The 144,179-nt window shown below is 35.8% G+C and overlaps 3 protein-coding genes and 1 pseudogene across 4 annotated transcripts in view; 1 reads left to right on the forward strand and 3 right to left on the reverse strand.

Annotated features, from left to right (window-relative positions):
* Nucleotides 1–12,531: 12,531 nt before the first annotated feature.
* On the reverse strand, nt 12,532–30,767 carry AADAC (arylacetamide deacetylase). Its single transcript, XM_049629207.1, is given in 6 exon segments — nt 12,532–12,821; nt 12,824–13,127; nt 20,639–20,810; nt 21,886–21,955; nt 24,229–24,451; nt 30,630–30,767. Coding segments are annotated over 6 exon segments (1,197 nt in total).
* Nucleotides 30,768–51,331: 20,564 nt separating this feature from the next.
* On the reverse strand, nt 51,332–85,674 carry AADACL2 (arylacetamide deacetylase like 2). Its single transcript, XM_049629693.1, has 5 exons — nt 85,481–85,674; nt 81,076–81,298; nt 67,705–67,774; nt 65,715–65,886; nt 51,332–52,123 (listed from the first exon to the last, which is right to left on the reverse strand). The coding sequence occupies exons 1-5, from the start codon at nt 85,616–85,618 to the stop codon at nt 51,521–51,523; spliced, it is 1,206 nt and encodes a 401-aa protein (XP_049485650.1). The 5' UTR covers nt 85,619–85,674; the 3' UTR covers nt 51,332–51,520.
* On the forward strand, nt 52,648–63,664 carry LOC125920634 (dynamin-3-like; annotated as a pseudogene).
* A 16,924-nt stretch (nt 85,675–102,598) lies between the features above and the next one.
* The window catches only part of LOC125921920 (arylacetamide deacetylase-like 2), a 195,919-nt gene continuing 154,338 nt past the window's right edge, over nt 102,599–144,179 (reverse strand). For both annotated transcript variants that reach the window (XM_049629681.1, XM_049629682.1), the window contains 4 exons: nt 109,340–109,562; nt 106,795–106,864; nt 105,706–105,877; nt 102,599–103,326 (listed from right to left, as the gene is read on the reverse strand). In XM_049629681.1, the coding sequence (XP_049485638.1) occupies nt 102,724–103,326; nt 105,706–105,877; nt 106,795–106,864; nt 109,340–109,544 (1,050 nt within the window). In that variant the 5' untranslated portion in view covers nt 109,545–109,562 and the 3' untranslated portion in view covers nt 102,599–102,723. The remainder of the gene's footprint in view (nt 103,327–105,705; nt 105,878–106,794; nt 106,865–109,339; nt 109,563–144,179) is intronic.

The raw sequence follows: 144,179 nt of genomic DNA on the forward strand, positions 1-144,179 counted from the left end.
CTTATTTATTTATGTATTTATTTACTGCTTATATTTATTATTGTTTATTTATTTATATGATTTATTGCCAAGTTACCTAACATACAGTGTTTACGGTATGCTCTTGGCTTTGGGAGTGGATTCCCATGTTTCATCATTTACATACAACACCCAGTGCTCATCCCAACAAGCGCACTCCTCAATGCCTATCATCCATTTTCCCTGCCCCCCCACCCCCACTCCTTTCCGTCCTTAATTTGTTCTCTGTATTTAAAAATCTCTTATGGTTTGCCTCCCTATTTGTAACTATATATATCTATAGATATAGATATATAGATATAGATATATAGATATAGATACATACACACACACACATATATATATAGTTAGTGATTCTTCACTTACACATAACACCCAGTGCTCATCACACAAACTGCCCTCCTTCATGCCCATTGCCCATTAGCCCATCCCCCAACCACCTCCCCTCCAGCAACCCTGTTTGTTCTCTGTTGTTAAGAGTCTTTTATGCTTTGCCTCCTGCTCTGTTTTTATCTTTATTTTTCCTTCCCTTCCCCTATGTTCATCTGTTTTGTTTCTTAAATTCCACATACAAGTGAAATCATATGGTATTTGCCTTTCTCTGACTTATTTCACTTACCATAATACACTCTATCTCAATCCACATTATTGCAAATGGCAAGATTTCATCCTTTCTGATGACTGAATAATATTCCACTGTGTATATGTATGTATGTGTTTGTGTATATATATGTATACATATTTATTATCACATTTTCACATTTACTCCTGAAACCAATACTTCACTATATGTTAACTAACTTGAACTTGAATAAAAACTTGGAAGAAAAAGAAGTGGAACACACTATTATATGATAAATAAAAGTAAGTTGTAAAAGCACTGAAGATATAAATCATAAGTCAAGAATAATTAAATATATTGCAAGAAATATTAGGAGTAAGCAATCTGTCTGACTTGCTCTGTGGCAAGAACCACGCAGTGTTGTCCATTGCTATTCCTAAGCTTAGAAAATGTGCACATGGAGATCAAAGATTTCTGTGTGCACATGGAGGTCAGAGATCTGGCAGTTTCCAATCTCTACCACCAAACAATCTATGCTAATTAAAGTAAAAAGTTAAAAGAAAGGGAGAGAGAGAAGTTTAATTTTGTAGTGGGAGGTTTAGAGAAAATAAACTGGGTCACTTTCCCAATGAAGTAGTAGTCACAATAGAGATAACAGAGAAGCATTCTTCCACAGCCACTAACCAGGCCTCTCATTGTTTTTAAAGGCATTTTTCAGTCAAACAATCTATACTCTATTTTCATAAGAACCTACTTGCATGTGTACACTATACACTCCAATTCCAAATTCAATGCTTAAATACCATAGTTAACTACAGGGTAGCTCAAACATATGACTTCTGAGTTTTGTATAAAATTTTTAAAAATCTTTACTTATTTGAGAGAGAGAGAGGGAGAGAGAGTTATGCATAAGCAGGTGAGAGGCAGAGAGAGAGGGAGAGAGAATCCCAAGCAGGCTCTTTACTCAGCACAGAGCTTGACATGAGGCTCAGTCTCAACAACCATGAAATCACGATCTCAGCTGAAATCAAGAATCAGATGTTTGGCCAAGTCACCCAGGCACCTGTGCATGACATTTTAAAATCACACCTAAGTAAAAAAAAAAAATAATAAAATAAAACAAAAAATTATTACTCTTTTTTTTTAAAATATTACTGCTACTTTAGAATGTATCATTTTAGAAATATAACCTGAATGCTTCCTTGATCATCTTGTTCTCAAGACCTATTTTGAGGTCATTCAGAGATATAATAAAGAAGTCAGCAGAATTTGAAGTCAAAGACATATAGAACTTGAAAAACAAAATAAAACAAAACCTAGAATACTAGAAAACTTGCCTCTCTAGATTAATAAATATTTTCACATAACAAATATTATGCCATTTTTATAAGAGCATTAAGCAACATCATATTCCATGGTCCCTTGACATTATCTGGGAGGGGTTTATAATATGCTATGAGGACTTCCAAGATTAGAAAGTAAAAGGAGGGATGCCTGGGTGGCTCAGTCTGTTAAGCGTCTGACTCTTGATTTCACCTCAGGTCTTGATCTCAGGGTCTTGAGTTCAAGCCCTATATTGGGCTCCACCCTGGCATGGAACCTACTTAAAATTTAACAAACAAATAAACAAACAGAAAGTAAAAAGATGTTGTCATCATCTTGTAACTCAGGTTCTGTTTCTTCATCAAGACAGTATTATAATTTCAATGCCTGAAATTAAATAAACATTGGGCAAGCCCTACCCAGAACTATTATCTAATTTCTGAGCCACAGTTTCCTCAGTTTGCCCAAAAGCATCCCATGTGACAAAGTCTCAAAGAGTAGTGTTGCAAAAAAGTGCTCAAGATCCAATGCACCCCGTGTAAAAGAGAATATACATGTTGTGGCAAGTCCTGTCAAATCTGCCAGCATTGTTTTATCTTCAGGTAGTCACTGCACAAATAATTATGGAACATCCACTTGGAGAAAAGTGTGTTAATTCTCGCAGATTCTGGAAAATATAGAAGCCCATCCCTTCTAGAAGAGAAGAAAAGCAAAGAGATTCATAAAAAGTGAAATAAACAATAATAACAATAACTATGTTTTGATATATTTTACTAATACATCTTATCTTTCATGAAATCCAAATTATTATATGCAAATCGAATGTATTAAGTGCTATGTAGTGATTGGAATCATTTGGAGTGAATAATGGAAACTTTGTTGCAAAGGTAACTGAGTCAAGCCTTAGACAGGTTCATTGGTATGCGGAAGAAAGATAAAGGAGCTTTTAAAATAAAAGGCACTTAAGTAGACTTTCTAAGTCTGGTTTTTAAGGTAGTTTCTCAGCTTACTATATCACTTCTTGCTCCTTCAAATTCTATCTTGATTAATATATCATCTCACTTGATGTATTGTTAACTAACCTCGCTGAATCATATCAGAAATGAAGACATCCTAGGTATCTCATTAAGCTAGTTCTGCTGACTTTAATGTAAGATTATTATTCTTTTCTTGGTCACTGTTCTACTTTTCAGAAAAGCAAACAAAAGAATGTGTATAACCACCTTTCTTCTATTGTCAAGAGAATTCTGTAAGGAAGGTGGGTGGTAAAAATAAATAAATAAATAAAATTTTAAAAATGTGAACTTTCAGCAGTACTTGCCCAGGAGAGAAAAACTAAATGTTGTGTTCTACTACAAATTTTCTGACCTTAATGATCTTTTTTTTTAAAGTTATTTATTTATTTTGAGAGACAACGAGTACGAGTAGGGGAGGAGCAGAGAAAGAGGGAGAGAGAGAGGCCCAAGCAGATTCTGATCTCAGCACAGAGTCCCACATGGGGCTCGAACTCACAGACCGTAAGATCATGACCTGAACTGAAATCAAGAGTCAGACATTTAACCGACTGTGCCAACCAGGTGCCTCATGACCTTAAAACTCTTAAAGAACTGTGAACTTTGGAAAACCTTGACCTGAATCTAACTGAAGATCCTTTCCTGACTAATGATCAATGGGACTTGTTTTGAACTGATTGTGCACTGATATATGAGCTCATCTTTACTACATAGAGAACTGGTTCTCAGTTCTTAATCATCACAACCACTGTGTGTGTGTGTGTGTGTGTGTGTGTGTGTGTGTGTGTGTGTTTCTCTTCAAAATATTAGTTTTAAGCAGGTTGTCTTCATGATGAGTTTCACTGCCTGAGCTGGCAGCCCTAGTGAATTCTATATAACTAATCCTATGTTTTATTTACATTATAGCAAGAAGGAAGACAGGAATTCCAAAGCAGTATGAAGAAAGAAGGCTAAAGTCAGTAGACTTCAGCTGAACTCCAGCAGGGTGGACTCTTGGATTCATCACTTTGAGGCCAGTTCAATTCCAGTGTAATCAAGTTTGTCATGTGCCAACAATGAAGAAGCTGGAGTTCTGAGTAAGACGAAGGTACAGAAAGCTAAATAAACCCTCTTCTGTCCAATCGTAGTTTATGTAACCAAAGTATTTTTTAAAAATATAGTAAGTTTATATTATGCTTACAGTTTTTAGATGAAATAATTGAAACATATATTTACTAGCTGTATGATCAAAGGGAAAGTTCTTAGACCACTCCTGAGGCAATCATTTCATTTATAACAATGGCATATCGATGCATACCTAATAGGGTTGTTGATTGAATTCAACTAATGCATCTAAAGAACTAAGCATAACTTGGCATCTAGGAGGTCCTCAATCAACGGTAATGTTATAATTACTATTATCTTTGTACATATTACTGCTATTAACATTACAGGGAGAGAGGAACACAATCAAGATTCATGCTCTGATGGATCTGACTTAACCCATCCTCCACTTAAGAAAATTGATCCCTTGATGCTGTCTACATTGCTGGATTCAAATATGAAATGCAGCAATTTAATAAATGAGACCTAGGAACTGCTCAGGCAAATTGGGAGGCAACATAGAAAAGGCCAAGATTGTACAGTGCAGAAATAGCAGTAGAATAAAAGCATAATGACCAGTGAAAATTAAAACCTTATTATCCATGGGGTGCCTGGGTGGCTCAGTTGGTTGGGCGTACAACTTTGGCTCAGGTCATGATCTCATGGTTTGTGAGTTCGAGCCCTGCCTCAGGCTCTGCCCTGACAGCTAAGAGCCTGCTTCGGATTCTGTGTCTCCCTCTCTCTCTACTGCTCCCTCACTTGTGCTCTGTCTCTCCCTCTCTCTTAAAAATAAATAAACATTTAAAAAATTAACGAAAATAAAACCTTATTCTCCTCAAATGTTGATAGATTCTTAACCTGTTAAAAATGGAGAAAACGGATAATGCATTCTGATTGGAATTCTATAAATTAAGGAAGGATAGCTTCACAAAGATATGAAAAAGTTTTTGCTGATTATTCCCCCCACTTCCTACCTGGACTACACCCTCCCTTTTAGATAACGTACACTAGGTAAGATTCAGGTCAGTCAGGCTTCCAAGAGTGAGCTGGTGGGAAAAGTCTTCCTCCTTATCCATGAGCAAATACTGAAAACAGAGAAGCATGCTGTGTGGGGCAAACAGGTTAGAAAAGAATGGTGCTGACCAGGAAGAGGGTATTTTTCCCTTACATGGATCTAGAGAACTAAAACAGGAAATCCAAATGATGACACATCAGAGCACCATTCACAATAAGACAGTACAAATACTGACATAAGAGCTTGCTGGTGAACCAAATTCTTGACTTTTTCTAATACTCAATTTCACTCATATTCAAACAAATTTCACCCAGACAGGACAGAGGTCTGACTTCCAATCTTACAGCCAGGAATAAGTTTCCAAAATATTAATGGAAATGCTTTTTAAAACTTAATAACTACATTCTAAGATCTTATTTTCTGTGACCCAACTAAGTGTTAATATTTAACTATGGTCCTAAAAGCAAATTAAGGCTTTTCTCGCATGGTTAGTAAATGATTGCAATTTGAGGGTTTATGATTCTCACTGAATTCCTCTCAGCTTTTCAGTAAATACTTAACCTTTCCAAGGATTCAGAACTCTGCTCAGGCACGTGAAATGTCATTGTGGATATTGTAAAAGATCTTCGAGAAAACCATTGTGAAAGTGGTTGCATTTACTCCCCTCAATCTTCTCACCCCATCTAGGAAAAATAGCTCACTCCAAGCAATCTGTTTATCAAATGGGCTCTCATTAGCTGTTGATGGACCAAAGTGATTAAATTGAACCAATGCAATTTATTGCTGCAGAAAGATACAAGGCCAACACTGACATTAATCTTGATGCATGCACATAAACCATTCAAAATAAGGCAACCATTCATGTTGCAATGCAGTACCTCAGCTGGCAGGGCCACTGGTTGCATGATGGGAAACTGGAGAGGATTGGACTTGGAAGTGAACACACTGGTTAGTTCCTTAATGGACTGACCCACATGGCTGTAGGTCAGGGAGCACAAAACAATCTTAGCAAACTTCTATCCCACAGTCAGGATTTTCAGCTATGCCATGTTGCAACACCTATGTGCCAAGATTTTGAATGCTTGCACAAGGCTAAAGAAATAGCTGATTTTTTGTAATTTCCCTCAGTTTGGTGGCAAGTTTTGAGGCTTAGGAAACATTATAAGTGCCATAGGTTTATGATAGCAGTTAGAATCTATGCCTCACTGAAGAGAGCATCAAAACAGGCTAAACTGTGATCCATGCACCCACACATTTATAGGCATCTGTATCATCTCTAACAAGGTCTACATCCTGTCATCCCTTTATGTCATTCAGTCGTATTCCATTGCGTACATAAATCAAAATTTATCTGTTCACCAGATGATGAATACTTGCATTGTTTCATTTTTGCCCATAATGACTAAAACTGTTTTGAACATAAATATGAGTATTAAGAAGGATATATATTTTCATATTTTTTGAAAATGGAATTTCTGGGTCATATCATAGGTTCTGTTTAGCTTTATAAGAAGTGGACAAACTGTATTTATTAATAATTAACAGTGTTCAATTTTTTTTCATGTGTTCATTGGCCATTTGTGGGAGATGGAGGAGAGAAACATCAAAAGAAAAGACTTCAAAAGGGAAGGGCTGGAGAAGGTGCAAGGCCTTAGGACATGTTTACATAGTTGAACATGGCTGCAGCTCATAAGGAATGCCTAGAGCCATGAACATTGTCCAGGGCTGGATCCTCCTTCACACCTGACCCTTCCTAGTGTTATAGAAACCAATTAACTCCAAATTCAACCTTGAAAAGCTAAACCATTGGATTGATTAACACACTTGCTTAGCTGACTTTATGCACATAGTCTTTAGCAATTATCCTAATAAAAAGAAGCTTCACTCTGGAGTTGGGGCCTCATTCTGACTGGAGTATGAGGACCTTCATTTAATTGCACTTTGTGGACTAATCTTTTGTGACTCCAGCCGTACTCCCAGCAACAGCCATTTATATAATCTTTTTCAATGAAGTAGAGCTGCTCAAATATTCCATGTATTTTTTTTAACTTGTATATTTTGCTTCTTGTTACAGAGTTGTAAAAGTCCTTTAGGTACTGTGGGCTCAGGTTTGTTATTACATATATATTTCTCAGATATTTTCTCTTAGTCTGTGGCTCGTCTTTATATAAGGTCTTTCAAGGAGTAAAAGGTTTGAATTTTGATAAAGTCCAATGTATCTATTTATTTAATATCTGTTGCCTTTTTTCTGCCTCACGTCTTGCCTAAGAAATCTTTGGCTACAAAATGTTCACAAATATTTTTTGTATTTTCTTCTAGAAGTTTTAAACTTTGAGGTTTTTATATTTAGATTCATGATTTATTTAGAGTTAATTCTTCTATTTGGTGTGAATTAAAGGTCATGGTTAAGAATTTGTTATGTGGATGTTCAAGTGTTCAAGCATCATTTAAAATATATATATATTCTACTTTTGGAATTCAATTACTTTAGCAACATTGTCTCAAAATTTGACGCTGTATGCATGGGTTGATTTCTGGACTATTTTATCATCTGCTGCTTATTATTTGTTTATTGACTAAGTGTCCATCCCTATTGAAATTCCATACTATCCTGACTACAGTAGCTTTATATTGCCTAGAAATCAGGTAGTGTACACACTCCAAATGTGTTCTCTTAAAACAAAATAGGTTTTTTTTTTTAACGTTTATTTATTTTTGAGACAGAGAGAGACAGAGCATGAACGGGAGAGGGTCAGAGAGAGGGAGACACAGAATCTGAAACAGGCTCCAGGCTCTGAGCTGTCAGCACAGAGCCCGACGCGGGGCTCGAACTCACTGACCGCGAGATCATGACCTGAGCCGAAGTGGGCTGCTTAACCGACTGAGCCACCCAGGCGCCCCAAAACAAAATAGTTTTTGATATCATTTTATTTCCATACATTTTTTAGGATAAATATGACATTTTCTTTCTTTTTTTAAAAAAAAAAATTTTATATTTATTTATTTTTGAGAGACAGAGTGAAACAAAGTGAGACTGGGGGAGGGGCAGACAGAGATGGAGACACAGGATTGGAAACAGGCTCCAGGCTCTGAGCTGTCAGCACAGAGCCTGATGCGGGGCTCCAACCCACAGACTGTGAGATCATGACCTGAGCGGAAGTCGGAGGCTCAACCAACTGAGCCACCCAGGAGCCCCTATAACATTTTCTTTAAAAAAAAAAACAACTTAAAGCCTCCTGGGATCTAAATGGGGATTGTGGTAAATCTATAGGAGAACTGACACCTAAATAATCTTGAATGTTTAGAAAGATGCACATGTTATTTCTAGTTCTTTAAGGACATGTTTACTATCTCTTAGAAAAGCTTTCATTTTGCCTATAAGCCTGTCTTGCACATATTTTGGTAAATCTGCCTCTGAATATGTCACGGTTTTTGGTGCCACTTTTAAAATCACTACGTTATTAAAACATAATTCACACACCAAAAATTTACCATTTTAAAGCAATTTGACATGTCAGAGACTGTACTAGCACAGTGCAATAAAATTTGAAATAGATTTTAAGATAATAGCACATCAAATTTGATAGAATGAACACAAATTTTGTCAAAAGATAAATGACTATCTCCAAAGATAAATGACGATCTCAAAGAATTGACAACTCATTTAGCAACAAAGGATTAATTTCTTTGCTATACATAACATTCTTTCATATTAATAATAAAGGCAGCGATGACTTAAGAGAAAAGTAGAGAAAGATTATGAAATAATGGTTCATGGAAAAAGAAATTTAAATATGATCCTACCACTCATTATGGCAATAACTGCAAATTAGTCCCATTATTTTCCATGTATTTAATCTCTTTCAAATCTTCCATATCTGTCTCTCTCCAATGTAGCCTACTTCTTTATATCTATCTTTTACGCCTAAAATTCACTTCAGCTGACTTTAATATGTTGTTAAAGCACCTTTTGTGTTTTAATTTTTAACTGTTATCGTCCAAGTAGTCAAGGATAATGGTGACTATATAAATTCAAATCTTAAGAAACATCCTCCCCCAAGCTACACAGTCCAACAAGAACAAATAAAATTTAACAATCAATCTCAAACTTCAAATTGCCTATAAAGAGAAATTAATCAGCAAATTACAGCAGCATCATTTCTCAAGCTCGTGCCTCAAATCTTTACAGAGAATGGGAGAGAGATGTCTGGAAAAACTATGAAGAAGAGAGGAAAAAATGAAATGGGTAAGCCTGAGGAAAAATCACACCTCCTACCCCCAAAAGAGAAAGTATTGGTGAACATGGTGTACATGAGTCATAATAGATCATAGAACTTTACTCAAGTGAAGGGACTTAAAATGTGCACAGTGCTCATTGGAAGGGGATGGTAATGGGAAAAGAGCAAAGCCCTATAGAGAGACAAGGGAGGAAAGTGAAAAAGATCAGAGAAAATCTGTAAATATCTTCTAGCTTTTCTTCTAACTGGTTGTTTTTTTTTTTGTTTATATGAAATATAATAATTTTCGCTTATTGATTTTCCAAACTTCCACCTTTCTGAATTTCTATCTTAATGGCATCTTATAGGCTATCTTAAATTATCCAAGTAAATTGAAATAGTGATCATTTAAGTCCTTTCCAATTGTTTACATTTTAAATTTCATTTTCTTGCCTAATTGAAATGGATGGTATCTATCCGGAAAAATGAAATTCAGTAAAGGTAATAATAGATATTCATGATTTCTGAATAATTTGAATAGAGATTAGCATGGGGCAAAATTTTATATGGCAAATATTTAGCCATATAAATATCTTTCTATTATTATCACATATTGTTTAAAATTAAAAAGTGAAATTTAATTTTTAGATCTCTTTAAGATATTTAGAGACAAGAATATGATTTTTCTCATTGTTGCTAACAAAAACATTGAATAATCTTCTCACCCCTTATATCAACACTTCTTAGTCATGATATATTAGTCTTATGATCTGCTAATGTATTCTCCTTATGTTTTTAGAATTTTTCATTGCACTGCATAAGTGAAATCGATCTGTAGTTTTATCCTTTTCTGTCATTCTAGTTTTGATAAAATTACTTAATAAAATGAATACAGAAATGTTTTTTTTGCACCCTAGCATTCGATTTTTAAAGGGTTGATATATTTTCTCCTTTAGACTCTCTCAGGAACACTGTTGTTGTTGTTGTTGTTGTTGTGTTTGTTTTTTGTGATAGGAAAGGCAGTAGTAGCCTGATCAGTGTCAAAATTCTTCTGAAATTTTTAGTATGCTAATGTATCATTTAAGATAAAAAACATATTTTAGATTCATGTTTATTTTGCTAAAAAAAGGTTTGCCAGGTTTAAAAGTTTATTTTAATTGTTGAACAAACTATCTACAAACTTCTTTTGTAACTTTTTTCATTTATCCTTTCTTATTTGGTGTATTTTTATTCTCAACTAGGATGCCAGGTTGATTAGGATCATCAATATTACTGAATGTATGAAACCCAGAAATTTCATTTATTAACGATGCCAATTTATTTACTTATTTATATCTTTTTAAAATTTGGTAATTCTTTCTCCTTAACTTTCTTGGGTTTATGTAATTTCTTCCTAACATCTTGAGATCAAGTTTAAGCCTTTTTTTTCTACCATATTGTGATTGGTGTATGAGACTGAAATTTCCTTTCAATGCAACAGGATTAGCTGTGTCCTCTAGACTGTATGATATTTCATACATAGCTATATATCTATCTTCCCACATACACGTTTAAAAAGTGAGAGTTTTTGTTTTCTGATTCTTTTGCAAGTTTTGTTTTCATATCTTATTTTTTCAGAAGTTAAGAAAACTTTGAAATAGAACTCTGATGTATTTGGAAGTGTTTAAAAAATTTTTTGTAGTACCTGCATGAATCATTTTGGAGGCACACACTACTTGGACTACTGCAGAGGGAGTCTCTAATAGAACTCAAATATTGCTACCCAGTGGCATCCTTTGGGATTTGTATTAAGGTATCTTTTTATTTTCTAATACTTTGGTGTTTTGATATCTGAGGACTTGCTGACAAGGAAAGGACTGTCCCTCTCAGGGCCAGCTTATGCCTAGAGATAAGCATCCAAATGGCCTGTGAGTGTGCCATTCATATGTAAACCAACCAAGAACGCTTACCCACCCAGTCTCCTACAACTATCACTCCTTTAGTCAAATCACCTCAGGACCAGGTACCAGACAAACAGAAATAGCCCCACTACCTCAAAGTCCGCTGAAATTGTTCATGCTGCCCAATCCTAACCCTGCTTACTCTGCCTTGCCTATTCCTTCCTGTGGAAGCCACAAGAGTTTTTCACTCACATTTCTCCTTGCTCTCTCTGCCTTCAGACCAACTCTGGGGCTTCCCCATGTGGTCCCCTCATGAAGTATCATACTCATGCCTCTGGCCACCTGTGAGTAACAAACTTTCCAACAAGAGTCATCTCCTGATCTGTTTGCCTCACCATACTATAATAATAATAAAATCTACACTTTAAGACAGGATTATAGATTTAAGAACTGCCTGATGAAAGAAAATTATTTGCCTATCACTGGGCGATGATGCAAATATCTCCCACCACCTCAGGCCACCTGATAGATGTAGGTGTCACTTATAATGTCAGAGATAAATCTCAGGTAGGAATCTGGGTTTGCATGTTCTTAACGTTTTTGCCCCTGAACATTCCTCTACTTTTCACTCAACCCATTCATGATTTGTAAAGATTTGTTATTTATTTCATGCAGCAGGTTGAGGTGTATGTACTTTAAGGTTTTCTTCAGACATCTTGGCTACTACACTATTGAAGACAAAACTGAATATATAAACTTATGTAAGTTTATTTTATAATTTCATAGATTAGAAAAACCCTGTATTTTTAGGATTGAAAAGAGCTCTCCTTTTTGAAATGGTGTTATTTAACTGTCTTAGTGCCTACAAGGCAGCATTTCAAGGCCCTAAACCCATGTCAGTTGAAGCTCTGGCATTTCACAAGCCAGATGTGTTGAAGCTTTCTTCTCAATAGTAATACTGTCAGGCAATCAAAAAACTAGAGCTGTGGGGTACCTGGATGGCTCAGTCAGGTTAAGCATCCCACTTTGGCTCAGGTGAAGCTGTGCTGTCTCCCTCTCTCTCTCTGCTTCTCCCTTGCTCATGCTCTCTCTGCCTCTCAAAAATAAAATAAATATTAAAAACAAACAAACAAACAAACAAAAAAACTAGAGCTGTGAATTAGAGCTAAAGAAATGAGTAACAGCAGGAAGAAAAGAATATACAGGAAAGTAAATATTTTCTAAGGTACAGAAGTGAATAAACAACACTTAGGACAAGAAATAGAGAACTCTCTGAGTTAAAAAACAAACAACATGATGGCTATGAAGACTTTAGAAAGGTCACAGATGATAAACATCAATCCAAACATAACCTTTGATTCTAAGTTGTTTCCTATTCTGGGGCTTATATATATTTTATGGACCCCTCCTCAGATTTTTACTATGGATTTTCACTTAGCCAACTCATATACTGATTTTCTACTCTATGTGTAATTTTAAGTGCATAATTGGAAAGTGCTCCATGGAATCCATCCTCAATATGGTTATGGGTCACCTGAACTCCAGCATTCTGAAGTCAGGTGACATACATGATTCCATCATCTCTTAAGACATCATATTGACAGGTGATGACATAGGTCAAGGGTAAACTTCGCAATTTGTTGTCATCAGTCAACAAGGGGGATGCCCTCACATCGAGAAATCCTAGATATTTTTTAGCCAACTCAGACGACCATAAGTTGGACTGTTATAAAAGTGCCCTTTCTTAAACTTCTCAGGGAGCAAAGAACTCCAATTAATAAATTTGAACAGATGGCTTGATTCCACTGGTACATGTTGATTGAAGAGCATAGCTTTTGCAAGTGATTTGTCCGTGGTAAAGTATTCACTCCAGAACCTGACCATCAGTGATTTGGGCAGAGGTGGAAAGTGTGAATTTTCCCAATATGATGGTAAATCCATATCAAGAGTCTGAAGAGCAGGATAAATTAAAGACTGGGTCTTGAGTTTGATCTTGACATCCGGGTCATCTATGAGCTGAAAATAATTTAAATAAGTTGCTCAGAAAATAATTTTTATTTAAAAATATTTTTATTTACAAACAGTAGGTGGATATAGGATAAATCCAGAATCTCAAAAAGATAATCAGAAACAACAAAAAATAGATCTCAAAGAACTTTCCAATTTTCAATATTATATTGAAGACTACGTGTCTTAACTTAAATAGTGTGAATATAAACAAAATGATTTGTACAACTTTCCTCATGAGTGGGGAAAGAGATCATCTAATATGTGATTAAAAAGCAAAATATCTACCCTGACAACTAAGAATGGCAATCAGAGGAAACATTTTTTAAGTAAAGCAAGTATGTACATATATTATGATATCAATAGGCCTTAACATTTAAAGGAAAGATCATCTAACTAACATTCTAATTTGGCTCTGATACAAAACACATGAATCATAGGCAAAAGTCTAATTCATTTGAATATTTATGTTTTTAAAATATTCAAATTACATTAGTGCATTAACACAAATTTATCTATAAATTAATATGCATATATTTGTGGGGGTATACTAGAGGTTTCTTTTATTAATAGGACACATGATCAAAAATATTTGGAGACCAGTAACATTGAGCACTAAAGTTTAGCAGATGTTTTTGTGTACATTTACTTGGTCCTGCAAGTTGGAATGACCCATTGTGTCTTATAGATTAGCTTCTCAAAGTGTGGTCCCTGGACCATTAGCATCTGCATCAGCTGAGGATTTATTAGAAATTCAAATCCTTGGGTCCTCACCCAGACACACTGACTCAAGTAGGGAGGAACCAGCAATTTATGTTTTAACAAGTCTTTCAGGTGATTCTGATGTATACAAAACCTTGAGATCTGTTAGCATAGGTCACAAGTAGTAATTATTGAAGCCACATGTACTCTTATGCTCCTCAGAGTAAAGTATAATGTTTAAATTTAAGTTTATTTCTAAAAATTTAATATAGAGTTGAAAAAGGAAAGCATTCTGACATTTTTTCATTTGGTATAAATATAACATTTTACACACACACACAGACTTACATACTAGCAACAGCAAATGGCAGCACTGTTTATTTCATTGCATTTAAAGCAAGTTAGTAATTATAGTTTGTAAAATAAAATATATATATGCCATTACCATATTGTGTTATGTAAAAATAATTGTTTTATGTAGAAAAATATGTACTGAAGTTAAATAATCATTTCAGTGTTTTGTCTCAGATAAGTTTACATTCCATTTAGCTCACTATCTAGTATGAAGAACACTGTTTACATTAGCAGATGTGTGGTAATCATTAAATAGGTAGCTAAGAGGTAGCTGATTGAATTAAGAAAAGATACAAAACTATTTTATATTTGACCAATAAATTCAACTTTACAGGTAGGTAGCTAAAATCTTTGAACATGCATATTAAAAGCAAATTGCCTTTGTAGCTAAACATAATACATATAAAATCAAATATATAGCCTTGTAAGACAGAAATTTAAATGTAACTATGTTCAAGGAGTTTATCATATACCCTGAATTGACCACATACCCTCTTCCTCCCCAAAAGGACTGCACTGCCATTTCCTCCTCATCCCCCATTTTATGGTATTTAGTTCTGTGTATTTCTTTAAAATTATACCATTTGTACACATTTAATCAACATAGTTTACCTGTTTAAGGATGTTCCATCTCCTAGTGAACCAATAATTGTTACTGTGACTTTTACTAAATGCTTTTTCTGCATCTAGTATGATTCTGCTTCCTTTATTAATGTGGTAAAATTCACTTATTTTTGTAAAATGTACTTTTCCTTGCATTATTAGCAACTTGGTCATGGTAAATCTATATGTGGTATATGTATATTTTTCTAATACTTTATTCATGATGGTAATATCTTCATTTGCTGAATGTGATTGGCCCACTGTTTTCTTTCCTTATGTCAGATATAACATAAACAATGTGCTTCTCTGAAGATAATTAAAGAATGCACACTCTTTTCCTATTCTCTTGAATATTTTGTATTTATTTGGAGTGGTTTCTTTCTGATGTTTGTGTAAATTTCCAGTGAAGTTTCTTAGCAGTACAATTTTTTAATTATTGATTTAATTTAATGATTATAAAATATCTCAGATTGTCATTTCTTCTTCTGTTTTGAAAGTTATATTTTTCTTGGAATTTGGCTATTGTATTTAAATATTATGAAATATCATTTTTACTTTAAAGTTTTTCCAAATTTCTCTTTTAAAGATTACAATGTTCATTCTGAACTCATTGACGGCTAGTTCTTTTTCATATTTTAGGGACTGCAGAATTGTCCCTTTTTCAATCTTGACATTATTATGCCTGACTTTGTTCTTTTTCATGTGTCTTTCCAGAGATTTAAATTTTTTATTAGTCCTTTCAAAGAATTAACTTTTTGCTTTTTGTTCACATTTACTGTAAACTTGATTTTGAATATAATTTCTGTTATCGTTATCATCTTCCTTCTATTTTTTTCTTTGATTTCTTGAGTCAAATGATTATTCTAGCCTTTCTTCTTTTCAAACATATGCTTTTAAAATACAATTCCTATAAATATTGTTCTAAATGTGGGGAAAATATATACAAGATATATATTCTATTAAGTACTGGCCCATAGGTAATTACTTGTATTTTTTAAATTTCCATAAAAAGAAGGATGTTTTCTTGTTGGTCTTTTTCTTATTGATTTCCCACATTTTTGCACTGTGGTTAAGAGTCCGAAAGGTGTGATTTAAATTCGGTGATTTTTTGAGTCTTGCTTTACGGACAAGTACTTGGTCAATTTTTAAAAATGATCACATGTACTTGCTTTCTTCCCTGTTCTTTCCAGGTCCCTTGAGTTAAGTGTATTAATCATTATTCCAGTCCTCTATACACTTGTTATTTTTGACTGTTTTTCTTAATTACTGAAAGAGTTCTTTTTAAATCTCTCATTGTGGTTCCGAACATTTGTGTTTTTCACTGTAGTTCTGTTAATATTTTCTTCATATATTTAAGACCATGTTACTAAATCCATACAGATTCAGAGTTGGTATATTTTCTCGATGGTTTAACCTTTTCTGTAATGATGTGATCTTCTTAACCTGGCAGCAATGCTTTTAGATGTTATTTCCAGATATACATATTCCAACCATTTACTTTCAAATTTTCTGCTTACTTACGTTTTTAATCTGACAATATTGGTCCTACAACCAGATTATTTAGACCGCTAATATTTACTGTAATTATTAAAATAATTGATTTTAATCTACCACTTTATTTTGTGAATCCTCCTTCTTTTCTATTTTTGACTTCTTTCAGATTGGTCGACCTTTTCATTATTCTGTTTTTTTCCTGTAATAGTTTACAAGTTATACCCCATTTCTATTAATTGATTAACTGATTTTGAGACAGAGTGAACAGGGGAGAGGGGCAGATGGAGAGAGAGAACATTTTTTTTTTAATTTTTTAATGTTTATTTATTTTTGAGAGAGAGAGAGACAGAGACAGACAGAGCCCGAATTGGGGAGGGGTAGAGACAGAGGGAGACAGGGAATCTGAAGCAGGCTCCAGGCTCTGAGCTATCAACACAGAGCCCAGCACGGGGCTTGAACCTGTGAACTGTGAGATCATGACCTGAGCTGAAGTCATACACTCAGCTGACTGAGCCACCCAGGCACCCCTGAGAGAGAGAGAATGTTAAGCAGACTCCATGAGCTTGATGCGGGGCTGGATCCCACAACTCTGGGATCATGATGTGAGTTGAAATTAAGAGTCAGACACTAAGCTGACTGAGCCACCCAGGTTCCTCCCTATTTGTATTCACTAAATGATTATCCTAAGAATTATAAGGTATATTCTTAACCTCTCAAAAACAAATGAAATTATGAAAGACCTATCATTTATTTCTTCTTAGACAATCAAAAGAGCTTGGAAGACTTAAAATCTATCCTCTCCTCCACTCTTGAAATTATGATTTGTTTTTCTCATATTTTAATTTTATATATCTTATTATTTTAAACTTTCCGAGTTTAAGATTTACCTACATCTTAATAAAAAAAGATTTACCTACATCTTGCCACATTATTGCTCTTTGCTTCTTCCTGTATTATAAACTTTTATCTGCATTTTCATTCTGTCTGAAACACTTATTTAAACCACCTTTTAGTGTGTTTTATTAATAGCAGCTCTATTAGTTTTTGCTTATCTGAATATGCCTTTATTTCTCCTTTATTCTTAAGTAATATTTTTGTGCATCAAAGAATTTGGTTAACGGTAATTTTGTGTTGCACTTTGATGATATTCCACTGACTTAGAACTTACATTCTCGCTATTGAGAAGTAAGCTGTCAGTATGATTTGTACTTCTGTGAAGATACCCTTTTTTCTCTAAGATTTTCTTTCTTTCTTTTTTTTTAGGTTTAAAAAAATTTTTTTAAGTAATTTTACACCCAACATACTCACAACCCTGAGATCAAGAGTTGCATGCTTTACCGAATGAGCCAGCCAGGAGCCCCTCTATTTCTTTCTGTTGTATCTTGGGTTATTGATTGTCAACACTTTTGCCTTGTTGTCTGTATATCTAAGTATACATTTATCTCTAGCTATTTATTTAATTTTAACCTCTTAAAAAAGTATGTTTAAGGTTCATGGAGCTTCTGTTATCGGTATCTTGACATCTTTCATCAGCTCTGCAAAATGCTCTAATATTGTTGTATTCTTAAATCTTCCTTTCTCTCCCATTCTTTCCCCTCTGTTTCTGGCATAACATTTAAAAGGCTAGTGGATTTTCAGGCTGTATCTGCTATATTTCTTATCTTCTCTACTGTATTTTCTGTCTCTCTGGGCTTCTATGCTTCATTGTGCATAGTCATCCATGAGTCATATGGCCCATCTTTTAGCTTATAAATGATATCTACAGCTTGTGTAAAACCACTTAAACAATTTATAAAATTTTAATTTTGTTGATTTTATTTTTTTAGTTTTGGACTTTTGTTTGTTTTTCAAAATTCTACTTTTAGGCCAAAATTTGCAATCATGGTTGTGAATTAATTGAAGAAACTTGGATAGTTACTTTATATTCTGTGGCTGATAATTGCAGTATCTGAATTTTGTGAAGTGTCTTTCTTTTGTCTGTTGATTCTGCTTGCTTCCCTTCATGGCTTCTTGTTTACTTTGCTTGGATATGTTTTATTCTGTGCTGGCTACTGATTTTGAAAAATTTTTGCAGGAATAATTTGAAGTCTATTACGATACTATATTTCTTCAGGGAGGATTTTTATACACTGTTAAGTATACTTGAATATCAATTGCTCATCAATTTAATTTAAGTTCAAGGACAGATTTCCCACAACCATTCAGGTGATACAAAGCAAGACTCTAAATGCACATGGTTTGTTTTGTATCATACTCCCCCTAACAATGAGACCATACCTCTTTAGAGCCTCACTTAAAATCAGAAGTACTTCATAAGTGTCCCTGTTTTTTTGGAGGGCCCTGGAATTTGACTGCAACTCTGTAGCTCATCTTGGTTGAATAGTTTTCTTTTGATTCACATACGCCATTAGAGCAGAGAGACATTGAGTGCTAGGTTATCTTTGCATGTGTTTTTTTTTTTTTTTCCATACCCTTTAAAAAACTTTTTGGGGCGTGAGCCTCTCTAGCGGCGAGACTTTGGGGCGCCTGGGTGGCGCAGTCGGTTAAGCGTCGGACTTCAGCCAGGTCACGATCTTGCGGTCCGTGAGTTCGAGCCCCGCGTCAGGCTCTGGGCTGACGGCTCGGAGCCTGGAGCCTGCTTCAGATTCTGTGTCTCCCTCTCTCTCTGCCCCTCCCCCGTTCATGCTCTGTCTCTCTCTGTCCCAAAAATAAATAAAAAACGTTGAAAAAAAAAATAAAAAAAATAAAAAACTTTTTGGCCTAGGGGCACCTGGGTGGCTCAGTCAGTTAAGTGCCCAACTCTTGATTTTGGATCAGGTCATGATCTCACAATTTGTGAGTTCAAGCCCCACATAGGGCTCTGTGCTGACAGTGTGGAACCTGTCTGAGATTCTCTCTCTCTCTTCTGTCTCTGCCCCTCCCCTGCTCACTCTATTTCTCTCTGAAAATAAATAAACTTAAAATAATTAAAAACAATTTTTTTGGCCTGGAAATCTTTCATATGTTATTAGCAGTTTAATGCTCTCCAGAATATTATATTTTAATAATTACGGGTCAGAATTGATTGGTTCACCACTGTAGAAGTCTGAACTACATAAGAGAAAGGGCTCATTATGTGACATGATAAAAAGAAATTATCTCCAAAAATCCATGTCTTCTGATATACCCTTTGTACTGCATCAAGATGCCTCTCAGAGTGACAATGAGTAGGCAGTAGGGAAGTAAATTTCTGGGAAGTAGCAGAAAATCTGTTCTGCAGTATTTTTTATAAAAATCCCAAAATTTGTATCTTTCCTTTGTCTACAAATCTTAAGAAGGTTATTCTGGAGGTATCAATAGCCAAAACTTATATACTTTAAAATGTGTATAGAAATGAATAATCAACAAAATCAAGAGCAAGTTTTGTTTGATTGCATAATAAACTTATGAGCAATATTTATAATTAGAGTTAGTTATTGAATTGCAGATATTCATTTTTAAATCTACAAGTAATTTTTTTTTCATATAAGAACATTTCTTCCATGCCACTGGTGCCTGGTTTAATATTTAGGTCAGATAACCAGTATGAATAACAATTTTACTCATTATTAGACTAATTATGATTATGTGTCACTTCAAATTAATAGTTAATAGATGCCCAGTTTTGGGGTACCTGGGTGGCTCAGTGGATTAAGCTCCTTACTTTTGATTTTGGCTCAGGTCATGATCTCATAGTTCTTGAGTTCCAGCCCCTGTGAGTGCGGAGCCTGGTTGGGATTCTCTCTCTCCCTTTGTATCTGCCCCTCTCCCACTCACTCTCTCTGTCTCTCTCTCAAAATAAATAAATAAACTTAAAAATATTTAAAAACTAGATGTCCAGTTTGGCTAAATACCATAGAGATAGTGTAATAGTTGGCATCTGAAAATTATAATTCCTTCTGCAAGTAAGTAGTATCTATAAACCTGTTAACATTTTTTGTCTATAGGCAAGATGATTATTCTGATAACAATAGTTTTCATGTAAGTTTTAGTATATGCCATGAAGAATACTGGAATAATCTGATTTTGTAACTATAGTGACTGGTATCATTGGCTGATTGCACAAATACCAGCCCTAATATAACAAAATAGCATAGCACTTAGCCGACATATTAATGATGTTTAAACCAATGACCTGGAAAGAGTACTTTATCATTTTATTTTTTAAAAATCTGACAGAAGGTAGGAATAGAAGCACTCAGGATACAAATGTTCTCTAATGTTGATTTCTATGTATAATCTCTAATTTCTAACATATTAACATAACATAATTTGCATGGATATTTTAATGTTTGAAATAAATATTTAAGGATAAGATATTTTTAGAAAAAAAAATCTGAGCAACATACCTGTTGAGTCACTGCTGCAGCTAAATTCCCTCCAGCACTATCTCCAGAAATTCCAATTCTTTCAGGATCCACACCATATTTATCAAGAACATCTTGGTGTAAGAACCACTTTAATGCATTATATACGTCTTCAAATTGATTTGGAAAGTGATATTTAGGGGCTAGTCTGTAGCTGTGGGCAGAATAACAATGTTCGTTAAGCCAATTATTTTTCAAAAAATAAAATGTGTGTGTGGGGGGGCATTCTCTAACCCTTAAAATCATAAGTAAAAACATTTTCTTTAGCAAACCTGGTATTTGAGGTCATTATGAATCCAAAGACAAATGTCATTCTTATGATAATGCTTGCTATAAAAGCCTTTACAAATTTTTACATGTTTACATAAATAAAGGCTTGAATGCAAAACTTGGCTAAGACTTAGGGGAAAAAACTCAGGTGATAATTTCCCTTAAATAAATTTTTACCAGAATGGTATTTTCTTTGTAATCATTTTACTTTATTAGTGACCAATAAATAGCAAACAAACGTTAGGAATTATTCTATTCCAACTTAATCTAATAATCAAGTTGGCAAGTAGTCACTATTATCCTTTTTTTTTCAGTTTCTTCATTTTTCTATTTATTCCCATTTGTTTTGGTTTTTATTATTAATAATTGATGTAGAATGTTTTTTTGAGAGTAGATTGTGCCTGTATTCCAATACGTTATTTGGTTACTAATTACATTTAATGGAGGCTTGTACCATGAAATATTCTATACTAATTGTGTTAAATTTATTTGAGCACTTAATCTTTAAAACAACTCTGTGATACAGAAAATATTATATGACTCTCAGTTTACATCTGAGAAAACTGAGCTAAAATGGTATTTATCTGGTACAAAGTTATTCAATTAATTCTAGAACCAGCCTTTAAACCTGATTCTCTCACCCTGAAGCCCTCATTTTACTTTGCTAATTAAGAGTAGGCTAGAAATCCAGCAGAGGTCATTTGTCTCTAAGATGCAGTAGTTTAATTTTATTGTAACAGTTTTTTGACTTCCTGTTTTTGATCCCCGCTTGACCTAACTGTACAACTCTTTTCTCTCTGACTCTTTTCTGGTCATGTGAAGTTCATGTTCTCTATTCTCACCTTCTCCATTTTATTTGAAACACCCCTAGAATAACCAAGGAATGACTAAGACAGCTTAGAGCATCCTACTCTGTATGGTATCTGGCCCAAACTCTAACAAATCAAGAGTACTCTTACTTGACTGAAATGACAACAACATCAAATCTATCCCCTGTCTGTTTTGACAGAAAGTCATAACTAAGCAAAGCTGAAATGAAAGGAAATAAAATCAGAAACTAACCAGTGTATCGATGAGTGTTTCCATCAACACAGAGCTTATAACTATAATTTGTTCCTAACTGAAATGTTCTGGGAAAACTATTTCTAGGATTTCATCATAGGTATAAAACATGAATTCTTCTGCTCAGTGATCCTATGATATACGCATTGTCAACTCTCTTGTCCTTCCCCACATTTCACCCTGGATAACGTAAGCCAAATTCACCCTCGTTAAGATCAATCTCTTCCTCCTTCGTTCAGCAAGTAGTAGGTGGTGAAAGAATAACCACAGACAATTAACCCTCTGGCTTTCAGCAAGTCACATTCTACCACAGACAGGGGCAAGGAGGGCCAGGCATATAAATAAAAAGCAACAATGCAAAAAATATTAGTTGTTTTAATGGAGGGGTACAGAAAGTGTCATGTGGAAATGGCATTAGACTTTATTAAAACTGCCAGAGAAAACTAAAGAAAAGAGGATGTAGGGAAAGCTAAAACCTGATTTATATATTTGTATGTTCTAGGCAGACAAAAAATGTGTTTTCTGGAGCTTTTTTGGTCTTGTGAGCGGAGTGGGGATGAATCACACATATTTGCTATTGGGATTGGGTAAGTGCTTCCTTTTGCAGATAAGAAAATTTCAAGAAGATAAAATAGAATTTGCCAGTAATGAGAGGAGGGAGAAATCACCAAGTGTTACAAGGGGAAGTATCAGAATATGTAGTTGTCACAAACATTAAATCATGTGGGCCATGAAAAGAAGAGATTCCAAAGTCAGGTACTGAATATTCTTAAGATATCAAATACACACTAAGTTTTAAACTTTTACTTAACATTTATATAAAAAGGTCATTCTTGGGGCACCTGGGTGGCTCAGTTAATTAGGTGACTCTTGATTTTGGCTGAGGTCATGATCTCATAGTCATGAAACAGAGCCCTGAATCAGGCTCTGGATCCAGAATGGGCATGGATCCTGCTTGGGATTCTCTTCCTCTCTCCCTCTCTGCCCTGCCCCAACACTCTCCCTTCCTCTCCCCACCCCCTCTCTCATAGATAGATAGGTAGGTAGATATATAGATAGATAGATAGATAGATAGATAAATGGTCATTCTTATATTTTGGATTAGAACATAGATTTTTATGTCTTTTTAATATAAAAATAAAAAACATCAAAATTTTGCTTATTGCTAAGTAAGCTTATTCTTACTTAGTTCCTTTCTCTTGGTAAGCATATTCTCATTCTTCAGTAATACTGTGATGAAAAGATTTTTAAAGAAGGGCTTTGGGTAACAGGGACTCATGGAAACAAACTGAGGCATGGCATTATCAGATTTTGTCTTAGAAACCTCACTCCATTGCCAGCTAAGGCCTTTACTGCCTGTATTTGTAGAAAATCATAGAGAGGATCACATCCTTTCCTACTTTGATTTATGTTTCCCATCTACATCACTCCATCAACACCTCTTTTCTTCTTGTCGCAGAGTGTGTTTCTCTTCCTATGTGTTGCCAATCCTTCTCCTCTGTACTAAGTCCAATTTCATCTCATATCTTCTAGATCAGGCAAACCTCATTCCATCCTCCAGCCCCCTCCCCTTTTCTGCAACATATTTCTATTAACCCCCACCTTTACCTTGAGTTTACAAACATGTTCATAGATCTCCTACAGGTAGATATAAAATAAATATAAAACATGCTTTTATACATAAAATAAAATATAAACCTTTATATTATATAAAGTAACACGATATATATTACATATTTAACATTTATGTAAATATTAAAAATACATAAAATTGAAATACACATTTTTTATATAAAATAAAGATAAAATACTCATACTCAACTCTTCTTTTCCATCTAACACCTTTCTCATTTCTTTCCATATCTATGCTGATTGAAAGACTAGAGTCACATCTCCATTTCCTCATTCCTCATTCAGTATTCAATGTACTCCATTTTGGTTTCATTGCAACATCCCATCATTTCTGCCATTAACAAGTTCAATAATAAATTTCTAAGTTCATGAAACACTTTTCTTTCTTCTGAAATTTGCTACAGCCTTGGCTATTGATTATCCCTTTAAGAAAGAGATTTAACATAATTCCTTTAAACTAACAGAGCTCAAAGAAATGAATTTCAGACAACTGAAGTGTTAGCTTATCTGGGATGTTTAACAATATATCTTCTTGATATGTTGAAATCACCATCTTAATACAATGTGTGTTGTATGATAAACTACAATTTCTAACAAGGGGCACATACCAGCACTCCCCAAACACCAACCACCACCGTGAATATAAAATAAGCCTCTTCTTAGTCTCTCCGGCTTTCATTTTGGTACATATATGCAGACAGGAACATTGTTGAAAGTTGTCTCCATCACAGTGACATTTTCATCAGATGTGGGTGGGACTTCTTGAAAGCTCATAAAGAACATTACAATGTTCATGGCATGGTTGATTCCCAATAGTTCAATAAACAGAACCTAAACGGGTGGGGGGAACCACACCAGGTTACACATAGCAAATATCAATATTATTTATGCATGTAGGAGTATGCTATATGCTCCCAATGGTCCTGTGTCATACTGTCACAGGTAAATCTGAATGCCATGGTTAGAAATTTCCATGACTGGAAATTCAGACTTTTTACCATAATAGTTGCTTTAGATTTAAAAAAAGATATGTAAAGAATTATTCAGGTATTACAACTTGGTGGGTTCTAGGCTTCCTACTTTGAGCACAAAGATCAACAGGGTAAGTTCCCTACTTTAAATAAGCTCAGAGTCAAGTGGGAGAAATGGATATATATAAGCAGTTATAAAGCAACATAATTGCATAACTGCATGTCTCATAGACATGTACAATGAACTTTGGCAAGGGCCAATGGAAAGGTAAACTAGCTGCCTGGATGTGAGACCTAGGGAAGAGTTTTCAAATAGTAGGTGACCTCTGATACGGAACAAAGTTTGGCTGAACAAAGGAGGAAGTCTCACTCTAGGGCAAAATTAAAGACACAGGTACACTCCTACTTCAATCAGAGAAATGCAGGTAGCTTAGTAAAGCTAGGAAGTCAGGTCCCTACAAGGATGCATAAAAGAAAAAGGACCTCAAAAGGTAATTGGGAGCCAAACCATGATCTATAATGTTGGAATTCCAAGAATCAAAAAAATTGTTTTCCAACCTTACGTTGGAAACATGTGGAGTATGGTCCTAAGTGATCGATTAAAGAGTTGGGTCAACCTCTGTCCCACTTAATGGAGATAAATGCAAAGGGAATAAACAAAATTATCTAATTTCAACACCAAATCATCCCCATGTTCCTGAAAGGTAGGTCAGGGAGATACATTTCCCAGAACTCCTTGCCAGGTTAAATTGTGTTACACAGAGGCACTCTTGTAAGACTGATAGGGTAGAAATAAAGAAAAAGCCATTATTTCCTCTGAGCCCCTATGAATATTTATGTGAACATTGACAATTATGTGGCTTTCCGTACCTCTGGTTGTCCTTTTGAGAATTACCAGTTCAGTGATGCAAGCAGCTTCAAGTACTGGTGGCTTCCCTTCACCCCACACTCTAAAGGTTGTATACCTCAAATTCTATATTCTCAAACTGTTCCTATTGGGATATTTATAACAGTATCTATATTGTAAGAAAACAATGATTGATAGAGAATATAGCCCAGAAGTTCTCAAGAAAGGAGACCATTTAAGACACGTGCTGGAATTAGATAACTGACCTGGTTAGATTTACAGCTAGTAAATTGTCTCATTGCTAATGCAAAATAGAATCTGTTCACACATGAAATGTAGTAGCAAAAACGTTATTAAATTAACAACTGTAATAGTTCTTATTAAAGGATAGTTTTGAGAGATCAAGTAGCTATTGCAAAAAAATATTATGGTGAAAATAATGAGTTCAAGCACTAAGCACTAACTGAACTTGAAACATTACTGAAAGAAAAATTACATTCTCAGTTATTTAGGTTTTCAGTTCAAGTTACAGTCAGTAAAGCAGATACTCTGTAAACTTTCCCTAGAAGAAATCTCATCTTTAACAGCTCTAAAAGCAGAACCAAAGTTTGATCTTGTAAATTGTAGAATTGCCATGCAAGGTAAAGTCACCATCCACCAGACATTTTAAAAGCTTGGTCTAAGTTATTATGTGGGTGATATTCTGAGTAGATTACATACATTTATATGGGTTCCGAACATCCTCAACTCCCAAATCCTCCCAGACCTCCCCTAGTAGAAGCAACAGAAACCAGCTTCAGTAGTAGAAGTATTTAAGGAAAATGAGGCACCAAATTTCCCAGCTATTGGAGGGGAAGAAATCCAAAGGCTGAGGGAAATAGTAATCTCTAATATCTAATTTGGTATTGTAAATAAATATCTAATTTATTATTGTAATCCATAACCCACTGCAACACTGTGTATTCAGCAAACTCCAGAGGATATCTATACAAAGACATTGAGAAATATATTAGTGAGTGGAACCTTAGCATCTTAGCATACCAAAAGAAATGAGAAAAGATAGTATAAAATCAACTAACAGATTGATGACAGGTTGATAAATACTAACAGCTACACACACACACACATACACACACACACATATAAATATGCACTCACATGTATATAATGCACTATATATATATATTTATATTAAGTTATAGATCTCATTAATATCTAAGTCTAGCCCATGTACAAATCTGTATTTATATGCACATCAATATCCATGTCTGTTTCTATCTCTATAAAACTTTTAGGTATTTTTCCAGAAATTTTACTTGAACATGATTTTCAATATTTATTTTATCCAGGATTGCCAAGGTTCAGCTGGGAAATTTTTTCATATGGTTTTATCTGGCTATAAAATCACAAGCATACAGTGATAACACAGGCAGTTGTATGGAGATGGATATAAATAACAATAATATTTACTGTGTTTAGTTTTTGCCAGGTACTGTGCTTGTTCCCATTCAATTCTTACTAAGACCTGGTACTCAATGTACCTGAGTACACTGAGATGGGAGAGTTTAAAATTTCTGTTCATGTCCACCTAGGCAGTAGATGCTGGATGTGGAATTAAGTCCAGGTCTGACTCTGGAGCAGATGTCACTCTTGACTGGCCAGTATGCCATCTCTTAGTGACCATCACTGCAAAAGGCCCATTGAAGAAGACAGAGCATGACAGTGGATGCAGCAGTCAAGGATCCCTCAGTATCCATAGAACTTTGACGGGTATGAGAGAAAACACAGAAACCTAACTCTTTGGCCACCTTGCGGCTGGCCCAGGGTCCAGCAGAATGGTGTTATATTTTATGACCAGCTGCATTTTCCAATCTACGAATGCTACATCTGGGTGTGTGTTTAAGCATCAAACAAACACCCCCTCCTTACTGATGCCCAGCAGCTATTCCAAAGGGACTTCAGTTGTTAGACTCACAAAAAGTATACACTTTCAAGAAATGACTGCCCTCATGTTACAATTGCAGCCAGAAGTGTAGAACTTCATGCAGAGTGAACTGCAAATGCCTGACAGGCTTTGGGAGGCCAATTATTCTAGCTATGAGTGTGCTTTAGGTCTTCTCCATATTTTGGATATACTCCGCATACAGATATCACCACACATGCTGACCATGCCCCCAAAACTTGGGCGTCTCCTACAATTGCTCCTGTCTACAATTACACAAGGGGTGGAGACTTGTACCTCCAGTAGACCATTTTCTGTCATTTATTTCTATGTTATTTCTACAGTGTTAAATAATGTTCTCCATTTTTCAGCTGGGTGTGACTTTTGCACAAACACTCCAACCAATTAACAAAAAATGTCTGAAGAAATCACATAAATATCAGGCCTGCTGATTTTAAATGTTAACACAGAAAAGCAATAGATTGTTTAAGCATTAATTTATTTAGTTTTAACAAATTTAAAATTTCTACAACCTACGACATAAAGTAGGTATCAACACAACATTTTCCGCATGGAGGGAATATAGTTGGCCCTCTGGCTTTAAATAAAAGCTAAGTACAGAAAATATAAGGCCCTCTTTCAAAACATAAGTCACTGGACTCAAGTATTTTATCTGCAAAATATGAGACTGTTTAGTTCAAATAAATATCTTTTTAAATGATAGAAAATGGTCTATGTTATGCAAGTTAAAGAAAAGGACTTAGTTATAGAAACAGTAATTGTCACATGTTGTATAAGACAGTACTAGGTATAAAATTTTGTAAGATGACTTTATAATCTCACAAACTTTTGGATCCTACTAGAGTGTAATAAATGTATAACAAAAGACTAGGAAGCCATCAGTATGTTAAAAATAGTGTCTGTTGTCCCTGGAGTCTGAACTGAATAAGAAGGGCTTTACAGTTTCTTTAATTGTCTTCCCTTTCATGAAGTCTGATGAGTTAGAGCCTTAAGTTAATGGATATATCTTCTCAAATCATTTACTGTTTTTACACTAACTCTAAACCCTAAAAGGATTTTTAATGTAAATTTGAGATATCAAATTATAAACAAAAAAAACATTCCGACCAACTCTGGAATTTATACCCTTCAGTTTATGGACAAAATGATTTCTTGCATCTTTATCATCCAAAGATCTATCATCTAAAGGAAAAATAGTAAAACTGAATTTCTGATGATCCAAATTTAAGAAACAGTGCTATGACTTTGGCTGCACCCAAGTTACAGATCTGCATATCAATTGTAGGTATTCAGCAATTTGAAAACTAAAAAGATAATTGGGCCTCAAAGTGTTCATCCTTTATAGGCCAAAGAGTAGCAAAACGAAATAAGCAGGGCTAGAAGAATCAATGACAAATGTAGGAAAAGAACAGAGATGATAAAACCAGTATTTTTAAAAATGGTCTCAAACCTAGGGAACTTCAAATTGTCCCAATACAATTAAGGAAAACCTTGTAATCTGATATAATGATGGAAAACACTTTCACAAATGCTTATAACCTCAACCCCGAGATAGAGCTGACAGTGTTATGTTATTTGATTATAATGTTACTTCTTACCAAGACGAGATGCAACCTCCAAGTCCTTTCAAGGTGATGCTGAGCCATCTATCAAAGTTGGCATTTTGGTTAATTATATTTGATATTTCTATTCCAGGAGACAATGCTACATCACAGACAAGTTGACAGGTGATTATATTCAGTGACTTCCATTTTTCTTCATCATTGAATTATTAAAAGTTTGAATTACTATTCAAACAGCTTCCAACTCATGAAGAAAACAAATTAGAAAAAAAAAATTGCTACAAAGTGGATGATATACTACACAGTATTGCAGAATGGATTTTAAGAAGAATGGTATGAAGAAATATCACAAAGGAGAAATATACATATTCATAGAAGACATGGACATATTTGGTGGTGATCACTAGTCAAAACAAGGAGGTGACTAAAAACTGGTACTGGTAGAACTTAGAAGAGGAATATATAATGAAAGACAAAATAATTTCAGAAATAAACACTAAGTTGAAAGTAACACAAGGTATTATATACGATAGAAATGAGAAAATCAAAAGGAAGAAAAAATGTAGGAAAAGATTAAAAAGTACTAGGAGGGAAAATGACACCATTTTTGAAGACATACAGAGAGGATCGTGTATGTATTTACATGTGTATATATGTATATATACACACAAAATTAATCTAAATAATAAAAGAAAACAAAACTATAGACCAAAATAAATATTTTAAATACAATTCAAGAATAACTTATAAAAGATAAAGAGTTGAAGCTATACTCCAGTGAAACTGACCCAAATCCAACAACATACTTGCTAACAAAATTACTACAAATGATCAAATCACTAATAAAATGAAAATAAGACAAGTCTTGCACTTATTCAGAGCTACATTAATGCCAGAAGAGATATTTAAGAACACCTTTAAAAATTCAAGGAAAGAGATAATGAGCCAAGTGTTTAATACACAGGTTAACTGTTCTCAAATTATTATTATTCTAATTTTTTTTTGTTTTTTGCTCCAGAAGGCAGTTTGCTACAAGATGTTTAAAGGAGATGAAAAAAAAAAAGCTTCAATTTCACATAATGAGCCTTACTAGAAAAGAACCACAAGTCTTTGAGGAGCAACTGGAGACACTGGATAGGGCAGCCAGCTGCCCTGGCACCTTAGCAGGTCATGCTTTACAACTGGAAATCATGTACATCCAGTTTCCTTTGGCTTTTTACCAGCTGACTTGTTTACAAATATTTCAGTATGAATGCATTTGCATGCTTAAATACAAGGTTACTGCACAGAATTCTGTAACTAATCACAGCGCTAGTCAATCTTACTGTTTCTGAAGTTCACACTTCAAAGTGCTTCATTTGGGCAGGATTCATGCCATGAAACTCACGATACGACTTTTTGTCGGTCTTCCTGTCTTTTAATATTTAAAAGATCACATTTGTCTTTTAATATTTAAAGTTAAAGCTACTTGACTACTTCCTTCATATTTATTCTATTAGGGGTCTGCATTAAGGAATAGTTAAAATAAAAAAAAAGTTTTTAAAATCAGCAAGCCAGTTTTACGAACAAAATTTCCAAGACAGAAATTTTTTTTAAATAACAATAATACAAATACTTTCTCCTGATTAAACTGTTAAATAGTCAGTCAATAAAGCTCTATAATTACCAAATCTGTTGAAGTTTTCATATATGTGTTAACCAACATTAGTTTCCATGGCTCCTCAATGTTATCTGGGACAGGTATATAAACATAATATGCCCCAAGAACCCCCATAATCAGAAGTAAAATGGTCTTTCTTCCCATGATGGTTCTCATCTGCTCTTTTGACTTGGTGACACGGCAAATACACTTGAAATATTCAGTGGCTGAAAATTACACCCACGTTTTGGCACCCTCATAAAGTGTCATCTAACTTCCGGAACACAAATTCCACTGCTTAGTCTGTCATTTCATTGGCTGTCCTGTTACTAAGTTTACTCATTAAACTTAGTAACAAGTACAAAGAACTCTTCTGTTGCAAATTTTATCATACCCAACAGCCTTTATTATGTTGCTAGTCAAGTCAGTAAACAAACATGTATTGCACAGTTACTAGGTGTAGTAACTACTAAAGAATAGGCCATGATCAAATATAAGAAACTCAGTATATGCTTCAAATAACAAATCTCAGAGTTGGGGAGAACCAACAAATATTTTAAAAGTATTGAGAGCTTTTACAAAGTAATATAGATATGGTCATATGTGTTTTGTATTACTTTTATTGTCTTGCTACAATTAAAATTACCAGTGAATAATAATCATGTTAAAATTATATAATAATCATGGAGAGAGCTAACAGTTTTTGACTACTTACTCTGATCCAAGAAAGTGTACTAAAACAATTAAAACTTATTTAAAGTTCAAAAGTATTGTCACATGAGAGAGAGAGAGAGAAACTGAGACAAAGTTCAGAAACTTGTGCAAGCTCATTCAACAGTATGGAGTGAAATCAGTACAGTCCTCTAAGAGTGCACATTAAAACCTCACTTGTCCCAGTCTTCAATTAGTCTCAGATTACAGATAAATACCTGAAATAAAGAAGATTAAGTAACTTGTCAAGGTCATACAAAATCAAGTAGCAGTGTTAGAGACACTTATTGTTCACTAAATACCCCTGTAATATTTAGATCCCTTCTCTTGAGGTGAAGTGAGGTTATGGGGCTAGTGCTGGTAAAAAGGACCTGATAGAAAGTCATTTGTCATTTCCAGACAGAAGTAGTTAAGTAAGATCCAAAGACCTGGAAACCATTTGTTTTTGTTTTGCTTCCAAGATTTTATTAAAACTCAAATTAGTTAACATACAGTGTAGTACTGGTTTCAGGAGTAGAATTCAGTGATTCATCACTTACATATGACACCCAGTGCTCATCACAAGTGCCCTCCTTAATGCCCACCTCCCTCTAGCAACCCTCAGTTTGTTCTCCAGAGTTAAGATTCTCTTACAGTTTGACTCCCTCTCTCAAACCATCTTTTAAAATGGTAGGATCACAAAATGTAAGTAGTTTGGATTGCTAAGGGACCCAAGAGTTTAAGTGCTCAAACTCCAGAAGCATTTTCTTGTGGAGCAAGTAAATTTCATGCCAAGTTTAAAATATGTGACATAATCCCCATATCACTTTAAATATATTATATTACTTAGCTCTCATATCAACAGTGGAATGTAAGAACTAAGACTATGAAAAGTTTCTTTCCCAAGATCACTTCATTACATATTTCCAAAGCTTTCATTTTAGCCTAGATCCTCAGGCTCTGAGGTCTTGATTCTTAACTCTGCAAATTAACGAGAAGGGGAAATCCATAGGAGTTGGTCATGTCCATGTAGTGTCACTGTTAATTTTATTCAAAAAAATTCTTGAGCTTCCAGGACTTAGATCCTTTTTTACCTACTTGTATCTGTCTTATCTAACCACACCCAGGGAAGGCACTGATATCAGCTTCTCTTTCCATACTTAGTTCATCTGGGATACAGATTTATTTTGGACATAATAAATCCTTCAAGAAAGTTGAGAGGATTTTGATATACAGGACATGTGGACTAAAGTATAATCAATACTTCAATTACTTGATAACACTTCAAGTCTGTTTACTGTCCATCTTGACAGAAAATCGTATCTATAGAGTTTAAGTAAAACAAGACAAAATCAAAATATTAATGAGAATTAATAAATCATGTGATTTGATTTTTTCTTCATAGAAAGCCTCCCATGATAATTTCGTATTTCTACAATTTATATTGAAATCCTAGGAAGAAAATCTAACAGTGATCCCAAACATCAACTAATACTGCTCAGGGATTCTTTGACTTGCTCATGATTAGCTTTCTAAGCCCCATTCTGTCCAGTCCCATTCAAATCCTATACCAGCATCCAGCATCAATGTAGCTGTCTTCATTCAATGTGACTGACATGGTGTTAGTTGCTGGGAAGGCCAAAATGAAATACGTTTTCTGATTTCAAAGAGCTCATATTGTGGGGGCACATATGTACACATCAACAGCCCCTGCCTTGAAAAGAGGAAGGTGCTAAAGGAATTCTATCAATTTTGAAATCTTTTATGAAACAAGATAAATACAAGAGCTACAAATATGCAAATTATAAAGGTTTATGGCAAAGGTTACACTGAGCCACGTGTTTGGGTAAGGGTAATGGGTTGGTAAGTTAGAGAAAGTAATACTTTCCAGCTAAAATTCTTTTCAAATAAAGAGTCCTTTATTTAGTAAAGGAGTAAAGTAATCCTTTATTTAGGATTCTTTTCAAATAAAGAGTCCTTTATTTAGTAAAGTAATGAAGGAGATTTAGTAAATACAATTTTTAAGAGAAATTTCTCAATTTAACATATAACTATTCTTTTATACAAGTTTTATCTTAATTAATATGCAATTATGGCTGACTGCATTTTGTTCAATTTGTTGTTGATTAACTGAACTGATCCATAGCAGCTAGACTTTGGGTGTATGTGTTTGTTTACCATCTAGAAGTTGGATGAGCCCCTCCTTCTGCATTACCAATGGGATTCCCACATAGAAAGAGGGGGTATAAATGAAAACTTTGGATTTGTAGCATTACTCACTAAATACTGCATTTTACATCAACTGCTCTTGCATTAGTGCTCTGAAAGAACCATGATCTTAATAAACTTGCTAAGTCAGATGAATGTAAGTAGAGATTTTTTCCAGGCCAAAGAATAATGAGACTTGGTTAACCAATAGTGTACAGACCTATGGATTCATTTCCCCTAGACTTTGAGCTCATTTTCAATCTTCAATCATTAGTTACCATTACCTCCATCAGCCATTCTTTCTTCTTTTCCTTTCTAGCACTTAAAACTTTGACTTTTTCCCCTCAGAAAACTACACAGTGCAATTTCTTTCTGTCATGTGTAGTGTTGTCTGGCAATAAAGTTATCTTCTGAAAAATGTTCTATTTATGTGCATTCACTTGGGAAGAGTAGGAGACAGAATTAAATGACTATTTGAGACCCAGCAAAAGGAAGTAATATTTGAAGAGTGCCTATCAATGTGCCAGGTTCTGTGGCATGAGTTTTAAAAAATTTCTTCATTCAATTTTTACAAATATTTTATGAGTTGTGTATTATTTTACCAATTTTTACTAATGAGAAAGTTGAGGATCAGGGAGGAATAAGGACTTTGCCCGTGGTCACAGAGTAAAGGGTTTGTTAAACAAACACAGTGATTCCTAGTTCTTGACTCTCCTACCAAGAACCAGGATCTAAAACTAGATATGTCTGACAACAAAACTTCTGCTCTTTCTTTTACTTCAGTGGTTTCCTACACTCTTCTACCCTCAAAAGAGTTAAGGAATATCATTCCATTAGTAATGATGATTCACAGTGGGGGTTATATTCAACTGAGACAGTCAAGTATCCCTTGAACAAAGCATCAAACCCTTAACGGTGCAGTGATTTGGGAAGAGAGTAACACAGAGATTCTTTTAAAAACCTCTTAAATGATTCTGTCATGGCCCTTCCTCCCAGAGCTTATATTAAGAATCACTATTTTATGGGCAGCTGGGTGGCTCAGTCAGTTAAGCGTCTGACTGCGGCTCAGGTCATGATTTCATGGTTTGTGGGTTGGAGCCCACCATCAGGCTCTGAGCTAATAGCTACTTAGGATTCTGGGTCTCCATCTCTATCTGCCCCACCCCTGCTTGTGCTCTGTCTCTCAAAAATGAATAAATGTTAAAAAAAAATTAAGAAGCACTATTTTATATTGTTCTACCTCTATGAAAACACTCTTAGTTAAATAGTTCTAACTTAGATTTAATAGGAGTAGGACAGTGAAAACTTAATCCAGCTGATGAAAGTGAAAATCTGGATAAGTGATTGGGAAATATGAAATTGTATATCAGTCAAATGTTTTTAACTGAGACTATGTTATTATAGAAAAAAAAAGCTTCAAAAAATCTTCCTTAAACTTGCCAAAGTAGTTTGGACACCAAGAAAACAGAAGCTCTCTAGTTTGGACAACCTCTTTTCTACTAACCACCTAAAGTGTCATGAATATGTATTAGCCTGTTTCTAAGTGTTTTTCTCACAGGTCCCCTTGTGAAAAAAAATTGTAATATAGATTTTCAAGAAACAAATTAAGTATTACTCAAATATAAAAAATAACAGTAGAATAAAATGCAAAGCACCTTTTTCTCTGTCCTCTTTTTGACTTGTTTTAAGTATATTGTAAACAAAATTTAATTTAAAAGAAGCCAAGGAGGAGCCAAGTTAGATGAACAGCATGGAAGTTTTTTGTGTGTCTCTCATCCATGAAATACAGCCAGACCAACACTAAACCATACTACACACCTAGAAAACTGATTGGAGGATTAACACAACAATCTGCACAACCTCAACTACAGAATTCAGCAGGTACAAGGCACAGAAAAGTGAATTTGGGGAGCGAGAAGCCACAGAGGGTAGGGAACTGCTTTTGCGGGAGGAGAGAGGACACAGACTGGGAAGTGGGGGGGAGAATACGGGAAAAGCACCCCTCCCCAAAAGCAGCTGGAGAGAAAGTGGAAAATTGGAAACAGCCACAGGGACTAAACTAAAAAGGGAGAAAGGAGAGGGTTTAAATTCCATTAAAACTGTAAACAAGGGGAGCGCAAAGGCTGCAACTCCGCAGCTTGATGCCTGGCAGTGCTCTGGTGTGAAGGGCGAATCCCCAGGAACAGAGTGGGGTCTGGGAGGTTCTCGGGCCGCATGGGGAAAAGCGGTTCCACTGCTGGAAGGATATTTGGTAGAGACTGCTGAAGCCACCTGGTCCCAGCAGACCCCAGAAAATGGCAACATTCACTGATGCTGGAACAAGGTCATTAAGGGTGAGGCCTGGTGCCAGATGTGTGTTGTGATTTTCCATAATCCCTGAGACGCTGCTGCTACACTATCTCGTGAACTTTCTCTGGGGTGGGCAGGCCGCAGTCTCGGGGCACCGGCAGCAGCAGGGTCCAGCGGGCATTCCTGGGTGCAGCTGACATTCAGCCATTGCTCATTCAGCCATTGCTCAGTGAGACCCTCCCACAGAGGGGCAGAACGGGTCAAAGCCACAATCCTTCAGAAGTAAGGGGCCGGGGAAAACAGCTGCGTCTGAGACAAAATTCGGGAGAGAGGTACCACCTGGGGCCTTGTCACAGACAGTGAAAAAGTGGGGAGTGAGGGCACAAAACCTGAAGACAGAGGACAGGTGCACAATTGCTAAACCGGGAGAACAGACTGGGTAGCTGGGTGGTGCCATTTTCACTGCTCTCATGCATGCGCATATGCACCTAAAGCTCCAGAGACTCCACCTCAGTAGGGTAGCAGCGCCATCTAGTGGAGAGCGAAGCTGTTACACTGAGCCCCGCCCAACTAGGCCAACTTTGCCCTTCAAGAACAGAAGTCTCACCGCTGGCTTAGTTTATGGACTATAAAATGCTACAGAGACTGACTTCTAGGGAAAATGAAGTGATTTCAGTCCTACTTCAATCTGTTAGCAGGTTCATCTATTCAATTTTCTTTTTTTCCTCTTTTACACTTCTATTCTTTTTCTTGAATACAGAAAGAAAAAAATTTTATTTTCAATTTTTATTAAAAATATTTTTCTTTAATTTTTATACTGTATTTTTTACTTCTGTGTAAATTTTTCCAAATTCTATTTTACTTCCATTATTTTATGTTAGTCTACTTCAGTGTATTCACCTTTTCAAATTTTCAAACAAGTTCCTTTTTTTTTCTTTTTCATTTCTTTTATTTTTCTTGAATGCAGAAAGAGAAAAACTTAATTTTTACTTTCAATTTCTTTAAAAATATCTTAATTTAATTTTTACCATATTTTTTTGCTTTTATGTAAATTTTTCCAAATTCTATTTTACTTCCACCATTTTATTTTAATCTACTACAGTGTATTCACTTTTTTCAAAAATGCGAATGATTTTTTTCTTTTTTTCTTTTCTTTCTATCTTTTTTCTATTTTTCATTTCTTTTCTCTTGGATACAGAAAAAGAAAAAAATCCTATTCATTTTTAATTTTTTATTAAGAATATTTTCTTTATTTTTTTCTACAATATTCTTTACTTTTGTGTATATTTTTTTCAAATTCTATTTTACCCCATCATCTCATTTTACTCTACTTCAGTGTATTCATTTTTTCAAATTCTCAAATAGTTTCCTTTTTTTTCTTCCCCCCCTTTTCTCTCATCTGTCAAACTACTTTCAACACCCAACCAAAACACACCTAGGATCTACCATCATCTATTTGATTTGTGTGTGTGTGTGTTTAAATTTTAATTTTAATATATTTTTTTAATTTTTTTAATTTCAATTTTTCTACCTCATTAATTACTTTTCTCACTTCAAAATGACAAAATGAAGGAATTCACCCCAAAAGAAAGAGCACAAAGAAACGACAGCCAGGGACTTAACCAACATAGATACAAGCAAGATGTCTGAACCAGAATTTAGAATCACGATAATAAGAGTACTAGCTAGAGTCAAAAATAGATTAGAACCCCTTTCTGCAGAGATAAAACAAGTAAAAAATAGCCAGAATGAAATTAAAAATGCTATCACTGAGCTGCAATCAGGGATGAAGGCAGTGGTGGCAAGGATGGATGAGGCAGAACAGAGAATCAGCGATATAGAGGACAAACTTACAGAGACAAATGAAGCACAAAAAAGAGGGAGATGAAGGCAAAAGAGTGCAATTTAAGAATTAGAGAAATCAGTGACTCATTAAAAAGGAACAACATCAGAATCATAGGGACCCCAGAAGAGGAAGAGAGAGAAATAGGGGTAGAAGGGTAATGTGAGCAAATCATAGTGGAAAACTTTCCTAACCTGGGGAAGGACACAGACATCAAAATCCAGGAAGCACAGAGGACCCCCATTAGACTCAACAAAAACCGACCGCCAACAAAGCATATCATAGTCAAATTCACAAAATACTCAGGCAAGCAGAGAATCATGAAAGCAGCAAGGGAAAAAAGTCCTTAAGCTACAAGAGAAGATAGATCAGGTTTGCAGCAGTACTATCCACAGAAACTTGGCAGGCCAGAAAGGAGTGGCAGGATATATTCAGTGTGCTGAATCAGAAAAATATGAAGCCACGAATTCTTTACCCAGCAAGGCTGTCATTCAAAATAGAAGAAGAGATAAAAAGTTTCCCAGACAAACAAAAATTAAAGGAGTTTATGACCACTAAACCAGCCCTGCAATAAGGGGGACTCTCTGAGGGCAGAAAAAGTGAATATGTATGTGTGTGTGTGTGTGTGTGTGTGTGTATACACACACACATATATATATGCCTATATATGTATATATATGTGTGTGTGTGTGTGTGTGTGTGTATATATATATATATATATATATATATATATCAAAAGCAACAAAGATTAGAAAAACCAGAGACCACCAGAAACTCCAACTCTACAAGCATCATAATGGCAATAAATTCATATTTTCAGTACTCACTCTAAATGTCAATGCACTCAATGCTCCAATCAAAAGACATAGGGAAACAGAATGGATAAAGAAACAAGATCCATCTATTTGCTGTTTACAAGAGACCCACTTGAGACCTAAAGACACCTTCAATTTGAAAACAAGGGGATGGAGAACCATCTATCATGCTAATGGTCAACAAAAGAAAGCCAGAGTGGCCATACTTATATCAGACAATCTAGACTTGAAAATAAAGACTGTATCAAGAGATGCAGAAGGGCATTATATCATAATCAAGGGGTCTATTCACCAAGAAGACCTAACAATTGGAGACATTTATGCACCAAATGGGATAGCACCCAAATATATAAATCAACTAATCAGAAACATAAAGAAACTCATCGATAGTAATACCATAATAGTAGGAGACTTCAACAACCCACTCACAGAAATGGACAGATCATCTATTCAAAAAATCAACAAGGAAACAATGGCTTTGAATGACACACTGGACCAGATGGACTTAACAGGTATATTCAGAATATTTCATTCTAAAGCAGCAGAATGTACATTCTTCTCCAGTGCGCATGAAACGTTCTCCAGAATAGACCACATACTGGGACACAGATCAGCCCTAAGTAAGTACAAAAAGACCGAGATCATACCATGCATATTTTCAGACCACAATGCTGTGAAACTCAAAATCAACCACAAAAAAATTTGGAAAGGTCACAAACACTTGGAGACTGAAGAACATCCTACTAAAGAGTGAATGGGCGAACCAAACAGTTAAAGAGGAAATTAAAAAATATATGGAAGTCAATTAAAATGATAACACCACAACCCAAAACCTCTGGGATGCAGCAAAGGCGGTCATAAGAGCGAAGTATATAGCAATCCAGGCCTTACTAAAGAAGGAAGAAAGATCTCAGATACACAACCTACCCTTATGCCTTCAGGAGCTGGAAAAAGAACAGCAAATAAAACCCAAAACAGCAGAAGACACGAAATAATAAAGATTAGAGCAGAAATTAATGCTATCAAAACAAAAACAAAAACAAAAAAAACCCAGATCGATGAAACCAGAAGCTAGTTCTTTGAAAGAATTACCAAAATTGATAAATCACTAGCCAGTCTGAACAAAAAGAAAAAGGAAAGGACCCAAATAAATAAAATCAAGAATGAAAGACCAGAGATCACAATCAACACAGCAGAAATAAAAACAATAATAAGAGAATAATATGAGCAATTTTATGCCAATAAAGTGGGTAATCTCGAATAAATGGACAAAATTCATAGAAACATATACACTACCAAAACTGAAACAGGAAGAACTGGAAAATTTTAAGAGACCCATCACCAGTAAGGAAATTAAATTAGTAATCAAAAATCTGCCAAAAAACAAGAGTCCAAGGCCAGATGGCTTTCCAGGGGAATTCTACCAAACATTTAAGGAAAAGTTAACACCTATTCTCTTGAAGCTATTCCAAAAAATAGAAATGGAAGGGAAACTTCCAAACTCTTTCTATGAAGACAGCATTACCTTGAATCCAAAACCAGACAGAGACCACACTAAAAAGGAGAACTATAGACCAATTTCTCTGATGAACATGGATGCAAAAATCCTCAACAAGATATTAACCAACCGGATCCAACAAAACATTAAAAGAATTATTCACCACGACCAAGCGGATTATACCTGGGATGCAGGGCTGCTTCAATATCTGCAAAACAATTAACATGATTCATCACATCAATAAAAGAAAGGACAAGAACCATATGATCCACTCAATAGATGCAGAGAAAGCATTTGACAAAATACAGCATCCTTTCTTGATAAAAACCCTCAAGAAAGTAGGGATGGAAAGAGCATACCTCAATATCCTAAAAGCCATATATGAACGACCCAACGCTAATATCTTCCTCAGTGGGGAAAAACTGATAGCTTTCCCCCAAAGGTCAGGAATAAGACAGGGATGTCCACTCTTGCCACTGTTACTCAACATAGGATTGGAAGTCTTAGCCTCTGCAATCAGAAAACACAAAGAAATAAAAGGCATCCAAATTGACCAGAAGGAGGCCAAACTTTCACTCTTCTCAGAAGACATGATAGTCTATATGGAAAACCCAAAAGATTCCACCAAAAAACTGCTAGAACTGATTCATGAATTCAGCAAAGTTGCAGGGTATAAAATCAATGCACAGATATCGGTTGCATTACTATACACCAACAATGAAGTGACAGAAAGAGAAATCAAGGAATCGATCCCATTTACAGTTGCACAAAAAACCATAAAATACCTAGGAATAAATATAACCAAAGAGGTGAAAAATCTATACACTGAACACTATAGAAAGTTTATGAAAGAAATTGAAGAAGACACAAAAAAAATGGAAAAAGAGGGGCGCCTGGGTGGCTCAGTCAGTTGAGCGTCCGACTTCAGCTCAGGTCACGATCTCACGGTTCGTGAGTTCGAGCCCTGCGTCAGGCTCTGGGCTGATGGCTCAGAGCCTGGAGCCTGCTTCCGATTCTGTGTCTCCCTCTCTCTCAGCCCCTCCCCCATTCATGCTCTGTCTCTCTCTGTCTCAAAAATAAATAAACATTAAAAAAAAATTTTAAAAAAATGGAAAAAGATTCCATGCTCCTAGATTGGAAGAACAAATATTGTTAAAATGTCAATACTACCCAAAGCAATCTACATATTCAACACAATCCCTATCAAAGTAACAGCAGCATTCTTCACAGAGCTGGAACAAATAATCCTAAAATTTGTATGGAACCAGAAAAGACCCCGAATAGCCAAAGCAATCTTGAAAAAGAAAACCAAAGCAGGAGGCATCACAATCCCAGACTTCAAGCTATACTACAAAGTGGTAGTTATCAAGACGGTATGATACTGGCATAAGAAGAGACACTCAGATCAATGGAACAGAATAGAGAACCCAGAAATGGACCCACAAAGGTATGGCCAACTAATCTTTGACAAAGCAGGAAAGAATATCCAATGGAATAAAGACAGTCTCTTCAGCAAGTGGGACTGGGAAAACTGGACAGAGACATGCAGAAGAATGCACCTGGACCACTTTCTTACACCATATACAAAAATAAACTCAAAATGGATGAAATACCTAAATGTAAGATACGAAGCCATCAAAATCCTTGAGGAGAAAGCAGGCAAAAACCTCTTTGATCTTGGCCACAGCAACTTCTTTCTCAACACGTCTCCAGAAACAAGGGAAACAAAAGCAAAAATGAACTATTGGGATCTCATCAAAATAAAAAGCTTCTGCACAGTGAAGGAAACAATCAGCAAAACTAAAAGGCAACCAACAGAATGGGAGAAGATATTTGCTAATGACATATCAGATAAAGGGTTAGTATCCAAAATCTATAAAGAACTGATCAAACTCAACACCCAAAAAACAAATAATCCAGTGAAGAAATGGGCAAAAGACAGGAATAGACACTTCTCCAAAGAAGACATCCAGGTGGCCAACTGACACATGAATAAATGCTCTACATCACTCATCATCAGGGAAATACAAATCAAAACCACAATGAGATACCATCTTACACCTGTCAGAATGGCTAACATTAACAACTCAGGCAACAACAGATGTTGGCAAGGATGCAGAGAAAGAGGATCTCTTTTGCATTGTTGGTGGCAATGCAAGCTGGTGCAGTCACTCTGGAAAACAGTATGGAGGTTCCTCAAAAAACTATAAATAGAACTACCCTACAACCCAGCAATTGCACTACTAGGCATTTATCCATGGGATACTGGTGTGCTGTTTTGAAGGGACACATGCACCCCTGTGTTTATAGCAGCACTATCAACAATAGCCAAAGTATGGAAAGAGCCCAAATGTCCATTGATGGATGAATGGATAAAGAATGGTATGTATACACATACACACACACACACACACACACACACACACACACACACACACAATGGAGTATTACTCGGCAATCAAAAAGAACGAAATCTTGCCATTTGCAACTACGTGGATGGAACTGGAGGGATTATGCTAAGTGAAATTAGAGAAAAACAAAAAATCATATGACTTCACTCATATGAGGACTTTATATAGAGACAAAGCAGATGAACGTAAGGGAAGGGAAACAAAAATAATATAAAAACAGGGAGGGGGACAAAACAGAAGAGACTCATAAATATGGAGAACAAACTGAGGGTTACTGGAGGGGTTGTGGGAGGGGGGATGTGCTAAATGGGTAAGGGGCACTAAGGAATCTACTCCTGAAATCACTGTTGCACTATACGCTAACTAATTTGGATGTAAATTTAAAAAAATTAAAAATTAAATAAATAAATAAATAAATAAATAATATATATATATATATATAAAAATAAATAAATAAATAAAATATATAAAGATCAATAATAAAATATTGAATATGTTCCTATATACAATAACAAAAATGAGAAAATAAAATTAAAACATCAGGACCATTCGTAATAGCAACAAAAACCATTAAATTCCCATAATTAAATCTAACAAAATATTTTTAAGACTGTGACACTGAAAATACTGTCAAGAGAAATTAGAAAAGACTTAATTCAATTGAGAGATACAGCATGTTCGTGGTTGAAAATGTACTAATTTTAATTTACCAATTCTCCCAAAGATTCAACAATATCTGACTGAAAAATTTCAAAAAAAATTTTTTTGGGGAAAAACCTGACAAGCAGATTGTAATTTTTTTTAATGCAAAGAGCATAGAATAGTTGAGACAATTTTTAAACAGAACCAAGTGGGAGAATTTACCAAACCAGACTTCAAATTTAGTATAAAAATCAGTGAACATGAGTAGAAATAGAAAGTATTTAAAATTAAGTACACAGGGGAGGAAACATGGAAAAATGAAGGGTTCTGTAATCTCTGGGAAAATATCAAGCAACTAAATATGTGTAATTGTGTGGGAAATGCAGGAGAGAAGCATCAAAGGAAAAGACTTCAAAAGGGAAGGACTGGAGAAGGTGCAAGGCCTTAGGACATGTTTACATAGTTGAACATGGCTGCAGCTCATAAGGAATGCCTAGAGCCATTAACATTGTCCAGGGCTGGATCCTCCTTCACACCTGACCCTTCCTAGTGTTATAGAACCAATTAACTCGAAATTCAACCTTGAAAAGCTAAACCTTTAGATTGATTAACATATTTGCTTAGCTAATTTTATGCACATAGTCTTTAGCAATTATCCTAATAAAAAGAAGCTTCATTCTGGAGTCGGGCACCTATGAGGACCTTCATTTGAATGCACTTTGTGGACTCATCTTTTGCAACTCCGGCCATACTCCCTGCAACATAATTGGGAGTTCCAGAAAGAAGTAGCAGATATATTGTTGGGGCAGGAGGAGAAGGGATAAATTATATGAAGGTAAAAGGGGCAAAATTTTTCTAAATCTAAAGAAAACTATGAATTCAAAGATCCAAGAAATTCGATAAATCCCAAGAGAATAAAAATATAAATCACAACAAGTCACATTTTTTTTTATTTGAGAGAGACAGAGACATGTGAGTGTGGGAGGGGCAGAGAGAGGGGGGTAGAGAGAGAGAATCCCAAGCAATGTGAGGCTTGAACTCAGGAAACCACAAGATCCTGACCTGAGTGGAAACCAAGAGTCAGACACTTAACTGACAGGCACCAAGGCGCCCCACAGCAAGTCATATTTTATTCAAAATGCTGAAAAGCAGTAATTAGAAACAAGTTTTCAAACTATCCAGAGATAAAAGAAATATTACATACAAAAGGATAAGATTGACCACAGACTTCTCATTATAACATTTGTAAGAAGAGATCAACATCTTTAAAGTTCTGAAGAAAAATCATACTATAATCTTACTCAAAGTTAAAATATTTTCTTAAACTCAAGCAAAATAAAATATTATTCAAGAAACAGAAGCTTGAGAGAAATCACTGCAAGCAAACATACACTACAAAAAATGATAGAAGGACCTCTTCAGAAGGAAAAAAATAAGATGATAACCCTGATTTATACAAAAGAATTAAGAGCTACAGAAAGATAATAATGTGGATCAATACAGATGTTATTTCTCATCTTAAATACGCTTAAAAAGATAATAATTTAAAAAATTATTAACATAATGTTGGGTTCATAACATAAGTAGCACTGAAATATATGGCAACAATAACCAAAAAGATGTGAGAGAAAAATGGCGGTATACCGTTGGAAAGTTCTTACCACTTCCATGAAGTAGAACGTTATTTGAAGTTAGATGTGATAACATAAACATGCATACTGTAAATTCTAAAGCAACCACTAAAAAGGATAAAACCAAGAAGTATGTCTCATAACCCAACAGAGGAGAAAACAATTAAATCATAAAAATACTGAAATAATAAAAAATAAAGAAAATAGTAAAACAAAAAAAAGAGCAAATGTAACAAAGAGGAAACAAATAGCAAGATGATTTAATCCCATACATTGAAGTCTCCAAATATGTCCTATATGTATAATATCCATGTTATCAAAAAGAAATCTCTCTGACACTACATATTACACAAATGGTATCTCAGCTCTTATCTACTGACCTTCTGCAATGGTAGATGTTTGCACCAGGGCTCTATAAGAGACTAGCAATTGTCCCAAAAAGTGATACTTTGCTCCTACAGCAAGGAGATTTTGCATCCAGAATCCCAAAAGACACCACCAGATGGCAGTAATTGACTTTATCTGCAAGTGTCTAGTGAACACCTCCAAAATCATGTGTGCGTGCCAGTTGTTGTTCTAGACCCTGGCCAAATTCAATACTATTTCAGTGTATAAAGTTAGTAAGTTACTTATGTTGGTTAATACATTTAGCAATATCTAAATACATCTAACAATATTCAAATAGCCTGCAAGGACCAAGTTTATTTCTTAGTGTTCATCCAGCAGAGACTATTTTATTCCATATATCCATGGAATGTATCCCGAGATCCTGGATCAAGTTATTCTTAGAAAATTTATTGATTAGCTTAGATCCTGTATTTTATCTAGTTGGATTAACCATCTTCAGCTACTCATGTACACCAACATAGTGTTTGGTTTTTTCCCCAGAGTGAAATTATCCTGCTATACAACCAGAATGAACACAGAAAACAAACAAACAAAAACCTGGGGAAAAACTAGATACCCCAAAACAAGAAAATGGTTAAATAAATTGTGGTATATTCTGGTAATAAAACATTTTATACCTTGGTGAAAATGAATAAGCTTACATTCCCTGCACTATCTATGGCGAGTATATATATGATTGAGTGAAAGTCATATCTCAAAAGACTACATAACATATAATTCCATATTTGGCCCCTAAAGCAAGCAAAACTAAGCATATTGTTTAGGCCTGCTTACATATATCTAAAAAATATTTTTAATTAAAAAAAAAGAGAGTTGCATACCTCCAAATCAGAATTTTAGCTGCTTCTCAGGGGAAACAGAGACTGGATAGGAAAAACATATAGGTAGATAAAACATATTGGTGATATTCAGTTGAAGTGAACACAATAGCAAATTTATGGTGCTTGTTATATTAAGACTTTCGAAAGAGAGAGAAGATAAAGAAGGAAATGAATTCACTATTGAATGGCAGAGGGAATCTGTTAATAAGTGTAAGTCACAAAGAGAGTCCATTTAAGACCTTCCATCCTTTTATAAGCTCTCCCTCACCCCAAGACCCCTGTGCTGCTCAACCAAACTATTCCCCCAGGTTCCAAGGAAAAAGAAAAAGTATTTTTAAAAACGGAGCTTCTTAAATGAGATTCTCTACATAATTAAAGTGTTACAGCTGCTAATAGAGGTCTACAGAGCAAAAATGGAGACTAGACAAAAGTGGTGGCCAGGAAGGTCTTGTAAGTAGAGGAGTTTGTATGAGCACAAGTCCATAGGTATGACAGTCTGATGTGACTATGGGACTTTATGGTATTTTGAGGACTAGACTGTGAAAGGCAGAAGGGATTCTGCAAAATACAAGCTGAAGACTTCATCAGATGGATCATTTAGCTAAATGGCAATTGACCTTGCTTCTATTCTAATGTATGCATTAGAAATTATCATGTATGTTATAAATTCCCTTCTAAGACCAGCTTTACCTGCATCCCACAAGTCATGTGTTTTCATTATCATTCAATTCAAAACATGTTCTAATTTGTATATTGAGTTAGTTTTTAACTCTGAGTTATTTAGTAATACATTTATTACTTTCAAACAGATGGGGATTTTTAAATTATCATGTTGTTATTCTAGCCTAATTTCACTAGAGTCTGAGAATATGCTTTACCTGGTTTCTATCATTTTAAATTTGACAATAATTGCTTAATGGCCAAGAATATTTTTAATGTTCAAAGTATACTTGAAAAGAATGTATTATGACATTATTTGCTATTGAGTTCAATATTTGTAAATTAAATCATTTTTATTAATTATGTTGTTGAAATCTTGTATACTTATCAATTTGGGTCTGTTTCTTTTTTTTTTTTTTTTTCTAATAGTTACTCAAAAAAAAAAAGAATTCAAATATTCCACTATGGGTCCTTAATTTTTGAAAATCCCCAAATCTCCCCCAGGAGAATCCACACAGAAATTTGGGTAAGAAAACCAAAAATCTATGGACAGCATTATATGAAGTAAAACATGAGCCAGAATATAAAGTATCCTACAAACCTCTAAGTATGAATGGTAAGAACAATTCACCAACACCTACAAGGCCTGTGCAGCATCAGTGCCTGTACAAGAGATAGCACAGGGGAGCAACAAAGCATTTGATACACTAAGATTTTAACATGTATTCACCAGAAATCTTAGTAAAATTTAGAAAACAGTTGAAACTCTCAGGGATTTGTGCACCCTATTAGTTGGTGAATACAAGCCATTTGCAATTACATCTGAAGGGGCTGGGATAGTGTAGACCCTACCATCCCTCAACATAAACCAATTAAAGCCTCTTCCGGCACAGAGCTCCACACTGACTAAACTGCTGGGAATAGAATCCAAAGTAACCAGGACAGGGGAAAAGACAATACAGATTAAATGGCCAGAACAAAATGTAGTATTTCACAATAATAACAAAAGAGGGAACTCAAGAGTCATAAAGTGAGAAAATCTGTAAAACCATGCCTTCCCCATACCTTCTAGAAGTTAAGATAATTAGTTTCATGTAAAAATGAGCATCAGAAAATGATTGTAGTTATATATCACTCAGAATTAATAAGAGCAATGTGTAAGAGCAAACATAATAAGAAGCAGAATAAACTCTATACAGACAATGAGAACATAAACAGAAAAACTTGCCCACAAAGCAAAGGAAAACTATATCCTAATGTTTTATAATTATCTGAAGTTATTAACACAATGATCTACAATGTGAAAGAGAAACATAATCCAGAATTATCAAAACTCAAAAATTAATTAATAACACCCAAGAAATAATTCAGAAAACAAAACAAAACACTGTTTCAAAAATGAAGATTAGACCAGAATCAACACAAAGGAAAATAAATACAGAAAATGTCAGAGGGAAAAACAGCCTTAAATTAGGAAAAAGTTTAAAGTAAAAAGGAATTTAATGGCTCCCATATGATTCCATTTATATGATAATCCAGGAAAGGTAAACTCACAGAGACAGAAAACAGAACAGTAGTTGGCAGGGGCTATGGGAAACAGGAGGAAACACAGAACAGAGCTGTTCCGTGTCTTCGCTGTAGAAAAATTTACATGATACTATGCCTTTGTCAAAACATATAGGCCTATACCTCAAATGTAAAAAAAAGTGAGTGCAAAGTAGAGATTAAGAACAAGATTAAAATGATTTTAAAATCTACAAATAATGAACAGAGGGAAAGAATATCTAACATAGATATGATAAAAATTTCCCAGAGAAGAAAAACCAAAACAAGGAAATGGAACAATTACTAAAAATTATTATTCAAGATGTCACTGAAAGTTTTTAAAGAATTACTTGAACTTAGATATTAATGAGGTAAATGGCATACCTGGGGAAAAAATCAAACCAGAAATATCAACACTGATTCATAATTTAGTAAAAATTATTTGTCTTTAAAGAAAAACAAAAAAGAATTTTTTACACATTAATGAAAACAGGACCAAATAACTTCTAGAGGAAAGGTCTTCAGATAATGTGTAACTATTTTCATACCAAAAGGAAATACTTATTTATGTATATGTGTGTGTATGTACATATGTACATGAAATGCTCTGAATATATCTTGTCAAGTCCATCTGGTCCAGGGTATCATTCAAAGCCCTTGTTTCCTTGTTGATCATCTGCTTAGATGATTGTCCATTGCTGTAAGTTTGTTATTAATTGATGTACATGCTTGGCTGCTTTCAAGTTAGGGGCATAAATATTTACAATTGTTATATCTTCTTGCTGGATAGATCCCCTAATTATATATTGTAGCCTTCTTCATCTCATATTATAGTCTTTGGTTTAAAATCTCATTTGATATTAGTATGGCTACTGCAGCTGTCTTTTGATGTCCATTAGCCTGATAAATGGTGTTCCACCCTGACCTTCAATCTGGAGGTGTCTTTGGGTCTAAAATGAGTCTCTTGTAAGTAGCGTAACTGTGGGTCATGATTTTTTATCCATTCTGATGCCCTATGTCTTTTAAATGGAGGATTTAGTCCATTTACATTCAGAGTAATTATTGATAGATATGAATTTAGTGCCCTTGTACCACCTGTAAAGTCACTGTTCCTGTAGATGGTCTCTGTTTCTTTCTTGTTTCTTTTGGTATCTTTCCCACTCAACGGTCCCCTTTAATAATTCTTGCAGTGCTGGTTTAGTGTTCATAAAGTCCTTTAGTTTTTGCTTGTCTTGGAAACTCTCTCTCTCCTTCTATTCTGAATAACAGCCTTGCTGGGTGGAATTCTTGGCTGCATATTTTTCCCATTGAGCACATTATATGTATCATGCTACTCCCTTATGGCCTGCCAGGTTTCTGTGGACAGGTCTGCTGCTAACCTTATGTGCCTACTCTTGTAGCTTAAGGACATTTTGTCCCCAGCTGCTTTCAGAATTCTTTTCTGAAATTCTTTTCTGTCAGACCTGTGCTAGTACAGATGCACCTGTAGGGAACAGCAGGGTGAGGTTTGTTGTAAGTAGTTCCAGCCTCCACTGGCGGCACTGTTTTGGTTGGTGAAGTCCCACCAGGTACTGGGTGGGGGAAGATGGCATCACCCCATTCTCCTTTCCTGGCTAGGGGAGCTGCTGCCCACCTCTGTTCAGTTAGGCTTCACAGACAAGCAAGCCATCTCCCTTCCTATGTCCTACACTTCAATCAGATCCCTGCCTTCAACCCATTTGTGCCTAGGTTGTCAACATGCCCAGTGTCACAGCTCTCCTGTGTTTTATCTCTGGTGCATGGCTCGTATTCAAAATTACTAATCTTAAAGGACAAGGTGAGCCAGAGGCCTGTACACCCCTCCAGAGGAGATCCTCACAGTGCTGTGCCTGGTCCTGTTATGTCCATGAAAATAGGCTGCACAGATGTACAGGTGCCTGGAGTTTATGGTGAAGCATAGCCAAAAGCTGGAACCAGGTTATCTGCCCTATGCACACACTTCTGTCCCCTGCTGTTGAATGTTGCTCAAAGGCACCAGCCAGGTCTTTTGTCTGTGGAGAGGAAATATACCATCTTCCAAATGCACAGCAGGGAAGAGAAACTTTCTCTCCCACTGTGACCCAGGGGCTCCCCACAACCCACTATCCGCTGTCCACTGCTGACCTTCCACCCTCCTTTCCCCAGGAGTACTGCTGCCCTCCCAGATTGACTCCCACGAATGGTAGAGAATTCCAAAACCTCGGAATTTCAGCTCCACTGTTTGCAAATATTGCAATAATCATTTCCTCCCAATTCCCCAATGATTCTCAGAAAATCCTTTTCTTGTGCAAACCCAGTGCCATGCTCTCTCACCCTGTTTCCCTCTCCTTTCTGTAAAAAGGTCTTCCTACTCCTGTGGCACTGCAGCTTTTCTCTCCCCTAATGCACGTCTCCACACCTCTTAACCTGCCACATTCTCTCCTTCAAATTATGAAGATTGTTCTCTTAATCCTCAGATCAATTTCCTAGGTATTCAGAATGATTTGATGTGATCTAGCTATGTTTGAGGAAGGACGCAAGCCCAGGGTACCCCTACTACTCCACCATCTTAACTCTTCCCCTCGTTGAGTGCATATTTAGATGTGATTGAACTTTAACAAATTATAATGTTGATCTGTTGCCTTTTTAAAACATTTGACTGAAAATGTGAAAAAAAAAAAAGGCCTTCTAGAAAAAAATCTAAATCCTACTCCGTGGGAATGTCACCTTACATGGGGAAAAAAAGGCAGGTATTTGCAAATGCAATTAAGGATTTTGAGATGGGGAGAGGATCTTGGATCACTTCGGTGGAAACACATGTACCTTTCTAAAAGGGAGGCACAGATGAAGGCCAGTGAAGATGGAGCCGAGAAAAATTTGAAGATGCTAACCTTGAAGATAATGTGATCTGGCTACCCCAAGGAATAATGACAGCCATCGGATGAAGGAGGCAAAGAGCTCCATCTAGAGCCTCCAGAGGGAGTGTGGCTCTTGCCAGCACCCTGATTTGGTGACCCTCTGAGAGAAAACATTTCTGCTGTTTTAAGCCACCAAATTTGTAGTAAAACATTACAGCAGTCATAGGAAACTAATCCAATTACCTTGTAACTTTTTCCCTTTATTTTTCCTTTGCCCACTCACTATTATAATTTCTCTGCCATCTTCTCTAACGTGTCAGTAACCATTCTTATTCTCAACTTGAATAGGTGTTGGTTTGTATTAGGACCAACATAATTATCATAAACTATAAATAAAAGGATTATATACATTTTACACATGCAGTTCTAGGAATAAGAAAAATTAACTAGCTCAAGGACATACAGTCACTTTTATAACTGATTTTAATCTCCATTCAGATAACACAAATGACATTGCTCTTTGTACCACACCTGTGATAATTTGTATATCACAAATTACAACCCATTAACTGGTGGCCCTATATATTTTATATATATTACATTTATAAATTCTTATCCAGCCAACTAATATACATGTCTTTTATCCTGAGACCTAGACGTAAGTACACTGGTGACACCATCAACGATAAAGCTCCATGGAACCCATTCTCAATATGGTCATGAGTAACTTGAACTCCAACATTTTGAAGTCTTGTGACATACATAAGTCCATCATCCCTTACACAATCATACTGACAGGTAAGAATATAGGTTGATGGCAAATTCTGTAACTGAGAATCACTGGCTAACAAGGGAGATGCTCTGATATCCATAAGTGCTGGCAATGAATAATTATGTCTTCTAAGAACTGGTTCGGTATAAACATGGTTTTTTCTATATTTCTTGGGTAAAAGAGTACTCCAGTTAACAAACTTAAACAGGTGTCTTGATTCCAGAGGCATATGTTGGTTTCTTCTGATTGCTTGGGCAAGTGTTTCATCAGTGGTTAAATATGAGCTAATGAGTTTTATGCCCAAGTCCTTTGTTAGAATTATACCACGCTCATGTTCTTGGTGAGATGGCAAACAAGAATCTATTATCTGTAAGACAGGGTAAATTAAAGCTTGAAGCTTGATTTTATGCTTTATTTCAAGATCAGTCTGCACCTGAAAAAAACATAATGATGTCCTATAAGCAAAAATTCCAAAACTTCAGGAGGGAGAGATTTAATTTTTAAAACGTAAGCAATCATGAGATAAACAAATCTACATAAATTGATGTGATAATATATTATTTTCACAATATTTATAATGACCTTCAGTGGCATAAAAACTTGTCAAGCTCATTTCAACAGTAAAGTTTTAAAAATGTTGGTTGTGTGTGAAAAAGGGAGAGAGATAGAGACGCCCAGGTATAAAACAAATAAGTCCCAGGGATGTCATGTATAGTGTGGTTACTAGGTTAATAATCCTGTGTTGTATATTTGAATGCTATTAAAATAGTAAATCTCAAATGTTCATATCACAAGAAAAACAATTTGTAGTTATGTGTGGTGATAGATGTTAACTTGACATATTACTATGTTGATCAAGCTGCAATATGTACATCTATCGATTATGCTGTGTACCTGAAACTAACATGATGTTGTATGTCAATTGTATATTGATTAAAAACAAATTTAAAAAAGACAATGTCAGGAAGTGAGGCACTACTGGGCTGTACCCAAGAGCAATTTGAGAGACTGGGAGCAGCAGACACAGGAATCTCAATCCCAGGTGGTGACAGAAGTAGCAGCAACCTGGCTTTGTAACCACTAATAGTACATACCTTGCTAGATTTGCTTTAGCAATTTGATGCCTTATTGTCAACTGGGTTGGCGCATCAAATGAGTTCATTACATTGGGTAAATGGGGAGAGAGAGAGAGAGAGGGAGACATGCATACGTACATACATAGAATGAGGTTTTTGTCAAAAATCACCAATGCAAATAATCTAAATAGGATAACCCTGGAGGAAACTGACACTATAAATAAATCTGCAAGAATTATTGACTGCATGAAACCAAAGTGAATGGAAAAAATAAATATAGCTATTGAAATAATATTTTATCATAAATTTGAAAATTAAAATTAAAAATTAGCATTACAATTAAAGTATTTTAAAACAGTTTAAAGTTTAAAATAATAGTATTTGGCTGTTAAGCAAGTTCCCAGCAACATACTGTAAATTTTAAGAAACATTATTTAAATGCAGAAGTACAGAGACAGAAAAGAGAAAAAAAGCCAATGGATAGGTAGCTTACCTTCTGAAAGAATGGTGATATTTGGAAAACAAAGGGATGAAATTATTTTTAAAAACCTTGTTGATATTCCATTTGACATACAAGGAGAGAATGTGGAATATGTAACATGGAGCCCTTTTTTCTTTCCAGAGGTGAAGGGGGGTGTCCTGAGGTTCACCTATGACCCTGAGAACCCTAAAGGAGAACCTGAAAATAATTTCCAAAAAGCAAGTGTCTAGGCTAGAGTGTGGCATCTGAGACAATGATATCTGGACAAATGAAAACGCCTGCTGTGACTAGAAGATGTACCTGTAAGTCAACCTCTCACCAGAGTGGCTGGCTGAACTCAAAGGAGGGAATCAACTGAAATCCAAGATGTACCTCAGAAAGGGAAATAGTATCCCACCACCTCTATGATGCTCTCTGAGGGCATTAGAGGCTTCACAAGTTTAGAATGAAAATGAGCCAAGACAATGTTTCCTGATGGAAACTCTCAAATCTCTCCCAAGTGCCCTCATGTAGATAGATGATTTACTGAGCCAAAGTCTACCATCAACATCCCACTGCCAACGTCCCAAGCCTAGACAAGGAAACAAACAGCCCACATCCACAGGGAGAGGGCAAACAGAAACACACCAACCAACACCTTATCTGGCCCTAACTGTCCTTTCTGGAATGTCATATGAAATAAATTGTTTTCCCGCAAATGTGTCACTACTTACTATGTCTACGTCCTTACTATATCATTTGTTGCTTTGCCAGTCAATACCTCTTCCTATCTCTCTGTCATCCTTTGAAGCTCATTTTAAAGTTATCTCTTTGAAAATACTGGAAGGGCACCTGCTGGTCAGATCCACCAAGTTTGGCAATTTTACCCTAGTTTTAGCAACCATGTTATCAGTCTAGTATGAATCTTCTTAGATGTTTTCTATATATTTACATATATTTCTAACCAAAAATGTATGATTATGCATGTAAGTAGCTGATCAAAGTTCACTTCTCTATCTTCAAACTCTTCTAAACTTCCAAAACTCTCTAGCTCTTTCAGGTCAATGATCAATTTCCCTTTACCTTTTAAAAATGTATATAATGGATCTCTCTCCTCGATTTTGAATTCCACAAGCACTGATAATATCTAAGTTGTCATTGTATGTCTTACCAGTTCTAAGATAATAAAAGGCTAAGTATAATATTTTTTAAAAGCAGACAAATAACTAAATCAAAATTGCTGCTCAGTTTCTAATTCTAAGAGGACATTGTGTTCTCTTAGAACCAGAAACCAGAGGACATATGAAGCAATAAGAGACTTATAATGAGTAGGTCCCAACAATAACACTTAATTATTGAATTATCTATAGCATTGTTCTTTCCTTCTAGATCCACGTGGACTCAAAGACAAATGGCCAGAGTGCAAGAATGCAAATAAGCATTAATACTGAACCATAAACATTACTACCAAAAAGCCCTGAATGAACCTTCCTGTAACATAAATGTGAATATCACATTAATGGATACATATTTCTCATTCTGTGAGCAATCCACATGTACCTGGCTGCAAAAAGTGTGTAAGACATTTATCTCAGGATATTATCACTTCAAAAAGAACAAGAATGAAAATACAAAAGCAAAAAAAAAAAAATTGAGAGAACACATCTTGCTTGTTGTGGTATCCTTGAGGTTTAAACACTGGTAACTGTTCTTAAATTGTCCACTTAAATTTTTATTATTGTTTTCAGTATAACAAAGACCTCTGGGTAACTCAGTAGAAGGTTACAGAATACATTCAAAAAAGCCCATTCTTATTTTTAATCCCTTCCAATAATTAACATTATTTCAATGAGAACACAATGGATGTGATATATTTCAACTTTTCTTTTGTACTTAAATACCATTAATTCTAAACTCATGAAATCTAAAATACAATTCTCCCATATAAACTATTCCCTCTGCTCCTCTTTTATTAAACCTTGCAATTTAAATTTCTAACTGGTTTTTCAAGTTACAGGTCATGCCACTGATAGTATTGTTACCATGAGAGTAGTTTATTAACACCATGGTAAAGACTGATCTCCTCAATCTAGAAAGTTGGCAACAAAATTCGAAACCAGTTCATAAAAGGCTTCTGTATCATACTAAAAAGCTTAGAATGACATGTAGGTCAGAAGGATTTTCACTCCTGCGTTAATTTCTTTATTCACAACTAGCCCCCATTAGTTGGGAATGGTGACTGAGGGGTAGCTGATAGGAAAGACAGAGAAAAACCACTCATGACTTTATGCCCTGCCCAGAGAGCCCTATATCAGTTTACTGACTCAACTGCTTTGAAGCCCATGTATTTGCCTGTCATGAATACTTGTGCCTGACATAAAGCCTGCTCCAGACAGTCTGAAGCATTACTGAATCCTCTCCCATTCCCCAAATGCCCCAAGGCCATCTATCAGGGCAATGGTGCTTTCCTAGAGAATGGCCGGTTCTTCTTGCCTAGCGCATACATTACTGTTCCTGCATTGAGTCCCTCGTTATCCACAGCCCAGCTCAAACCAGTCACTGGTTTGCAAAGGTCCTTACCATCTAGGCCCCTGGTTTAGATGTGTATTATTTAAAGTTCTGCACATCCACAGCAACTTATTCTGTGCTTGTCATCCATAGAAAGATAGATGTATGTAAAATATTAGTTATATATGGAGTTCCCACATCACTACTGATAATCCTGTTCATCGAACTTAGCAGATCTACTATTTTTTAATCCGGTGCACCCAGCTTCATAGCAATTGTGATTGCTTCCCTCACTACTCTTCCTTTTCATTGATCACCCCCACCTCGTACCACATCCAACTTCACCAACACACAGATAGCCAGTGAGTATTTGGGTGACTACGAGCCACCATGAAGGAACTCCAACACAAGAGGACTTTTGGCATCACCCTGGAGCACATGTTCCAACTTTTGTAGGAGCTGGAGAACTCCCACATGGAGCCTACTGTAGTCTGAATGTTTATATTCCTCCAAATTCATACGTTGAAAAGCTAATGTCCAAGATGGTGGTATTAGCCCATGGGGTGGTTGGGACTCCTTAACGTCCAACACTTATTTCACCAATTCCCCCACCCACCACCCCTCTGGTATCATCAGTTTGTCCTCTATGGTTAAGAGTCTATTTCTTGGTTTGCTGCTCTCTCTTTTTCCCCATGATCATTTGTTTTGATATTTAAGTTCCACATGAGTGAAATCATATATACAATGGAATGTTCCTCAGCCATAGAAAAGAATGAGATCTTGCCATTTGCCACAAAGTGCCTAGAGCTAGAGAGTATTATGCTAAGATAAATACAACAAGCAACAGTATTTTTTAAAATACAAATGTGATTAAAATTTTTCTATGACTTCACGATGCCCTTGGAGAAAAAAAAAATCAAAAGAGGCATGATTTGCCCCTGCCATCCTTTCTAACATCACTATTCACCATACTTCCACTGATGCAGTATCTATGCACTTAGTTTTTTGTTTTTGTTTTTGTTTTTTTTTTGAACCAGGATTCCAAAAGAGACAAACAGTAACTGCATAAATAGGGAGGGGACAGAATGAATCCGTTCAACTCTTCTCAGCAAGTCGCAAAAACAACTTGATTCCAAGGTGAATAATCAGTTATGGCTCAATTCAGCAGCATGTAGGACCAGTGTCTTTATTTAATCTCTAAATCTTTCCCACAAAGATGTGTTGAGGATAATCTGTAATATCGTGCTGTGTTACACAAGGGGACTGATAAAGAGGCTGCCCTCAGGTAAAACAGGCAGAAGAGAGGCCAAGGTCCAACTCTGGAGTATTCTGAAGGGTGGAGGAAGAAGACAGCAAGAGTACAGGTATGATGGCAGGGTTTGGATATATAAAGATTAAAAAAAAATTATTGTCCCAGATTCCAAAATACTTAGAGTCCAGTTGGGACTGTGCACATGCAACAAATAATAGGATAATCACTGGAGTGTAACTGCTTTGAGTAGTATAGAGGAGGTTCGCCTGTAAGGGTTTCTAGTGCTTATGGAATATCCAGGTGGGGAAAACCATTTGGATACATGGGTTTTGAGCTCATGACAGTGGCATTAGTGGGAGGCATAACTTTAAGAGCCTTTAGCAGATCATTCAGAGCTGAAGTCATGAGACCAAGCAGAGAATGGGATAAAAGCCAGAAGGACCAAACGTTGAGTCCTAAGGAAAATCAGACTCAAAGGAGTGTATAGACCAAGAGTTCATCTCCCATAAAGCTGAATGGAAGAGAAGATAAGAACAGGGAGAGTGAGTATTTTAAGACAAAAGTTGGCAAGAGTTTCAAGTGATGAAAAGAAGTTAAAGAACAACAACAAAAATGCCCTTAGATATAGAAATAATGAGATCCCGGACCTACTTAGCCACAGCAAGTTGAACAAATGGCCAGGGGAGAATACAAAGTGATTAAATGAGGAAGGTATACATTAGGAGTATGTAGAAAAAGAGCTTAAAATGATGAGAGTTGAATATCTGATGTTAGGCTGTAGCAAAACAACTTTCTTACTTACCAAAGTGACCTCCACCTGTAACTCCAGAGTAAGGCAACTTTGTTGTTACTGTGTGTCAGGTAAATAGCTTTCATATGTTGAAAGGTAATAATTTCAAAGCCAGATGAATTTCAGGCTTAACTTGCACTGTTAATAAAGGTCTTTTAGTTTTACAGAACTGAGCAACCTAGCCAATCTTTTATTTAATCTAGCAAACTTACTAAGTCATTTTTTCCCTGAGACGAAGATGTAAATCCCAAGACAAGATGCTTTTCCTAGACACGTCTTCCGCTTGGCCAACACAGGGAGAGAAAGACCTACTGCTCATCGACCCATGAAAGAAGAATGGAAGAATTTCTCTTAGTCTTAATAGAGGGATAATCGGTCCAAGATCTAACAAACGATGACAAAGACCTCCTGAGACTACACAGTGGCTTCAGAAAACCATCTTGATTGTGCTGGCACAGATGGATAGAGGTTTCCAGAGAGCAATGGTGATGCAAGATTGAAATTAACGGAGGACTGGTATTTCTACGTTCAGTGGATTTCATGTAGTCCATGTGACACTGCTATGTTGCGATTACATGGAGATTAATAAACAAATAAATAGTATACCTAGTATACTTAGTATATAAACAAAGAATATAGTATACCTGCTACTGAAAATATCCCAGGTTGAAGGGTGTGTAGTGTCACTTTTTTTTAAGGCATCATCATTAATTAGTCTCTGATTTATATTTACTCTTAAGACTGGTAAAGAAAACATTAAAAATATTTTTAGAGAAGTGTCAAACATATAAGATCATATGTGGCCATAGAAATATGATGTAGAGATGTCACAGAAATATTGTTATAAATCGATCACAAGGCTACGTTGACACCTTATGACAAATGATACAAATTAGTAGGAACAATATATTTAGAAAGGTTAACCTATAAACAAATAGAGATATCTTATATTACCACTACCTTTTCAAATTTCCTACATAGAATCACATAGTTTTTAACAACTGAGAAGGGTGGAACTTAATAATTACTTCAGAGTATTGAATCAATTCATATTATTTTCTAAAATTAAGAAGATGTTTATGCCATAAATAAATAAAAATAATGCATAAATTACTCTAAAATATAATTAGATGAGATGGCCAGGAAATTGAATTTAAATGCTATTAAATTTAAAAAAATTGCTCCTTAAAGTAAAGATTAAGGAACTTTGTTGAGAGAAAGTTTTTCGACTATAGTGATTATTCAGATCATTGTAATTGGTAAGCAACATTAGTAATTTTAGGATACATTATGTGATTTTGCCAGAAAATCTCAGAATTGTAGGGAAAAGATACTCATTTCTCTTTCAGTAAGTAGAAGAGAATTGAAAAATGGACAAAGTCCAAAACAGAAATTTACAGAATACAGAAGAATCTATTTAACTTCTTAATCCACGAGAACATCTTTTTACACTATGAATTACATATATATATACACGAGAACATCTTTTTACACTATGAATTATATATATATATATATATATATATATATATATATATATATTTGGTATCCATTAGGAAGGATATATCTAATATGTCGCCTGAAGTCTTCTCAGAGTACACAAAAATACCGATCTCTAAATGAGGTATTCTTACTGAAACTGAGCTTTTCAGGCTGTAAATCTGTAACATACTATTAAACGCTTTGTTGAAACATGAGACTTTGAAAAAAGGGAGGGGTGGTATAATACTTACAAAGTAAAAGGTGATTTTAATTAGCCAGATAAAGAATAAACCTAGCATGGGGAATAAAACTTTTTGATTAAAATACAACTCATGTAGAAAGTTTAGCTGACCATGAAGAATAAGCAACTTAAAGTATGATCATAAAAAAACAGGAGGGGCACCTGGGTGGCTCAGTCCGATGAGCGTCCAACTTTAGCTCAGGTCATGATCTCGTGGTTCATGGGTTTGAGACCCACATCGGGCTCTGTGCTGACAGCTCAGAGCCTGGAGCCTTCTTAGGATTCTGTATCTCCCTCTCTCTGCCCTTTTCCCTCTCTCTGTCCCTCTCCCTCAAGAATAAATAAACATTAAAATGTTTTTAAAAGAATAAACAAGAAATGCTAAAGGAAATCACTTTTTTGTTATACTATGTAACCATGTTGAGTTCTGATACAGTATTTTCAGCTGTAAAACAATTTCTTTGATCAGATATATCAGAAAGTTAATTAGATATTATGTTCTTCTACAAGTAGCCAATTCAAAGAATACGATAATGTCAAATTTTAATTCACTTCAAGACAACAACTTGTACTGTCCTACAAATTGTACTGAGAATCGCATCTGTTTTTGGTAGCTGTGTTAATATTCAGGATTGCCCTGCTGGAAAGGTCTTCACATCTTGATGGATCTTTATGGCTACATGTCATAATCATTTCAAAAGCTTTCTTCATTTACAAAGCCTGGCAAATATTACAAAATGCAAACAGACATTACAGGTGTTAAAGGTGCTTCTTGATCATTATTGGGTAATTATTGGACAGTTTCCAGAATTTCTATATCCATAAAACCAGTTTTCGATAAAATTCAAGATTTGATTGCTGTATGATTTGGTGTAGCGATTCGTATGTAAAACAGGGGACAGTCTCCAATATTCATTCTCTACCACACTTCCCACCCCATCCCAGCAAGATTTTTCAAATAAGTGATGTATTAATTCAAATACATAGCAAATTAGTTTAGGTTGGAAGAGGCCTCGGGAATCAACAAGTCTAATGGCTTACAAGTTTTTTTTTTGGTAATGAAATTCTGCAGAGCCAAAGGTGAAACTTTGCTAACTACTGCCATTCTGGCTCCACAATAGGGTTTTGTATGTGCATGTGGTGTTACAGATTAGTATACATGCATATGTATATGTACACTTTCATATTATGAATGTGTGTATCTCTCTTTGCAATGTGCATATGTATATATAAAATATAAATATATGTGTCTGTATATAATTTTCTTCTGAGTGGTCTGAGTATTTTATTTTCATTCCTAATTTTTTTTTTTAATGAGCAAGATTCTGGGTTTGTGAAGAGGTGGAAATTTGGGAAGAGTGGAACACCTGGAGATGGTTTCAAAGCCCTGTGCACTTGGCCCATACCTTGCCCTATCCATGTCTTCCCTATCCTTTTATAATTACCTGCTAATCTAGGACATTCTCCTTTGGGGGTTGGGCATTGCAACGAGATGGTCTCTTGTGCTGCACTATGAGCAGAATATGCTGGATTTATTAACTACACAGGAAAACAGATTTTGATGGTGTGTGCCATGAAATTGAAGCAGAAAAAGATCAGGTGACCAGAAGGAATGCAGACATTTCCTCCAATCCAATTTATTTATGACTCTATTCCCTACACGTGTGAAATCCAATCCTTATCGTCCTACCTGGATAAAGTGTCCACAGGAAATCAGTCACCATATCAGTCACCAATCAGAGAAATGATTTCACAGTTCATCATGCAGGAGAACTGATACTGGCTGTTACCCCAGCCAATACCAATCTTACAAACTAAGATCATGGAAGATAACTAAATAAGTTGATTCTCAGGGTGCCTGGTTGGCTGGGTCAGTTAAGCGTCAGACCCTTGGTTTGGGCTCAGGTCATGATCTCACATGCTGACAGCACGGAGCCTGCTTGGGATTCTCTCCCTCTCCCTTTGCCCCTCCTCCACTCATGCTGTGTCTGTCAGAGAAGAAAGAAAGAAAGAAAGAAAGAAAGAAAGAAAGAAAGAAAGAAAAGAAAAGAAAAGAAAAGAAAAGAAAAGAAAGAGAGGAAGGAAGGAAGGAAGGAAGGAGGAAAGGAGAGGAAAGGAAAGGAAAGGAAAGGAGAGGAAAAGAAAGGAAAGGAAAGGAAAGGAAAGGAAAGGAAAGGAAAGGAAAGAATTTGATTCTCAAGGTCTGAAAACTACTGGAGTCATCACCAAACTAGACTTTATAGATGAAGAAACAGATGCCAGAGATGTCCTAGAGAACAAGATGCTGCCTCTTCACAGGGATTATGTGATGGTGGCAAACAGAAGCTGGAAGAATATATATGGGAAGGAGGAAAGGAAATTGTTTCTCTCACATTCAGCTTACAAACATATTGCCAGTCAGATGGGGACCCCATACTTGCAGAAGTTCCTTAATCAGCAACTTACCAACCACATTTGACATAATCTGCCAAACTTCAGGAACAAATTAGAAGGACAGTTGTCCTCCACAGAATGACAGTTGTCCTCCACAGAATGACAGAATGTGAAGTAGGAGCCTACAAACACTTCAAGCCAGAAGAGCCCACCAGGAAGACCAAAGCATTGCTGTAGGTAGGTCAACAATTTGCTGTGGACTTTGAGAAGAGAATCACAGTGTGAGGGGATCAAGTAGTTACCCTGGAATTCTCAAAGGGCTTTAAATCCATTGTATTTTCTATGAAGGCTTTCCTTCTGAGACAGTAAAGATGGGGTTCAGTGAGAAAGAACTGTGAAGAGAAATAACTTATGCAATCAAAAACATACACTGTATCAGGACAGGGTTGTTTACTCAAGACATGGCATTTTGAGCAATAGTCAAGAAACAAATTGCAAACCCTTCCTTAAGGTGTGTGGATCTGGGAAAACAAATATTTATCAACAGTGTCAAAAAGTACACCAAAACAAAAAAAGACTGGCAAACTTCCCCAGACTCTTCAAGTAAATGGAAAGGATGATTGGTGACCACATTTGACAGCAGAAGGGAAGACAAAGTACTAGGTCCTGATATTGATTGACATCCAGTCTCCTACACCAACACTAGTCATAAAGATTTCATAACTTTGCAAATGTTCAGCAGAGAATCAGTCAGGTTCACAAGAAAAATAGATTTGGAAATTAAGTAATTTGAAAGATGCAGCTAACCATCAGCATCAGTGGCATCATGAAAGGAGGCTCTAAAGGATACTGGTTTATATTTACCCCTGAAAGTTTGTCATGGTACAAAGATGACAAGGCAAAAGCAAAGAAGTATGTATTTCCCTGGGACAACCTGAAAGTCTGGGATGTGGACAAGAGCTTTATGCCTAGCGAACACATACGTATATTCTTTAATAAAGAACAAAGGGCTGTATACAAAGACTGTTGCTTCCTTGAGCTGACATGTGATTCACAGAGGATGTAGGCAGCTGGAAGACATCTCTACTAAGAACTGGGGTTTCTCCTGATGAATCTTTTACTGCAAATAATGAGAATAGCCAAGGAGAAAACTTTTCCATGGACCCACAAGTGGAGAGACAAGCAAATATCACTCATAACCTGATAGATTCCTACATGTCTACCACCCACAAATGTGCCAACATCAAATTCCCAAAATGAGAATGCACTTGCTAATCAAAAATGTTAAAGATTTTTATAACTTCAGAGCTCTTCTCACAGCTTGGTTCTTTACAGGACCAAAATACTCTGATGAAGGAATCTGCTGAGCAGCCTCAGCACTGAGATGAGATATACCAAACCCTTAAAAAAGCCCTTGTGATCATTGGTGATATTAACACTGGCACTACCTTCATCCTAGGGATTTCTGTGGATGGCTCCTGGAAACAGCACTCCTGTAGGTCACCACCTCCAAGTCCCACAACCTACAACAGACATTGAGTGCTCCCCTCATATGGCCCACATGGCCCACATCTCTCCCAAGGTCTGCCCCTGCCAATCCTCTCCTGCACCCCACTTGGGAGCTACCCCAGTTCCGTTCCAGCTGACCCCTTACTTCTTTTTCCCAACAGCAACAGTTCACTTGGAGTACCTCTGCAAGTTTCCTCTCAACCCACAAGAGTCCCTCCCAATGTTCTAAGTCATTCCCCCAAATTTTGAGTGAGGGCAAACCCATGACTCTTTTGAGTGTCTCTTTGAGTCTCTCTTTGCATATGTAACATCAAACTTTGGTGCCGCCAATGATGAAGCTAGTAAGCCTTGATGACTTGGGCTCAGGAAACACAGACAACTAATTGACTTGTGTGACTGGCCTGTGTCTGATTTCCCCACAATCACATGGTGGAAATTACCTAACTTAATCCCTCTTCAACATTCCTCTACAAGTTTGACTTTTAGGAGCTGAGTGTCATTTGGACAAATGAATTCATCTTGTGACTTCTGATTTCAGCTGTGAGCTTTCTATTTTCCTCACCACTCTTCTCCTTTAAAGAACAAATAAATATATTTATGATTAGGTTTTCTGAAAAAAAATTGGAGGAGGAGTTGGGATGCTTCCCAAATGATTGAATGAGGCCAGTATAACTTTATGTCAAAACCTGACAAGGGGTGCCTGGATGGGTCAGTCAGTTGAGTGTCCAACTCTTGATTACAGCTCAGGTAATGATCCTGGGACATGGGACTGAGCCCTGTGTAGGGCTCCACATTCAGTGTGGGGTAAAATTCTCTCTCTCTCTCTCTCTCTCTCTCTCTCTCTCGCTCTCTCTCTCTCTCTCTCTGTCTGTCTCTTGGGGCAACTAAGTGGTTCAGTTGGATAAGAATCCAACTTTATCTCAGGTAATGACCTCATAGTTCATGGGTACGAGCCCCATGCTGGACCCTGCAATGGACTCCACATTGGTATCTGCACTGACAGCTCTGAGCCTAGAGCCTGCTTCAGATTCTCTGTCTCCTTCTCTCTCTGCTCCTCTGCTGCTTACACTCTCTCTCAAATTAAATAAACACTTTTAAAAAAAGGACTCTCTTTCTCTACCCCCACACCTTCTTGCCTGTGCTCACTCATTTGCTCTCTCTCTCTCAAAAAAAAAACAAAAACAAAAAACTTTGACAAAGAACTTTTAAAAGATAGACATCAATCCCTCAAATCTTTAATTTCAGCAAAAAGAAACCAGCAAAATATAATAGCTTTAAGTCATCATGACCAGGGAGGCTCATAATTTTACATCTGAAAGTCAACTGACATAATTTACTACATCAAAAGAATAAAGGAGAAAAATCACACTGTAATATCAATAGATCCATTAAAAACATTTAGCAAACTTAATACCTATTTATGCAAACACTATCATCAAATCAGGAATAGTAAAGACTTTCTCAGCCTGACAAAAGCCAACTGTAAAATGCTTTTAGTTAACATCATATTTATTGGTGAAATATTGAATGATTTCCTTCTAAAATTCAGAGAATGACAATTGTATTCAATATAGTCCTGGGAGCCCTAGCTAGTGCACTAATTAATAAAAGAAAAGCATAAAGATTAAAAAGGAAGAATTAAAATGGTCTCTAGTGGCAGGAGATAGGACTATGTAGAATATCCTAGGAAACATTAAAAAAAAAAACCCTAGAATTTATAAGTGAAATTTTTAAGGATATGATTGTAAAAGGTCAGTGTAAAACGCAAATGATTTCTGAATACTTTCAAAGAGGCACTTGAAAAATATTATTTTACATGAAAATTTTCCCAAATAATTCAGGAATAAATTTAAGAAAAGATTTGTAAGATTTCTACACTGAAAAAGGAAAATACTGAGGAAAGTGAAGAGGACTTAAATAAAAAATGACATAAACCATGCACTTTAATTGGAAGTACCAGGATTATTAACCTATAGATTCAACACAATACCATACAAAATCCAAATTAGCTTTTTTGTTTTTAGAAATTGACAAGATATCCCAGTATTTTTATGGAAAAGATTTAGAGTATTAGAAACAATTTTGAAGAAAGACCAAAGCTGGAGTCAGAATAGTATCAGGCATAAGAACAGACAAACAGGTCAATGGAACAAAAGAGAGGATTCAGAAATAGTCATATTGATAGTTAAATGATCTTAGACTCCAGTATCACTGTAATCCAATGAGAAAGTATGGTCTTTTCAACAAATGATGCTGAAAGAACTGGTTATGTGTATAGGAAAAAAAATAATTTGTGACCTCTACCTCTCAGAATAAAAATAAATGCAACATACCTGTTGAGTCACAGTTGCTGCCAAATTGCCCCCAGAACTGTCTCCTGAAACACAGATTCGGGTGGGATCCACTCCATATTTTCTAAGAATTTTATCTTGAAGAAAAAATTTGACTGCAGTGAAACTGTCTTCAAACTGAGCAGGAAAATGATGTTGAGGAGCTAGTCTATAGCTTTAAAAAAGAATGATTTATTTAAACAATTTTTTTATAACATACCATTTATGGTTGTATCTTTCCATGTAGTTTTTCAATACCAAATAGATGCAATTTAACACCAGTTTCTATTTTTAATCTGTCAAAAAAATCACACTTGAGTTTTCCACTAACTCCTTAGTATATGGAAAAAAAAAGAAAAGAAAATTCATATAAAGGTTTTCAACCTTGTATCTACATTCCACGGATAGCATTGTGTGTGAGGGGTAAGGAGATATTAGGAACTCCCGACAATTGTAAGCATAGTTTTTAGTCCACATGCATTTTAGATTGGAGATACTCTATAGTTTATACCATATTCTCAATGTAACTGGAGGTCCAAACATTAAAAAAAATTATTGAAAGAGCACCATGGATGTTTGAGGACAGCAGATCTGAGAGATTATTATAGGGAAAGTGTTACATTTTTCAAGATCATGTGGATAAAAATCCTACATGCTTGCAATGTATATATCTCACCAAGGATAATGTCAAGGGGTTGATTTTAGATAAAAATTTTGAAATATAAATAACCTTTTAGTATGCTGGGAAGATTGTTTCTGATGAATTCATTTCTGAGGCAAACTATCACACTATTCTTTTAATGGATACAAATGGATTTTTTCCCCCACTATGTACATGGACCAGTAAACATAGGAGAATGGTTCTATCAGCCTGTTATCTATCAGGGCTAACTTTTTTTCTCATGCTCTTTAGAAAAACAAAATTTGTAAATATCTGTACTTAACATTAAATGTTACTGTGATGATCCTTAAAATTTTATCATAAACTATCTTTAGAAAATCCTAAACAAAGTATGTTGGTATCTATTACTTTAAATGCAGTATATTTAGACGTTAGGGCAAAGAACACAAATCATAAGGATATGATAAAATATATAAGCCAGAAACAGACATATCACTATATTAAAATAGATTTAAAATGATAAGTTTTAGATTACTTCAAAAGTTATGGAGGTATAAAGGATATATCCTAATGTTATAAATGAGAAGTATCCCTGAAAATAGGAAGTTCTAGCCACTGCGAGTAATCAAAACAAACAGCATTGGCAATCACTCTTTAGATGACCAAATTGTCACTTTAGTTTTCTCTCTAAACTTTCATAGCTTCCTAGCTAAAAATCAAAACAAAACAACAACAAAAAAAACCCAAATCTATGTCACTATTACAGATTAGAAGTCTGTAAGTATGTTTTTGTTACTATGGACTAGGGAAGAGAGGTACGAAAAAATCCCTCCTGGGGATGTGGGCTTCAGAAATACAGACTGCATAAGTATGAGAAAATATTGAACTGTCCTGACACATTCTGATATTTTCTAGCAAAATCCAGAAGGTAAAATTCACTTTTCCTGAGAATGACTTAAAATTCTTAGCTGATCCCAACCTTTACCTCCTACATTACTCCAAACAAGAATTATTATAAAACATTTTATTACCAACCCAAATATAATCTACCATCCCAAATTTGTAGGATTTATTTATATCTTCTTATCTAGCTATGTTACTTGGGGCTTGAGTTGGGACCTGAGTTTTAAGTGTCTAGAGCAAAAGTGTATCCAAAAATGCTCACTCAGGGATGTTACTCAGAGATTTCCAAAATCACAGAAGAATATGAGATAGTGGACTCTTCAGGAATGGTTTACATTGCAATGGTGATAAATAAATAGAATAATTTTTTTAAATTGATATTTCAGGCATAGCTAACTTGATTTGGAAATTAAACCTCTACCTGGTGAAGGCAGAAATCATAGTAGCCAAAGAAAAACATTCTCTTACTCCAATCCTACAACAACAGCATTGAGTTTGTTTGCAGTCCATCTATTCAGGGAGTCATAAGCACTCTGCTCTGGAATGAAGAAAGAAATGTGAGAGTACTTTCGGTTAAAAAAAAAAAAAAAAAAAAAAAAAAAAAACACCACAGCAACAGAAATGCTTGTAGCTATGAACTTGGAAAGAAATGTGAGTGTTATATAGAAACCTAAATTTCCCACTCCATTTCTATTCAGAGGGACCAGAATCAGCCTGACACAGTCTGGAGGAGTGTCTCCTCTGTCACTGTCTCCAGTGATGAAAAGATGACTTTGCAGATTGGTGTTTTGAGGAAGGGAAAGTAGCCTTGGGCCATTCTATTTTTTCTATTTGCATCCGCTGCCTATACACAATGATTCTCCCAAGAAATTTTTGTGGCTTGTTGCGTTTTACTCTGCTTGCTTTTTCAGGCAGCAAGTTCCATAGGGAGGAACTGCGTGGCTGGTTAGCAGGGCCAGCCACGACAGATGAGTCAATCTAACTCAGTACCTAAATACACTTTCTCCCAAAGCCTTCTTTAGAAATAATGGTTATGTTTTGACTGTTGTTTATTTGAATTTTGTATATAATCTTCAGTTGGTTCAGAATTTGGGGGGAAAGAAAATAATAGATACACTGACTCTGTAAAACCATAGCACTCAATAATACGGTTCCTTGAATCTCCATATTCTTTGCATGTCACATTAGGAAATGGTGTAATAACCTTGGTATTGAAGACAGAGTCTAAAGAAAAGTAACTTAATTTTGAGAGAGCCTCTAGCGAGTGAGAGATTTCCAAAATCACAGAAGAATATGAGATAGTGGACTCCTGAGGAATGGTTTACATTGCAATGGTGACAAATAAAGAGAATTATTTTTTTAATTGATATTTCAGGCATAGCTAACTTGATTTGGTAATCAAACCTCTGCTTGGTGAAGCCAAAGAAAATTATTCTCTTACTGCAATCCCACAACAACAGCATTGATTTTGTTTGCAGTCCATCTATTCAAGGAGTCATAAACCTTCTGCTCTTACATGTTCATTTTAGCACACAAGGCATCCCCTCTCTCCCTAGTACACATGTGTCTCTAACCCCAGGTACCTCCAAACCCAATTTACCAGTAACCTGGCCACATAACTTTGGCAACTCTGTGACATCTGCTACTACTTTATTTACCACAAGATCCTAGAAATTCAGAGAAGCTGTTCCAAGATGTCTCCTGCACATTAACAAAACTTCAAATTAAAAACTAATTAAATACTGGGTATGTGAATACCATGAAAACAGAAAAGTAAATCAACTAGCCTTTTAGGTAGATAAATGTTTTCATTCAAGACTGAGTTGATAATATGCAAGAAAAGGCAATGGGTGGATGAACACCAAAATGTACAAGACATAAGAAGTCACTGATACCCACAATGAAAGACCCTCAATGATATATTTCAAACCTGTCTTCATGTTATCTCCCAATACTTTTTATTTATCATAAAGCAAAAGTCATTTTAAGTTTTTTGTTTCCTATTCTTTATCTCCAGCTGTCCGAAGTCACACCATATTTCTGATAAAACTTGTTGGCTCGTGTTTTTCCGTCTTCAATGTCCAATTACTGAATTTATATCACTTGTAGAACTCAGGTAGAAACAGGAAGGTATTAGTATTGAGGATGAAAAATAACAACCGCTGTTTTATGTAAATAAAATGACTAGAGAAAGATATTCTTATATTTCTTAGTTCTCAAAACAACTTCAAGTTATAAAGAAGAAAAAAATAGGAAGCCTAGGAAACAAAAAAGGAAAAGTGAAATTTATAAATAAATAGTTACATTATCTATGTCCTGATCTGTCAAAAAATAGAAGCTATCTAAGTCCTTTCTAGTTTATAAATAGAAGTTCTCACTATCTATAAACAATACACAAATATAAAGCCAAGACACAGAATAAAGACACAACAGGAATTTGGCTGAACAAAATGTTGGAACATGCGTCCTGAATGATAATTTGCACATTTTTTAGGAACTACTGATCACAATCATTGCATTTGTCAATAAAGGGGAAATCAACATGATAATCAGGAGAACTTCCAAATATTTTCCAAAGTGATATTTTCCTATCTGTGAGCATTTGTCTTGTGCTAACTGAAGACCCAGGTAATGTGTATATAGATACTTGGATATTTCATAGACCTTATAAGAACTTTAAGGGTATTAATACATCTCTTTAGAGAAGCATCTGGGCGGCTCAGTCAGTTAAGCATTAGATTTTTGATTTCTGCTCATGTCATGATCTCACGGTTGGTGGTATAGAGCTCCATGTTGGGCTCTGTGCTGAGAACATAGAGTCTGCTTGAGATTCTCTCCTCTCCATCTCTGCTGCTCCCCTGCTTACACACTGTCTCTCAAAATAAATAAATTTAAAAAATGCATCTCTTTTGAGACAAATGAGGCCAAATTGGCCTCATTAATTTATCTTTTTATATATCTTAGAATATCTTAAAATGTATTTTATAAAGGAAGCATAATATTCCAACTACAAATGCCTAGTATAAATTAAATTATATGTGAACTCTAATTTACAGAAAACATTAAGGAGATAAAAAAGATATAGAAATACTGGGAAAGTGAGGAGCCAAGATGGCAGACAGCATGGAAGTTTTCTGTGTGTCGTGCGTCCATGAAATACAGCCAGACCAACACTAAATCTGATCTGAGGATTAACACAACAATCTGCACAACTTGAATGACAGAATTCAGCAGGTATGTGGCATGGAGAGGTGAACATGGGGAGACAGAAACCACAGAGGGCAGGGAGCTGCTTTTCATGCGGAGAGAGGATGGAGACGGTGGGCGGGGGGGAAGAATATGTGAAAAGCACTGCTCCCCAAAAGCAGCTGAAGAGAAAGTGGAAAATTGGAAACAGCCACAGGGACTGAACTAAAAAGGGAGAAAGGAGAAAGGAGAAAGGAGAGGGTTTAAATTCCATTAAGACTGTAAACAGGAGGAGTGCAGAGTCTGAAACTCCACAGCTCGATACTAGCAATGCTCTGGTGGGAAGGGTGAATCCCCAGGAGCAGAGTTGGGTCCAGAAGGTTCTCAGGCCACACGGGGAGAACAGTTCCACTGCTGGAAGGACATTTGCTGGATGCTGTGAGGCCACCTGGTCCCAGAAGACCCCAGAGAATGGCCCCATTCTCTGGCACTAGAACAAGATCATTTGGGGTGAAGCCTGGTGCCAGATGTCTGTTGTGATTTTCCAAAATCCCTGAAATGCTGCTGCTACACTATCTCACGAACTTTTTCCGGGGCAGGCTGGCACCTGGCCACATTCTCGGGGCACCGGCAGCAGCAGGGTCCAGCAAGTGTTCCTACATGCTGCCAGCACCCAGCCATTGTTCAATAAGACCCTTCACAGAGGGATAGAGACAAAGCCACAGTCCCTCAGAAGGGGGGGCTGGGGAAGGCATCTGCATCTGAGACAAAACTCGGAAAGGAGGTGCTGCCTGGGGCTTGTTCATGGACAGTGTGAAAGTGGGGAGTGGATGGAAACCGAAGATGAAGGATGGGTGCGCGATTGCTGATCAAGGAGAACAGAGTTCCGATACTAGAGACTGGGTAGCTGGGTGTCACCATTTTCATCACTCCCACATATGCAAATATGCACCTACAAGCGCCACAACAATCCACTCCAGTAGGCTAGCAGTGCCATCTAGTGGAGGATGGAGAATGCCAACTAGCAGAGCTGTGACACTAAGCCCCGCCCAACTGGGTCACCCTCACTCTTCAAGAACACAAGTCTCACCACCTACTTAGTTTATGGTCTGTCAAGTGCTTCATACTTTGACTTATAGGGGAAAACGAAGTAATTTCAGTCGTATTTCAGTCTGTTAGCCAGTCCACCTATCCGATTTTCTTTTTTTTCTCTTTTTCTTTTCTTTTTATTGAATACAGAAAGAGAAAAAAATCATTTTATTATCATTTTTTATTAAAAATACTTTTTCTTTAAATTTTTTCTACTATATTTTTTACTTTTTTGTAATTTTTTCCAAACTCTATTTTACTACCGTCATTTCATTTTAGTCTACTTCAGTGTAATCATTTTTTAAAATTTTCAAATGATTTCCTTTTTTTTTTTTTCCCTTTTCTCTAATCTATCAAGCACTTTCAACACCCAGACCAAAACACACCTAGGATCTAGCATGATTTATTCCATTTTGTGTGTGTGTTTGTTTTTAATTTTTTAATTTTAATATTTTTTTAATTTTAATTTTTTTTATTTTAATTTTTCTACCTCATTAATTCCTTTTTTCCCATCAAAATGACGAAACAGAGGAATTAACCCCAGAAGAAAGAGCAGAAAGAAACGACAGCCAGGGTCTTAACCAACACAGATACAGGCAAGATGTCTGAACCAGAATTAAGAATCACCATAATAAGAATACGAGCTGGTGTCGAAAATAGATAAGAATCCCTTTCTGCAGAGATAAAAGAAGTAAAAGCTAGTCAATGAAATTAAAAAATGCTAAAACTGAGCTGCAATCTCAAACAGATGCAGCGGTGGCAAGGATGGATTAGGCAGAACAAAGAATCAGCGATATAGAGCACAAACATATGGAGAATAATGAAGCAGAAAAAAAGAGGGAGACTAAGGAAAAAGAGCACGATTTAAGAATTAGAGAAATCAGTGACTCACTAAAAGGAACAACATCAGATTATAGGGGTCCCAGAAGAGGATGAGAGAGAAATAGGGGTAGAAGTGTTATGTGAGCAAATCATAGTGCAAAACTTTCCTAACCTGGGGAAAAACACTGACATCAAAATCCAGGAAGCACAGAGGACCCCCATTAGACTCAACAAAAACTGACCATCAGTAAGGCATATCAGAGTCAAATTCACAAAAGACTCAGGCAAGGGGAGAATCATGAGAGCAGCAAGGTAAAAAAAAAAAAAAAAGTCCCTAAGCTACAAGGGAAGACAGATCAGGTTTGCAGCAGACCTATGCACAGAAACTTGGCAGGCCAGAAAGGAGTGGCAGGATATATTCAGTGTGCTGAATCAGAAAAATATGAAGCCATGAATTCTTTATCCAGCAAGGCTGTCATTCAAAATATAAGGAGAGATAAAAAGTTTCCCAGACAAACAAAAATTAAAGGAGTTTGTGACCACTAAACCAGCCCTGCAAGAAATTTTAAGGGGGTCTCTCTGATTGGAGAAAAGATGAAAAAATAAACAAACGAATAAATAAAGACCAAAAGCAACAAAGACTAGAAAGGACCAGCGAACTCCAACTCTACAAGCAACATACTGGTAATAAGTTCATATCTTACAGTACTCACTCTAAACGTCAATGGACTAAATGCTCCAATCAAAAGACATGGGGTAACAGAATGGATTAGAAACCAAGATCCATCTATATGCTGTTTACAAGAGATCCACTGGAGACCTAAAGACACCTTCAGATTGAAAATAATGGGATGGAGAAGCATCTATCATGCTAGTGGTCAACAAAAGAAAGCCAGATTAGCCATATTTATATCAGACAATCTAGACTTGAAAATAAACACTGTATTGAGACGTAGAAGGGCATTATATCATAATCAAGGGGTCTATCCACAAGAAGACCTAACAATTGTAAACATTTATGCACCAAATGGGATAGCACCCAAATATATAAATCAACTAATCAGAAACATAAAGAAACTCATCGATAGTAATACCATAATAGTAGGAGACTTCAACACCCCACTCACAGAAACGGACAGACCATCTATTCAAAAAATCAACAAGGAAACAATGGCTTTGAATGACACACTGGACCAGATGGACTTAACAGATATATTCAGAATATTTCATTCTAAAGCAGCAGAATGTACATTCTTCTCCAGTGCACATGAAATGTTCTCCAGAATAGACCACATACTGGGACACAAATCAGCCCTAAGTAAGTACAAAAAGATCGAGATCATACTGTGCATATTTTCAGACCACAAAGCTATGAAACTCAAAATCAACTACAAGAAAAAAATTGGAAAGGTCTCAAATACATGGAGACTGAAAAACATCCTACTAAAGAATGAAGGGGGGAACCAAGCAGTTAAAGAGGAAATTAAAAAATATATGGAAGTCAATTAAAATGATAACGCCATAACCCAAAACCTCTGGGATGCAGCAAAGGCGGTCATAAGAGCGAAGTATATAGCAATCCAGGCCTTACTAAAGAAGGAAGAAAGATCTCAGATAAACAACCTAACCTTATGCCTTCAGGAGCTGGAAAAAGAACAGCAAATAAAACCCAAAACCAGCAGAAGACAGCAAATAATAAAAATTAGAGCAGAAATTAATGCTATCAAAACCAAAAAAAAACCAGATGAAACCAGAAGCTAGTTCTTTGAAAGAATTACCAAATTGATAAATCACTGGCCAGTCTGAACAAAAAGAAAAAGGAAATGACCCAAATAAATAAAATCAAGAATGAAGGACGAGAGATCACAAACCAACACAGCAGAAATAAAAACAATAATAAGAGAATAGTATGAGCAATTTTATGCCAATAAAATGGGTAATCTGGAAGAAATGGACAAATTCCTAGAAACATATACACTACCAAAACTGAAACAGGAAGAAATGGAAAATTTGAACAGAGCCATTACCAGTAAGGAAATCGAATTAGTAATCAAAAATCTGCCAAAAAACAAGAGTCCAGGGCCAGATGGTTTTCCAGGGGAATTCTACCAAACATTTAAGGAAGAGTTAACACCTATTCTCTTGAAGCTGTTACAAAAAATAGAAATGGAAGGAAAACTTCCAAACTCTTTCTATGAAGACAGCATTACCTTGAATCCAAAACCCGACAGAGACCACACTAAAAAGGAGAACTATAGACCAATTCCCCTGATTAACAGTCCTCAAAAAGATTTTAGCCTACCAGATCCAACAATACATTAAAAAAGTTATTCAGCACGACTAAGTTGGATTTATACCTGGGATGCAGGGCTGGTTCTGAAAAACAGTTAACATGATTTATCACACCAATAAAAGAAAGGAAAGAACCATATGATCCTCTCAATAGATGCAGAGAAAGCATTTGACAAAATACACAAAGCTTTCTTGATAAAAACCCTCAAGAAAGTAGGGATGGAAGGAACATACCTCGAGATCATACAAGCCATATATGAACAACCCAACGATAATATCATCCTTAATGGGGAAAAACTGACAGCTTTCCCCCTAAGGTCAGGAACAAGACAGGGATGTCGACTCTCACCACTGTTATTCAACATAGTATTCGAAGTCTTAGCCTCTGAAATTAGACAACACAAAAAAATAAAAGGCATCCAAATCGGCCAGGAGGAGGTCAAACTTTCACTCTTCTAAGATGACATGATACTCTATATGGAAACCCAAAAGATTCCACCAAAAAACTGCTAGAACTGATTCATGAATTCAGCAAAGTTGCAGGATATAAAATCAACGCACAGAAATTGGTGCGTTGACTGGGTTGCACAGAAATCGGTTGCATTCCTATTCACCAACAATGTAGCAACAGAAAGAGAAATCAAGGACTCGATCCCATTTACAATTGCACGCAAAAAAAATAAAATACCTAGAAATAAATCTAACCAAAGAGGTGAAAAATCTATACACTGAAAACTATAGAAAGCTTATGAAATAAATTGAAGAAGACACAAAAAAATGGAAAAAGATTCCATGCTCCTGGATAGGAAGAACAAATATTGTTAAAATGTCAATACTACCCAAGGCAATCTATATATCCAATGCAACACCAGCATTCTTCAGAGAGCTAGAACAAATAATCCTAAAATTTGTATGAAGCCAGAAAATACCCTGAATAGCCAAAGCAATCTTGAAAAAAGAAACCAAAGCAGGAGGCATCACAATCCCAGACTTCAAGCTGTACTACAAAGCTGTAACCATCAATTAATATATATATATATATGTAATCATCAAGACAGTATGGTACTGGCACAAGAACAGACACTTAGATCAATGGAACAGAATAGAGAGCCCACTAATGGACCTACAAACGTACGGCCAACTAATCTTTGACAAAGCAGGAAAGAATATCCAACGGAATAAAAGACAGTCTCTTCAGTAAATGGTGCTGGGAAAACTGGACAGAGACATGCAGACGAATTAACCTGGACCACCTTCTTCCATCATACACAAAAGTAAACTCAAAATGGATGAAAGACCTAAATGTAAGACAGGAAGCCATCAAAATCCTCAAGGTGAAAGCAGGCAAAAACCTCTTTGATCTTGGCCACAGCAACTTCTTACTCAACACGTCTCCGGAGGCAAGGGAAACAAAAGAGAAAATGAACTACTGGGACCTCATGAAAATAAAAACTTCTGCACAGTGAAGGAAACTTTTGGCAAAACTAAAAGGCTACCAATAGAATGTGAGAAGATTTTTACAAACAATATATCAGATAAAGGGTTAGTATCCAAAATCTATAAGGAACTGATCAAACTCAACACCCAAAAAACAAATAATCCAGTGAAGAAATGGGCAAAAGACATGTACAGACACTTTTCAAAAGAAGACATCCAGTTCTGGGTGCTTGGGTGGCTCAGTCAGTTAAAGCATCCAACTTGGCTCAGGTCAAGATCTCAGAGTCTGTGAGTTCAGGTCCCGCATCAGGCTCTGTGCTGACAGCTCAGAGTCTGGAGGCTGCTTCGGATTCTGTGTCTCCTTCTCTCTCTGCCCCTCCCCCATTTGCACTCTGTCTCTCTCTGTCTCTCAAAAATAAACATTAAAAAAATTAAAAAAAAAAAAAGACATCCAGATGGTTAACAGACACATGAGAAGATGCTCCACATCACTCATAATCAAGGAAATACAGATCAAAACCACAATGAGATACCACCTCACACTTGTCAGAATGACTAACATTAACAACTCAGGCAACAACAGCTGTTGGCGAGGATGCGAAGAAAAAGGATCTCTTATGCACTGCTGGTGGGAATGCAACCTGGTGCAGCCACTCTGGAAAACAGTATGGAGGTTTCTCAAAAGATTAAAAATAGAACTACCCTACAACCCAGTAATTGCACTGCTAGGTATTTATCCAAGGGATACAGGTGTGCTGTTTTGAATGGATACATGCACCCCAATGTTTATAGCAGTACTATCAACAAGAACCAAAGTATGGAAAGAGCCCAAATGACCGTCGATGAAGGAATGGATAAAGAAGATGTGGTATGTATATATATATATATATATATATATATATATATGTATATATATATACACACACACACACACACACACACACACACATACATACATACAATGGAGTATTACTTAGCAATCAAAAAGAATGAAGTCTTGCCATTTGCAACAACGTGGATGGAACTGGAAGGTATTATGCTAAGCAAAATTAGTCAGAGAAAGGCAAATATCATACGACTTCACTCATATGAGGACTTTAAGATACAAAACAGATGAACATAAGGGAAGGGAAACAAAAATAATATAAAAATAGGGAGGGGGACAGGGGCACCCGGGTGGCTCAGTTGGTTAAGCATCCAAATTCGGCCAGATCATGATTTCACAGTTTGTGAGTTCGAGTCTCACGTCTGTCTCTGTGCTGACAGCTTGGAGCCTGGAGCCTGCCTCAGATTCTGTGTCTCCTTCTCTTTCTGCCCCTCCCCAACATGTGCTCTGTCTCTATCAAAAATAATAAATGTAAAAAAAAATTAAAAAACAGGAAGGGGGACAAAACATAAGAGACTCTTAAATATGGAGAACAAATAGAGGGTTACTAGAGGGGTTGTGGGAGGGGGATGGCCTAAATGGGTAAGGGGCATTAAGGAATCTACTCATGAAATCACTGTTGCACTATATGCTAACTCATTTGAATATAAAGTAAAAAAATGAAATTAAAAATTAAAAAAAAAGAAATACTGTGAAATCATTTCGACTAAGTTGGCAAGTTAAAATGTAAGAACCTGGAAATCTGAACACTATGCTAATGGATTTAAATTTATTAAGTGATAAAAGTGAAGAGTTTAGACAAAGAAATCATATAATCAGACTTGCATGATAGAAAGATCCAGTATACTAAGTGTAGAAGATGAAATAAGGTTGAGCAGGGAAGAGGCAGAGACATCACAAAAGATTATCTGTAAAAGATGACGAAGTACTAAATTGTGTTAATGAAGTCAAAATGTTCAGAAGTACAATGAATGGGATATGGTAATTAGATGTAAGTGCTAAGGAACTATAATTAATTGATCATAAGTGCTATTTACTGAGAGCATTCAATGTTGCTTTAGATCGATAGTGGTTCTTTTGTTTGTTTCTTCTGAGGCCATTCGGACACAAGACAATAAATTATACTCGGTCATGTGGAGCTTGAGATGTCTGTGATTTGTCCAGTTGTAATGTCTAAGTGATAGGTGTATATGTGGAATCAGGATTCAGGAACAGTGTCAGAGAAGCAGATTCAGGACTGGATGTCAGCAGCATGTGGGTATTTCGAGAAGATCAGGGATTGGAAAAGAGAGTATGTACAGTCAAATCCCAAAGATAGGGAGAGAATTCTGGGGGACAAGAATATTCATGAAGAGTAAGTATGGGAAACCTGTTATTTTGTTTGCTTGGTTTGTTTTTAAATGAGAGAGGGAGGGAGATGAGAAAACAATGAATAACAGAGGAAATCTAGGAGATACTTTGTCATAGAAAGAAAAAGGAGCAGCAGTGAGAATGTCAAAGAGGAGAAGAGACTAGTATTCATCAAATGCATTAGAGTAGAGAGATCGAGGAATTAATTAAAGTGGGTAAAGAAGGAAATAGGGAAGGCCTAGAACCTACAGTGTATACAAATTGGTCTGAGAAGGAAAGGGAAATCAAAGGGACTAATGAGACAGAGGAATTCATGGCCAGGTGGAAAAATATTTTTTCAAGATAAAAATGAGCATAACATGTTTTTCAAAGTTAAAAAGCAAAAAAACAGAGTATTGATGGAGATACACTGATGAAGCCAAATAAGAGGGAAAGAGGTATATGATATGGAGCAAAAGGAGAAAGAGTGATTTTGTCAACATATTTTGTCTGATATTCCTGTGAGAATATTAGAAAGAAGTGAGCCAAGGATGGATATGGTGGATAACAAACTTACAGAAGGGGGGATTGAGCCAAGGACACAGCGTTCGAAATGTGAGGGCATACAATCCTTCATACCCTCTTTCCTCTGAAATAGCAACAAGCTTGCTCTCTAGCTGAGTGGGAGGCACTGGGAGGCCTAGAGTCAAACAGGCCGTGAGTGACACACGAATGAGAGACAGAACTCAGATACATGGGACAGGATTTCTGAGCCACCGCAGGGCACAGGTCATTGATCTCCACAAGCAGTCAAGCATAGTGTAGTGCCCGGATCAGTATCATCAACAGCAACTGGAAATTAATTTGAAATGCAAATCATCGGTCCCCACCATTACTTGTTGAATCACAAATTCTGTAGGCCAGGCCCAAGAGTTTTTAACAAGTCTACTAGGTCATGCTGAGACACTAAAATTTGAGAAGCACTGTCTTAGGGCTTCATACATTACTAGAAGTACGCCATGACTGTCCTTCCCTTCCTTGTCACAGTGTGTGCTTTAGAATTCACTTTCCAGAATCTTTTAAAATCTTTGAGAAAGAAAGCAATCTTTATGAGGACTTCCTGAAGGACATTCAGAATACCTGCTTCCCTGGATGTTATAAAATTCACCTATGAATCACATCTTTCCAAGAGTCTTGATCTTTACCGCATCCTATTACCTGACCTAGAATTGCTTTGACTGGGCTGCCCGGGTGGCTCAGTCAGTTAAGTGTCCCACTCTTGATTTCAGCTCAGGTCATGATCTCATGGATCATGACTTTGAGCCTTATGTTGGCCTCTGTGCTCACAACTCAGAACCTACCTGGGATTCTCTCTCTCCCTTACCCCTACTGCATTCTCTCTCTTTCTCAAAATACATAAATTAAAAAAAAAAAAGCAGAATTGTTCTCACTAATTATTGTCTTGGAGGCAAGCTATCATCCTATACTTGTAAGGATGATCGTAAATTCAATAGTGACTATTGGGATGGTTTTCAGGAATCTACCAACCAACCAACTAACCAACCAAGGGACATGAACACAGGGACCAAGCCCCACCCACGAGTTTTGGTTAAAGTTGAATATTGCCTCCTGAGCTGGAATTACAAGGACTCAATTTTTCCCAGCTTATCCTACCCAAAACCCAAACCCAAATCCCATCATCCTTCTTCAAATGAGGACCTGTGGGGTCATCAAATGATTTTCAAGTGAGCCTGGCCAACTAAACTCTCTAACCTCTGTTTAAATCACGTAAATAATTTTCTTTTGACAAATCACTATGAAATTTTACTGACTATATATTATTTCTAATTTGTTAGTTGTCAGAAAGCTAGGAAGGAGAAATCTGGAAAGCCAAAATTTCAGTCTGTTTTGGCCTTTTGTATATTCATCTGAGTGTTTGTGCCTCATCAATTTTCCGTGCCAATTTTCTCTGTGACTAATCCTCACAACTTTTGTTTGGTGAAGTGTAGCTTCCTATATGCACATATTTTTATAAGGTTCTCACTATTTAGAACCCAATGAGGCTTAGAGAAAGGCAAAAGGTTAAAAAAAATAACTTCTTATCTGTTTATCTTTCCTCCATTCTCTTCATTTGTTTAATTAAATAGAATGGTGCCTCCTCCTGATATACCAGCACCATTCTATCAAAGAGTTTTCCAAAGCTTTCATGAAGGAAAATTTATTCATGTTTTTGGCTTGAATCTTCTACCTATTCCTCTTAAATCATAGCCAGAAATGAACGGGGAAATTAGACTTCATAAGAAGGAGTTTAATGTAACCTATGTCTATTTTGTGTTTTCCTTTAAAAGAATTGAGACTAGCTATCATTCTAAGCTTTACTAACTGTTAGCATTATTGTTATTGGTATTTACAAACTTGATCTTGTAGCAACCAACATGTGATTCCAATTTACTGTTTATAACATCCATATCACTTCAACGTTTCTGCTCCTGAATATATTCTAATGTCACAGAAAAGAAGTTGTACTAATTGACTCCTTCATGTCTTATTTTCATTTGTTATGAGCTGATTCAATATGGAAGCTGAGAAGAAAGAGCTTATCAAAACCAAGCAAAACAAAAACAGAAATAATGGTCTGCCTATTTTTCTCCAAACATATGTCTATGTCTGTTCAATATCTAATATTTATAGCTATACTTATCCCTATTATACATATAAGTATGTATATTTATATTAAATATTTCTTATACCAAAAACATATTGCCAGTTATAGTTTTTTCCTTATGTGATAAACTTACTGAAACTTCCAAAGCAAAAACCACCACCATGAATATAGATGACAGCTGGTCTTCGGATTTCTGACTTTCTCTTTGGCAAGTACAAACGGACTGGAGTATCAACAAATGTTGTGTCGGTCACTGTGACATTTTCATCTGAGAGTGGCTGTGTATGGTCCAGACTGACTATCATGGAAATTAAGTCCCCATGTTTCATAATACCTAAGTTTTCAAAACACATATCCTGTAAAAGCAAAACAAAATTGAACATTTTCATCTTATATTACACCAAATGCATATAAAGAGAAAATAAAACATAAGGAAAATGGACAGAAATAGAGTATTTGTAATATTTATTTCCAAGTAATACTGTATACACTTTATTCCATACTTTTTTGCCTTTGAAAATCTCAAGTATCCTGTATTTTATTAGTAACTGGGTCATTCAAAAGCTGTCAATTAACTGGCAGTTATTTTATAATTGTAAATTCTTACCCGGAAAATTTCCAGGTCTTATAACATCTTTTCTTTTCTTTTTGTTTTATAGGAATGTTGTCATATTTTTCTTCTTTATTGTTCATTTTATCTAATCCAAAATTTTAAAAGTTCTCTTATGCTCACACTAACAGTTATTTAATGCCCTGGTTATCTTTTTTTTAAAATGCTTTTTATTTATTTATTTATTTTAATCCAATTTAGTTAACATTCAGTGTAGTATTGGTTTCAGGAGTTGAACCCAGTGATTCATCACTTACATATAACACCCAGTGCTCAGCCCAACAAGTGCCCTCCTTAGTGCTCATCACCCATTTAACCCATACTCCCAATTACCTCCCCTCAAACAATGCCCAGTCTGTTCTCTGTATTTAAGAGTCTCTTATGGTTTGTCTCCCTCTGTTCTTATCTTATTTTTCCTTTCCTTCCCCTATGTTCATCTGTTGCATTTGTTAAATTTCACATGAATGAAATCATATGGTATTTGTCTTTCTCTGCCTGACTTATTTTGCTTAGCAAAATATATTCTATCTCTATCCATATCGTTGCAAATGCAAGATTTCATTCTTTTTCATCACTGAGTAGTATTCCAATTTGTGTGTGTGTGTGTGTGTGTGTGTGTGTGTGTGTGTGTGTATCGGTATGGGTATATGTATATGTATATATACACACACACATACCCATACACACATACATACACACCATATTTTCTTTATGCATTCATCAGTTGATGGACATTTGGGCCCTTTCATAATTTGGCTATTGTCACTATTGCTGCTATGAACACTGGAGTCCATATGCCCCATCAAATCAGTACTTTTGTATCCTTTGGATAAATGCCTACTAGGGCAATTGCTGGATTGTAGGGTAGCTCTATTTTTAATTTTTTGAGGAACCTCCACACTGGTTTCCATAGTAGCTGCACCAGTTTGCATTCCCACCAACAGTGCAAAAGTCTTCCTCCTTCTCCGCCTTCTTGCCAACATCTGTTGTTTCCTTAGTTGTTAGTTTTAGCCATTCTGACAGGGGTGAGGTGGTATCTTGTTGTGGTTTTGATTTGTATTTCCCTGATGATGAGTGATGTTAACCATCTTTTCATGTGTCTGTAAGCCATATGGATGTCATCTTTGGAAAAGTCTTTGTTCATGTCTTCTGTCCATTTCTTCACTGGATTATTTGTTTTTTGGGTGTTGAGTTTGACACATTCTTTATAGGTATTTCATATTAACCCATTGTCTGATATGTTATTTCCAAATATCTTCTTCCATTCTGTAGTTTGCCTTTTAGTTTTGCTGATTGTTTCCTTCATTGAGCAGAAGCTTTTTATCTTGATGAGGTCCCAATAGTTTATTTTTGTTTTTGTTTAATGCCCTGTTTTCAACTTTAAATAGCTGTGTCCTAGCACCCAACCCCCATCTCTCAAATCCCATATTTGATAGCACTGAAAAAAAAATATCTCCCTGTTATTTCTGATAACTTTTCTAGGAAATTCGTGACATGTCACTGGGCAGTTTACTCAAAAGAAAAAAACTTAAAAATACATGGTCAATAGTACATCACACACATTCCTACAATTATTTCAGAGTATGGTATTACAGGGTCTTAGAGAATGTCTAATTCCTATACTTTAACAATGAGGAAGCATGCAGAAGCCCTAAGTTGCAGCCAGTAAAGGTCAAAGCCAAATCTGCACTCATTTTTCCAGACCAACCACTTATACCATCACTTACTGAGTATATGATCTGAAGCAAATTACGCTCTACCTCAATTTTTTATCTATACAATTGTAATCATAATAATAACAACAAATCCCTCAGTGGGCTGTTGTATGATCTAAGTGAGTTAGGACTTCTAATGTACATAGAGGAGTGCCTACTACATGTATGTATTTAATGAATTTTGCCTTATTTAAGTATTCTTTACTACTAAAAATTCTTAAGTAATTTCATGCTAACTGAATATAATCAGGTAGAGTGTCCTTTAAGGCAAGATTTTGGGAAATGGGTAATTAAGCTAATTTTTCATTTAGTGAAGTGAATTTTAAAAAGTGAATTGCTTTTTTTTTCTCATTTCTCAGACATTTTATGTTTTTGAGCTGGTAAGTATTTTTGAATAACAAAAGTATCACCTTAGAGATTATTTTGTGCTGTTCTACCATACATTATCTGTAATTCTCAGAGCAATCCTCTAAAGTATTTATGATTAATATCCCCATTTTATAGGTTAAAAATGTACAATGGAGGATTGAGGAAAGTTTAGAAGATTGGACATGCTTTCTTTTACCAAACTCAGCCTTCCAAGTTAACATATGACTCCATAGCAATGCATTTTATTTATCAAGATTACTTACTCAAAAACTTTACTTTTCACTTCCATTTCCTATGATACAGTAATCTATCTTCTGGTATCTCAACTTTGAGTTACAAAATTCAGTACTGACAAGAATAATTTTTTTTGAGAACAGCCAAGGACTGTTAATTTTACTAGAATAATCTTGCAAGTAAATACATGGGTGCTCTTCTTAGTATCTTTGTAAAAATAAAGAGCAATCCATATACAATGTGAAATCTATAAAGTGTATAATTGTGTTATAGATGGACAATGGTGGGAATAATTTGTAGCTGAAAAAGGAAAAGACTATGGAGTCGGCACTTGTTTCCCCACATCTTCTTTCATGTTACGTTAAATCAAGGAGTAGGAGCATTGGAGAAAGAGGCAGTTATGCTTAAGGTCAGCCACTAGAAGTGATCAGGGAGAGAAATAGCAGGACTCGGCAGATGCAGAGAGGAGATAGTTGTGTTTTCACAGAACCACTGTCTGCTGTGCAAAGTACCACGGGACAGCCTCTCCTTATATCATAGATTGTTCTCTCTTCTCTAATCATTTGCTGCTGCTTTGTCTTCTCCTTTCAGCTTCTTACCGTTTCCGTCATCAAACGACATTTCTGGGAGCCACTTGATTTGGCAGAAAGAGTACAAGTTTTGGAATGAGGCATTTGTGGCTTCAAATTTTGAAGTGGTCACTTTCTAGCTGCGTGAGCTCCTCTGAACTTCTTTTCCTCCTCTGTAAACTGGTCCAAATAGTCGGAAGGTAGTGGGGATTCAGAGAAGTATACATTACTGAAAACCTGTGTATTCTAAGAGCTGAAAAATGCTATTCTAACCATATCTCTCCCTTACCAAGAGCTGTTTTTGCTTGAATTCATAATCGACCCTGCATATTTCAAGTCAGACAATCTCTGAAATCTAGAAATTTTGATTAAAGATAAGCAATGGAGTGGCACCTGGGTGGCTCAGTTGGTTCAGTGTACGACTTTAGCTCAGGTCATGATCTCACAGTTCGTGGGTTCAAGCCCTGCATCGGGCTCTGTGCTGACAGCTCAGAGTCTGGAGCCTGCTTTGGATTCTGTGTCTCCCTCTCTCTCTCCCCCTCCCCCACTCATGCTCTGTCTCTGTCTCTAAAACATGAATAAACCTTAAAAAATTTAAAAAAAGATAAGCAGTGGAAACCAATGAAATACTGAGAGCCCTAAATTAACACCAAATAGGCACAAGTCTCAATAATGTTGATAAGTATCACTTATATATAAGTAAAATATAACTGGAAACTCAAATACGTTAAATATAACTCAAATGTAAGGTATCAAGTAAGCTTCAAAGCTTTCCTGTCAGGAATACCACTTATGCATATCACAGTATACACAAACTTTACATCTGGATACAAACTCCTTAGAAGCAAGAATTCTGTCCCACTCTGTTTGCACAGATGTAGATATAGCTAGTTTTATAACTTTAGTTAATTTTGTGTAATTAATTTTTTCTAACAAAGAAGCAATGGTTATTTCAAAACAGTAATTTCTAAAAAGTTCATAAGCACTGATTTTTAGTCAACAAGGCATTCCAATATCCAGAATAAAAAATGTTAATCTTACCATAAATGTGCAGGTTTTAGCAACTGTAAATAAGGCTATTACTTTCCAGTATTCTTCAATGTTGCCTGGAATGGTGATATAAATGTAAGAAGCACAGAGAGCACAAAGCAGACCCAAACAGAGAGCTTTGAACCCCATAATATCCCTTTCTCCAGTCTCTTCACAGTGCTGAGAAAAAGAGATTCTGAGACAGATACTGCAAAACATTAGTTCAAGCCTTAATTATTATTAAGCAACTCTCACAGTGTTTCTTCACCCTGTGACGCTGTCATCTTCCTAAAGCACCATAGGTGTGAGTCAGAGCCTAGATGAGAATTCTTAATAAGCCACAAAATCCAATTTTGTGATTGGTTGGTTGCAGCATTTTGTAAGAAGAGGTTTTAAAAAAAACCTAGCTAATATTTCATCAAGATCCTGGCTCATGAAATTAGCATGGATTACTAACTCTGTTGCTTGTTGTGCTGGACCAAAATTTGAGCTAAAAGATAAGGGGTGTGGCGACTTTTCCACATGACATTATTCATCAAGTTGGAACTTCAATAGTCTGAAGTACAACAAGGCTCGGTATAAGTATCTCAGGAAACGCTTTTTTAAGTGATTGTATACTGACTTTATTCTAATGGTTAACTGGTAAATCTTTAAAATCAATCTACACCAAGTAGCCTAGTGTGGCAGGCAACCACGAGCGCAAATATTGGACTTACGCTTGCTGCAACCTAAGATAGCCTGAGAAGCTCCTGTCCATAAAGCTGATCATTTCAATGTTCTTTAGAGATGTAAGGCACTGGAGATTTTCTGTCTGATCTGCTAGGCCCTAGGAATTAAAAGAACAGTCATAAATCAATAAATCCACAATTCTCAAGCTCATTCCCAGAGATTGGGACTTAAAGAAAGTAAATTTTAGTGATAGAATTAAATTCAATCAGGAGTCTAATTTAAGTATATACTGGACCTCTTGAAAGCATAAGTATTAACTTCAAAGTCTCTCCTAAACTTTATTACTACAATTTTTATTTTTGTTCATTTACATTGCAGTTTCCCTGAATCCCCCAGTCGTAATTTAGGAATATTATTTGTTTTTCAAACTACAACACTTTAAAAAGTGCTTTCACTATTAATAATGCATTTAAACTGGAACTTTCCTGGAGAAACTGGTACTAACAGACCTACCCTAATTATGTAACTCTTTGATCACATTCAATTGCTAAATACATATTTTTCATAAATTAATGTATAAACAAGTTAAGTGATTAATTAATGCTTACGAATATTGGGAAGGGGGAAATCTCAAGTTCACCGACAACAATGAAGTTTGAAAACTAAAATCAGGAGTGTTCATTGATGACAAAGACTGAGAGGAGAATAGAGTTAAAGTTAAGATAAAGTTTCTGCCTTCACATCACATGTCTCTCCTACTCCACCCCCACCCCATGCACATATGCATGCACACACACACACTCACAGAAGGGGACTGGGAAGAAACAGAAATAATGTTATCAGGCTAAATATTTGCTGTACCTGTGTGAACATGAAGGCCCTAATCAGAAGCAGTTAGGAGATATAATCAAAGTAACATATGCCAAGAAGTATGCAGAAGGTGTTGGAATTTTTCAAAAGCCAGATATCATGTAGCTGATGTGGTTTTTTCTCATATTTTGAAAAATGAGCAGAGGCATCTGATGTAATGACTGAATTACTTTGATCATGGCAGTTTGCCTAACACATAGTGAGCAATCAAGAAATATTACCTGTTATTGTCATGACATGGTTTTTTCTCATATTTGGAAAGATGAACAGAGGTATCTGATGTAATGACTGAATTACTTTGATCACACAGTTTGCCTAACACATAGTAAGCAGTCAAGAAATATTACCTGTGTAATATTACTAGTATTATTTTATTACTGCTGACATCAAAGAAAAGAGGCAACTTAAGAGTATGGGATCCTCCAAGAAGACCCAGTTCTATGTAGTGAGGTTATAGGGGGACTTTAGATCTCTGACTGTAGTCAAATGTTAAAAGCATCTGAAGAGCTAGAGAGAGGGGTGAAGACAAGGAGAAAATGCCCCCCAAATTTATTTCACTTTGCAGTTCCTTAGATTCAGCCCTAGGTTTCTAAAGATCTCTAACTTTCACAATTTTGCAAGTCCCTTGGGTCACCATTGTTCAGTATGGAAGGAGAACATATCAGATGCACAACATGAAGAAGGAATAAAACTAATACCATCTCCTCCAAGATTCAATGGCTGTGGGTCTTTTCCTACTTTAAAGAGCTGTCAACAGCATCGTACTAGGTCTGTCTTTAATCTTCATTTTATTTTACTCACTAAATGAAAGAAAGGTAATGTTTTTTGCATACAATAGTTTCGTTTGGCATTTTTTGGCCTTTGGCTTGTGAGATTACAAAAACACCATGCACTCAGTTGACAGCAAAGTGTGCTTAGTTTCCCCACAGGTTTCCACCACACAATATTATAATCAGTCAACTAACATCTGTGGAGTATCATCTCAATTCTATGCAGATTGGACAATCTCAAACATCTTTATATTTTTCCCATTTCCTCCAAGATAAAATCCAAATTTTTCCGTATCACATTGTATGTTCTAGTCATCTTCACAGAGTCTCTCCTTTGATCCCACAATCCAGGTCAACTTCAACTACTGAAAGTTATCCTAGAGCAACAAGCCATATAAGCCCTCTGGAGCTTTTGTCGTATCTCTTTTCCTAGAAAAAGCTTCTCAAGTTCTCTCTGCTCATACCTGCTTATCAAACACTTTTCCTGCTTTGAATATTCAAGGCAGCCACTTATATGATGCTTTTTGTGATCCCTGACAGATAGGATTGATCAATTTCCCTTTCTTTATTTATTAATCAATTTTTATTTATCAATTTTCCTTCCTAAAGAAGTGTAGACTTTTGCCATAGTCCCAGTAACACCAAACTGAATTTACATAGTAGGCATGAATCTCTCTTAATGGTATGTACAAATATTTCTTTAAACCCTGTTATAGACTGAATGTTTCTGTTCCCCCAAAATTTATATGCTGAAAATTTAATGATCAAAGTGATTGTATTAGGAAGTGACCTCTGGGAAGCTGATTATGTCATGAAAGTAGATCCCTCATGAGTGGGATGGTGCCCTTATAAAAGAGACTTCAGACAGCTCCTTTGCCCCTTTTGCCAGTGAGGACACAACAAGGAGATGGCTGTCTGTGAACCAGGAAGCAGTCTCTCACCAAACAGCAAATCTGCTGAACCTTGATCTTGGGCTTTTCTGACTCCAGAATACTGAGAAATACATGTTTGTCTTTTAGCTACTCAGTCTACAGTTTGGTTTTGTTTTTTGTTTTTTTATAGCAGACTAAGACAAACCACAAACAACATTAACATCAATGTATTATGCCAGTTAGGCATTGCAAATAAAACATAAATAGGTCAGGGACAAGACAAGGATCCTGCTTCACCTCTATTACTTAACACTATACTGGAAGTTCTAGGTAGAGCTACCAGATAAGAAAAGAAAAGCCCATCCAAATTGGAAAGGAAGAGACAAAGCTACCTTGATTTGCAATTTACATGGTCTTTTTAAAAATGTTTATTTTGAGACTGAGAGAGAGCAAGCAATGGAGAGAAAGAAAGAGAGAGACAGAGGGAGAGAATCCAAAGCAGGACCCACACTGTCAGTGCAGAGCCTGATGTGGGGCTCAAACTCACAAACCGTGAGATCATGACCTGAGCTGAAATCAAGAGTCAGACACTCAACTGACTAAGCCACCCAGGCACCCCTGCAATTGACATGATCAGAGGTATAGAAAACCCAGTAAACCCACAAGAAAGATACCAGAGTTAATAAAATAATTCAGCAAAGTTGCAGAGTACTAGACCAACATATAGCTGTTCACTAGCAATTACAAAGGAAATTAGGAAAGTAATTCTGTTTACAATAGCAATGAAAAGACTTACATACTTAAGAATAAATTTATCCAAGGAGGTGAGAAGCTTGCATGTTGAAAACTATAAAACAGTGCTGAAAGAAACTTTAAAATACATTAAAAAAATAGAAAGACATAACATGCTCATGGATAGGTAGACTTAACATTGTTAAGATGTCAATACAACCCAAAGTAATCTATAGATTTAATGCAATTCCCATCAAAATTCCAACAGTCTTTTCCACATAAGTGGAAAAGCCAATCTTTCAATTTGTATGGAATTGCATGGGGCTCCAAACAGACAAAACAATCTTGAAAAATAATAAAAGAGTTCCATAGTTCCCATTTGGGGCCAGTGGAAGTTACTACTGAATCAGAAAATATCTGAAAGCAAGACACTCTACTTTTTAACACTTCATAAAAACTGAAGCAGGAACTCTTGATATTAGAAGAAAATATCTGAACTGTCTCTTTTTACAAGTTCAAAAAACCAAATTAAAAAAAAATGGTGAAGAAGAAAAGTATCAAAGTCCAAGTCTCATACAAAATATACAACATAGACAAGAAAACTAAAATAGAAGAAACAGAAAGAAATAAACACAACTAACAACCATTTAGATCAAGAAATGCAATGTGGAAAAGAAAAAAATTAAATATTAAAAAGAACAGAAGGGGTAGCCTGGGTGGCTCAGTTAGTTAAGCATCCGACTCTTGATTTCAGCTCAGTTCATGATCTCAGGGTTTGTGAGATCAAGCTCCGTGTTGAGCTCTGTGCTGACAGTGTGGAGCTTGCTTGAGATTCTCTCTCTGCCTCTGTCTCTCGCACTCTCTCCTGCTCTCTCACTCTCAAGAAAAAAATAAAACATTCTTTAAAAATAAAAGAGATAAATGATATTCAAGGGAAAGTGACAAATTTAAAGATAGGCAAAGAAATGACAAGTTGGACAATTGCAGTTATTAAAAAAATTAAAACAAGAGAAAAAAAATTAAAAACTGTAATTGAAGAAACTTTCCTAAAATTAAAACAAAACCTTGAAAATACATAATTAGAGACTGCTTTTGTGTACCTGAGAATATTGAACCAGAATAGCCAACAACAAGATATATTCTTGTAAGTTACTATACTGAAAAGAACAAAGGATAGAAATTATATGTTCAGGCAAAAAGTCATTTGGCTTATGAAGGAAATAATTAGACTATCATGAGAACTTAATTATCATTATTCATGTCGGGAGAAAATATAATACTTATATAACATACTTAAGAAATAATGTGACTAAATAATTTAATATCTGGAATTATTCAACATATAATAAATCAGTGTATTGTACCAAGAGTGTTTCGTAAGAAATCTAGTAGAGTGTTTCGTAAGAAATCATGTAATCAAAATTAATATTGAGACAACCTAAATACTGCTTAACATTATTAAATATATTGTTATTGTAGAGTCAGTGTTCAATTATGGTTAAAAAGGGGCGGGTGTAGTAGTAAGGGCATTGTAGTCTAATAGCACCAAAAGGTGAAAGCAGATCAAGTAAGGAAGAAAAGAAAGAGCAGAGAGAAAAAAAAATTTAACTGTTTTTAGTCATCAAAATTAGTGGTGGTGACGTTCATATTGTTATTCTAAGACCACTAAATTTGTAAGGTGAGTAAAAACAAGTAAGAAATTGTGGGACAGGGGTGTCTGGATGGCTCAGTTGGTTAGGCACCAGACTCCTGATTTCCATTCAGGTCATGATATCACAGTTCGAGAGTTCAAGCCCTATGTGGGGGTTTGTGCTGACAGTGCTGAGCTTGCTTGGGATTCTCTCTCTCCCTCTCACTTTGCCACTCCTCCACTAAAACTACTTTTCTCTCTCTCTCTCAAAATAAACATTAAAAAAAATAGTGGGATGTCTTTATTCTCTCATATATATGTTTCCCCAAGTGCCTAGATTCTTGGGTTGTCAGTGGGGAAAAAAAGGGAAGTGATACTAAAGAGATCAAGTAAAAACCCTATGGTCTTGAATTTGAGATGGAAATAACAAACTGCAATTATTATCAAGGATATCAAGAATTATTTTTTCTTTTAAAATAGGTATTTGTAAAAATTCCTAGTTTTGCCCGCTGAATAACCCTAGTGCTCAGATTGTGGTATTGAAATATCACCACCATTAAAATAAATCAAATATTAAAGGAAAACCAGGGATCTGGGATTAATGGCTAATCCAAGATCCCTTTTATAAAATGTGTAAAATGAGCCTGGAAAATACAGGTTGCAAAGAATATCATACCAAGAGTCATATCAAGAGGACTGAAAGGAGCTTCCACTGGCCCAAAGAGGGAATACTGAACTTCTTTAATACGAAATTAATCAACATGGGGCACCTGGATGGCTCAGTCAGTTGAGTGTCCAACTCTTGATTTTGGCTCAGGTCATAATCACATCACTTGTGGGGTCAAGCCCCGCATAGGGATTCTCTCTCTCCTTGTCTCTCTGCCCCTCCCCTGCTCCCTTGCACTCTCTCAAATAAAATAAATAAACAAAAAATGCCTCAAAAAAAGAGAAATCAATCAATAAAATAGGCTTTAATTCTCAAGTGTGTACTGATATATTATTTTTTAATTAATCGGTTGATTACATTCTGAAGATAACAGAGAATCAATTCGTTATCTTGAAAAGAGGAAATGAATACAAGGAAATAAATACTAAAAATGAAGGTAACCATCTTGTATAATACTTTCAAGGTAATGTATAAAAGAAATAATCAAATTAAAATATCATTTTGCAATCTCCACTGAATTAATAAATCTGTATTTTCAGCCTCGATGGCTTTTAACCTAACATATAGTGACAAATATGTGTTTCCTGATGAAATAAAGCCCCATCATATATATTCTTGCTAAACAGATTGAACCTAAGTCTGGTCAAACCTCTGGATTCCAACTGATAATTCGCAGGAAACACACAAGACAGAGGAACATGGTAAACTGCCGAGAAGTGTGCAGTCAGCAAAATCTAGACTGTAGGAAACCGTACAGGCTGAGATTCTTCCACAGATAAATTAGGAATAAAGTGTTCTTGTAGGAGAGGCCAGTGGCCAAAGGAAAAAAAAAAAGTATGAAGCATACTTGGAGAGTGAAAGAGATTTAAGAAGACTGCCATGTTTCAAGTTGTGAAAGAATAAATTAGAGTTTCTAGGGATTCACAGTTGGGTGATAATATTATATAGAAATGCAGTGAAGCTATAACTAAAATTCAGGACAGCGGTTCCACTTGGAAAGAGGGGAGAGTAGTGATTTAATTGTGACACAAGGATGGGCACATGGGTAACTTGGCAAAGTTGCATTTCTTAACCAGAGTGGCGGTTGATATGGGTCTTCACAGTATCCTAATTCATTAACTATATACTTGTTTAATGTGGTTTATCATATCTGTGTTTGATTTTACAGTAAAAAGTATTTTGAAATAAACATAGTCTAACAACATATAAAAAAAATTAACTCCATAACCTAATATAAGACCTAAAACTATTCAACTAGAAGAAAACATGGGGAAATTGGATTTGGCCATGATTTCTTGGATATAACACCATAAGCACAGACAGGGAAAGGAAAATATACAAAAATTAAACTAAAATTTTTCAGGGAATCAATGGAGTCAATCAAAAGAGTGAAGAGTGGGGGTGCCCTGGAGGCTCAGTCAGTTATGCATCCAACTCTTGGTTTCAGCTCAGGTCATGATGTCGGGGTTCATGAATTCGAGCCCCATGCTGGGCTCTGTGATGACAGTGCAGAACCTGCTTGAGATTCTTTCTCTCTTTTCTCTCTGCCCCTGCCCTGCTTGTTCTCTCTCTCTCTCTCTCTCTCTCTCTCTCTAAGTAAATAAATAAACTTAAAACAAAAGCAGAGTGAAAAGGCAACCAGTGGAATGGGAGAAAATATTTTCAAATCAAATATCTGATAAGAGGTTAATATCTGGAATATATAGACAACTTCTACCACTAAACAACAAAAACGAACAACATCCTTAAAAACTGGGCAAAAAACTTGAATAAACAGTTCTTCAAATAAGATACACAGATGGCCAAAAAGCACACAAAAACATGTTCAACATCTCTATTCATAAGACAAATGCCAATCAAAACCACAGTGCGATATCACCTTATAGCATTAGTATGGCTATTATTCAGAACAAAACATAACATGTGGGTGAGAGGATATGGAGAAATGGAATACTTGTGCACTGGGTTGCATTAATGTAAATGTAAGATGGTGCAGTCATGTGGAAAACGGTATGATTACTCATAAAATTAAAAGTAGAATTATCATGTGATCCAACAATCTCACTTCTGAGTGAGATGAAAGAGAATGAAAAGCAGAATCTCAAAGAGATATTTGCACACCCATGTTCACTGCAGCATTATTCCCCATAACCAAAAGGCGGAAGCAACCCTAATGTCCAACAACAGATAAATGGATAATGAAAACATGGCATATACATATATTAGAATACTACGCAGCTTTAAAAAGAAGGAAATCATGTCATGTGCTACAACATGAATGAAACTTGAGGATATTATGCCGAGCAAGAGTCAGCCAGTCACAAAAGAACAAACATTGTCAGATTTTACTCATATGAAGTATCCACGATAGTCAACATGATAGAAACAGAAAGTAAAAAGCTATTGCCAAAAAGTTCTAGTGATCTGTTGTAAAACAACATGAAGATATTTAACACTACTACTGAACTGTACACTTAAAAATGGTTAACGTGATAAATTTAAAAAATGGGCAGTAATTCTCATGACTAGAACCATAATAAGAGTTGCTTTAATATAGCGTAAAAATAAAATAAACATAGTCTGATAGGATTCTTAAATATCCATATATTGGTCACAGAAATCAAATCTAAAATATAGTATGCAAAAATATTGGCATTCAATATATTACAAAACATATTTCAAGAAACATATCGTCTAGTTGGCAGCTGGTATAGCTACATTGCTCGAGGCAAGAATCATTTTTTGCCTATAGACAGATAAAGAAACAGATAGATAGATAGATAGATAGATAAAGAAACTATAGATAAAGAAACTCACCAAATAGTGACAAAAAATTTTTATGCACCTAGATGACAGATCAATTCCATACTCTAGTAAACTAGCCTCAAAATAGGGACGGAAAAAACATAAAACTCAAAAAGAAACTGAAAAATTCACTGCATTAATGAGAGAATTTTAATACTTCTTTCCTATCATTAAGACATCAAGTAGATAAAAGTTTCAGGAAAGATGTGGAAGATTTATACAGCACATTAATTAACAAGCTCAAACTCATGGTATAAGTAGACTGTTTCAACCAACAATTAAAGATTAATATTCTTTAGAAATGCATATGAAAGTATACACAAATTGATCACATGTTATGCAATAACCCTAATCTCAAGAAGTTTTGTAGGACTGTAACATACTGACCATATTCTCAGGTCTTATCACAATTAGGTTAAAAACTAAAAAAAAAAAATCTCTAAACAACTAAATATCAAAAAAGACTCAATTGAAATAGAAAATACTAAGAACGAAATAGACATCAACAAGTATAGAAAGCCATTTAAACAACAGGGGAAAATCTATGCTAAATTCTAAAAAAAAAAAATCCTAAAATTTATGAGTTATGCATCCATGGCAAATTCTCCATTTTTCCTAGCTCTCACCAATAAATGAAAAAACAGCTGTATAGAAACATAGTCTATGCATATGAATGTATGTACATGTGCATTTGTACACACTCTTTTCTCTTTATTTCAGTGGTGAATTCTACTGAGAAAGGGTCACAAAAATGTATCATAGAGCAGTTAAATACCTCTGAAGAAGTGAATCGAAAGCTGCATATGTGCTTCTCTGGTGTTTGTTTGGGGAGGCTAAGAGGTAGCATCTTCCTGGCACAAGGAAAGCCTCAGGCATGTAGAAGATGTTGGTTTGGTGGTCTAATTATATACAGCAGCTAAAGCCACGGAGACAGACTGACCTGGAGACAAAGACAGGCTTCGTAAGACAAATGTGGGAATTCAAGCTCTATCCTGAAGGAACTGGGGAAACGTTCCATGCTGTAGAGGGTGATCATATGTTCCTCTCACCTGAGGTCATCACCTTCACAATTACCTTGGTTTACACAATACATTATTTGGACATCCATCTATAAAGGTGTTTAAAGAAAACACAAGTCTGACCTGGTATAGTTAGGCTGAGATGGGAAAGGTATTGGAAAAAACACCCAAACACCCACAGAAGATCAGGTAACTCCGAATTGTGTGTGATGCAAACACCTGCAGAGAGGACAACAATCTTCCTCCTGTTGCTTCATAAGGCAGAAATTCACAAACTAAATCCCTGGAGTCATGACCTTTAACTTGAAACGGTAACACCATGCCTGGATATTTCAGCAAGGAGGAGAAACAATACAAGCTAAAGCCCGATGAGAGAAAAACTCTCTAAAGGCCTGGTCTTTAAAGGAAGCCGCTTTAGATTTCTTTCCAAGTCAGCACGAGTGTATTTCAACTTTGCTGAAACCGAAAGCCTGATTTATGGCCCACCAAATACATGCTGTATACCTGGTTTGTAAATGAGCAGCCTGAAAGAAAATCATGTTGTCTTTAAGATAGTCATCAATGCTTCTACTCCCTGCATTGCTTGATGTTAAAACTCATGATTCCTGTCTATATGTTAATCTAAATCTTTTGAACTTCCACAAAATGTACAAATATTCATTCTCTGTAAAAACTGTTCATTCTCTGGAACACTTTCTTCCCTGTGAGAGCCTGTTTAACAGGTAGCAATGGAAAATACTACCTGGTTCTTGTCACAGGACAGGTGAGACATATTGCTTACTCCAAAAATTTCTTTTAATATTTTTAATTATTCTTGAATTATTATTCATATCTTTAGTTTTTTTACAACTTATTTTTATTTATCATATAATATGGTGTTCCAATTTATTTTCCTCAAGTTTTTATTTCAATTCAAGTTAGTTAACATATACCTGTAGTATTGGTTTCAGGAGTAGAATTTAGTGGCTCATCACCTACATATAGTACCCAGTGCTCACCACAACTCCCCTCCTTAAAGCCCATCACACATTTACCCCATTCCCTCACCCACTTCCCCTAAGGCAACCCTCAGTTTGTTCTCTATAGTTAAGAGTCTCTTTTGGTTTGCCTCCCCATTTTTATCTTGTTTAATTTTCTTTCCCTTCCCCTGTGTTCATCTGTTTTGGTTTCTTAAACTCCACATGAGTGAAATCATAGGCTGTTTTTCTTTCTCTGATTTATTTTGCTCAGCATAATACATTCCCACTCTATCCACATCATTGCAAATTGCAATATTTCAATCTTTCTGATAGCTGAATAATATTTCATTGTATATGTATATACCACATTTTCTTTATTCATTCATCAGTCGATGGACATTTGGGCTCTTTCCATAATTTGGCTATTGTTGATAGTGCTGCTATAAACATTGGGGTACATGTGCTACCTTGAATTTTTGTATCCTTTGGATAAATACCTACTAGTGTAATTGCTGGGTCATTGGATAGTTCTGTTTTTTAACTTTTTGAGGAACCTCCATACTGTTTTCCACCAGTCTGCATTCCCACCAGCAGTGTAAAACGATTCCCTTATTTGTTTATCCTCGCCAATATCTGTTTTTTCCTGAGTTGTTAATTTTCACCATTCTGACAGGTGTGAGGTGATATCTCATTTTGGTTCTGATTTGTATTTCCCTGATAATGAATGATGTGAGCATTTCTTATTTGAGCATTTTTTTCATGTATATGTTAGCCATTTGTGTGTCTTCTTTGAAGAAATATCTGTTCATGTCTTCTGCCCATTTCTTAACTCGATTATTATATATATTTTTTGGATGTTGAGTTTGATAAGTTCTTTATAGATTTTGGACACTAGACCTTTATCTGATATGTCACTTGTAAATACCTTCTCTCATTCCATAGGTTGCCGTGTAGTTTTGTGGATTGTTTCTTTCATTGTGCAGAAGCTTTTTATCTCAATGAAGTCCCAATAGTTCAATTTTGCTTTTGTGTCCCTTGCCTTCAGTGATGTATCTAGTAAGAAGTTGCTCTGGCTGAGGTCAAAGTTTGTTGCTTGTGTTCTCCTCTAAGATTTTGATGGTTTCCTGTCTCACATTTAGGCCTTTTATCCATTTTGAATTTATTTTTGTGTATGGTATAAGAAAGTTGTCCAGGTTCATTCTTCTGTATGTGGCTGTCCAGTTTTCCCAACACCATTTGTTCAAGAGACTGTCTTTTTTACATTGGATATTCTTTCCTTGTTTGTCAAAGATTTGTTGATGATAAAGTTGTGGATCCATTTCTGGGTTCTCTATTCTGTTCCACTGATCTATTTGTTTTGTGCCAGTACCATACCCTCTTGATGATTACAGTTTTGTAATACAGTTTGAAATCTAGAATTGTGATGCCTCCACTTTGCTTTTCTTGTTCAACATTACTTTGGATATTTGGGGTATTTTTTGGTTACATGCAAGTTTTAGAATGTTTCTTCTAGCTCTGCGAAAGATACCAATGTTATTCTGATAACATGAAATATGTAGATTGTTTTGGGTCGAACAGACATTTTAACAGTACTTGCTCTTCCAATCCATGAACATGGAAGGTTTTCCATTTGTGTCTATAATTTATTTCATTAGTGTTGTATAGTTTTCAGAGTACAGATCTTTTACTTCTTTGGTTAGGTTGATTCCTAGGTATCTTATGGTTTTTGGTGCAATTGTAAATGGGATCGATTCCTTGATTTCTCTTTTTGCTGCTTCTTTGTTGGTGTATAGAAATGCAACTAATTTCTGTACATTGATATTATATTCTGTGACTTTGTTGAATTCACGTATCAGTTCTAGAAATTTTATGGTGAAGTCTTTCAGGTCTTCTACATAAAGTATAGTATCATCCATGAAGTGTGAAAGTTTGACTTCCTCCTTGCCAAGTTGGATGCCTTTTATTTCTTTTTATTATCTGATATCTGAGGCTAGGACTTCTAGTACCAAGCTGAACAACAGTGGTCAGAGTGGACAACCCTGTTGTGTTCTTGACCTTAGGGGAAAAGCTCTCAGTTTTTCTCCATTGAGGATGATATTAGCTATGGGTCTTTTGCATATGGCCTTTATGATATTGAGGTAAGTTCCATTTATCCCTACTTTCTTGAGGGTTTTTATTAAGAAAGGATACTGTGTTTTGTCAAATGCTTTTTCTGTAACTACTGAGAAGATCACATGGTTCTTATACTTTCTTTTATTAATGTGGTGTATCACATTCTCCATTAGCATGATAAATGGCTCTCTATTTCCTCATTTCCAATATGAAGGTGTCTAAAATGAGTCTCTTGTAAGAAGTATATCAATAAGTCTTGTTTTTTATCCATTATGATACCCTATGTGTATCATGTGTATTGGAGGATTTAGTCCATTTACATTCAGAGTAATTATTGATATGAATTTAGTACCATCGTGCTACCCAGAAAATCACTATTCCTGTACATTGTCTCTGTTGTTACTAGTCTTTGTTGCCTTTGTCTCTCTTCCCCAAGTGTCGCCTTCAGTAATTCTTGCAGAGCTGGTTTAGTGTTTACAAACTCCATTAGTTTTTCCTTGTGTTGGGAACTCTCTCTCTCCTTCCTTGCTAGATAAAGTATTCTTGGCTGCATATTTTTCCCACTTAGCACATTATATATATCATGCTCCTCTCTTATGGCCTGCCAGTTTTCTGTGGAAAGGTCTGCTGTTAACCTTATGCATCTACCCTTGTACATTAAGGACGTTTTGTCCCCAGCTGCTTTGAGAATTCTCGATCTTTGTATTTTGCAAGTTTCAGTATGATATGTCTTGGTATTGTCCTGTTTTTGTTGATTCTGAGGGGAGTTCTTGGCCTCGTGGATTTGAGTGCCTGTTTCCTTCCTCAAATTAGTGAAGTCCTCAGCTGTAATTTGTTCAAATAAACCTTTTTTCTCACTCTTCTTCTTCTGGGACTCCTTTTATACATATTATGCTTTGTGGATAACTTAAGTATATATTCATGATCTAATAGTTTCCTCTCCCCCTTCTTTTCAGCTTCATTATTTTCCATAATTTTATCTTCTGTATTACCTATCCATTCCTCTGCCTCTTCCATCTTCATTATGATTACATCCAGTTTTGCATTTCAGTTATACTGGCATTTTTTTATTTTGACCTGACTAGTTTTTAAGTATTTTATCTGGTGTCTTCTATGCTTTTCCCGAGCCCAGCTAGCATTCTTATGACTGTTTTTCTAAATTCTTGTTCAGATATATGGCTTATATCTGTTTTTGAGCAAATCCCTACATGTGGTTTATTCTTGATCTGTCTTTTGAGCAGAATCCCCCGGTCATGTCATTTTGTCTAGGTTTCTCTTTCTTCATGTTATGAAAGCTTGTTATGTTTCCTGCTCCTGACAGTAATGCTATATTAAGAAGGGTTCATACACTGTCCAGGGCATAGCACTTCAGGAAGTGTTTCTGGTGTGTGCTTTGTGCACTTTGCTGTTGTGTTTTTGCTGCTCTTTTCCACAGGTCAGTCCTCTGTAGAGTTCCTCCTTTCTTGCATGGAGGATTGTCTGGACCTTTAACTAGGTGTGCTTTGATTTGTTTGTTAAAATAAGCCCAATCCAGAAAAAGAGAAAATGAAAAGGAAATAACAAAACACCAAACAAAAAACTATAAGCCTGATTTCAAAGAAAACGAGAGAGAGAGAGAGAAAAAAAAGGAAGCAATGTAAAAACAACCAAACAAAAACTACAAGCCTGAATCTAAAGAATGAAAAAAAAGAAATCCTGGTCCTATTTCTATCAGAACTGAAACTCACGCTTTGGAGCACTCTATGATGTGTACACTTGACGCATGCATTTGTTCTATGTGCGACAGGCTTTCTGCACTGGTTCACAGTCAGACGTGCCTTAAGATGCACCTGCAATATGCAGAGGTTGGGGTTTGGTATAAGTGGCTCCAGCCTGCATCGCAGGCACTTTTTTTTTTTTGCTCACTGAGCAAAGTCCACTGAAGTCCAACAGTGCTGGTGGGTGGGGTGAAGATGACATCATCCCACTCTCTCCTCCCTGGAGAGGGGAGCTCTCACCCACCCCTATTCAGGAAACCCTTAAAGACAAGTGAACCAACTCCCCTCTTGGGTTTCAGACTTCTGTCAGATACCTGCCTGTGCCAGGCCCTCAAACACCTGGCACCACAATCTCCTGTGTTTTATCTCTGGCATGGCTGGGATTCAAAACTCCAAATCTTAAAGAGCCTGACAAGGTGTGGACCCACTCCCTTCCTCTAGAGGAGACTTCACTGTGCTATGTCTGGTGCCATTTTGTCCCAGAAAAGCAGCTGCATGACCTCAAAGGTGCTTGGAGTTTATGTTGACGTACAGTGAAAAACAGTGACCAAGTTATCTGCCCTCTCCGTGCACTTCTGTCCCTTGCTGATGAATGGCCATTCAATGATGCTCTCCGGGTCTTTTGCCCTTGGAGAAGCAATATACCCTCCTCTGTACGTACTCCGAGAAGGGGAATGTTTTCTCCCCATGCAACACAGGGGATACCTCCACCTTCCTTCTCTCCAGGAGCACCACTGCCCGTATGGCTTGACTATAGCATATGTTGTGGACTCCTAAAATCTCAGAATTTTGAGCTCTCCTGTTTGTAAAAACTTGCAATAGTCAGTTCCTCCCAACTCCCCATTTTGGCGAAGTGTTTTTTTAGTAGGAACCCTATGTGCTGCTGTTTCTCCCCAGCTCACTCTCTCCTCTCCCTGTGCCACTGTGGGCTTCTCTCCCCCAATTCACATCTCTGCACTTCATACCTGCCAAGTTCTCTCCCTCTAATTGTGGAAATACTTCTCTTAATCCTCAGATCAATTTCCTAAATGTTCGAAATGATTTGATGTTAATCTAACTATGTTCGAGGAACAAGGCAAGTCCAGGGCCCCTGAATACTCTACCATCTTAATTAACCCTCTATTGTGTTCCACTTTTGTTCTTCCACATAGAAATTCATCACTGATATTGCGATTCTGTATTTTCTAGTCTGTTTTACTGCTTATCTTTGTCTTCTCCCACACTGAACCAATATTGATTTATGTGACATATTATAGAATGATTCAAACAGCATTAAAGGATTGCAAAAGTTTCTTACTCAATAACTTTATGTTAATATGTAGTAAAACCAAATTTATAAATAAGTTATCAAAGTTATACCTATAATTTCATGATACAACCTATGTGTCCCCCATGTGAGAGCACATCACCCAGGATTTTATGTCATCCTAGTATCTTCAGGTCATTAGAACTACATTCTGCTTCTTTATTTAATCAGTGTTCAGTATGTGACTAGAAACTTTCTTGGATTGATAATATAGCAATCAATATTTTTAAAAGTTTGAGTGTTGGGTGGGGGTGAGGGCGTGCCTCAGTGGCACAGTTGCTTAAGCATCTGACTCTTGATCTCAGCTCAGGTCATGATCTCACAGTTCATGACAGTTCATGAGTTCGAGTCCTGCAATGGGCTCAGCACTGATGGCATGAAGCCTGCTCGGGATTCTGTCTCTCCTATTCTCTGCTCCTCCCCAACTTGTGCTCTCTCTCAAAATAAATAAATAAACTTAATTTTACAAAAAAAGCATAGTGAGAGCCAAATATTTAGGCTTTTGAAAGAATTTATAGCCTACATGTTAATCCTTTCCTTCTATAAGAAACTGAGCAATATATTTGAAAGCAGATTTTGTTTGTATTAGGTGAATTGAAAAAAATAAAAAACCTAATGGAATTTACATTTGGTGAATACGATTACTGTATGGACCATTAATTGAAAAAACAGGTTTTCAATATAATGTAGTTTTCCTCCTACACACAAATGCCATTGTGATTTTTCTTCTTTAAAACTTCTCCTCACTTACCACTACCATTCCTATCACTACCTGGATACTGTCCTGCTTGTTTTGTTTATAATCACACTTTTTAAAAAAAAAATTACTATTACTGGTGCATATTTAAAACTTATCAAGCAAAATAAATTGTATTTAATGGGATTAATACAGTGAATCTCTACATTTATTAAGACCCAAGTTTAGGGAAATTAAGTAACTTGTTCAAAGGTACACAGTAATCTTTGCTTTTAAACTTACATTTATTCAAAAAGAATATCATTGTTCTGTTCCTTAAAGTCACAAACTTTCAAATATAACCTTTGGATTATATTACTAAATAAATAATTAGCTAGCTACATGTACTATTTATAGATTTTCTTCAAGCCAATTAATATATTTATCACTTATTCTAAAGCCTACATGTAAGTAAAATGGTGTTGTCATGAAAAAAAGTGCTCCATGGATCCCATCCTCTATGTGGTCATGAGAAACGTTAACTGCAGCATTTCGAAGTCGTGAGACGTATATAAGTCCATCATCTCTTAGGATATCATGTTCACAGGTGATGATATAAGTTAGTGGCAATTTTTCTAATTGGGAATCAGTGGCTAACAAGGGTGATAACCTGCTATCCAAAAGTACTGGATACGAAGAGTTAAGCTTCCCAATAATTGGTTCAGTATATATGTGATTCCTTCTATATTTTTCAGGAAGAAGAGTACTCCAGTTAACCAACTTGAACAGATGTCTTGATCCATGGGGCATATGTTGATTTTCTCTCACTGCTTGGGGCAGTGCTTTATCCTTGGTCAAGTACAGGCATCCCATTTTAATTGCCATATCCCTTGACAGAATCGGACCATGCTCATTTTGTCGGTGAGAGGGCATTAAAACATCCACCGCCTGCAAGCCAGGGTAAATTAAAGCTTGTGCCTTAATTTTATTTTTGAATTCTGGATCATTTTGTACCTGAAAAAAATTGATAATAAAATGTGAAAAGACTCCAAACTATACGATTGGGAGGTTTTACTCCAATAATATGAGCAGTTATGATGTAAATAGTTACAAAACCAATACAGGACCTAATGGTTATTTCTTTTTATAATATTTAGACTTTATTTTAAGGGCATTAAAATGCATCAGCCTGCTTTCAGCAGTTATGATACACATATACATCAAACACTTACACATGTTTATTCATATATGACCATGAAATAAAATTATAATAATGAGATTCTTAGAGAAGATTACGAGCTATGTTTAAAAATCACTTTTTGATCTAAAGTAACCTGAGAAGATAGACTATAACAATAAAATATGAATGCTCAAACACACATACTAACTAAATTCAGAAGGAGTTGGACCAAGTTAAAGGAAATATTCCTAATATACAAGTTGCCTTCTGGAGAACATAATGTATTGTGATGGTAAATAAGCAGAGGAATTTATGAAAATTTGAAGGGCAGGCAAAGACACGGAGCATTGTATCTGGAGTTTCTCTTTCTTACCAGAGGTATGAGGTATCCTAAGCTCTCAGTGATGGGGTGAGAAAAGCCACCATATATTCCCCGTTCCTTCTCTCTTAGTCCTAAACACTACAGGAGAGTTAATCTCTCAAGAAAAATTACCTGAGCCACAGACCAGCTTCTACAACTATCACATCCGGGCAAATGGCTATTCCTGCTGCCATAGCACATGTAAGTCTAGGTATCTGAAGAGTGATTTTGAAAGCCAATCCCCTCACCAAAGTAGGTGACATACCAAATGAGACAATTAACTGTAATCTCAGTAGTACCTCACAAGAGGAAATGATATCCTGCCAACTCTAAAATGTATACTCATTGTATAGTCAGTGCCACAAGTTCATAAAGAAGCTAAGACCAATTTCCCTAACAGAATCTCTCCTATGCCCTTGATCCCTCCCTAGCATCCTCAGACAGATAATTTTCTAGGAAAAAAAAAGGATCATCTCATAAACTGGGTGGAAGAAACAGTGACCATATAAACAAAAATGAAGCAGAGAGATTCAACAGATACGTTCTCAAGCTAGTAAAAGTGATCCCACAAAATAAGTAAATAGATTCTGCTGATTGTAAATGTATATGTGCTTCCTCTTATGCTAATTTTGTTCCATAAGTGGTTTTGGGAGTAGGAACTACGTGTGGGGCTGAATTCAATTTTCAAATATCTTAATTGTTTGGATGGTTATTACTTAACTATACAAAGCAAGAGTTTAGCCTAGGCCATTGTTCTTCTTCATCACAGTAGTGATTCTTCCATACAAGCATGGCACATGCCCCAAATGCTATCTGATGACATTCTACTGGATTTAAAACATGGATTACAATAATGCCAAATGCTTGGAAGATTTTACAATTTAGCTAAGTAGAACAACAAATCCCTTGTGATATTCAATAGTAGTTCCTAGACATTGTCCTATTTTTCTGAAACTTGATGGCTGAATCAAATCCTTATTTAGCAATATATGTAGTCTCCCCTTAATGCCTCTAAAGCCACATCTGTCTACAGGAAAAATTATGCAAAAGGACATTAGGTTGGTTTTATATATTTGCCATTTCACAGTGTAAAACACAAGACCAACTTTGGAAAACGGCATGGAGGTTCCTCAAAAAATTAAAAATAGAACTACACTAGGACCCAGCAATTGTACTACTAGGTATTTATCCAAAAGATACCAGAATGCTGATTCGAAGGGGTACAAGTACCCCAATGTTTATAGCAACGCTATAAACAGCCAAATTATGGAAAAAGCCCAACATCAACCAACTAATGAATGGAAAAAGCAGATGCGGTATATACATACAATGAAATATTTCTCAGCAATCAAAAAGAATGAAATCTTACCATTTGCAATAACGTGGATGGAATTAGAGTATGTTATGCTAAGTGAAATAAGTTAGTCAGAGAAAGACAAATTCCATATGATTTCACTCATACATGGAATTTAAGAAATAAAACAGATGAACATAGGGGAAGGGAAGCAAATTAATATAAAAACAGAGAGGGAGGCAAACATAAGAGACTCTTAAATCCAGAGAACAAACTGAGGGTTGCTGGTGGGGTGTTGGGGGGGGGGGGATGGGCTAAAGAAGTGATGGGAATTAAGGGGGGAACTTGTTGGGATGAGCATTGGGTGTTATCTGTAAGTGATGAATCACTAAATTCTATTCCTGAAATCATTATTATGCTATATGTTAAATAACTTGGATTTAAACTTTAAAACACACACACAAGGCCAATAAAAATAGCCTAACAAATAAAATGATTCTTTTGTGTTAGAATTATAACGTATGTATACTATCAACATATATAACACATAAAACATACCAGTTGAGTAACTTTTGCTGCCAATGTACCCCCAGAACTATCACCTGAAATACAGATTCGGGAAGGATCCACTCCATATTTTGCAAGAATGTTATCCTGTAGAAAGAATCTGACCACAGAAATGACATCTTCAAGGGGAACAGGAAATTGATATTGAGGAGCTAGCCTATAGCTTAAGAAAAAAAGAGAAAGTAACAAAGCATATATAATTAAACTCCAGTTGCATGTATCTAAGCAACTCAGTTTAACCAACAGGTCCAATAAACCAAATTGGCCCCACTCTGAAATTTTAATCTCACCAATTGAACCCAGATTTACTACCAACTTCTATTTTTAAAATAAAAAGTAAATTCTGGTATAAAGGTTTTAAAATGTTGGCTCTATGGGAAGATGAGAGAGACAAGGATTGTGTCTTTATCCTCGTAAAATTGCATGTACAATTTTCAGCAAAACAACAATTAGTAGGGGAGATGCTCTGTAGTGTTCATCAGATTCTCAATGTAATTGGTAATTCAAATTTTTTCAGAACCACTGCTGGGAGGACACAAGAGATTTTAAAAGCATCAAATCAGAGAGTAAATGATTTGAAAGTCTCTAATATAAGAAATTTATTTAGGTTAAAATTCTTCAAGATGACATTCCATGTTTTATATCATGAGCACTACTTAGAAACTTGATTCAAAATAAAATCCTTATAATATTTGAGAAAAAATAAACTTTAATTTTAAATGCAAAAAATTAAAAGCTTTGAAATATAAGTATTTAAGTATAGTAAGTTATTTGGCTCAATGGTTGGAAAGTCATTTGTAAATTCAGGCATACTCTACTTCACCCTCAGTATGAAGAATTTTCTTTTCCCATCTCTCCTATAAATTACATAGTGCAGATATACACCTAGAGACTTCAAGCCCAAAACATGTTAGAGTTTCTTGGTAAGTGAGAAGCTAGAAAGTACTTGACATTTGCTAGTCTTTCCAGTATATTTTTGGAAATTCAGAAAAAAATCATGAGCAACTAAGATCTCTCACTCTGACAATGCCTTAAAATTCTGAGATGGTCCCAAATTAAAAAAAAAAATGATTGCCTTACTCTATTCCCACAACAACAGCACCAAGTTTATTTGCTGTCCATCTATTCAGGAAGTCATAAGCCATCTGCCCTGAAATGAAAGAAAAAAAAGAAGAATATAAAAGTGTACCCTGTCAATAAAGAACAATGGAAAACCATCTATATTTGTGGATAGTGACTGAAATATGATTAACTGACGGAATCCCTCTATTTTCACTTTATCTGTTGCGATGTAGAAGGATTCAAAGATATAAGATTTGATGACTACCACCAAATGGAGAATGTCATTGCAGAAGAAAATATACTTAAAGACAGAGTCATGAGAATGCATAAAGACCTCAGAGAAATAAATGTTAAGTACAAGTGAAGTAAGAATTTGGAGAAAAGTGGCGGCATAAACTAAAACCACGAAGGAAAATAACCGGTGATAAAATTCCTTGGGAAATCAGCCAGTGGGTAGGAGTGGGTAAGTTTGAAAAGTTTAAAGAACTAAATAAAAGAGCATTGCAGATTCAAAAGCTACAGAAAGGAATACTGGGAAACATGAACACTTATAAAGTATAAAAATGGAGAACCTGTTTTTGTGTTTGTTTCTATTTGTATTGTTTTGGAGAGGGAGATACAGATGAAGGGAAAGGCGAGAGGCAAAAGGAAGTTCAAAGAAATTTGTTTCACACAACCAAAGGAGTAGAGGGTGAAATGGCCATTTCAGTGAAACAGAAGGGAATGGCCATTCTCAAATTACACAGCTTAAAAAAGTATTCAAAAGGGGAAAACAAACTCCACAGTGTATAGAAATGAGTCTGAGAAATAAAAGAGGACTACGTACAGAGAAGGATTTGGGAACAAAGGAGAAGAGGTAGTAACACTTAGGAGTCAACTGGGATGACATGCTTGTAGGTAGACAAATGAAATAGAAGTACTGATAAACCAAATAATAGGAGGAAAGTAGAGAGCAAAGTAGAGAGATTCAACTGTGCCCGAAGATAAAAATGCCTTTTCCTAGGACACAGTTAGAAAGAAGTGAAGCTGAGGATTAATAAGGTGCTAATAATTTTTTTTTTTTTTAATTTTTTTTTTCAACGTTTTTTATTTATTTTTGGGACAGAGAGAGACAGAGCATGAACGGGGGAGGGGCAGAGAGAGAGGGAGACACAGAATCGGAAACAGGCTCCAGGCTCCGAGCCATCAGCCCAGAGCCTGACGCGGGGCTCGAACTCACAGACCGCGAGATCGTGACCTGGCTGAAGTCGGACGCTTAACCGACTGCGCCACCCAGGCGCCCCCTAATAATTTTTAAGGACATTTGAAAGTCCTTTGTGGGAGGAGGGGAGCAGTGGTGGATTATGGACATACATCCTTGATAGCTCAGGAGGGATAAGCTGAGGGCTGGAAAGAGTGCTGGAGGTTTACAATAGTCATTGGCATGAAGGAGAGGAAGTAATGACATATAGGACATAGCATCTTAAAGCCACATGATGGGGCTGCTCACTAGTAGTGTGAGGGTGAATGCTGTGGGTCCTGCTAACAAGCTTAATTTTGACTACTGGTTCTACCACTTACTAATAGTAGGACTTTGAATAAGTTACTTTATCATTCTCTATTTCTTTATTTCTAAGACTGTGACAATAGTACCTAAGAATGTGCTTACCCAACAAAATAAAAGTTGACCATCCACCTGATTACAGTAGCATATGTAGTAGTCTTGAAACATTAACAGATCATGGAGTCAATCTGGGTTTAATGACCCAGGCTGTGGGTTCTTCAAGGAAAGGAGCCTTACCATTAGCTTCTTCTATCTTCTGAGTGTCTTGTAAAACATTCTTTGCGTTTTATGCTGTGTGGTGACTCCATAATACTGACATTCTACAAGCAACTCTGTATATATGTTAATATGTATAACTCAGTATGTGTATGTTAGAGCATGTTTGAGTTTGTGTCTGTGTGAATGTTTGTGGAATGTATAAGCATTTTAGCTACTCCACTGGCATTTCTTAAAATCATCTCCAACACTAGATGGGGATAGCATTTATGGGAAGAGCTGATTACACAGTTCTATTTTATGTTTTATTTTAAGTTCAGAATTATGCATTGGATTCTAAGTCCCAAAACAAGTATTGTTGTATCACAGTCTACAATATGAACTGTATTTGCTACTTGGAAGTTGTAAATAATATCAGTTCTGACTCAACATTTACAATATCTTGTTCACTTCTATCTTTCTGAACCTGAAGTCAGGTCATTTGGTAATTTCAAAGTTAGGTTTTAAGGTTAATAATTGAATTTCCAATTTTACAACGTCAATGTAACTTTATTTGATAAAGTTTTTCGAAAAAATAAAATCTAATATACTTATTTTCTAAGAAGTTTGTGAAAAATATGTCTAAACTATGATTGGTAAAATCTCTAAGATACATACACATAGTCACAAACACAAATAACACAGAAATAAAGTTCTGCCAGTTATATATACAAATATATTTGAATATATATCTACATAATATGCAACACACACACACACACACACACACACACATATACATTTGCTTATATAAGATACACTTACTGCAACTTCCCATAACAAAGGCACCACCATGAATAAAAATTACAGCCCGTCTCTGGCTTTCTGACTTCTTCTTTGGCAAGTACAAACATACTGGAATGTCAGTAAACTTTGTATCCATCACTGTAATGTTTTCATCTGAAATTAGTACTGTTTGGTCCAATTTCAGTAACATGGAAAATAATTCCGCATATCCAATAAGACCCATATTTTCCAATAATGTAGCCTGTTAAAAAAATTTCAAACATTGAATATTTCAATTTTAATACCAAATACATAGAAAGATGCAACCAACATGGAAGAAGGAATAATATAACACCCTAGAGTTCTTATTGCACATCCTGATACATATACTATTGTTGCTTCTAGATAAATCTTAAGTATGTTGTATTTTGGAATAAGAGTAATCTCGTTAAATGTCATCATTGTACTGTGGCTACTTATTTTTTAATTCTAAACTTTTATCTGAAAAATTATCTGAGAAATAATAGAGTTTATACTTCTTAAAAAAACTATTTCTTTTTTAAAAGTTTATTTTGAGAGAAAGAAAGCGTAAGTAGGGAAGGGGCAGAAAGAGAGAGAATCCGAAGCAGGCTCCACACTATCAGTGTGGACCTCAAACCCATGAACTGTGAGATCATGACCTGAGCTGAAGTCAGACACTTAACTGACTGAGCCATCAGGTACTCCAGATTTTATACTTCTTTATGTATATAATCTCAATATTTTCATGTTATTTCATTGGTCAGTCAATTTTATTTAAAATTTTAGAAGCATCTGGTTATCACATTACTAATAAAGCTATTTCAGTTATTTCAACTACAAATAGGTTATTTTTTTTATTTAAAAAATGCTTGAAGAAAAAACGCTACTTTAAATAAAACTATCTTTAGTATTTTTGGTAAGTTTTATAACATCTTTGTAACATTTCAAAGAATAGTTCACATATAAAGAATCCTGAAATACTGTGGGGACAAAAGAATATTACAGAGCATTTACAATACCTATATGAGGTGGCTATAATTTTACTAGGTGTTAAAGATCATCTAACTCATCTGCTTTAACATTGGGAATACTGACACCTGGTAAGTCCAATTTACTGACCAAAATGAGATAACCAGTAATTAGCAAAGCAAAATGTAAATCTATTTTTCTAGGCCACTGTTACACAAGGCAGGTACTCCTCTACATAAAAGTACTAAATTATGTTTTTTTATAATAACCCATAAAAATGGAAGGAAAGAAGTTATTAAGTACTAGAACAATAGGAAAAGATTGTATAATAGGAAGAATTTGAATTTTAAAAATGACAGTTGTATGAGGAATAATAAGTTGTTGACATGATATGGCCTTAAAGCCGCCATTTTGACATTGACACTTTAAGTAGCTTTAAAATACCATTAAGCTCTCAATTAAAACATATATAGATACACATATATAGAAATATTTATATCTTATTATATATTAGAAATATATGTTATATCTTATATATTAGAATACATATACATTATATATTAGAAGTATGTATCTTATTACATATTAGAAACATATATTTATATAATATATAGTATATGTCTCTATATAGTACTTATATATTTGTATAACATTATTTATAATATTTATATACATTTATATGTCAAACATTTGTCAAGTAGACAGCCATATCTAATCCATAATATATACTTATCTTTAGGGATTGGAAATAGGCTAGGTCAGAGAGATAATACCAAATTTCAAATTCCATGTTATAGACATCTTTTGCCTTTAGAATCTGAGTAGACATAAACATCCCTTATTTTGGTAACAGTGTTCTAGTCACTTTAGGGAGCTACCAACTCCCATTATTTGAAACCTTTGATGAGCCAGTTGATCAAGGATAACCACTCACTAGTTAAGAGGTGAGAAAGTAAACTTAAGGTAGATTTAGTGCACTATCCTTGAAAACTGGATCTTAAGCAGAGAGACAAAAAGAATGAGAACAATGAGAGATGAGAGAGAGGCAGACACAGAATCCAAAGTAGGCTCCAGACTGAGCTGTCAGCACAGAGCCCAATCACGGCTCGAATTCACCAACCACAAGATCATGACCTGAGCCTGAGTCAGATGCTTAACAAATTGAGCCACCCAGGCGCCCTCATTTTCAACAATTTCTTAATCTTAGTTGAAAATACACCAAGACCTAACTGGTGAAATGATATGCCAAAGTCAGAAAATAACTTCAGGCAACACCTCAGCAAGACCTTGGGATCTTCATACTAGGCTCATCGCACTTTCACTGAGACCCAACTCTCTTGTCACTCATTTATTCCCAAATCTTCAAGAGATTTCTCCAACTTTGCTGGGCTTTCAAATTTAAAATCTCCACATTTTCAGGGATCTCCTTAAAGTGGCATTTGCAATTTTCTTTGACATAATGTTATTGCTTTCTAATGCATATTTTCTTCTATCTGGAATTATTTATTTTTTTGTTATGTGATGCTTGTATTTACCTATTTTTCTTCATAAATATTATTTTCCTTGCTTGGATGCCTTTTTCTAGAAACAGAACATTTTACGTATCTCTTTGAGGCAGACATTTTGAAGAAGACACATTCAAACTTTGATGTCAAAATAGAAAATAACTATTTTTTTAGCTAAGTAACATCCACAGCAGACATCCCCATCTCTTATCACCTCTTGACCCCAATCTCATCATAAGGCAGTCATAAGAGGTAAAATTGTTTCATTGTATAAGGAGATGAATTTGAACAAATGCTTGGAGGTTGAAACATTGAAAGGGAAAAAGTCAATGCTTTGCCAAAATAGTCCTTAGAATGCCTGCAAATAAACATTACATATCCCTTCTCTAAAAAGTTTTTTCAGATGATCCTGATGAAAAGGAGACACTAGTCTAGGAAAGCAACAGAGAAAATGGAGATGCAATGAGAAGACACATTTTTTAGGAAAAATTTATCTTATTTGCTATGTTTGGGGAATTAAGGAGACGAGTGAGTCATTTGACTTTTTAATAACCCATCTGTTGATTTTCATCCTGCTCTCAATAGTCGCTCCAAACCTGTTACTTACTTTACCTCCATTTGTCATTTCCTTCAATTACAGTTAGTTATCATCTGATAAAAGCCAGATCATTCAGGGATAAAATGAGTGATGAGGCTCAAGCTATGGCAAGAAATGAAAAGAGATGTTAATTTTCTTCTCTTCCTCCTTACATTACTTATCTATTTTTTTGCAAGGAAACCATGGATTTAAGTATCATAAATTATTTGTTTTTCCAATATCCATAAGCTCTGGATCAATTTGTCCCAAGTCAAACCATTGAATGATCAACTCTTAAAGATTGTTTGTCAAAGAGTGTATTCATGGGATGGAAATATTTTCCAAATTTACCACAAAGTAGTTTTATACTATATTCTTCCTGAATATATTTAACAAATATATTTGTTTCAAAACATGTATTTATGAATTTCAATATTTTCTTCTCAACTTATTTTTCTTGGAGTCTTAAAGAATATATTCATGGTGAATACATTTATGAGTTATTGAGTTTTATTTGTAATGAAGTAGTTAAAATGAAAGGTTTTGATGGCTTTCTTTGGCCAAGATAAAGCTCACTAAAGCCTATCTCTCCTACTTATTACAACTAAAAACTCTAGACAGAAAAGAATCAACCTGAGCACTCTGAAACAAAAAAAAAAAAAGAATTTGAGGAAGTCAAAACTGGAAGAAATATTCATAAGAGAGTTTCACCTTTTTTTTTGTCTCTTGCCCTCTGGCTTTGGCCTGAAGTCACACTAAGCCCTTTAACAACCCAAGAGATGAAAGCAAATATCCCCAGAGAAATCCTTGATTTCCAGGTATTGGACTGGGAAATACATATCTTATACAGCAGAGTGTGAATGGGGGGAGGGAGGTGGGTCTCATTTTCTTTTCCTTTCTTTTTCTCCCTTTTTCTCTCCTGTCAGGCTCCAAGGCCAGTTCCATCTGCAGACAGCAGCTTTTCCACCGTGGTGAAGGCAGACATGTAAAACACTGAGCAAAGATTCTCTGCCCAGAGAAACTGTGAAAAAGGTCTTCTGTTATCCAAAGAGTATTAAGGAATAATACATTATTTTTCCTTATTTTTTCTCTCAAAGCTTCACCCTGAAGGTGGACCCAGTTATGTAGAACTGTAAAATATAATGGATGACTAAAACCCTAACTAAAAATTGTCTTTCTGGCCAGAAACACTGGCGAGAGGGAATATCGGAATTCAGAAATCAAGGAAGAAAGGGTGAATGAAATTAACAAATTAATATTCCTTCTGAAATTATTTAAAATATTTATTACTGTTGAAAACAAAATGTGTTAACATATATGGGGGTTAATGCATATAAATACAATACACATGACACCTATATATACAAGTGTCAGGGTAAAGAGACCTATGTGATTGAAATTTTACACGCTATGAAAAGTGGTAAACTATTAAATTTATGTAAGCTATGAAAAGTTACTAGGGTTAAAGAGATGCATTCCATCATTGTAAAAATCAATTTACCAAGGCAATAGTGCAAAATGAATAAACATTTATAAACAGAACTCAAAAATACATGAAACAAAACTGAATGAATTGTGAAGAGAAATAGATAATCCACATAATTATAAATGTCAACACTTCTCACTTGGTAATTGAGGGAAAAAAATAGACAGAAAATCATTAAAGATATAAAATGCCTGAATAACTTTGACATTTATAGAATGAACAAAAATGGCAGAATATAGAACCTTTTTAAATGCATATGGAATTGTCACTAAAATATACCATATTCTAAGCCATAAAACAAACTGGAAGAACTTGAGTTCACAGAAACTATGTTCTCTGACTATAATAGAATTAAGCTAGGATTCAAAAACAGAAGATAGAAAATTGCCAGATATTACAAAGTAAAAAAAATAGTTTTAATAAAAATTGTACATATTTAAGGTGTACTACATACTTGATTTGATATGCATATACATAGTGAAATGATCGCTATAGTCAAGATAATTAACATATCTCCTTACAGTTATCTTTTTTTGTCTATGTGGTGAGAGTCCTTGAAATCTACTCTCTTAGCAAATTTCCAGTATCCAATACAGTGTTATTAACTGTAGCCATGTTATGAAATATTAGATCTCTAGATTATTCATTCTACCTAACATCTCTTCACTCCTACTACCCACCCCTGGCAACTACCACTCTACTCTCTACTTTTATGTATTATACTTTGTTAGATTCCATATATAAGTGAGGTCATGTAGTTTTTTTATTTTTCTGTGTCTGGCTTATTTAACTTAGCATAATACCCTCTGGGTTCATTTATGTTGTCGCAAATGGCAAGATCTCCTTCTTTTTTAAGGCTCAGTAATATTCCATTGTATATATGTACTTTTTTATTCACTTATCCACTGATGGACATTTAAGTTGTTTCCATATTTTGGCTATTGTGAGTAATGCTGGAATCAATTCGAAAGAGCACATATCTCTCATTTTCTTTGGAAGAAGGATCTGGAGGAGGGATTTCTGGATCATATGATAGTTTTATTTTCAGTGTCTTGAAGAACCTCCATATTGTTTTCCATTGTGGTTCTACCAATTTACATTGCCACCAACAGAGCACAAGAGTCCCTTTTTTCTACATCTTTGGCAACACTTGTTTTTATCTTTTTCATAACAGCCATCTGAAAAGGTATGAGGTGATGTCTCTGTGATTTTGATTTTCATTTCTCCAATGATTAGTGATCTCAAGCACCTTTTCATATACCTGGTGGCCATTTATATGTCTTCTCTGGGGGGGGATGTTTATTCTGGCTATTTTCCTATTTCTTAAATAAAAAAAATTGCTATTGAGTTGCATGAGTTCCTTATATATTTTAGATGTTAGCTCTTATCAGAAATGTAGTCTGCAAATATTTTTTCCCATTCTGCAGATCGCATTTTCATCTTGTTTCTTTTGCTGTGCAGAGACTTTTTAGTTTGATGTAATGGCACTTGTCTATTTTTCCTTTTTGTTACTTGCACTTTTGGTGTCATCTCAAAATGTCATTGCCAGTGCCAATGTCAAGGAGCTTTTGCCTTATGTTTTCTTCCAGGATTTTTTATGGTTTCAGGTTAAAATCTGAAGTCTTTCATCATTTTAAATGGATTTTTGTGTATGGTATAAAACTAGAGTCCAGTTTCTTTTTTTTTTTTTTTGCATATGAATATCCAGTTTTCTCAACACTATTTATTGAAGAGATTACCCTTTTTCCATTGTGTATTCTTGGTGCCTTTATCAAAAATTAATAGACTATACATGCTTTAGCTTATTTCTGGACTTTCTATTCTGTTCCTTTGGTTTATGTGTCTTTTTATGCCAATGCCATATTGTTTTTATTGCTATAACTTTGTAATACAGTTTGAAATTGAGTACTATGATGCCTCCAGCTCCATTCTTCCTTCCCAAGATTGCTTTGACTATTCAGGACCTTTTGTGGTTCAATGAACTTTAGAATTGTTTCTTCTATCTCTGTGAACAATTTCATTGGAATTTTGATCAGGATTGCATTGAATCTGTATATTGCCTTGTGTGGTATGGAGACTTTAACAATGCTAATTTTCTGATCCATTAACATGGCATATCTTTTTATTTATTTGTGTCTTCAATTTGTCTCATCCATGTTTTATGGTTTTCAGTGTAAAAAAAACACCTCAGGTGTCATAAATTCTCTGGGGAAATTAAAAAATATTTTGATTTGAATAAAATAAAAATAAAACATGCTCAAATTTGTGGCATGTAGCTAAAGAACTGGTTGGAGGAAAATTTATTAAATTAAACTATCATACTAGAAATTAAGTCTCAAATCAAGAGTTAAAGCTCCTCTCTTATAAGCTAGAAAAAATGTATCAAAAGAAAACTAAAGAAATCAAAAGATAGAAATAATAAATATAAGGGTAGCAGAGTTCAATGAAATTAAAACGAATCAAAAAATACAAAAATAGTGACACAAAAGCTAATTCTTTTCAGAGAATAAAATTAATCAATTTTATATGTAGACTGACTAAAAAAATAGAGAAGACCCAAATTACCAAAATGAATATTGAAGGGATATCACTACAGATCTTATAGACATAAAAAAGATAATAAAGAAATACTTTTAAAAAGATTTTATGCTCATAAACTTTATAACTTGAGAAATCTACAAATTTCTGAAAGGACACAATCTTCCACAACTTATAAAAAAGAAATAGATAATTTGAACAGTCTATAACTATTTTAAAAATTGAATTTGGCATTGAAAATTTTACAAAAATAAAACTTAAGGCCCAGTTTGTTTCACTGGCAAATTACACTAAATATTCAGGGGAAAAACCAATCTTACACAATAGCTACTGGAAAATAAAACACAAAAGAATGCTTTCCAACTCATTTCATTGGGTTGCCATTACCTTGTTACCTAAATCAGAAATATAATACAAGAAAAACTACAGAACAATATAGAAGCAAAAATTCTCAACAAAATTTTAAATCAAATCTAACAGTATAAAAAGAAGATACTGTATCACAATCCATTGAGTGTTATCTCAAGGAAGCAAGATAAGTACAATATTTGAAAATCAATGTTATCCATGACACTGAGAAAGGAGAAAAGCTATATATCATCTTAACAGATGAAGAAAAAGAATTTGGCTAAACTCAGTATCTTTTCATGGTAAAAATTCTCTGCAAACTTACCATAAAAAGGAACTTCCTTAATATAAAAAGCAGCTACAAAAAATAAAACAAGATCTTATTTAACGGTGAAAGACTGGGGCACCTGGGTGGCTCAGTAGGTTGAGTGTCCGACTTTGGCTCAGGTCATGACCAGTTTGTGAGTTCAAGCCCCTCATCAGGCTCTGAACTGACAGCTCAGAGCCTGGAGCCTGCTTCCAGTTCTGGGTCTCCTTCTCTCTGCCCCTCCCTTCCCCTACTCACACTCTGCTTTTTCTCTCTCTCAAAAATAAATAAACATTTAAAAAATTTTTAAAAGTGGTGAAAGACTGAATACTTTTTTCTAAAAGCTGGAAAAAAGTAAGAATGTTTGGTTTCCATCCAACCTAATTCTGGAAGTCCTATTCAGTGCGATAAAGCAGAGGAAGAAAAGGTTATACATATCAGAAAGAAAGGAAAAACAGTCTCTCTCTGCTTTCAGTAAACATGAATATCTAAGTAGAAAATATTATGGGATCTATAAAAAAACTCTTAAAATGAATAAGCAGGTTTAGCTAAACCATAGGATACAAAGTCAATATAAACAATCAATTTTATTTCAAATTTAGCAATGAATAGAAATCAAAATTTAAAAATACCAGTTGCAACAGTACCAAAATTTAAAATACTTAATTATAAATAAAACAAAATACATCGAGTATTCATATGCTGAAAAGCATAGAACAATGATGGAAGAAATCAAAGTCCTAATTAAATTGAGAATTAAGTTAACTGTCAGAAGACTTAATATTAAAATGTCAATTCCTTCTGAATTGATTTATAGAGTGAACCTAATCCCAGTCGAAATATCATCAGAATTTTTGGTTACCAATATGATAAATTTAAATTTTCATGGAAAGAAAGATGGATTATAACAGCCAAAGAGATTTTGAAGATGAAGAACAAAGTTGGAAGACTCATACAACCTGGTTTCAAGATTACTAACAAGCTATGATCGTCAATACAGTCAATACAGTATCAGGAAATGCTGGACTCACATATCCAGGGAGGAGATTAATATCAGTCCAGAAATAAACCAATTTGTCCAATTTATTTTTGACATACTGTATAAGACAATTTAACGAAGAAAGGAAGATGTTTCAACAAATTGGAACAATTAGACATATCCATATGCGAAAAGAATGTACCTTTACCTGTTCCTCACACCTAATACAGAAATTAACTAACAATGGGCCTAATACTTAAGTGTAAAATGTAAAACAACAAACCTTTTAGAAGACAACATAGAAGAAAATCTTTGTGATCTTAGGTTAGGTTAGGCAAAAGTTCTTAGACACAATACCAAAAGATAGTACCAAATTAAAAAAAAAAAAGATAAATTGGACTTCAACAAAATCCAAGGCTTTTGTTGTCTAACTTAAGACAATTAAAAGGGAAGAAACAGACTAAGAAAAAATGTTTGCAAATCAAATACCTGCCAAATGACTTGTGTCCAGAATAGGACAATGCTCAACATTTGACAAAAACAAAACAAAGAACCAATTTTCTTGAAACAAAGAAGAGGTTTGAACATACATACACATCACCTCCCAAAAACATGAAACAGCAAATAAGTACATGAGAAGATACACATCTTTAGGAACTAAGGGCATGCAAATGGATATCAATGAGGTTACATTAATTAGAATGGTTTTTAATGCAAAACAGAAAATACTAAGTGATGATCAAGAGGTAGAACTGCTAGAACTACCATATACTGCTGATGTGAATGGAAGATGAGACAGGATTTTTGGAAAACAATTCAGTAGTTTTATATAAAGTTAAACACACACTGTATAATAACACACAGTATATCCAGTTCTAGGTATTTACCCAATAGAGATTGGAATTTTGGTTCAGACAAAGCCTCTCTATGAATTATCACTAACTTTATTTGTATCCACTCCAAAGTGGAAACAACCCAAATATCCTTCAACTATTCATTGTGGACAAACTGTGACACATTCAAATAATGGAATACTACACAGCTTTAAAAAGGATTTAACTTTTGATACTGTCAACAACATGGATTACTCTCAAATGCATTTTACTAGATAAAATGTGTTAAGCCAGACTCAGAAGACCACGTGCAGTATGAATCCATTTATATGACACCACGGAAATGGCAATGTACAAGGACATACAGGGAGCAGTGATGACCAGGTGTTTAGGATGGGGAAGCTAATCACAAAGCTAATCACAAAGGTGATTTCAAAGGATTATATTTCTTCATCTTGATTGTTGTGGTTGTCACTTGAATCTATACACAACTTAAACCTCATAAAACCGTATAACCAAAAGAACAAATTTTACTATACACAAAGTTAAAATTAAATGTAAAATTTGGCACGAGAAAACAAAAAAGAGTCTGAATCAAGACTGTCTGGTTTGATTCCCAATTCCACAAATTATCAACTGTAGGTCTTTGGCTGGCTTACTTATTCCCTGTGCCTCATTTTCCTCGTCTTTAAAATGAGGATAACAATAGTGACTTCTTCAAAGTGCAGTTGTAAAAGTTAAGTAATACTTTTCAGGAGATTAAAGTTGGTCAGGGTACATTGCAAATGGTCAACACATTTTAGCTTTCTTCACTATTAATTTATATTGAAAATATTCTTAAATATTTTCACTGCTAGTTGAAAATAATTATAGTGAAGAGCTTTTCAATTTAGTAAATATGTCACTTTAAATCTAAATTTTATAGAGTTTTGGCTCTTCATCTCTCACAGCTCCAATGAATAGATACTGACTAGCTCTTTACTGAACAATAACCAGCCACCATTTAGACATCACTAAGCAATGTTTAAAACACACATCCCTTTATTGTTCTAGAAAAATTGCAACATGTTGTTTACATTTCTTATTTTGCAAAGGAGGAAACTGAGCCACAAAAGCATTAAGTAGACTCTTTAAAATCTGATTGTCTTTAATGCTCATGCTCTTTCTTCTACTTTTGACTGTCTCTAATTTGAATATGTAAATGCATAGTCTTATACTTATTCCGCACCATTGTATCAAGAACTGTGAGGTTTGCCTTCCTGGCATATATTTAAAAAAATTAAAATTCTCTCCGGGAATCCCTGGAGTTACTATAATTCAGAAATGACAGGGACAAAATGGTTATCCCTTTAACAAGCAGAAGCTGATCAATTATTAGTATAATTAATTCATATGTTTGTATGTAAGCTACTTGTAGTCAGTTCTATTTTAGATGTGTAATGTCTTAATTCTATTTTGCATCTGATAAAGCAACAGTTGAATTCTATAGCTGCATACTTTCAGAATGTGCTAACACTGATGAGGAAATAAGCTTTGGTTTATTCTGAAGTTTAAGGATATATGAGCTATTCGAGAAGATAACATTGTGGTTTCTCTATAGGGCTGGCACTTGCTCATCTATTATCCAGTGAATGAAAAGGTGAAGCATTAGCAATAAAGAGGGAAAAAATGGCGCCAGGAGTGACTCAGCATACTTTGGATTTTGAGCAGTAGACATCTCAAGCTACCTAGGGTGACAGATCTCTCATCTCTTCTGTGTAGCACACTAGGCGGCCTCTTCCATACACCATGCACTACTCTCCTCTCATCATTTACTGTCTGTTGAAGCATTTCCCCTAAAACTTCCTATTGTCACCATCATTCATAGGCCTCAGGAACAGCAGCATGTTTTGACAGGGGAGAAAATATTTTTAATGAGGTAGATTTGGGTTCAAATTCTGTCACTGTCACAAAAAATCCAAAATCCAGCACCTGAGGATGAAGGGTAGACAAAAGAAATGGTTTTCAAGGTGTGGTCTTAGAATCCCTGTGGTTCTCTGGTTCCCCCAGAGGCTACAAGACATGTGATGTTGCAACAGACTAAATGCAAGAGCATATACAATAATCCAGTTATATTTCATAAAGAGATATTAAAAAGATTTGCAAAAATCGAAGACAATGTCACTATCATAACTAATTTTTCTTGTGTTAAAAATGTATTCAACTTTAATAAAATTATTATCTATGTTAACCTTTAATGAGCTTATTATTATCACCATCATAATTAAGAGAAATTTTAATGAGGCCAGTTTCTAATTCAGTAAATATTGATAAATATTATAAATATAAAAAAGCTCTTTAGGGTCCTTAATAACTTACAGAGTTCTGTGACCAAAAAGTTTGATAACCACTAAGAAAGAAAAAGATATTAAAATAGTAAAGGTACAAAATACACATCAAAATATAAACATAATCAATATAGACATGTAAGTTTTAAGAGAATGAATGAGACGAGGTTCAGGTTCCCTCAGACATGTCAAATACAATCCAATGATTTAATAACCCCCCAGATTTTCCACTTAGACGATTAGATTTTCTACTTTATTCTTATCAAAACATATGATGGATTTATCTTTAGATATAGACTCTTATCAGCAACAATTTTATCTCCCTCTGCTTTGTATTAGAGATTAAATTGGTTTGTTAATAATTAATTAAATTAATTAATATTATTTTGCTAATTTGTTCTAAAAGAAAACCAAAGTCTCTTTCAAAATACTAATTGAAAGAAAGTTTATATGTACTCATAACAAGGTATCCCAGTCCCCCGGCGGGGAAAAAATTACCGTAAGAGAAGTAGTTTTTATAAGAGCATCGATGACCCCTACTTTCCAAGGTTCTTCAATGTTTTCTGGTAACGGTGTATAAATATAATAAGCAAAGAGAATCAAAGTCAGTCCAAAGCACAGAGTTTTGCACCCCATGATATTCTTGTCACAACCTTGTATAGGAATAATTTAATCCACTCCATATATACTGAAGGCTAAGTAGTAGGACAAAGGGAAATGACAAATTCTCTCAAGTAATATCGCCACTTCAGCAACAGTGACCTTACATTCGGTTCCAACATTAACAGTGACAGTAGCAACTGGTTTAACAATTACATACTGTATCTGCAACACAACTCAAACACAATATATCCCATCACATAGTCTGACAGAATAGTAAACAATTTAAAATGCTGGCAGAAGTTCTTTCACCTTGTGACACCATAATCATCCTAGCACAATAAATTTGACTGAGTGTCTTAGCAGAGCACGAGGTAAGCCATGAAGTCTGTTTCTCCCATTAGTTTTTTGCAAGGATTAGTGAGGAGTTTAAAAAAAAATCACAAGGTAATACTGAGTCAACCTCAGGGCTAACACCTATGGCACAGATCACTAACAAAATTAAAATTCAAGGTCATCAACTGAGCATGACACAAGAAGAGAAGAAGCCAGGATTCTTGTCCCAAGTTGATAATTAATTCATCCAGTACAGAAACATTTATGGAGAGTTTACCTCATGTTAAATTAATTTATGGAGTCCAAAAATATTTATAAAGTGATTACCTAATGTTATGCCTAAAAATTGCAATCCACATTGTTGTATAATAATGGGAAAGTTATTCATTAAGCAAATATTTATTACATGCCTTATAAATACTTAAATTCAGTATTAAGCGAAATGATTATAAAATTGAGCAAAACCTGGTATTTTTCCATTCCTCTGCAGAGCTTTCTCTTTCTGATTTACCTTTCCTAAGACCATTTTTGGAAATTTTATCATAGAATAATTTGTTTATTTGGGACACATTTTGAAACAGAAGTTGTTATTGTTACTGTAATAATTGATGTGTTATCCCCACGCCATAAATTTCTTACTGCAACCCTGCTTTTTTATATATCTAAGCACCAAAGTGACAGGAAAAAGGTCATTCTTCTAAAATATGTTCTAAATTGAGGAAGAAGAACCACATCGGTGGAAGGGGATAAGAAGGCTGAAAATAAGCTAAATATGAACAATCCAGCATGTGCATAATGAAAAAGTCAACATTTTAAAATATCAATCTCATTTTGCATGCCTTCCTCCCTACAAATGTTAAAAGAAACTAATGGGGAGGGGACATCACATTATTAAAGAAAACAACAGTATTAAAGATGGATGATATTACATACCAAGCAACAGACATAATAAGAAGACAATAAAATAAGATATGTAAAATACTGAAGGAAAAAAAAGTAACTGCCCATATAAAATACTATACATGTAAAAATATCCCTCAATGGAGAAAAAATGAAAATAAATAAAGCTCATTTGTCACCAGCAGATTCACATTACAAGAAATACTGATTAAAAATAAAAAAAAAATAATACCAGATAAAAACAAAAATAATACCAACTCGCAAGAAGAAACCAAAATGTATGTGAAACATGGTATGTCTATCTATTCCCATCACTTCTTTTTTACCTTCCATTGGTTATTCACTTAATCCAGTGAAATAAGTCCAGAAAAGTATTATGATGCATCAAGACTGAAAACAATCAATCTTTTTTGCTCTCAGGGGATACACTAATGCACACAGAAAATCTAGGAGACTAAACCAACCAGAAATGAAATGTAAATTTAGCAACATTGCTGAATAAAATATAGATATTACAAATCCACTATCTGTTCACATGCTAGTAACAAATAAAGAATAGAAGTTTTAAAGGCAAACGTCGAGAAATCTATTAGTTTCCGGACAAAATAGAGTAATGGAGCAGATCTACCTTTCCTAACATCTATGGACAGAAAAACAAACCACAAAGAATAATTGAAAATATATGAAGCAATAGTTTTTAAGACAGTGAACATCAGGACAGAGTGTAATTCCTGAAAGGTTTGGAATAAGCAAAGTGAGTCCACTTATTGCCCTAGCTTACTGCCTTGGGAGAGTTTCCTGTTGCATAGAGAAGGGAAACCAGAAGCCTGGTGATCCCCTAAGATGAAGAAACAGACCAAGGCGTCCTTAGACAGCACAGTGGCTGTAGTTCACAGGACAGAAAACCATAGCAGAGAGCTGCACACAAAAAGAATTCCTGAGATCTGCAGCAGGGCATCCGTGAGTACTGATAGGCACATGCATAAGGAAAGAATATCTAGGGCAAAGGTACTTGAAACAATGAGTGTTAACAGTGATTAGTACTCACAAAGGGCCAGGAATCAAGTCTGTTCTAAGAGTCATATTGGAAAATCTAAACATTCATGGAGCACATTCATGGGTCAACCACACAGAAGGGCCTTACCTCAGGAGTGGGGAATCATCAGCCCCACACTGAACACTGCTCTGGTTCTGACCAACCAATCTTAAAAGTGAGAAGTGAAAGAGTCAAACTATTAAAAGAACAATCTGCAGCACACAGAAAGGTAAAATTTATAATTTCTGACACCAATAAAAAATAACCTAGCATGAAAATATGCTGAGGAAAGAAATCCATAATGAATAAACAAATCAATGAATTAAAACTGAACAGACTGGCACAAATGTCAGAATTAGCAGCCAAAGAAAGTATTCATAATGGTAAACCAGAATGTTCTATAGGCTATATAGAAACATGGAAGGTATAAAAATGAGCCAAACTGACCTTCCAGTCTACACAAAATGACACAGACTCATTTATTCCTTGCTTCTTCTAAGTATAACTATAAACTCTGGAAACAATGCAAGAGGTAAACATAGAAAAGCTCTAAAAGTTGGAAAGAAGAGGGTGGACAGATTAGGGGACCCAAGACTAGAGAAAAAACATAGCAGCACAGCAACAGAAGGTGATTCAGGTAGGTTCATTCCAGCCCCAGCTCAAACAATACACCCTATAAACACTCTGTCACCTCCCTTCCCCCTTTCCCTTTCCTTCCCCTCCTCCTTTCCTCCCTTCCCTTCCTTTCTCTTTTCTGTAAGGAATACTTCTGTGACTTGGAAAAACATCTGAAAATGCATTTTTATAAATGTAGAAGAAACTGAATTTCCTGGGATGAAGCCTCAGTCTTCCCAGCTGTGCTCTGGGAGTTGGTTGGATTTCCCTGTGTATAAAGTAGATCCTCCAACCGGTTTCCTGGGATGGAAGGTCCCAGTTCACCCAGAAAGGAGAGGGTACAGGTTGGTCTGTGTCTCTGCAGGTTCCATTCAATTCATGGCCCACATTTTCCCTGTCCTGTTTCCAGTGGAACAGGTGATCAAAACCCACATTCTCAAACTCTTACAGAACCTGGAAGATACACTCAAAAATTTTACCAATTTATCAAGATGGAATCTTAAAACATTTTTTTAAACCCCAACATGTATAGAGCTTGTAAGTCATCAAACAATCTTCACACACACACAAAAAAAAGACAAAATCTGAACAATCATAAAGCAAAACCTTTTTCCTAGATTCATCAGAGAACTGAGGTCAGAGGACAAAGAATCTCTCCAAATCTGGACAGATACGCAAGTACAAAGAATCACAGCCAAGATCAGATTATCTGAAGCAGAAACCACTGAAGCCAGGAACTGGTAGAAAGACTTAAATGATAATTTTGACAAATAGTTTGATGCTGAGTGCAGACAAGCTGGGGAGTTAAAAACTACTGGAGGCCCAGACAAAAGAGGTTCACCACCTTTCCTGGGTGTTACATCCAGGACATCCACTCAGTAGGTTGTCATGGTAAACAATGGAGAAAAATCCTTCCTATCTTGAGTAGGGGGAGAGAAAAAGAAAATATTGGAATTGTTTCAGATTATTCTAAGAAAGGCCTAATATCCACTGTAGAAGACTTATCTCACTTGGCAAAGAATAATTAGCCAACTCTATTCCTCTTTAATTTTCCTGCCTCATTTAAAGTATAAAGGGATGGGGCCGCCTGTGTGGCTTAGTCGGTTAAGCGTCAGCCTTTAGCTCAGGTCATGATCTCGCACTTTGTGGGTTCGAGACCCGTGTCACGCTTTGTGCTGACAGCTGCTTTGGATTCTGTGTGTCCCTCTCTCTCTGCCCCTTTCCTGCTGGCACTCTGTCTCTCTCTCAAAAATAAATAAATAGATAAATAGATAAATAAATAAATAAATAAATAAGTAAAATAAGGATGAATCACTGGGTTCTACTCCTACTCTACATACTCTACTACACAGTACGTGAACTAACTTGCATTTAAATAAATAAATTTATTAACTAAATAAATAAAGTATAAAGGGAGAAAAAGAAAAGGTTAAGAAGTATTTTAAAAGATCACAGCTCAAAGACTCAGAGCCACTAAGACAAAAACAAAAACAAACAAAGCCCAACACCACAGTCTAAAGAGACAAAGCAAACATCAGAACCTGATTCAGATACAACATTGATTTTGGAATTATCAGGGAATAACTGATAAATATATTTAAGGATCAATATATTGATCATTATATTTAGGACCAATATATTTAGGAATCTAAAGGAAAAGTAGGCAATATGCAAAAACAGATGATTAATATAACCAGAGAAATGGAAGCACTAAGAGAAACTTAAAAGGAAATTCAGGAAATAAAAAAACAATGTAAAAGAAATGAATAATGCATTAAAGGCTCACTGGTAGACTATACAAGTTCAAAGAATCAGTAAGGTTGAAGATATGGTGATAGAGAGTCCCTAAACTAAAATGTAAAGATAAACAAGGAATTTAAAAAATGAAAGAGAATATCTAAGCCCTGTGGGACAATTATAAAATGTAGAATATATACCTAATGAGAATACAAAGAAAAGAAAAGAAAAAAGAGGAGTAAAAAAAAAAAAAAGTTCAAGTAATAATGGCTGAGAATTTTCAAAAATTTACACCAGACACGAAACCACATATCCAGAAGGTTTAGCAAACACCAAGCAGGAAAAATATTTTTAAAAATTTATTTAAAGAATAAATTTTGAAAGAAGCCAGAGGAAAAAGCACCTTACAAAGAGGAACAAGGGTAAGAATTCCATGAGACTTCTCTTCACAAACGATGCAAGCAAGAAGAAAGTTGTGTGAAATATTTAAAGTGTTGAAGGAAAAAAACCCCAACAAACTAGAATACTGTATGTAGCAAAATTAGCCTTCCAAAGTAAAGAAGAATTTGGACTTTATCAGACAAACAAAACTGAAGGAATTTATCATCTATAGACCTTCCTTGAAAGAAATATTCAATGTTCTCCAAAAATAAGGAAATTTATATAGGTAAGGAATTCAGGTTTACATAAAGAAAGGAAGAACATCAGAGAAAGAATAAACTAAGTTAATACCAAACTTTTTTCTTCTTATTCTTTTTTTTTACCTTTTTTTTTTAATATTTTATTTATTTTTAAGACAGAGAGAGACAGAGCATGAGTGGGCAGAGAGAGAGGGAGACACAGAATCTGAAACAGGCTCCAGGCTCCGAGCTGTCAGCACAGAGCCCGATGCGGGGCTTGAACTACAAACTGTGAGATCATGACCTGAGCTGAAGTCGGACGCTCAACCAACTGAGCCACCCAGGCGCCCCTCTTCTTATTCTTAATTGATTAACAGATACCTGCTCAAATTCATTAAGAGCAACAATGCATTGTGTCATTATCACATCTGAATAAGTGAAATGAATGACATTACTGTTAGGAGGGATGAGAGGGAAACATTGAGAACGTTGTGTTATATGGTGCCTATACTAACAGTGAAATGCTACAGTGTTATCCAAAACCAGATATAAATGGTTGTGTATATTTCAAGTAACCACTAAAAAATTTTATAAAATAAGTATGATTGATATGCTAAGAGAGAAAAAAGAATAATATAAAATGTTTGATTAAATCTGAGAAGGGAGAAGAGAGGGAAACATGAAGAAACAAAGTGTAATGAACAGCAAATAATTACAAACGTGGTAGATACTAATACAACTTTACCAATAGTCACTTTAAATATCAATAGTCTAAATAACGTAAGAGCTGGCAGAGTGGATAACTAAACAAGACTCATTTTTTTATTGTCTACAATTAATACATATAGACACATAGAAATATTGTCTACAATTAATCGACATATTGTCTACAATTATATAGACACATAGATTCAAAGTAAAGAGACAGAGATACAACATGCTAACACTGATCAAAAGAAACATGGATTTATTACATTAATTTTAGACAAAGCAGACTTCAGAACAAGGAAACTTATCAGGGATAAGAAGCATTATATAATAATAAAGGGATCAGTTTCCAAAAAGACATCAGAATCCTGAGCACGTATGGACCGAACAACAGAGAATCAAACTATGTGATGCAAAAAATGGTAGAAATGTAAGGTGAAATAGACAAAACAATGGTTATAACTAAAGCCTTTAATATCTCTCTGTTAGTCACTGACAGATCTAGCAGGCAGAAAATCAGTAAAGATATGGTTGAACTGAATGAACAGTATCATCCAACTGAACAGTACCATTCCAATATCGAATCTCATTGATATTTATAGAATACTTCATTCAATAGCAGCAAAATACACATTCTTCACAAGCTCACAAGGAATGAGACAGACCTCAATGTGGGCCATAAAACACCTTAACAAACTTAAAACAGAAATCATAGAAAACATGCTATCTTGAATAATCCATAACTGAAGAGAATAATTTTAATGAGATTCAAGTGATCTATGCAGTGCAATGTGTGGAGAGTAATGGATCATGTAGGTGAGCTACTCAGATCTTAGATACTTTTTAAACTATTTTTGTGTATCCTGTGCTAAGTATGCTCGGTTTCAGATATCCTCCTGTGACTCATTTTGAAGAACTTCCCCAAGATGCTAAACCAGTACACTTTGTCACACATCAAATCTAAACAATCAGAGTGCCTCAAATTTCATACCACAACAACCACCACTCATGCCTTAAATGTATTTTATTAAATAAGGTAATATCGAAGCCCAGCTCTACTTCCTGGGGTCCAGACATGAAGGCTGTGGTGCAGCCTACACTTCAGAAGTTTTGTGTGGAATCAGGCTACATTCTGAGGGTGCTATATTGACACCATATACTTACATGGCTTCATCACCTTCCTTTTCCCTACTTTCTATGTTATCTCACAGATTTCTCTGAGAGCACTTCCTTAAGAAATTATTGGTACATGTCTCTGTCTAGGGATCTGCTTCTGGACAACACTACCTATGACACATGGGATGACAACCAACATTTAGGCAAGAAAGAACAACAATCTTAATAACTACTCCTCCACATGATATAATGAGAAGAAATACTTCCCAATTCATTTTATGAGTTCAGTATAATCTTAATATCAAATCCTGACAGACATTACAATGAATATTACAGAAAGTTATCACTCATGAACATAGATGCAAAAATGTTAAATAACTTGTTGGCAATTCAAACCAAGATGTATACACACAACTAATTAGATCTTGGTCATGATGTTTTACTAGTTTGTTAAATCTATGAACATTTTAAACACCCTTGGGAATATCTTGAGCATTACTAAAATGTTTTTAAAATGCTCATTTGCATAAGGTGTTAATTCACGTGCAATACAATTTGAAAGATAAAAAGGGGTAAATGGCACACTCCCCCTTCATCTTTGCCACTAGCATTGAGATAATTAATGAAAATCCAGATATGAAGAAATGTGTAACTTTGTGCATTTGTGTACTTCCTCCCTTTAATCCAGAGGTAGAACAAAAGGGGAAGTGGTTATATCTGCTAAGGAATTATCACAGGGGGATTCAACATGGCAGAGTAGTAGGGGGACCCCAAGTTCCCCCATCTCTCAAACACAGCAGTGTTGAGGCCAAAGGACTTTGAATTCTAAGAGTCCAGGCTGCAGGGTGACAGAGACGTCTCCAGAGATCCACAGGGACAACCTGGCAGGCCATAGATACATGACTGAGAACTGGGAGAGACATAACGGGCTGCATAGGCAGGATGGGGAGGGATCCCCTACTGTGAAGAAACAAAGGGAAGAGAGAGGCTGGGGAAGTGTAGGACTCTATCTGGACAATAGAAAAAACACGGACAGGGTTGGAGAAAGATCCAAACTCTAACTGTGGGGCTTCCACCAGAATGGGGGCAGCTGCCCTGTTCACACACCTGGGGAGTTGGGGAGCCAGCCCTGGGTGTGGTGGCTAGGTCAGGGGCGCAGTCCACAGAAGAAAACAATCCCCTCCCCCAAGTGCTATGGGAAGAAGGTATATATCCCTTCAAAGGACAAAGACTGCCTGTGTCCACCAACCAGAGGCCATATATCCATGGCACGGAGTGCAATTCCCTGGAACTGGGGCACAAGGAGCAGGACTCTTTAACATCAGGGTTTAAATCCCAGCAGAGCACAAGAGAGGCACGGGAGTCAGCAGAGCAGCACAACCACTTCATTCATGCCCGCGGCGCAGTGAGGTCGGTCTGACAGAGTGGTTTGGGACACCTGGTCCATGGAGTAGAGACTGGGGGAGTCACCATTTTTCTCCCCATCACCACCAAGGTGGGGCTTCAGGGAACTGATGAGGGCCCACAGTAGAGGCAGGAGCCGCCTACACCAAATCACACCCCTCCACGCCTGGTAACTGCTTATCTACAAGATGGGATTGACACAGAGGAATAAGACAGACCCCTCCTCCCGACCAGTACTGTCACCAGTTCCAAGGCAACCAGCTGTTTGGCATTTCCCGATTTAATTCTTGGACAATTCTTAGTGTGTGTGTGTGTCTGTGTGTCTGTGTGTGTGTATTTTTCCCCTCTGCCTATTTCTTCCCTCCTCTAATTTGGTTATTCTGGTTGTTGGCTTGTTTAAGCAGACATATTTAATCTATTCTCTTTATACCTGTTATGCATCTCCTTTATTTTCCTCTCTCTCTCTCTGGATTAAGCCATAGAGTTTCTCTGCCTGCTCATTTTTCTTTTTCTCCGCCCTTGTCTTTTCTCACTTTGTATGGGAAAGGCCTCTTCCAACAACAACACCCCCACCCTGTTGTTTTGCTGTAGCTGGTGTTTTTGTTTTTTCTTGTTTATTTGTTTTCTTTTCCAGGGATACTTCAACAAACAAATCAAAGCACACATGGTGGAGGGTCGAAAACATCACTAGGAGTAAGGAGATAAAGCAACCAGAGTAACAACAAGAAAGAGCAAGTAACAGACTCAAAAACACCTCCTGAGGGCCAGGCCCTGGACAACGTATGACCCCACTTTATTATAGTAGTGCTCGCAGGTGGAGGACACATAACAAGCTTTTAAAACACATAAGGGACAGAAAACTAGCCAAAATGATGAAACAGGAGAATTCTCGTTTCAAAAGAAATTCCAGGAAGAAATAACAGCTAAAGAACTTATCAAAACAAATATAAACAATTTAACTGAACAAGAATTTATAATAATAGTCATAAGATTCACAGCTGGGCATGAAAAAAGCATAGAAGAGAGCAGAGAATCTATTACTGTAGAGATCAAGGAACTAAAAAATAGTCATGATGAATTAAAAAGTGCTGTAAATGAGGTGCAAAATAAACTACAGGAGGTGACAGTGAGGATTGAATAGGCAGAGGGGAGAATAAGTGAAATAAACAGAAGATAAAACTATGGGAAAAAATGAAGCTGAGAAAAAGATTTAAAAATTCTGGATAATGAGGAGAGAATTAGAGAACTGAGTGATTCAATGAAATGGAACAATATCCTTATCATAGGAGTTCCAGAAAGGAAAAGAGAGAGAAAGGGGTTGAAGGTGCACTTGAATAAATCATATCTGAGAACTTCCCCAATCTGGGGAAGGAAACGAACATTGAAATCCAGGAGGCACAGAGAACTCCCTTCAGACGTAACTTGAATTGATCTCCTGCACGACATATCATAGTGAAACTGGCAAAATATAAAGATAAAGGGAGAATTCTGAAAGCAGCTAGGGACAAAGGGCCTTAACCTACAAGGGTAGACACTTAAGGGTAGTAGCAGACCTATCTACTGAGACTTGGCAGGCCAGAAAGGAGTGGCAGGAAATTTTCAATGTACTGAACAGGGAAAATATGCAACCAAGAATCCTTTATCCAGCAAGTCTGTCATTCATAATAGAAGAAGAGAGAAAGGTTTTTCCAGGCAAACAAAAACTGAAGGAGTTCATCACCACTAAACCAGTCCTACAAGAGTCATGAGGCAGACTCTGTGTGTGGAATGCTGCAAAGACCACAAAGGACTAGAGATATCACTACAAGCATGAAACCTACAGATAACATGACACTAAGTCCATATCTTTCTTTTTTTTGTTTTCTGCAGAAGCAGAGATGAGACTCCAGCTGTATTTAATTAAACCAGATATTAAAGAGATTTGCAAAAGTGTAAAGTGATGGTACTCTTCTTAGTTATTTCTATAAAATATGTTTTTACATTAACATATGACTTTATTATTGCTATTTTAAAACCATTTTTTTAATATGAAATTTATTGTCAAATTGGTTTCCATTCAACACCCAGTGCTCATCCCAACAGGTGCCTTCCTCAATGCCCATCACCCACTTTCCCTTCCCTCCCACCCCCATCAACCCTCAGTTTGTTCTCAGTTTTTAAGAGTCTCTTATGGTTTGCCTCCCTCCCTCTCTCTAACTTTTTTTTTCCCTTCCCCTCCCTGGTCTTCTGTTAGGTTTCTCAGGATCCACATAAGAGTGAAAACATATGGTATCTGTCTTTCTCTGTATGACTTATTTCACTTAGCATAACACTCCCAGTTCCATCCACATTGCTACAAAAGGCCTTATTTCATTCTTTCTCATTGCCAATGTGTATATAAACCACAATTTCTTTATCCATTCATCAGTTGATGGACATTTAGGCTCTTTCCATAATCTGGCTACTGTTGAAAGTGCTGCTATAAACACTGGGGTACAAGTGCCTGTATGCATCAGCACTCCTGCATCCCTTGGGTAAAGTCCTAGCAGTGCTATTGCTGGGTCATAGGGTAGATCTATTTTTTAATTTTGTAAGGAAACTCCACACTGTTTTCCAGAGTGGTTGCACCAGTTTTCATTCCCACCAACAGTGCAGGAGGGTTCCCATTTCTCCACATCCTCTCCAGCATCTATAGTCTCCTGATTTGCTCATTGTAGCCACTCTGACCGGTGTGAGGTGGTATCTTGGTGTGGTTTTGATTTGTATTTCCCTGATGAGGAGTGATGTTGAGCATCTTTTCATGTGCCTGTTGGCCATCTGGATGTCTTCTTTAGAGAAGTGTCTATTCATGTCTTCTGCCCATTTCTTCACTGGATTATTTGTTTTTCGGGTGTGGAGTTTGGTGAGTTCTTGATAGATTTTGGATACTACCCCTTTGTCCTATATGTCATTTGCAAATATATTTTCCCATTCCATCGGTTGCCTTTTAGTTTTGTTGATTTTTTCCTTTGCAGTCAGAAGCTTTTTATCTTCATGAGGTCCCAATACTTCCTTTTTGCTTTTAATTTCCTTGCCTTTGGAGATGTGTCAAGTAAGAAATTGCTGCGGCTGAGGTCAGAGAGGTTTTTCCTGCTTTCTCCTCTAGGGTTTTGATGGTTTCCTGTCTCACATTCAGGTCCTTCATCCATTTTGAGTTTATTTTTGTGAATGGTGTGAGAAAGTGGTCTAGTTTCATCCTTCTGCATGTTGCTGTCCAGTTCTCCCAGCACCATTTGTTAAAGAGACTGTCTTTTTTCCATTGGATATTCTTTCCTGCTTTGTCAAAGATTAGTTGGCCATATTTTGTGGGTCCAATTCTGGAGTCTCTCTTCTATTCCATTGGTCTATGTGTCTGTTTTTGTGCCAATACCATGCTGTCTTGATGATGACAGCTTTGTAGTAGAGGCTAAAGTCTGGGATTGTGATGCCTCCTGCTTTGGTCTTCTTCTTCAATATTACTTTGGCTATTTGGGGTCTTTTGTGGTTCCATACAAATTTTTGGATTGCTTGTTCTAGCTTCGAGAAGAATGCTGGTGCAATTTTGATTGGGATTACATTGAATGTGTAGATAGCTTTGGTAGTATGGACATTTTAACAACATTTATTCTTCCAATCCATGAGCACGGAATGTTTTTCCATTTCTTTTTTTTTTTTTTTTTTAATTTTTTTAACGTTTATTTATTTTTGAGACAGAGAGAGACAGAGCATGAACGGGGGAGGGTCAGAGAGAGGGAGACACAGAATCTGAAACAGGCTCCAGGCTCTGAGCCATCAGCCCAGATCCCGACGCGGGGCTCGAACTCACAGACCGCGAGATCGTGACCTGAGCCGAAGTCGGACGCTTAACCGACTGAGCCACCCAGGCGCCCCATGTTTTTCCATTTCTTTATATCTTCTTCAAGTCCTTCATAAGCTTTCTATAGTTTTCAGCATACAGATCTTTTACATCTTTGGTTAGGTTTATTCCTAGGATTTTATGATTCTTGGTGCAATTGTGAATGGGATCAGTTTCTTTATTTGTCTTTCTGTTGCATCATTCTTAGCGTATAAGAATGCAACTGATTTCTGCACATTAATTTTGTATCCTGCGACCTTGCTGAATGCATGTATCAGTTCTAGCAGACTTTGGTGGAGTCTATCGGATTTTCCATGTATAATATCATGTCATCTGCAAAAAGTGAAAGCTTGACTTCATCTTTGCCAATTTTGATGCCTTCGATTTCCTTTTGTTGCCTGATCGCTGATGCTAGAACGTCCAATGCTATGTTAAACAACAGCGGTGAGAGTGGGCATCCCTGTTGTGTTCCTGATCTCAGGGGGAAAGCTCTCAGTTTTTCTCCATTGAGGATGATATTAGCTGTGGGCTTTTCATAAATGGCTTTTATGATGTTTAAGTATGTTCCTTCTATCCTGACTTCCTCAAGGGTTTTTATTAAGAAAGGATGCTGGGGGCACCTATGTGGCTCAGTCGTTTGAGTGTCTGACTTCGGCTCAGGTCATGATCTCATCACTCTTGAGTTTGAGCCCCACGTTGGACTCTGTGCTGACAGTGTGGAACCGGCAGCCTGCTTTGGATTCTGTCTCTCTCTCTCTCTCTCTCTCTCTCTCTCTCTCTGACCCTCCCCTGTCTCTCTCTCTCTCTCTCTCAAAACTAAATAAACATCAAAAAAAAAAAAAAGGATGCTGAATTTTGTCAAATGCTTTTTCTGCATCGATTGACAGGATTATATGTTCTTATCTTTTATTAATGTGACATATCACATTGATTGATTTGCGATTGTTGAACCAGCCCTGTAGCACAGGAATGAATTCCACTTGGTCATGGTGAATAATTCTTTTTATACGCTGTTGAATTTGATTTGCTAGTACCTTGTTGAGAATTTTTGCATCCATATTCATCAAGGATGTTGGCCTGTAGTTGCTTTTTTTTCTGGGTCTCTGTCTGGTTTGGGAATCAAAGTAATGCTGGCTTCGTAGAATTAGTCTGGAAGTTTTCCTTCCCTTTATATTTTTTGGAACAGCTTGAGAAGGATAGATATTATCTCTGCTTTAAATGTCTGGTAGAATCCATACTGCTGCAAATGGCAGGATTTCATTCTTTCTCATTGCCACATAGTATTCCATTGTATATATAAACCACATCTTTATCCATTCATTAGTTGATGGACATTTAGGCTCTTTCCATAATTTGGCTATTGTTGAAAGTGCTGCTAGAAAAATTGGGGTACATGTGCTCATATGCATCAGCACTCCTGTATCCCTTGGGTAAATTCCTAGCAGTGCCTTGCTGGGTCATAGGGTAGTTCTTTTTCTAATTTTTTGAGGAAACTCCACACTGTTTTCCAGAGTGGTTGCACCAGTTTGCATTCCCACCAACAGTGCAAGAGGGTTACCCTTTCTGTACGTCCTGGCCAGCATCTGTAGTTTCCTGATTTGTTCATTTTAACCACTCTGACCAGTGTGAGGTGGTATCTCACCGTGGTTTTGATTCGTATTTCCCTGATGATTTGTGACGTTGTGTACCTTTTCATGTGTCTGTTGGCCATCTTTGGTCTTCTTTGTGAAAAGTGTCTATTCATGTCTTCTGCCTATTTCTTCACTGGATTATTTGTTCTTCGGGAGTTGAGTTTGGTAAGTTCTTGATAGATTTTGGATACTAGCCGATATGTCATTTGCAAATATCTTTTTCCATTCCATTGGTTGCCTTTTAGTTTTGTTGATTATTTCCTTTGCAGTGCAGAAGAAACAGACACAGAGACCAATGGAATAGAATAGAGAACCCAGAACTGGACCCACAAAAGTATGGCCAAATGATCTTTGACAAAGCAGGAAAGAGTATGCAATGGAAAAAGACAGTTTCTTCAGCAAATGGTGCTGGGAAAACTGGACAGCAACATGCAGAAGAATGCAATTAGACCACTTTCTTACACCATACATAAAAATAAACTCAAAATGGATGAAACACCTGATTGTGAGACAGGAAACCATCAAAAGCCTAGAGGAGAAAGCAGGCAACGTTTTTGACCTCAGCCACAGCAATTTCTTACTCGATACATTTCCAAGGCAAGGGAATTAAAAGAAGAAATGAACTATTGGGACATCATCAAGATAAAAAGGAGGTGCATTTCAAAACAGGTTTTGGAGGACTTTGCCTCCAGATACAGACAGTATAGGCCAGTCAGAAAGTATGACATCTGCTAAGGCCAGACCGCGTCCCAGAGAAGTACCATTATTGATTTCCATGTAATACACCTTCAACCACCTCATTTCAGCTAATTCATAAAAGCTGAAATTAGGATTCACCATTTCCATATTGATACATACCAATATAAAGGAAAGTGGTTCCACTTAGAGCCAGAACCATATCTAAATACAGTATTTTACTATAACCAGATCTAACCATCTAGACTGATAGACCCAGCCCTCTGGTATACCCCAGAACTAATGGAAGACTTTATACTGAGCAATAAATAAGAAACCTCATTTTAACCAATCAAAAACACATTTTTAGACTCCTGTCATTCTATCCAAAGTGCACGTTTCAAACCCCAATTAATGTAGCTACAGAATACATCCTCTTCCTAATGCATAAAATTACATGCTTTTCCTTCTCAATGATCTCTCAAGTGTTTCTTTACCTCCCAAGTAAGTAAATTTAGCATTTACTTGGGGTGCCTGGGTTGCCCAGTCGGCTAGGTGTATGACTCTTGATATCGGCTCAGATCATGATCTCACGGCTCATGAGTTCGAACCCTGCCTCCATCTCTGGGCTGACAGCATGGAGCCTGCTTGGGATCCTCTCTCCTTCTCCCTCTCCACAGCACCCCCTCTCTCAAAATATATTTAAAAAAATAAACTTTAAAAAAATTTAGCATTTATTTGATCACTTTTGCATTTATACATTAATACCTTGGGTTGCTGGTTTGATTTTACTTTATATAAAGTCTGCAATTAACCCTAATACTTTAAAGAGGTTTATTATACTCTTGTAATAGCAAGTCTATTCTGAATTTTAATAGGAGGTCCAAAAGCTGAAAATTACTTCTCACTGAGTACTCACAGAGCTTTGGGTACATTATTACCCATGAAGATGTAAGTTTGAAAGTAAAAAGCCAGTAAATATATCTTCTAGTTTCAAAACTCTGTTTCTATGAGTAGAGAATGACCAATGGCTATGAATGTGAACAAACTCCAGGAAACCAATTCTACAGAAGCCTCTTTCTCTGATTGGAAGTGAACATAGTCTCATAATATAAGATTTGATCTTCTTTGTCCACTATAGCCAACAGTAGACTACACACTAATTTTTAACGTTTTATCCCTAAATGAAGTGACCAAAGTTAGTATGTAAAACTCTTAGAAACAAGAATGGTTTCTGCCACTCTTAGACCTGAGAACTGAACTCAAGCCAGCATCACACAGATGGTTTGTAATTAGCTCTAGGCACTCAGCAGCGCACTATGGATCATAAAGATCTGAACCACCCTTTTGCCAGGTTCTGTTGGCTCTTCAAGCTCTTACCATAAAGATATTGTGTTACCAAGTTGTGTCTTGGTAACACAAATTGACTACTTCATTCCTTGCAAAGTTTCAAAGACCTGAATATGGAAAAAGATCTCCATCTTTGATACACAAAAATCTACAGATTTGATATAAATTCATAGTTAGCAAACTTGATCAACCACCACTTCCCTACATCATGTTATGCAGTAATTGTTAGCCTTCTGTTTAAGAGCTTCTCTTCCTCAAATTCCTAAAATGTGTCATTGCAAGTATCATGTAGGACTAGAAATTCTGTGATTAAGAAATTGGTTTCTGATAACCAGCAAAGAAATTGAACCAATAATCAAAAAGCTCCCAACAAACAAAAATCCAGGACCAGATGGCTTCACAGGTGAATTCTACCAAACATTTAAAGAAGAGCTAATACCTGTTCTTCTCAAACCACTCCAAAATATAGAAAATATAAACTCATTCTGTGAGGCCAGGATTATCTTGATACCAAAACCAGATAAAGACACCACTCAAAAAGAAAACTACAGACCAACATCCCCAATAAAAATAGATGCAAAAATACTCAATAAAATATTAACAAACTGAATCCAAAAATACATTTAAAAAATCATTCACCACAATCAAGTAAGATTTATTCCTGGATTGCAAAAGTGGTTCAATATTCTGAAATCAATCAAGATAATACATAATATCAAGAAGACAAAGAATAAGAACCATATGATCATTTCATAAGAAACAAAAAAGGTATTTGACAAAATACAACACCCATTCATGATAAAGACCCTCAACTAAATAGGTTTAGAGGGAACATAGTTTAATCTAAAAAAGGCCATTTGTGAAAAACCCATAGTTAATATCATCCTCTACTGGAAAAAACTGAGAACTTTTCCCCTAAGGTCAGAAACAAGGCAAGCATGTCCACTCTCACCACTTCTATTCAACATGGCACTCAAAGTCTTAGATACAGCAATTAGACAACAAAAAGAAATAAAAAGCATCCAAATTGGCAAGGAAGAAGTCTAACTTTTACTATTTGTAGATGACATGATACTATATATAGAAAACCCTAAAGACTCCACCAAAATATTGCTAGAACTGATATACAAATTCAGTAAAGCCACAAAATATAAAATCAATGTACACAAATCTGCTGCATTTCTATACATCCATAATGAAACAGCAGAAAAAGACACTAAGAAAATAATCCCATTTACAACTGTACCTAAAATAAAAAGGTACCTAGGAATAAACATAACCAAAGAGGTGAAAGACCTATGCTCTGAAAATTATAAAACACTGATGGAAGAAATGCAAAGGCATGGATTAGAATAAGAAATAATGTTAAAATGTCTATTCTATCCAAAATAATCTACAGATTTAATGCAAATCCTTATCAAAATACCAATAGCACTTTTAACAGAACTAGAACAATCCTAAAATTAAAATGGAACCACAACCAAAGCAACCTTGAAAAAAAGAGCAAAGCTGGAAGCATCACAATTCCAGACTTCAAGCTATATTACAAAGCTATGTTATCAAAACAATATGGTACTGCACAAAAACAGACACATAGATCAATGGGACAGGATAGAAAACCCAGAATAAACATACAGTTATATGGTCAATTAATCTTCAACAAAGCAAAAAAGACTATCCAATGGGAAAAGGACAGTGTCTTCAACAAACGGTGTTGGGAAAACTGGAGAGCAACATGCAGAAAAACAAAATTGAACCATTTTCTTATACCAGCCACAAAAAATAAACTCAAAATGGATTAAAGACCTAAATGTGAGACCTAAAACCATAAAAATACTGGAGAGAAGGCAGGCACTAACCTCTTTGACATCAGCCATGGCAACTTTTTTTCTCTTTCAGTCCCCCGAGGCAAACTAAACAAAAGCTAAAATAAGCTATTGGGACATCATCAAGATTAAAAACCTTCTGCACAGCAAAGCAAACAGTCAACAAAACTAAAAGGCAACCTATGGAATGGGAGAAAATATTTGCAAATCTGATAAAGTGTTAGTATCCAAAATGTATAAAGAACTTACCAAACTGAACACCTAAAAAACAAATAATCCATTTAAGAAATGGGCAGAAGACATGAATAAACATTTTTCCAAAGAAGACATACAGATGGCCAACACACACATGAAAACGTTCTCGATATCATTCATCATCAGGGAAATACAAATCAAAACTATGATAAGATACTACCTCACACTGGTCAGAATGACTGAAATTAACAACACAGGAAACCACAGGCATTGGCGAGGAGGTAACTTCTTACACTGTGGGTGGGAATGCAAACTGGTGCAGCCACTCTGAAGACTCTATGGAGGTTCCTCAGAAAGTTAAAAATAAAACTACCCGGGGCGCCTGGGTGGCGCCGTCGGTTAAGCGTCTGACTTCAGCCAGGTCACGATCTCGCGGTCCGTGAGTTCGAGCCCCGCGTCAGGCTCTGGGCTGATGGCTCGGAGCCTGGAGCCTGTTTCCGATTCTGTGTCTCCCTCTCTCTCTGCCCCTCCCCCGTTCATGCTCTGTCTCTCTCTGTCCCAAAAATAAATAAAAAACGTTGAAAAAATAAAAAAATAAAAAAATAAAACTACCCTACGATCCAACAATTCCACTACCAGATATTTACCCAAAGAATACAAAAATACTATCTAAAGAGATTCATACACTCCTATATTTATACCAGTATTATTTACAATAGCCAAGTTATGAAACAGCCCAGTGTCCATCAAGTGATGAAGGATAAAGATGTGGTATATATATATACAATGGAATATTATTCAGCCATAAAAAAATGAAATCTTGCCATTTGTAGGCTAGAAAGTATAATACGAAGCCAAATAAGTCAGTCAGAGAAAAACAAACACTATATGATTTCACTTATATGTGAAATTTAAGAAACAAAACAAAGGAACAAAGGGAAAAAGAGAGAGACAAACTGCGAAACAGATTCTTAACTACAGAGAAAAAAAAACTGATGGTTACCAGAGGGGAAGTGGGGGGGGGGGGGGGGGGGATAGGTTAAATAGGTGATGGCGATTAAGGAGTGCACTTAACGTATGAGCACCAAATAATGTATGGAATTGTTGAATCACTACATTGTATATCTGAAACTAATACAACACTGTATATTAACTAACTGGAATTAAAATAAAAACTTTAAAAAAGAAATTTGCCTCATGATGACAGACTATAGATTTCCTGTCAATCACAGCTGAACCTAACATAAATACATACACATAAGCACAATTTTTAAGTACTATTTTTAAAAACTAGTGAAAACAAAGCAAAAATATGATGCTACTTACATCATCAACAACACTCTAACTTCTGTGTTACATATTGAATTACCAACAATCAGTGGGAAAAGATCAAAATCCATTTTTAAAACTTGACAAAAGGAATGGGAAAATTCAAACATGAAACTGGCTTTAAAATATGTGAAAGAATTAAACTTGTAATAAAAACCACATATCGCCTGTCACATTGGTAAAGAACAAAATCTTTAGAAATGATTCATTGCAAGAATGGAAAGGAGACAGTCATATATTCTTGTTTGGCGTGTAGATTGTCTTAGGCAATATAATTTATTATTTAAACCAGAACACTTCTGAGAATAACACAAGCACTATTAATAATAGTATTCATAATTTTTTTTACAATTCTGGCTACCTGTCACTCATGTAATTTATGGAATTGTAACACTTTCACTATGTTTTATTTGTGTGTCTTTCCAAATGGGCAGTAAACACATTGATGGAAGGTATTGTAAGATTTCTCTTTTCTTTTAACTCCTAAATGTTACTTTGCTTATTGTATGTGCTTAATATTTTCAAGTGAATTTAAAAATGGCTAATTCACTAATGTCTAAAGGGACTAAGAAATGGAACATATTAAATCCACCACCTGCATTATCATTTGGAACAAACACTAGGAGAAGCCAGTGATAAGAAGGGCTGAGACGAGAAATGAAATAGAGATTACAATAAACAAACATTCTGTCTTGGAACCACCAAACCAATTAGAGAGAGAGGAAAAGAGTAATTTTATGAGGCTAAATTACAGCTGTAGGTACGTAGAAATCAAAGGACCAATTTACATAGTTAAAGAAATTAAGTGTGGGTGTCTGAAAACTTTCAAAACCTGGACATCAAATGGTTGGAGCTTATTCTCTCAAATTAGGAATAAATTTGGAATTTGGAATGAACTACCGTGGTAGACAGAATAATGGCCCTCCCAGGATGTCCATGTCTGAATCCGTGGAACTTATGAGCATGTGATATTACCCAGAAAGAGGGAATTAAGGTTACTAATAAGCTCAACTAAAATAGGGAGATTATCCTGGAATATTTGAGCAGTTCCATTATCATCACAAGAGTCTCTAAATGATGGAAGACAGAGGCAGCAGAATCACTGTCAGAAGGATGTAATGTGAGAAAGCCTCACCTGGCCATTGTTGGCTTTGATGATAAAAGGGGCCACAAGCCAAAGAACACAGCTTTTAGAAAGTAGAAAAGGCAGGCAAACAGATTCTCCCCTAGAGACTTCAGGGAAGACTACACCTGTGCCAATACCGATTTCAGTCCAGGGAGACCCATTACAGGCTTCTGATCTACAGAACTGTAAGATGACAAATTCACGTTGTTTTAAGCCACTGGGTTTGTGGTAATTTGTTATTCCAACTACAAATATGCTAGGCAGCAGTTATAACGGCAGTTAGTGTTATAACTAATAAACTCCCCAGCAGTTATACATTATGTCACACTCTTATCTCAGTCCTAAGAAATTTAGAGAATAACCAAATACATTTTATTTAGAAAAATGGTAAAATATATGTGAAATGATGACTGAATCACTGTAATACTATTATATGTGCTTGCCTGGCACTCAGTAAGTACTCAGGGATTCTTATTTATTGTCATTATTAGAAATATTATCATGCATTACAGCTGACACTGTAAAGTTAAAATAAACTTGGGAGCATGGGGCCCTTCATGATACACAGGTCTTAGTAGATAATCAGTGAGGGACCTCAGATCTGCAGAGAACAGTCTAAGGGCACAAGCAGCTGGGGAGCTGGGGTGCAGATCAAGAGAATGTTGTATATAAGCAATGAATCATGGGAATCTACCCCCAAAACCAAGAGCACACTGTATACACTGTATGTTAGCCTACTTGACAATAAATTGTATTAAAAAGAAAGAAAGATGGGTGTCTAGGTGGGTCAGTGGGTTAAGTGTCCGACTTTAGCTCAGGTCATGATCTCACAGTTTGTGGGTTGGAGCACCGTGTTGGGCTCTGTGCTGACAGCTCAGAGCCTGGAACCTGCTTCAGATTCTGTGTCTCCCTCTCTCTCTCTGCCCCTGCCCTGCTCATGTTCTCTCTCTCTCTCTTTCAAAAATAAATATTAAAAAAAAGAAAAAGAAAGATCAACGCACAAACACACACACACACACACACACACAGAGAGAGAGAGAGAGAGAGAGAGAGAGAGAGAGAGAGAGAGACAGACAGACAGAATATGCAAAGATTTTGTTCCACTTTGCAGTTAGACCCTAGAGTGTGTCTGGAAATGATGCATGTCCCTCGGGTCATCAGTGTTCAGTTAAGGGGAGAACAAATCCATCATACAAAATGAAGAAGCAGTAAAATTGACCCCATCGTCTGCTAGACCATTTTCCAGGAGGTGTCAGCAGCACTGCCCTGTGAATGGCTCGAAACTTCATCTTGTGTTACTCAATGAAATGATACAATTAGACTTTCCGAAATCTAACACTTGGATAGGTCATTTTTTTTCACTTTCAGTTTATGGCTGTTTTTGGTGAATTTTGCAGTTTTATCATTAGGGGATGGTATTTGCCAAGGTCCTACTCCATTACTCTTCTCCTTTATTTAAAACTCCTCTCTTCAGTGTTTTATACTTACAGAAAAACTGCAAAAATAGTACAGAGAGTTCTCATATACCCCACACCCAGTAACCCCTTTTACTAACAACTTCTGTTAGTATGTTATGTTTGTTTAAAAAAAATCAGTGAACCAGTATTAAAGAATTAACTGAAGTTCATACTTCTGAACTGAAATTCAGATTTTCTTACTTCTTAATGCCTCTTTTCTGTTCTAGGATTCTACACAAGCTATTTTGAAATATGCCCCTCAATTGAGATTCTTCTAGTGCCAGGGCACCAGCACCTGGGGAACTAGAAAGAGGCATCCAGAAATGGAGCAATGGACAACATGCAAAAACTTTTTTTCTATTTTGTAATTCTTTAGATTCAGGCCTGATGTCTGTGAAGATCTTTTATTTATTCTGGCAAGGACACATGTTCCTGTAAATACCACTGTTAGGAAGTGAGGGGAAAAAAAGATCAC

Source organism: Panthera uncia, chromosome C2, assembly GCF_023721935.1.
Source record: "Panthera uncia isolate 11264 chromosome C2, Puncia_PCG_1.0, whole genome shotgun sequence".
NCBI classification, from domain to species: domain Eukaryota; kingdom Metazoa; phylum Chordata; class Mammalia; order Carnivora; family Felidae; genus Panthera; species Panthera uncia.

What these genes read in the sequence shown, in the direction of transcription:
- AADACL2 (XM_049629693.1), bottom strand. Translation starts at nt 85,618, where the DNA reads ATGGGGTTCAAAGCTCTCTGTTTGGGTCTGCTTTGTGCTCTCTGTGCT. An exon ending in CTAAAACCTGCACATTTATG is followed by an intron (nt 81,299 to 85,480) that starts GTAAGATTAACA and finishes TTGCTTTTACAG; the next exon opens with GATATGTGTTTTGAAAACTT. An exon ending in GCTGTTGTTGTAGGATTGGA is followed by an intron (nt 65,887 to 67,704) that starts GTAAGAGAATGT and finishes TCTTTTTTAAAG; the next exon opens with CTATAGACTAGCTCCTCAAC.